This window comes from Cricetulus griseus, chromosome 3 (assembly GCF_003668045.3).
Source record: "Cricetulus griseus strain 17A/GY chromosome 3, alternate assembly CriGri-PICRH-1.0, whole genome shotgun sequence".
In the NCBI taxonomy this organism is placed as follows: domain Eukaryota; kingdom Metazoa; phylum Chordata; class Mammalia; order Rodentia; family Cricetidae; genus Cricetulus; species Cricetulus griseus.
In genome coordinates this window covers 194,282,668-194,426,846 of record NC_048596.1, presented here as the reverse complement: position 1 = coordinate 194,426,846, position 144,179 = coordinate 194,282,668, and the positions used below count along the sequence as shown (strand labels likewise).

Here is a 144,179-nt window from a genome sequence, read left to right as displayed (position 1 = left end):
CTCACAGTTCTGGAGCATCAAGGGCATGGCACTGGTATCACCTCAGCTCTATCAAGAGCCTTGTGTGGAAGGATCTCTGTTAGTCAGAGGTGGCAACTTGAGGCAGGAAGCCAGAGACTCAGGTCAGGCCCGGGCTTTTATGATGCCTGCTGTCATGAGAGTGAACTCAAGAAACCAGGTTGTTGTTTTTTGTTTTTTTTTCTTCCCTGAGTGCAGTGTCCCTGGTGATTTCCCACTAGGCCCCACATCTTAAAGGTTCCATCACTCACATGGCCATGGCCTCACTGGAGACCAGGCCTCTACCACATGGACCCTTGGAGGACCAACTGTAACCCTTGTAACAGGAACCAAGGAGAAAGAAACCGTTGACCACAGAGGCCAGAGATAATTGTACTGGGGAGGTGGGGGTGGGTACAGTTCTGCTCCAGCCTTGGTTTTGCACATGTCTCCGGAATGATCTGGAGTCAGTCACGGGATTTATGCTGTGAGAGCCTAAGTTTACAGCAGCTTAAGCTGCCAACTTTGAGGTAATCATCACAGTGGCCACAAAAGGCTGTTGCACTAGAGCACTGGCCTCCGCTGAGCATCTGGTCATTAGCTGTGAACTCACCCTGTGACTGTGCAACTTAATATTCAGCTAGAGATTCATAGAGACCTGCATTTCTCAGATTCCATTGTCATCCTGACCCATGTATTCCAGCCACCTCTGTGGTCCTGAACTTGGGTTTGCCTCTCCAATTCGGCAAGGCTAGCCTCTGTTCTGCTCCCTGCTCCCAATGGAAAACTTGCTTCACTTGGCATTTCTTTACAGTTGTCACAGCCCAATGCTTTCAGTAGTTCATTATGGAAATATTTGTGTTCAGTTTTGTCTTATTGGCTATTGTGATGCTGAGTGTGATTCCTCCCTCTGTCACCTGGAATGGGATGACCTGTGTTTTTGCCCCTGTGTGGTATAAATATTTTCTTTTTCTGACATCATGTCTGTACCAGGATGCCCAGGAGAACAGAGGTTCTTTCCTTCCTAGGTGTTTCCAGCCCCTGGACACACCTGTGTGTGTTTGTTAGCATTGGCTGATGGGGGTAGTTCTTGATGAGAACCAGAGCAGGACCCCAAGAAAGAGTCCAAGGCCAGACCTATTCTGGCTTGCTGGATTTGGGTCACTCTCAGAGACAGAAATCCTGGCATCTGTTCCCCGGAGTGGTTGTGTCTGTGCTTTCACCTGCCAAGTGCCTCAGCAACTGCAGTTTGTTTTGTGGCATCATTTCTGGTCCTGCTGGTCCAGCTTTCCTGATATCTCAAGCCTCTTCTCTGCAGAAGATTAAGACATTGAGACCAGTCTTCAGTCTTTAGTGTTCATAGCCAGGAGCTCCACCCAGTCATACCTTCTGTGAGAGCTGCCCAGGCCTGCTGTTTCCTCCCTGCCCTGTGTTTTGATTGTTGTTCTCTCCTGGATATTTAATGAGCACTTGGGGTTGTACAAGAGTCAGGTATTAGGCTGGGCATTGGTGGCGCTCGCCTTTAATCTCAGCACTCGGGAGGCAGAGGCAGGCAGATCTCTGTAAGTTCAGGACCAGCCTGGTCTACCGAGTGAATTTCAGGACAGGCTCCAAAGTAATACAGAGAAACCCTGTCTTGAAAAACCAAAAAAAAAAAAAAAAAGTCAGGTATTTTGTTTCTGCTTTGGAAGGTTCAAGTTTATCGAGAATTCCTGATGTGTGTTGTAATTACTTGCAGAGATTAGAGGAAGTCGTGCCTAAACCCATGGCTCTCATCTCCTAGTGCCCTTGCTGGCTGGATCAGCTTTTACTTCTAACCCTGTTTAGAGATCTCACTGTGCTCTTGCTCCCTGTGAGACCAGGAGCATGGATTTCCATGCAGGCTTGACCTCTGCTTCTGCACTTGGTTGTAAGCAAATACACTGTTAATAGGGGCTTCTTATCCTGCTCAGGAGTTTCATCATAGAAGAGCAGAGCTTCTCACTATGTGAAGATCTTCTCTATGGAAGGATGTCATTCAGAGGATTTAATCCTGAAGTTGAGGTATTAAAGATAATTGCTTCAAATTTTAAAATTTTTTTACAATTGAATTTTTTCCCTGCCAATAATTGAGCTTCAGTCTCTCCCCACCAGGTACCATTTCTCCTCATTATATGAAAAATAACAAGTCTTGAAATATTGCCATAGCTATTTAAAGAAATTGCAGCGTGGCAGTCTGGTTTTATGGAAGAATTGAGTGGGTAATTTAATATAGCGGTGTGCAGTCGCTGATGCTGCCACTGTGTTAGTTTCAACTCAGTCTTTTACAGGAGTGTCACGACTATTCATACGATGCTGTTATGAGAAGTTATTTTCCAGCATGTGTAAATGTCTTTTTCTTAATGGAAAAATGCTATTTTAAAATGCTATCATTTGACTTAGTAATGGACGGGTCTTAATCCAAGCTGTTAAATAGATTGCTTTTTTTTTTTTTTTTTTTTTTTTTTTTTTTTTTGTGAATCCCTTGGAAAGTCTGTTTGGAAAATAAATGTTCACCTTGTGACTGGGCTATTGCTTTAATCTCCTGACTTGGCGTCACAGAAAAGCAGGCCTTTACTTTGTCACATTTACAAGACCTCTTGTGTCCATGTTGGGAGCCCTCCTGTGGATTGGTCCACACAGATGTGTGCCGTAAAGCTTTTTTTTTTTTTTTTAAGATTTATTTATTTATTTATCATGTATGCAGTGCGTGCCAGAAAAGGGCACCAGATCTCATTACAGATGTCTGTGAGCCACCATGTGGTGGCTGGGAATTGAACTCAGGACCTCTGGAAGATCAGTCAGTGCTCCTAACCCCTGAGCCATCTCTCCAGCCCCATGTGCCGTAAAGCTTTAACTCGTGCCACTTCAGCCACAGTTCTTCAAGCGAGGCAGTGACACTGGGGCTCGGTCATATGCTGGCTGTCCTGGGTGTTAAAGGGTGACTTAGCTTTGGCCTCCACCCTCTAATGTAGTAGCGCACATGCTTCCTTCAACTCAGCGGTGATGACGAAGCGTCTCTGGCCATTGTCATCTGTCCCCTAATGGGTAAAATGTCCCCAAATGAGAATCACTTTTCTGAATGCCTCTGAAAAAACACAGTCACCTAAGCCTGAAGTTTATTTAAAGATGGAGAGTTGGTTGGGGGAGGGCAGTATTCTTGTTTAGGAAATATGTGTAGAATGTACATTATAACTAAAGTATAATCAAATAACCATGTTTGGGTTAGTACTCATTTTCTCTGCCCCAGCCTCCTTTAAGCTTTAAATGGACAGGAGACTGAGACAAAAGGAAAGAAACATTTGGGGTTTATGAATCTGTTCAAAGAATGGGGTTTAGGTGGGCAAGCCCCCAAAAGTGCCTCCTCAGTGGGAAAGTTCAGGTGTAACACCTCAGAATTTGGTATGAGAAATGGTAAAATAAAAATGACCAGAATCACTGGACTCCCACATAGATTCTGTTCTCTCTCAGAGAGGTTTTCATCAGTCCTGTGTGTGTGTCTGTGAAGGCCTGCTTTCTCAGCCCCCCTTTGTTACACAGAAACTATTGTTTGTCAGAAAATCACAGTTATCAGTAGGGTTGTGAGAGAAAGATGAAGAAGTACTTGGGGACATTGAGATACACTGTCCACCCTGAAGTGTTGCAGAATCTTCTGTTGTTTTACTTTTTCTTTCCCCATTCACTGTTAGCTGTGTGCCCCTTTATTATGAGTGACAGGTAGGGTGTGTGAAGTAAATAACGGCTTACCTGACACCGAGCCAGCTGTTCTTAGGACTCCCAGCTGGTGCTGCTGGCAATTGTGGCATGAAGCTTTGCACAGAACCCCTCGTGAGTTTTATCTAGCCTCGCAAGGGGTTCCGTGGCTAAGTTTCACTGTCAGAAGACGACCTTGACACCAGCCAACCCCAGGCCTCCCTGATGGCCAGCACTGGTGTATTTTTCAGAAGTTAATGCTTCAGATGAATTCTAAGAACAAAGCAGTGGCAGAAGAAGAGGAGACAGTGGAGGTGGATGTGTCAGATGAAGAAATGGCGAGAAGGTAACTATGCTCTCGGAGCTGTTGTAGCAGTGTCCTGACTGCACGGTCTGCGGAGCTTTAAACCTAGTGCACGGTGGGGAGATGTGCACACTGCCTGCTCCTGATGGCCCCAGTGGCTTCATGCTGGGGCACACTGGCCATGAGGGCTTCATTCCATTGCTGCCTCTGGTGACTATAAACGTGCCTCTCAGTTTGTTTGGGGGAAGCAGAAACAAAACCAGCAGAGAGTTTAATCATCCATAGCCAGCTGTGTGGATTTTTAACTCACACAATCTCTTTTCATCATAAATTTTGTTTTTCTTGTTGTATTTGGCTTGATGCTTTTGGCAAGCCTTGATTCCTACTTTTTTATTTGAAATTAAATTGTGCTGTGTATCATCCTAACAGATATGAGACTTTGGTGGGAACAATTGGAAAAAAGTTTGCCAAGAAGAGGGACCGAGCCAATTACGAAGAAGATGAAAATGGAAATATAAAACCCATTAAAACAAAGAAGATGTTCTTAAAGCCCCAAGATTAAAATGGATGCCTAGGATACAGCAGCTGCCTGTGAGCACACCATAGTTTGAAGTCATCCTTGTGGTGTCTGTATGGTTAATACTCCAATGTTTACCTGTAAAGAAATGCATAATTTTGAAAATATGCTGTTCTTGAGACAGATGTGTAATGGATGTTATACATCCTTTTAATGATATTCTTGAGGGTCTTCAAATGTGTGGGCACATGCCGCTCCCTAGATTTTTGACCTGACTTTGATTTGTGTGTATGTCCACACAGTCAGGACACATATGAACAGCTCTCTAGTTATTGTCCTGGAATGACTGTTAGAAACTAATTATTGCCATTGTTTCAACTGCCTTTATATTTATAATCTACTTTTTGAATCATGTCAAGCCAATTCATACATTCACTTTGGACTCAAATATTTGAGAACTTTACAGAAGTGACTCACCAGGACCAGATATGCCTCTCCAACCTGAACTGTCTGCATGCTGCTGGGTCTTTCTCATCTATGGTAGTGTGGTTTTTGTTTATTTAACGCAGTCACTTGGGATATTTTTCTAACATTCTGAAATAAACATCTGTTTTCGTATACTTTACTGTTTTTTGTACTTTGAAACAATTTTAATTTTACTTAGTAATCAACCTTATGCAAATAATAACTTATAAAGACTGACCATTAATTGAGAATATACTGAGATGTAAGATTAAACCACAAAAGGTTTCATTGTGTCTGTTAAGAACAATTACCATTTCTTAGGGTACAGCTCAGTAGAATTTAATACTGACTCATCCTGTGTTAAGTATATCAGCACATGGAATTATGTGTACATCTGTCTGTGTGGAGGTGAATGCTGAGGACTTCTGACATTTTGTTAGCAGTGATAAGTAAAGGACTTGCCTTTCTCTGGATCTCTGTAGACTCCATCTGTTGTTTGGCCTCAGTTCTGTGAGTTACGTGTTGACTTTGCCATCCAGTCAAGAATACTCAGGTAGGCCTATGACCAAAGAGATATAGTGAGTCTCCTAGAAACTGATCCTGTACCAGCTGGGATTCTGTTCACTTTGAAGATACTTTTTGTACCACAGACATTTGCAGTTTATTAAGTTGAAATAAAGATGAATTTCTTATGGCAGTGGGTTGAGTTATATTTAGAAGCATTGTTTGTGTGTCAGCTGTGTGTTCCAGGGTTATCTGTAGCAGATACTGAGCTCTGCCTTCTCAAATTCAAATTTTCCCCCTGTATATGGTGGTCCTCGGGTATGGGGGAAGGCTCTATTTTAGTTCTGGGGGATACCCACATCTGAGAATGCATAAGCACCTAATAGACAGTGGTACAGTGTGTGCACCATCCCCAGATTGAAAACAGTGCTGAATCCAGCACAGATGTAGAAATCATCCTTATGCTATGTTGTTTGGATCATAACAAGAAAGTCAACACCTTCAACACAGGCACAACTTTCATCCCTGAATTGTTTGTTTTGAGACAAGGCCTACTATGTGGACCTGGCTGGTCTGGAACTTGCTCTGGAAACCAGGCTGGCTTCAAACTCACAAAGATCTGCCTGCCTCTTCCTCCCCAATGCTGGAATTAAAAGTGGGGCCACCACACTCAACTTCCCTGAATATTTTTTACCTCTGTTGGGTCACAGATATTGTTCCCATAGATACAGGAGTTCAGTCATACCTGCCTTTGGCATTCGATTGGGGCTGACCAAACCTCATTTCTCCAATGCCAACCAGCTTCTTTCTGAGATACATCAGTAGAGTTGAAAGGGAAGGCCAGAGGAGTTCAGACCGAATCCTTTCACATGTGTCCTCTTTGCTCCTATTCCTTTGTCCTCCTGGTTGTTCACACCAGTTTAGTGTTCCCAACACTTACCTTCAGAGAAGGGCTCTGGCAGCCCATCCTAGTGCAGCAACTAAAGAGAGAAAAAATGGTAAAAAGCAGAAAAAAAGATTGATTCAGTGTGTCCGCATTGTGAAGGGAACAGGTAAAGGGATCCAATCCAGGGACGTCTAGCATCTTCAAAGTACTGATAGGAGCTAGGGAAATAGCAAGAACCAGGGCAGGGCAAGAGTCTGCACAGTTAAGCACTCTGAGTCAAGGTGTTCTCGAGGATCACCGTCTTGGATCCAGTTCTCCGAGGCGGTCTGGAATTCCTGCTGCCCTTGTATAAGGGAGTTTTGGTCTGTGGTTCTTACAACATGATCACTTCTGATCCAGGGTGCAGCCTCGCCGTCATGGAGAATTGAACTCATTTTGGGTGGGGATCAGACTGTCTTCTTTGTCCTGGAAATCTAAGGTGACTTGTCAGTTTAAGATGATGACCTACCCTTGTGTCTCAGCTTTCACAGGAATGAGATAGATTTAGGTAGACAGACACACAATGCTTCATGTGCCTCTACAGAGTCAAGCAGGAACCTAAGCCTTAAAGAGACAGAAACAAAGGCAGAGATGCCATCTCTGTCTTGCTTTTAGTCCCCTTGTGGACACAAGTAATTTTTAGCAGACGCAGCTTCAAGTGCTTGTTATGGCGCTGCCAGCATCCACCTCCCACTCTGACATCTGCCTGGTACCATGGCTCACAGCACCCGATTCAACACCAAGGCTCTGACTGAACAGCAGCATTTCATCTGATGTCAGTTCTGCTGCTAAGTGTGCAGGCTTCTACCCTCCTCCTGGGGGTGCCAACTTAAGGCAGGGCACCTTCCTCTTCAGTGCCCAATTCTTTGTTTTAAACTATTATAGAAAAAGATGGTGAAGGAACTAGAGTGAAATATGCCAAATTGGTCTATTGATTATTTCAAGCTGAAATTGCCTAAGGACCTGTCTTCTATACAACAAGCCATAAGATATGTTTGGGCAAGAATGTCCTTCACTTGCCAATGGAAATTAACTCAATCACCAGAGAATGGGAATTGGAGCTGCAATGTCCCTGACGTAAAGCTTTGTCATCCCAGATATTGGTGAGGAACACAGACTGCCATGAGCTCATGAACAGGTACAATATTCAGTTGGAAACATAGCTTATTTCACTTGTGCATATACTCCATGGCCTCCCACGGGCTTCTTCCCTCCCCCTCAGGACATTGCTGGAATTTATACTGCCCAACCCTAGATCTTCACTGTCCGATTTGTCATCCCTCCCCTGGTTCTTAGTCCAGATGGTATATGAACACCAGGCACTGGTCCTTCCTTTGGTCTCTTCTCCCTTGTGAAGATTCCCAGGGTCATGCCAACTTAAATCCATTAAGCAGGGTAATGCATGTCTTGCAATGCTAGCACTCAGGAGACAGAAGCATGATCCTGAGTTCAGTGCCAGCCTTGGTCAAATAGAAGTACCCAGCCAACCTGGGCTACACATGGAGGCTCTGTTTAAAGGGGAAGAAGAGCATTGCCTGAAAACTTAAACGTGGGCTGGGGGAGACACTTTGTAGATCGACAGAACGGCTTGGCTATCCAGTGAAAGGGCGTTAGTATGTTAAGCCAGTGTTTGCTGCTGTTACCTAGCAATCCTGGCTTCCTAAGTGCTAGGGTTACAGTTGTGTGCCACCACACCTGCCGTAGGTACTTACTTAGTAATGAAAAAAATGAATGAACAGCAGTGGGGATGATTTGGAAACCTAACAGCCTACAAGACCTACAGTGCTGTGCAAATAAAAACAACCAAGCAGTGAAGCAAAAGCTGCTAAGCCCGACCTTTATCATCCCCAAACCACTTGCATTTTTGGCAGAGCCTCAAAGGCAGGCTAAGGAATGCAAATACATTGGCATGTAAAGGAAGGCAAGATGCAGGTGTGCCCTATTTGGCGCTGCTTGACATGAAGAAGCAGAATTCTACTAATTACTAGCAGTTAGAAGGGGACAACCTGTGTGAATGATGGGAAGTGCATGTTTGACTTTGTCGGATGGTAAGGACAAAGATTAGAGAACCTACCAGCTAAGTCCTGCCTGGCCCAAGCAACTTACTGTTGCAGCGTTAGTGTTTAGCTGGTTTTCAGGATAGTTCCGTTTTTAGTTTATAAGCAACTTCCACATTGATTTCCATAATAGCTGTACCAGTTTACACTCTGACTAGCAGGAAGTGAATACGGGTTCTCTTTTCCTCCTCACCATTATGTGTTGTCTTTTATTTTCTGGATCATAGGTAGCCATTACAATTGCCATACGATGGACTCTCAAAGTTTTAGTTTGCATTTTCCTGATGGCTAAGTATCTTAGTTTGGGTTTTTATTGCTTTGAAGAGACACTGTGACCACAGTAACTCTTAGAAAACATTTAATAATTAATTAATTACTTCACTGCTAAATGAGTTTAACTGCTCACTTGCAGTTCACAGTTTCAGTCCATCACGGCAGAGAGCATGGCGGCATGTAGGCAGATGCGGTGCTGGAGCTGAGACTGCTACATCGTGCAGGCGACAGGAAGCTGACTGACACACTGGGTGGTACTCTTGAGTATATGAAACCTCAGAGCCCTCCTTCCACAGTGACGCACTTCCTCCAACAAGGCCACACCCACGCCAGCAAAGCCACACCTACTAATAGTGCCACACCCTATGAGATTATGGAATTATGGGGCCCAAAATACATTCAAACTACCACACTAAGGAAGTGGAACACTTTTTTCAACTATTGGCTATGTGTATAGATTTAAGGATCAGAAGATTTATTCTTGGAGTGTGTTTGTGTTTATAGCTGCATATTCATAATAGCTAAGAAATGGAATCAACCTAGGTGTTCATCAGTTGACAAATGGATAAAGAGAATATGGTCCATAGACAGGATGGGATTTTAGTCGGCAGTAAAGAAATGAAGGCATTGTATTTGCAGGGAAATGGACGAAACTGGAAGTAATCGTGTTAAAAATAAGATTCAGAAAGACATACATCACATATTTTCTCTTGTTTAGATTTCAGTTCTTTTAGGTGTGTAGGTTATAAAACAGGAAGGGGTAAATGATTGTGGGGTAGAGGAATACCAAGAACATATGTGACACTGAAGCAGAATTGGATTGCGGGGGATGGGGAGCAATAGGATGAGTCAGCTAGGGAACTGGTCAGAACATGCCTAGGAAGGGGTCAGAACATAGAAGGGATGAGAGCACAGGAAGGGGTCAGAGTGAGGAAGAGCATATAGAACCAAGAGTATATGCAGGTGTCATAATGAAATCTATTTGGTAATTTTGGTTTGGTTTGGTTTGGTTTGGTTTGGTTTTTCGAGACAGGGTTTCTCTGTGTAGCTTTGGAGCCTATCCTGGCACTCGCTCTGGAGACCAGGCTGGCCTCGAACTCACAGAGATCTGCCTGCCTCTGCCTCCCGAGTGCTGGGATTAAAGGCATGCACCACCAACGCCCGGCCCCTATTTGATAATTTTTAAAGAATAATTTTTTAGAAAGCTGTTGTTTACCTTCCAAGGTTGTCGATAGAGATAGCAGCCTGGCTTCCTCCAAGCATGAGCTACATAACAGAATGGCTGCCTGGCTTGCTTATTGTAGATCAGGGGGTGGTTTCTTTGGGCAAGTGACTGCTTGGATCAAAGGTTTGTGTTTTGTTGTGGTTTTGTCTTGACAAGGTCAAAACTCAGTATGTAGTCCATGATGGCCTTGAATGCTTCATTTTTCCTCACTCAGCCTGCCTCTGGAATTTCAGGTGTGTGTGGCCACACCTAGCTTTATAATTCGATCAGGATTTTGCTGTCAGATTCCTGTATGATTCTCTGTCAGATTCTCTCTAATGTTCAGGCTTATTTCTAATTAAAATACAGCCTTTTGGTCATGCCTCTGTGGACAGGTACAGCTAACTTGATAGTGAGATACCAGGTAATGTAAACCTTTGGTTGTGCCGGGTCTTAGGGGGAGAACACCAAATGCCATTGACTAAAGGATGTAAATCTAGTTTAGTGGGTAACTGTCATGACAGTCATACAACCTTCTAGTCACTGGCTTTACACTGGGTGATGAACACCATCTAAGCGGAGTATTCAGGGAAGGGGGAGGCCAGGGGATGATATCAATATCTTCCTCAGTCACAACCAACCTCATTAACTAATCTCCTACCAGGTTTGCAGCCTCTCCAGTGCATGGACCATGACTGTTGAACTACCCAGCCCCAAATCATGTAAGCCAATCCAATAAACCCCGTTTTCGTATATATTCATCCGGCTGATTCTGATCCCCTTGAGAATCCTGGCTAATACAGAAATCGTGTTCCAACCATGAACCAGATTCTGAAAACAGAACTAGAACCCATGCCCCATGCTTCATGAAGGGATGTTTTGCAAAGCCACACTTGGGTACTGTTTTAGATAGTGTTTCTGTTGCTGCGATGGAACACCATGACTAAAAAGCAAGTTAGGGTGGAAGGTGTTTAATTGGCTTATACCTCAGCATTGCTGTTCATCATTGAAGGAAGTCAGGACAGGAACTCAAACAGGGCAGGATCCCAGAGTCAGAAGCTGACGCAGAGGTTATGGAGGGGAGCTGTTTACTGGCTTGCTTGCCATAGCTTGCTCAGCCCACCTTCTTATAGAACCCAGGACCAGCAGCCCAGGGATGGCGCCACCCACCATGGGCTGGGCCCTTCCCCATTGATCACTAAATGAGAAAATGCCTCACAACCAGATCTCAAGGAGGAATTTCCTCAGCTAAGGCTCCTCCCTCTGATAACTCTATAGCTTGAATTAGGATTAGAGCTCTGACAAGAAAGCCATGCTCTTTCCATGCCCTACTTTTGGAGAAGAAAAAGAATATTTTTAGGAAACAGGTAGAAAAGAGCCTAGTCTCATGATATCCTAATTTTTGTAAACATATTTCTCAAGCTGCTAAGTTTGAACCTTTCCTTTTTGTTTATTTTCTTTTTTAAAGATATATTTGTATATGTATGCATATCTGCCTAAAGTATGTCTGTGTACCACATGTGTGCATGTATTTACAAAAGCCAGATGAGGACGTCAGATCCCCTAGAGCAGGTTATTTGGAGCCACCGTGTGGGTTCTGGGAACCAACTAGGTCCCCCACAAGCACTCTGTAAATGCTCTCAGCTATTGAGCCATCTCTCCAGCTCCCATTATTTCCTTTTTATGAATTGACTTTCTACACAGGATGTGGTTTCCATTCACATGAACATCCAATTTTAGACCCAAGTGATTATTTTGACAAATATAACGTCCTCAATACCAGCAATTCCATAAACATTGCATATGTATCTATAGAGCAACCAAAAAGAATTGGGAAAGCAATTTTTTAATGAGCTCTCACTTGACATATAACCGTTTATCATCACATGTTCTCGTAGGCCATCTTCTGTGAAATATTACCCTGTTTAAAATCAGGAGTTCTGCCTCACTCTTTATTCAGTGCAAGCCCTGAGTTCTTCAAGCAGTCCTTGCAAAAAGTGGGCATTTAGCAGATAATAGTGAACAGAATGAGAAATGCCTTCCATTACTCAACCTATTATAAGTGGTTTCCCTGACTGTCTTCTGTGAACTCATTTAGTAAGTACTGGACTCCACAAAGGTTCTGCATCCTTCACTGTTTCTATGGTAATTCTCTCTGTGTCTGAGGGTGTCTATTCACAAACTCAAAATCACTCATTCAAGGTCCAAGAATAATAGGGAATTATCAGCGTTTCCTCCTGGAAATCAGGACATCATTATTTTGAGACATACAATTTCCTCCTTCTATTTAATTGTGTGTGTGTGTGTGTGTGTGCCCACATGCATGTGTGCACATATGTTTGTGTTGGGGGACACTGCACATGAGCATGGAGGTGGAAGTCATAGGCTTCATTCCTCATGCACCTTCCATCTTTTGTTTGAGACAGAGTCTCTCACTAGCCTGCAACTTGACCAAGTAGGCTAGACTAGCCTAACTTCCAGAGAGCTGCCCATATCTGCCTCCCATTCTCACCATTACAGGAATAACAAGTGTAACCCATCAAACCTGGCTTTTACATGAGCTCTGAGATCGAGCTCAGGTCCTCACACAAGTGAGTCGATCTCTTTAGTGACTGAATCATCTCTTCAGCCTTATTGTTCCTGTCTGGTTGAGTCACCATACTAGATTCACTCTTAGGCAAAACAGGGTGCAAAGGCATCCGAGCCTGATTCCCAAAAAATGAGCCCAGAGCTCCCTCTGTCTAGTGAGATTGGACCAGATGAATTTCAAGGCAAAAGATTAGAAATGACAGATAGTTTCTTCCAGTTGCTTGGGGGAGTGGGGGGGTCTAACTTCAGAAGGAGCTGTTTAATTTTTTAAAGAAGGATTTAAATAAAGCCCAAGGCTTTACTAGAAAATTTATGTAGAAAATGAAAACATGGAGCATCAACAGTAATGCTGGGTCTTAGGGTGAATGTTGACATACATCCTCAAGGCCCAGCATGCAACTGGAAGACCACCTCTTAAACCTAAGTCAGAGAAATGGAAGAGCATGCCCCAAGACCCACCTCACTATACAAGATGGATTCTAAACATTTTTAAGGCATTGTAATTAAGTGTTGGAGAAGAATTCTAACAGTCAGAAATGAGGAAACATTAACTTTAAAAGGTTTCCAACCAGGTATGGGGGTGCATGCCTGTAACCCCAGCACTTAAGAGGATGAGGCATGGGAAGTATGATTGAGGCCAGCCTGGGCTACACACTACAGTAAGAGCCTCTCAGAGGAGTAGACTTTTTCAACATCTTTCAACATCTTGCTTTCAGGTGAATTATTTCTCTGACTCCTGGAGCTCCTTACATGTCAACCTCCGTGAATTGGAAGAAAGAAAAGGCTCCTAGGGAAGAATGGGATGACCTATGTGGAATCAACTAGTAAGAATTTCAAGGGGAGAAAATGTCACTGTGTTGTTAGTCCCCTGCCAATTCTTCCATATGCAGAGTGGTGGCGCTGCAACTGAGTTTAGTACTGATCACCAGATGGTAGCCTCTATCTCTGGATTCTGGGGAAACTGGCATCTGAATTTTCAGAAATTACCAAATGTACACAACAAAGGTTGCCCCTGTCATCCATGCAAAAGTAACAGAAGTGACTGAAACTGTCCAATAAGAATCAAATGAGCAACTGGATCAAAAGTTTCTATGGAAATCAGGTGTAATCCCAGCCATGGGGGGACTCCTGAGGCTCTATGGCAGCCATGCTACTCTCATCAGCCAGCTCCAGGTTCAGTTGGAGACTGTCTCAAGAAATAAGGGGGAGAAGCAATCAAGAAAACACTGACCTTATCCTTTGGCCTCCCTCCTTCCTCTTTCTTCCCTCCCTCCCTCCCTCCCTCCCTCCCTCCCTCCCTCCCTCCCCCCTCTCTCTCTTTCTCTCTGTGTGTGCGCATGTGTGTTTGTGTGTGTAAAAGAAAGACCCTGTCTCAAACATCAACCAAAATAAAAAACTAAAAGGAAAAGAAAGTGAGGCTGACCATGCTGAGCCAGAGACACCTGAGGGTTGAAGCTGAGCAGGCCGGTGGGACTTGGAAACATCCCACAGCACCTGCAGATTACTATGAAACCAGAAACTGATAATTGCTGTTTGTGCCTAAGAGAAGAAGAGAAATGCTTGGTCTCCCTGGGCTGACCTTCCCTCATCAATAAAGATAGTGTATAAAGTCAGAAAGCTACTAAATAGATTCAAGTGATCAGAAGTAGTAATTATGGAACTAGGGAAAACTCACTCTTAAGTATGAATTATGCATGTTGGAAGATTATTGGTTTTAAAACAAGGTGTTAGAATCGATACTATCTTAATTCAAAAATTCTAATTCATACTAAATCAACTCTTGGTATAAAAATTTGAATATAAGCTAAATCACTCTTCATTGCTTTGATGGAGAATAAATACTTTTTTTGTTTGTTTGTTTTTTTGTAGCCCAGACTAGCCTTGGACTCATTAGCCAAGATGGACTTGAAATCCTTATCTCCTGCCTCTGTCTTTCAAGTTCTGTAATTACAGGCAGGATTTTCATTCTTTGAAAGAAAAGAGAAAGCTCAAGGCCATCCTCCACTTTAGAGAGAGAGTGTGTCACAAAAACAACACTAAAGAAGAAAAGAAAAGAATAGGGGAGAAGGAGGAGAAATGGGAAGGTTAATCTTCATTGAACTCTGAGAGAACAGGCCAAAGGAAGAGACTGGCTTCAAGTTGAGGGTTTTAACGGTGTCAAGGTGCTTGTAAAATGCCCATGGCAAATCTTCACTACATAGGGTCTCCATTATCTTGCAGCTCTGTCAACTAACCAAAGAGAATAATTGCTCTATTTAGTCAGCACTGGGGTGTAATTTGCATACAATGTAGATATACCCTTTTAAAGACTGTTGTGCCTTATTTAAATAGTTATCAAATGCATTACATGAAATAGCTTTTCCCAAATTGTCGAGGAACATTTGGCCTGGACACAGCGTGCTGGAAGTACCAGGAGAAGTTTCCCAGAATGGTACTCAAATCAGTCACTGACCATAAGCTGGTACCAAAACAGCCATGACCACCCTGTTGGATATTTTAAGGTATGTGTTTAACATTTTGTCTTTATTAAACTGAAGCTGCCCTTGGTGCTGTCTGCTTACTGAGGCCACTTCTCACCTGCCTTTCCTTCCTGCTCTCCTCTGTCTTTCCATCAACCTCAAAATAAGCTGCTAATATTTGAATCCTCTTCTTTGGGAGTGATGCAAATTAACACAACAAATCTGAGCCAAATATTGTAATGATTTTTATTGTTAATTTATGGAGAGACAAGGCAGTATAGATGAATAATTAGATAAAAAGTATGCATGGATGGGTAGGTGGGATGGAGAATGGGTGGATAATCAAATGGATTGGCGATTGGATGGATGGATAGGCAGGCGGATAGATGATCACGATACATGGATTATTGAGTGGATAATGGATGAATAGTGACTAGATGGATGGATGGATGATAGATGGTTAAACAATAGATGGGTGGGTAGTGGTGGGTGTATAGATGGATGGGTAGTATATGCTGGGCAGATGGATGAAGAGTGGCTGGCTGGCTAGCAGACCGAATGGATGAGGATCAAATGGATGAATGAACAGATGAGTAGAATGGGTAGATGGGTGATGGTCAGCTGGATGGATGCCTGGGTGAATGAAGGGTGTGTCAATAGATAGTGAATACATGAAATCAAGAAAAGAGTAATGAGATACATGAAAATGTCAAAATGAAACTCATTACTTTGCATGCTAATGTTAAAAATTTAAAAAGTAAGATAAAAAATCATTGGAAAGAAGCAGCATCCTATATATTTTATCTGAACATTCATATTGATTAAATTCATATCTTCTTTAAGAGTGCTTTAAATTTCTCCCAGAGATTTTTATGATGGTTCATCTCAACTCTCTAAAGAACAGATGCCCTGATATAAATTTTCCCATACCCATTTCCTAGTTCAGAAATTATCTGCTCACAGCCATCTCGTTTCCTCAGTTTCCTACTCACCTCTCCCACTTGTACCATTTTTTGATCAAACCACAAATGCCATACATATATTTTAGTGTCTATGTCTAAAAGATGAGAGCTCTTAAACTAGTATTTACAGTAATCATACCTAAAGTAATTACTAATTTCCTCAGATCTTACAATATCCAATCAGTGTTGGATTATCTACTAAATGCCATCATTTCACAGCCTAAGGGCACTTAAGATCTTAAGATGGGAGCTCCACATTCTGACTGGCTGATGTTGCTCTTAAGGCTGTTCAACTATAGGTTCCAACTCTTGTCTCTTTTTCTTGCAAATGTGGTCTTTGAATAATTAGTGTGTGTGTTTTTTTAATTTAACAAAAGTTAGCAAAACCTAATGCAAATTCTGTTTTTTGCTTGCTGTGAGTCCTGTAATTTATAACACAGGGTTAAAGCCAGTGCTGTGGTGTGCTTTCTTATTGTCTGCAGGCTAATGACAGAAGCTTTTATTTATATTGTGGAAAGCATTTTCAAAATGTCAATGCCTGGAGGCTGCGGAAACAGGCGTATGTGTATGAAAGTAAAATAAGGAACTCTAAGATGCTGGAGAAGCATGGAGAACAAGGACAAGCCAGCAGCAAATGCCAAATCACTTTACAAATCTGGAAATCTGTTGTGCCACTTTGCTGGAAATTTTTCTATAGATTTGCATGATGTTGACATTGAACTCCAGATGCCCAGGCCCTGCCCTTGCAATCACATCCACGATCTCCTTCCCTGGACATACTCCTGTCCTATGGGCTTCTCTCCCAAGCTCTCAATGCATTAGGGCCTAGCACTTGCTGAGTGTTCTACCTGAATGGGACTGTTCCCCTCTCTGACCTTGCCTGCTCACAGTGGAGAACTGAGGGTGTGCATAGTTATCCCCAAGATGAAACATAGGCAAATTGGAAAGCAACAGACAAAATGTGCCTACAGCCAGCAGGGAAGACTTGGCTACAGTTGAAAGCAAAAATCAAACATGACTTTCATGAAGCCCAAAAAATGATAGGTCCCCTAGCAACTGGACCTTGACGTAGCATTGGGAAATGGAATTGGTGTTTCTGTTGGTTGATTATTTCGTTGATTGGTTGGTTTGCTGTTGTGTTTGTTTCTAGGTGGGAGGTGGGGGCTAGGGTTTAGACAGATTCTCACTATGTCTCTCAGGCTGGCCTAAAGATCATGATCCCTCCCCTGCCTCAACCTTCTGGGATTACAAGCACCTACTAGCATGCCCACCTTAGAATTGGCATCACATGTGAGAACAGGACCCTCATATGTAGTGTGAGAGCCAGAGTGAAATTTTAGGTTTCAATTAGTATGCCTAAGAGAGCCATGAAACAAAAATGCATCTGATCTTAAAGCCCATTGCCCAAGGACAGATAGTTCTGAAATGCTGGAGGCTGTTGTTTATGGGAGATAACAAGCCACATGTTTTCACTCCCCTAAACAAGTTTGTTTGACCCATCTGCACTGGATGTTATTGATGTGTGGGCAGGAGGTTCACAGGTAGGAAATGCATCAGGATGTACACTTACCTCTGAGTGGATGTAGGCTGGAGGTACATCAGGATGTATGCTTGCCCCTGATTGGATCTGATGGGAAATACTTAAGCCTCTGCAAAACTTGATTTGGGCTCATTTCCCAGGAACCTAGGTATGGACCTGGCCAGAGTCCTAGTCATTATTTAATTAAAGCTTATTTCAATTTTGGATTTAAATTGTGGTAGTGGTCTTATTCTCAACGGGAACTCTGGGATGAAATTTGTTTTCCAGATCACAAAGCAGAACTGCACATGCTGTCCCTGTAAGAAACACTGAAAAGTGGACTCAGAAAAACAAAGAATAGCTATGCCATACATGAAGCACTAGTGAGCACAGAAATTAGCCAATAGTAGTTGGAAAAGATAAATACACATTGATTGGAAACTAGAAAAATCTAAAAATGTGTTAATTATAAGTAGTATAATGATTTTAATTTTAAAAAGTAATTTGAATGGGAAAACATCACATGGAAGAGGCATTGTGGAGAAGGTGAATTGTTCTGAAGTCTCCATCTTATTTTGGAGACTAGTTTTCATGATGGCTACTGTTGTTTTGATCAAGGTCTCTGTTTGTGGCCCAGGCTGGTCTTGAACTTGCATTTCTCATGCCTCTGCCTTCAAAAGCAGAGATTAGACATGTGCAACACCATTCCTGGCTACAAAGAAATCTATACTTAAAATTATTATTTTTCTTATTTTGCTGTCTTGGGTTCTTTGCTGTTGTTATCACTTGAGACATGGTCTCATGGTCTCATGGTCTCATGCAGCCAAGGCTGGTCTCAAACTTGCTATGTGACCCAGAGTGATCCAGAACCACTTCCTTCAGTTCCCAGATACTCGGATTAAAAACTGAATGTGTTCACTTGTTATATTTTTAAAAAAATAATGCCTGGGAGTGGTAGAGCATTCCTATAATCCCAGAGTTTGGGAGGTAGAGACAGAAGGATCAGACCTTCAAGGCCATTCTTAGCTACACAAACAGGTGAGTTTAAGACTAGCCCAGGGTATGTGGAAGTCTTTTTTAAAAGAAAAAAAAACAACTTTGAACTGTATGCTTAAGATGTGTATATATCTAATGTATATCAACTATTCCATTTTTAAGTCTCTATGAGAAATGGTTACATTTGACTCCTTCTCAACATCTCTTTCAGCACAAATGTTCTTTCTTCAGAGGCTTCCCGAACCACTTGTGGTAGGTAATACTCTCCAAGTTGTTTCTTACCCTCCCTGCATCCACACCCTTGTCCTGGGAGGAGCATGTTCTCTTGTCTCTGGGCTCAGAGACAAGATTTGGGCTCAACCGTGTGACAGGGGTCTCTGACCTATAGTGATGCAATGTGCTGGTTCTTTCTGCTCTAAAATCTTTAGCAGACATTGTTTTCATTTCCCTCTTACTGTATTCTCTTGCTGCAAGCAGGGCTTCCTTCCTCTGGGTAGCCACTATGCCTGAAATGAACCAGGACTGGTCCATTCTATAGTTTGAAGCAAAGGTGCTAAGCTGGACCTCCCTCAACAGCCAGTCTCCAGCTGTCCCAAGGAAGACTTCAGCCTAGCCAAGCAGAGTATATTCACCCTGCAGAATCAGAATCCCCAGCAGCCATGGCTTTACAAACCCATAGAGGCCTAGACCTGATGACAGCTGAAAATTGTGGCATTCATGTCTTTGTTGGAGAAAGTTGTTTCTATGTAAACCAAACAGGGATAGCAGAGAAAATGCTAGACAATTGTTAGAATGAATCAAGTCCAGAGACAAGACCAAAGGATCTTACTGGGGTAAGATCTGGACCTCCTGGAGCCCCTGGATGGATCCCCTAGCAAGACCTTTGGGTATGATTCTCCTGGCTCTACCGTTTGCCTTATAAATCTTCTAACTCTCTTAGTCAGCAGTCATTAATCCCACCGGGTGAAAATGAGACTACTACCACATTTGAGCCAAGTTTGATGCAATCTTTATTAAATACTGGCTAGGATGATGGACACTGGCCAGGTCTGTGCCCAGAATTCCCAGAGTATGGCACCCAATTACCTTAGTCAGAGGTTTATAAAGGCAGAGCCCACAAGGCCTCATACTCCTTGCCTTCATCCAATCAGGTGCAAGCACACATCTTGTGACTGAATACACATCCTGTGCAGTTGGGCCAACCAAGCTTGATTATAGAAGTGAAGGCAGGTGGCTTTCTATCTTAGAAGAACAACAGCCCCTAACATTTCAGGAAGTTATCCATCCTTGTGCAAGTGGGGATTAGAGGTTAAAGGCATTTTTGTTTTATAGATCTCTTCAGCACAGTAATTTAAACTTAACCATTGCCATCAACAAACAGGTTAGAAGCAGTTGACTTCAGATCCTCCACCAGTATCAGAGGGTCCCCTTAGAAGGGTCATAAGAGATCATAGCAAAGAAGAAGAAAGAATGTGGTAGAAATCCCCCAAACTGACACATGTTAAACAAGGGAAATTTCCCGTTCCTGAGTCGGTTCCATAGAAATGACTCCACCCACTTGCAGGATCTCCAGAAACTGGAGGCTCTGAGGAGGTGGGGTTACCGAATGTTAACCCGCCCAGTCACCTACTGCCGCTTATACACTTCTATATTTGTTATTCCTGCTTGCTTCTGCTCCCCCACTTAATAAAAGACTATACTGATCCTGAGGCTCAGGAAGTTGCCATTAGGGAGTGACCCTGAGTGCATCCAGCTGACATAATAAATTTTTTCTCCCCACCTAAAAAAAAAAAATGGCTTGGTGGGTGACACAGTTTCCCAAAAACTCCCACAATAGTTTAAACTGCTAGACTGTGGGATGGTTTGTTACATAGCATTTTGCTGGCGTTAGCTAACAGACTTTGTTATCCATGGAGGTCTTGGGGCAAATTCCTCATGGATGGTGAGGGATGATTCTACACCAACGGCTGAACTTGAGGCTGAGTATTGTTCCCTTCTTCTGGGGTCTCTGGAATCTGTCTCCTCCAGTGCTTTTAAAAGTTAAAACCCTTACGATGGGCTGAGGACACAGTAGTAGAGCACATGCATGTCATATGCAAAGCCTGGGGTTCAAACCTCAAGAAAAACAACATTCTTGGGCTGTCTAACTAACTACCTGATATGACTTCCAAGCCTTTCCCTGCCTAACTTGGCCTATTTCATTCGAGCCTCTACTCTCTACCTTATTTACAGTCCACGTTCCACTCTACACCAAGCTAACTAGTCTGAGGCTTTGCATAAGTGGTTCCCCTCTCGTTCCCTTTTCCCCTTCAGTTAGTCTTCAAATAGCTGCTACCTGTCCATGCTCCACTTATCCCTCTATAGCATTTTGTCTTTGGGGATCTGACTCCTTTCATAAGTTGCTACTGGGAAAGTCATGTGTTCTGCATTGCAATACTGCCATTGACTACTTTGTTTTGTTGTAGAGTATTCCCCGGCATGTATACTTATCTTTTCACTTTATTGCCAGGCATTAGAGTGGTCAGAGTGGAGTCATGGCAGTGTCACTGTGACCATCATAGGCTATCTTAGGCACCCATAGGTGTGCATTTTTCTTGAGCATACACCTAAAAATGGAACTAGTATTTAAAAAGTGTGGTTCTAATTTTAGCTGTAGTAAACACGTCTTATAGTTTCTCAAGGTGGTGACGCCGAGCTCACTCATGCTCCATATGTTGAATCCCAGCCAGCAGCTCCTTAGAATGTGACTGTTTTTGACAGCAATGTGTAGGGGGAAATCCTGTTTAGAGGTACTGCTGACCACACCTGCTTGGGCATGGTCAGAGTGACATGGGAAAGGTTTAAGTAGTTTGGAGGCACTCATGCAGGCCCCTTGTCTCACTCCCTGCTGCCTGGCTGAGTGGACTTTCGTGAGTACTATTACTTAATAAACTACCTGTTATCAATCTAGATCTGACTCCACTTTGCTTTCTACTTTAGCAATGTCTTTGGAGAGGCCATTAAGGTTAATAGGGTGGGCGCAGGTCCAACACGAACGGTGTTACTTTAAGAGAGGACATTTGAGCACAGAGGAAAGGTCATATGGGAACATAAATATAAAATGGCCACCTAAAAGCCTCAAGCACCAGTGAGATGGGCTGGGGAGGTGGCCCAGTGACAGAGCATTTACCTAGCCATGCAAGGCCCTGGATTCAATTCCCAGAAATGAACAAACAGGAGAGCCAGCAGGTTGGCTCACAGTGGGTAAAGGCACTTGCTGCCAAGCTTGACCACCTGCATTCTATCCTTGGGACCTACATGGTAGAAAGAGAGAACAGACACCTGAAAGTAGTCCTCTGACCTCTGTACATGCTCCGTGGCACACATGCTCCTGCTTGTACACACATAATAAATACATGTAGTAATACTTCATAAGTGAAGGAGAAAGGTCAAAGGAGAAAACAATCCTGCTGACTCCTTCACCTTGATCTTCCAGCCCCTGAACCCAAGCAAATGTGTTTCTTTCAGCCTGTGGTGCTCTGTAGATACTTGGAAATCCTAGCAAGCCATCCTCAAGGTCTGGCCATCCAGGTTACCCTGTGCCCTCAATAACACTTGTATCATCTGCCTCATTTATTTTAGCCATACTGGTTGTGGGAAATGATGATGTCTGGAGATTTGCATGTGAATTGTCCTGTGACAGCTAATGGGCTAGAGTTTTTCTCTTTAGCATTCTGTACTATTTAGCCTTCCTTTAAAGGACAAAATACTAATGGGCTGGAGGCAAGGCTCAGCAGTTGAGTGCTTGCTGCTATTGCCAAATACCAGAATTCTGTTCCCAGCACCCTCAACAAATGACTCACAACTCCCTGTAACTGCAGCTCCAGAAGATCCAACACCCTCTTCTGGTGCACTCATCACCACACATACACAGAGTTTCACTGTTAGGCAGCCAATTCTCTTATCTCCCCTGCTCTATAACCTAGGTCCACCTCCACATTCAATTTCCCTTTGCTAGACAAAGAAGAGCCCGAAATCCAGTATCAACTCTCCTTACCAAGCCAGGCATCCTTAGAACTGTGCCCCGCAAGTGAGCCGTCTGTTATTAATTTCTAATAGGAACTATGGAAGCCTAGAGCCACACTGGAACTTGGTCAGGGAAGGACAAAAAGTGATTCTGAGTCTGACTGGATTTAGAAGCCCTTAGACAGACAGAACCCCAGAGACCTACATAACTAGAGCAGAGTCGCCCCCGTGCCAGAGTCTCTGTAGAAAAGAAAGGAATGAGCCGGTGTTCGAGGATGCTCACTGAGATAATGTGTGATCAGCCACAGCCTCCACCCCAGAATTCCCAACTATTCCTCAGCTTGGCCAGGGCCACCCTCACTTTCTCTTGGGTGTCTGCATGAAGCCTGTGCTCTAGTGTTGCAAAACCAATTGCCATGTGGACTTGATTCTGCTACTTGTCACCTCAGCCAAGAACAAGGCTCATCCTTGTGGCCAAGAACCTGCAGGCCTGGGGCTGAAATCCTAGCCTGGGGCTGACCTTACAATCAGGGCTGAATGGAGAAGCACTTCTTCCAGCATGTCATGTCAGGGCTGTAGTCATTTCTGGAATGTTTAGGCACCCATTGTCCTAGTCAGGGCCTCCCAGGCAGCCTGAAAGGGCACAGTTATTTAGGAAGACCTGTGAGCTTTCTTATACCCTCCAGTCAGAGCACACCAGTGCTGGCTGGGTTGGTGGATGGGGTATATATCAGAGGGTTACACTCCCTGCCCCCCACCCCGCCCGTCCCCGTCCCCCATCTTCTTGCTGGTTTGAAATAACCAAAATGAGGAGCCACTGGTTGCTGAGCTCACAGAGTTCCTGTTGTCAGTTCACACAAGGTAAAAGCTCATGAAGTGATAGCTCAGCAATTAAAGAGCCTGCTCTGCTCTGGCAGAAGACCTGCATGGTGCCTGGCTGTTCACAAGGGCTTGCCACTCAAGGTCCAAGGATCTGATGCCCTCTTCTGGCCACCATGGGTATCTGCACTCACACATATATATTTACACAATTTAAAATAAAACTACTCTTAGGAAAGCAGAGTAAAAGAAAAGACAGAAATTTGCTGACCTGAGTGTTATGGCTGTAATCCCAGCACTCAGGAATCTGAGGCAGGAAAATAAATTCAAGTCCATTCTGTGCTACATAGCAAGACTCTTATCTAAAAACAAACCCTAGTGCTGGAAGGTAGTGGTACACACCTTTCATCCAACACTTGGGAGGCAGGCACAGGAGGATCTCTGAGTTGGAGGCCAACCTGGTCTACAGAGCAAGTTCCAAGTCATCTAGGGCTATCCAGGGGAAAAACAAGAAAAAGAAAAGCACACTTATGTGGTGGAAGGTTCTGGCAATGCAGTGAGTGGGTGATTAAAAAGAAAAAAGCTTCAGGGAATTGAAAAGTGGTTCCTTCCTGTGTCAGGGCCAAATGGTCAAAGGAGACATCCAGGCCCTGGCTTGCTATGTGTGCTTTGGTCAGATTGAAATGAAGAGCAGCCAGGAGTCAAAGAGTAGACACATTGACATTCTGATCAGGTTTCATGGGATATAAAATATATGAACTGGATAAAGAAGTTATGAAATGTCTCCAGCCTCAGAGCTGACTCTGCCTGGTGTTAACAGAGGTATACCAACTATGTTAGTCATCTTTTCTAGTACTATGACAAATACTCGAGACAATCAACTGGTAAAAAGGAAAGTTTGTTTGGGTTCATGGTTTGGGGGATTCTCATCAATAACCAGTTGGCCTTATTGCCTTGATCCTGTGATAAGCAATACATGGTGGGGGTACATGTCAGGGCAAAACCACAGCCTCATGACTCATGGGAAGAGGGAAGGGTGGGACTGTGTCTCCTATAGTTTACACACACACACACACACACACACACACACACACACACACACAAAGGGCATATTCCTGTTGGCCTAAAGCCTACCACTAGAACAAAATTCTTTTTTAATATAATATTTTTTAGTTCTCTGAGAAGTTCATACATATATGTAATGTATTTTGGTCACATTCATCCACCACTCCTCCCAGAACTCCTGCCAAATTTCCCATCCTTTCATTATTATAACCCAGAGTCCAATATGTGCTGCCCATATATGCAGGAGTGTGAGTCCACTTACTGGAGCATAGGACAGAAGTTATGCTATGCTGTTAGGCAAGAATGACAAGGAAAAATGTTTACATGTTCAATACATAAGAAAAAGAATTCTGGGTATTTTCAGTTACCGGTGGCTGAACCCACAGATACAAAGGGCCAACTGTATCCTTCTGTGTCCTGTGTACTTAGCTCTGGGAGAGTCGGCCTGTCTCTTTTGTTTTGGTCCCCCTCCTCACCCCCATAGCTCTGTGAGGTGGTCTCTCATCTCTGAACAGTATGGATATTAGATCTTCAATTATGAAAAAGGAAACGCTGGCCACCAAGAGACAGAGATGGGTCAAGATGCCCCCACTCCCCTCCCCAAACACTCCCACGCCCTTCTCCTCACACAGCACAATGCTGTGCGTCAGCAGCCCCACCCCCAACCTCTGTCTCCTCACAATTTTCTTCAGCTCTCTATTCACAGCTGTCCCGAGAAGGGGAATGTTATGTCCCTTCTCATCATTTTACCGAGGACAAGAATGAAAAGCCCATGATGGCACAGAATTACTGTTCTTTTAGATTATTTGAAACACTAATGAGCCATCTTTCCCCCAATTTCCCAAGGAAATATAAATGTCGAGTGTAATTTCCAAACAAGAAATTTTGACAACTTGAACACTGCGTAACTATGAAGAAGAATGTTTCAAGAGGGCTTTGGCACACTGCAGCAGTTTGTCCCTTCCTGCACATGGCCTTGCTTATATGGGAAGGGGCAGCCTTGGGAAACGTAGTGCCAGGAGGCCTTTTGAGAAAGACTCCCTGACAGCTGCCCGTACACTGTAATAAAACCCAGTACTTAGTGCGTGTCAGTGCACGGCTGAGAATGAAGGAAGAGATGCTTTCTTCTCCTCCTGACTTCTAGCTTCTCCATTTCTCTGGGTTATAATTGTCTATTGGCTGTGTGATAGACCACACTGCCTCTACAGATCACTAACAACTGATGTAGCTAAGGAAAACCCCCCATCCTCTTCCCAGCTCATCACCCACTTAACCTGGAACTGTCTATACCTGCTGTGCTTAACAACCCATCACTATGAGGTAAAGAGCACTGAGTCTGTTGAGCTTCTCCTCTGAAATCCAGACTTAGGAGAGTAAGCAGCATGCATCCATTATGAAAAGGTAGCCACTTCCTTTAACATCTCACATCCTTCACTGAGAGATCCTGACTCTCCAGTGTTTCCTCATGGCTTGGCTGGAGGGAGTTTTGAATGAGTCACTTGAACTGTGTCATGAGCTAGTCATGGGAAAAGCTGCCTGGAGCTCCTAACTAGCCAGCTGCTGTTGCCATGGGCTGGATGGCTCATTAGTTATGTTTCCTCTGCAGGCTCTCATCAACCAGAAGGAGCTATGTGGAGTTGGTATGATGAGAAAGAGTTTGGACCCTATATTGGCTTGGTGGAAGAGTGTCCTGGTTGCTTAGCAACCCCAACCTTGATTGTCATTACAAAAACAATCTTCCAGAACAAAGGAAAAAAATATTTGTGGTATTTTAGCATGCTCTAATAATTTCTAAAAGCCTGTGAAAAGACTATGACTTTGCTCATAGTTGGGTTTGCCCAATAGATACAAGGGGTTTCTAGTAAAAACCAAGAATATAGCCTCAAAGATCATAAGTGATGCTCCCCATGACCGTGACCAATTTTATAGTTTGGTGTGTACCTTAGCAGTCCCAATTTTAGCATTCTTTTCATTGGAGAGCATTATATTTTAATGTCAACTGCTTCTGTCCTCTCAGAGCCTACTCTTCCATCCCCCTGGCTCTTATATTAATGAGCTCAATAGCACATTGATGTGTACAATGATGTGTGGGAATTGTGTATTTGTAAAGGTTTTTAGCATTTCCTGAAAAATCACTCCATGATGCTGTTGAAGGAAGAGGGAAAGACATAGAAGCCATAGCTTTTCCCTTTTAGGCCTCTAGTGCAGAGAAAAGAAGGGTCAGAGGCTTGCAAGCTGCAGCTCATCCAAGGCTCTCCATCTGTTAGGCAGCCAGTCCTGTAGGAAGCAATGTATATGTATTATCACCTGTAGTATCAGGTAGTCTACTTGGACCACCTGCTTGTCCAGTGATGAGAAAGAGTTCTTAATGATCATGTGAAACCCCTCCAACATCGTATAAGGAACTGATGGACTACCCCAAGCACAGCTCAAAGAGGACAGAGCCTTCTCCACAAGTCAGCAAGTGTTTACATTCCTCCCTTCATTACCACATTGCCCCATAATTAGCTCTGAGGAGTCATAATAACCAGTGTCTTTTATGTGTCTATGTATCAGGTAAGTTCTAAGTACTTAAATAGTGTTAAATTCAGTTATTTAACATTATAAATGTGCCACAAGATAAGCACCATTGATTATCACACACACACACACACACACACACACACACACACACACACACACACTTCACAAACATGTGCAGAACACTACAAAAAAAAAAAAAAACACAGATAACATCCTCTGGACCTCAAAACTCATCCACGTCAGAACTATGACAAACCCAGGAGGCTGGGTTTTTTAATTAAGAGAAATTAAATGGCACACTATAAATCCCTTTAAAAAATCTGACACTACTAAACAGCTCAAAAGCTCAACTCTACTACACAGTGCACATAGGACTTTCAGTAAATAGGCTTTCTATACCCTATGTTTTATCTAAACCTGGAGCTGATAATGACAATGACTCCACATGGCTGCTGTAAGGATAGAATTACTAAATGTGATTGAATTGATTGGCAGAACTCTTAGCACCGGGATGAGGATGTTGCCGCATGGTGGGATGCTTGTCTAGTACAGACAAGCCCCTCAGCTTAGTCCTTAGAATTGCAAAATAAACAAAAACATAGAGGGGAGGGAGGGAGAGACAGAGAGATCTAGTACATAAGAAGTCAGAAGTAACCATTGCCTTAAAAGCAAAACCTTAGAAGGCAAGGCAGGAAGATCACTGTGGTTTCAAGACAAATCTCAAAACAAACAAAAGGCAGTCAAGATTTAATCAAGAGGAGAGTGTCAACTTCCTTGTTTGTCCATAAAGATAAAAAAAAAAAAAGAGCCAATAGGGACTTTTGTCACAGGTTGGAGGTACAAGCTTCTTTGTGTCTTTGTGACAACGTTGACATTTTTTCTCCAACCATGTTTGGTTCTATCCTGGATCTCTGTGCCTGCACTTCTCTTCTTAAGCCACCAACTGCCCAAGCTGCCCTGAACATGCCAGAGGCTGCTGTCATCAGGAGCTGGGGAGTGGCGATGAAGGACTGAGTACACAGGTTGGTAAGACTGCATGCTCACCCCCACATTGGGCCCTGGGCAGCCCAGGGGAATGTGGGCTTTTTGCTCAGTTACTGAAACTCATCAGTGAGTTCCTCTGTTGTTCCAAAGCCTGGGACTAGGAGACAACATCCCAGGCTGTCAAGAGCTTGCCCTCTGTCTTTGGGTACCTTGTTGCTTTTATCATGCCTTGCCCAACTCTGCCCTCTGGGTGCTTAGTGGAAACCTCACATCAGTTCCTGTGACCCAGTTGTCTCAAACAAGACAGGAACAAGGTCTGCTGTTAGGATCTGAGGCCTTCCCCAAAGTCTGGTACCTGCCCCATGATGCACTCTCACCGAATACTGGATTCCCTTCTCCTTCTCTTCCTTTCCTCACTCAGCACTATATTGTATCCAGCACCACAGAACCTCACAGCTTGAAGCCCAGTGTAGGGGGACAGTGGTTTCCATCTTGACTATCCAGGCTAGGGTTGCCATCCTCTACCTGGTTCTCCTAGGTCCCCTGAGGGAGGGAGCCTCTTTGGGGCAGGAAGTCAAGGTTATCATCTCAACACAGGCTGAGGAGGGGTGGGAATGAGTGTGTGTGTGTGTGTGTGTGTGTGTGTGTGTGTGTGTGTGTGTGGTTTGTACTTTTTGTGACATGTTAGGAGTTGACATTGCAGAGTAGTTTACATCTTCACCTTCTGAAGACACTTGAATTTAAGACCAATGTATCTGTGACAAGTAGGCCACAAGTGTCAGGGACGACCAGAGCAAGCCACTTCTCCATCACCATCTTCCCAGGGGATCCAAGATGTGAGACAGACACAGCCACCAAACTGAACTGTCTTTATCCTCTGCTTGTACAGGGTTGGTCATCCACCTGGGACCAGCAAGGGGCAGATTGTGTTCTGCCCTCTGATCCTTGGAGAAAATGTGCTACTCAAAGAGATGGCTGCCAGGCCTGCTCCAGCCTGGACCCCAAGTTCAGACAGCCCCATGTCAAGTTCTTATGTGTTTATGTTCTATTGTTCATTCTCACTCCTTTTTGATGATATCTACAAAAGAAAGCAAGCCACTTGGAAGGCCAGCCTGGTCTACAGAGTGAGTTCCAGGACAGGCTCCAAAGTACAGAAACAACCCCCCCCCCAAATCTCACACCAGCAAAATCAAGAGAAGGAAAACACACACATAATCACTTCCACTGCACCAACAACAACAACAAAGTAACAGGAATTAACAATCATTGCTTATTGGTGTATCTCAATATCAATGGTCTCAATTCATCAATAAAAAGACACAAACTACAGAATGAATTCAAAAGCAGGATTCATCCTCTGCTGTATCCAAGAAACACACCTCAACTTCAAGGATATACATTACCTCAGGGTAAAAGATATTCTAAGCAAATGGACCTAAGAATCAAGCTGGCATAGCCATTTTAATATCTAACAAAATAGACTTCAAACCAACACTAATAAAAGAGATCAGAAAGAACACTACATACTCACCAAAGGAAAAAAAAATCTATGAACATGACATTTCAATTCTTAACATCTATGCCCCAAACACATGAACTCCCACTTTTGTAAAAGAAACACTACTATCTGTAGCTTAAATCACATTTAAGTAGGAGACTTCAATACCAGACTGTCACCAAATGGACAGGTTACCCAGACAAAAACTAAACAGAGAAATATTGGAGCTAAAAGACATTATAAACCAAATGGACCTAGCAGATGTCTACAATTCACTGAAATACAAAAGAGTATACCTTCTTCTCAGCACCTCATGGAACATTCTCCAGAACTGACCACATACTCAGAAACAAAGCAACTCTCAACAGATACAACAAAATTCAACTCCCTGCATTCTATCAAATTAAAGTTGGACATCAACAGCAGAAACAACAAAAAGCTTACAAACTCAGAGAAACTGAACAACTCTCTATGAAATCAAAAATTGGTCAAGACAGAAATAAAGGAACAAATTAAAGAATTTCTATAATTCAAAGGAAATAAAAAACACCACATACCCAAACTTATGAGACATGATAAAATTTGTGCTAAGAGGAAAGTTCATAGCATTAAGTACCTACATTAAAAAAATGGAGTGATTTTATTCTAGCAACTTACAGCACACCTGAAAGCTCTAGAACAAAAAGAAGTCACACCCAAGAGGAGTAGATGGCAAGAAATAATCAAACTGAAAGCTGAAATCAATAAAATAGAAACAAAGAAAACAATACAAAGAATCAATGAAACAAAGAGTTGGTTCTTTGAAAAAACAAGATAGACAAACCCTTATCCAAACTAACTAAAGGATGCAGAGGAAATATTTAAGTATTTTCTGGATATATTAAATAATCTAAATAAATTTAAATTAACATAAATATAAATTAATATAAATAAATTTTCTCAAGGAAAAGTTACCACTAATACTCCTCAAATTATTCCACAAAATAGAAACCAAAGGAACATTGCCCAGTTCATTTTATGAGGCCACAGTTACCCTGATACCCAAACCACATAAAGATTCAACAGAGAAAGAGAATTACAGATAAATTTCTTTTATAAACATAGATGCAAAAATACTCAATAAAATGCTTGCAAACTGATCTAAGACCACATCAAAAAGATCATCCACCATGATCAAGTAGGTTTCAATCCAGTGATGTACAGATGGTTCTATATACAAAAATTAGTAAATGTAATCCACCATACAAACAAACTCACCATATAAACAAACTGAAAGAAAAAAGCACATGATTATCTCATTAGATACAAAAAAGACCTTTGACAAAATTCAACACCCCTTTATAATAAAGCTCCTGGAGAGATTAGGGATGCAAGGGACATACTTAAATGTAAAAAATCAATTACAGCAAGCCTGTAGCCAACATCAAATTAAGTGGAGAGTAACTCAAAGAAATTCCACTAAAATCAGGAACAAAATCAAATCAAGACAAGGTTGTCCACTCTTTCCATATCTGTTTGATATAGTAGTTGCAGTTTTGGCTAGAGCAATAAGACAAATTAAGAAGGTCAAGGGGGTACAAATTAGAAAGGAAGACATTTAAAATATTGTTATTTGCGGATGATAGAATAGTATACAGAAGTGACCCTAAAATTTCACTAAGGAACTCCAACAGCTGATAAACACTTCCAGGAAAATGGGGGGATACAAGATTAACTCAAACAAAATCCATAGCCCTCCTATATAAAAACAGTAAACAGACTGAGAAAGAAATCAAGCAAACAAAACCTTTCATGATAGCTTCAAAATATAAAATATTTTGGGGGTAATTCTAACCAATCAAGTGAAGGACTTGTATGATAAAAAACCTTCAAGACTTTGAAGAAATTGAAGAAGATATCAGAAGATGGAAAGATCTCCCATGTTCATGGATCAGTAGGATTGACATAGTAAAAAACGGCCATCCTGCCAAAACCAATCTACAGACTCAATGCAATCCCCAGAAAAATTCCAACATAGTTCTTTACAGACCTTGAAAGGACAATTCTCAACTTTATATATAAAAATCAATAACCCAAGATAGCTAAAAACAATCCTGTACCATAAAATTACTGCTGGCGGTATCATGATTCTTGATTTCAAGTTGTACTACAGAGCTACAGTAATAAAATCCACAATTTATTGGCATAAAAATGACATGTTCATTGATAGAATCAAATTGAAGACACAGACATCAATCTGCACACCTATGGACACCTGATTTTTGATAAAGAAGCTATAAATACACAGTGGGGAAAAAAGACAGCATCACTAACAAATGGTGCTCATCTAACTGGATGCCTGCATGTGGATGAATACAAATAGATACATATCTATCACCCTGCACAAAATTCAAGTCCAAGAAGATCAAAGACCTCAACATAAAACTAGATACACTGAACCTGATAGAAGAGAAAATGGGGAATAGCCTTGAACTCATTGGCACACGAGATGACTTTCTGAACAGAACACCAATAGTGAAGGCACTAAGATCAACAATTAATAAATGGAACCTCATGAAACTGAAAAGCTTCTGTAAGGGAAAGGACATCGTCAATATGGAAAAACAGCAGCCCATAGAATGGGAAAAGATATTTTTTTACCAACTACACATCCTATAGAGGAACAATATCCAAAATATATAAAGAACTCAAGAAACTAGATACCAAAAATACAAATGATCCAATTATAAAAATGGAGTATAAACAGAGAATCCCAAAGAATCCAAGTTGATATGACAGAGGGTTGCTTTCCACAAGAGGAATTTCAAATAGCTGAGAAACAAATGTTCAATATCCTTGGCCATCAAGGAAATGCAAATCAAAACTACTTTGAGAGTCCATCTTAAACCTGTCAGAATGGCTAAGATCAATAACACAAGTGACAGCTCATGTTGGTGAGGATGTGGAGCAAGGAGAACACTCCTCCATTGCTGGTGGGAGTGAAAACTTGTACATCCATTGTGGAAACTAACATGGTAGTTCCTCAAAAAATTGGGAATTGATCTACCTCAAGACCCAGCTATACCACTCCTGGGCGTATACCCAAAGGATGCTTCATCCTACCACAAGGACACTTGCTCAACTCAACTATGTTCATTGCAGCTTTACTCATAATAGTTAGAACCTGGAAACAACCTAGATATCCCTCAACTGAAGAAATGGATAAAGAAAATGTGGTACATTCACACAATGGATTATTACTCAGCTTTAAAAAATGACATAATGAAATTTGCAGGCAAATGATTAGAAATAGAAAAAAATCATCCTGTGTGAGGTAACTTAGAGCCATAAAGATAAGTATGGTTATGTATTCACTTATAAGTGGATATTGTCAATTAAGTAAATGATAACCAAGCTACAATCTGTGGATCCATAGGGGTTAGGTAAAGAGGAGGGATAGGAGAGGTGGGTGGGATGCCTGGCTCTAGCTCCTTGGGACAGGGAAACTGAATAGTTTTTTGGGGGGGTGAACTGGAGGCAGGTACAGATGGAGGCAGGAGGGATCTTGTGGGAGGATGGGGTGGAATGAGACAGTTTGGGGAGAGACAGCAGGAATTGGGGGACATTGAAGAGAAATGTGATTGGAGATGTCCTTCTATATACTCTGAATATGTTTCTCTTTCTCTTATTGGTTGATGACTAAAGCTGTTTTGGCCAATGGACAGGCAGGTTGTAGCTAGGCAGGAAGTATAGGTGAGGCTACCAGACTAAGAGAATCGTGGAAAGAGAAATGCAGAGAGTGAGTCACAAGGGAGACACCATGTAGCTACCCCCAGGTAAGCCAAGATCACATGGAGATACATAGATTAATAGAAATGGATTAATAATTAAGAGAAAGCTAGCCAATAAGAAACCCGAGCCATCAGCCAAACAGTTCATAATATAAGCCTCTGTGTGTTTATTTAGGACTAAATGGCAGTGGGACCAGGCAGGACAGAAACTTCTGGTCTGCAACGGTGTGGAAACCTAGTGCAGTGGAAACTTCCTGGAATCTATGTGGATGATCCTAGTATTGGGGGGAGAGGATTCAGAGTCTCAACTGGCCACCTCTTGTAGCCAGGGAAGGCTTCCAGTGATGGGACTGGGTTGCATTTGGATGAGCCCCATGGAGATCCCCAAACAATCCAAGCTGATGCTAGGATACAAGCTGTTACTAAAAGAAAAGGAAGAACAAAGACTGTAGCTAAAGAAAAACCTCTCTGTAAATCTCCCAGGGACATTCCCTGTAGCTGGAGCACCCCACCACACAGATGGACCCTGGAAAGAACAGGTCATTTAGGACAAAAGTCATGAGCTGTTTGCTGGTCTTCCAGAGACAGTAGCTCAAATTCTTCATTCAGTCACCCCTACCCCCTGCAATATAATAAAAAAGCTGCCTGATGATCCAGGACAGAATTCCTAAGCATGTTAGACACAATGCAATTTATACTGTTATCTTAGTCGCTCTGATCCAAAAATCCAGACCTTGGGTGACTGGCTGAAATTTGGGGATCTGCTGCAGGAACCAGAAAATATTTTTACTTGTTTCCAGGGAAATAAAAGATATCTTTCACAATGTTACTGCTCACTGGCTTGTGCCTGGTCACCATAGAGGCCCATACAGTTATGCAAAGAGATTAAGTTGTTTTAATACCAATACACTATTCATCCTGTAGTCCCTAGATCAAGGAGTATTTTTGGTGTGGGACTCATCATTTAATGAATACACTTTAAGAGAAGGCACAGTGGTTGCTGCCCATAGCCTCAGCTATTCAGGAGTCTAAGGCAAGAGAATCACTTGAGCATTGGAGTTGAAAAACAGCCTGGGTAACATCACAAGACTTGCTCAAAATAAGAATACATTTCATGAGGCTACAACTGCTATTAATGGTGGTTCTCTGGAGCTTTCTGGAAAGTAGTCACTTTTCTAGATTTCCTCAAGACAATTTGTAATTCAAGGGAAGCGGTCAAGGAAGCCTTATGAGGAGCTATGGGAAGTTGATTTCAAGTCTTGTTGATGATTGAAGTGTTTGAGAGTCCCTGAAGGAAGTTACTGAAGACATGGCAGAATAGCAAGAAGGCTTGATTAGAAGAGCCTGAAAACCACACCGAGTCACTGCCTTTGGATGGTAAACAGTCACACCTGATATGAATGCCCCCCCCCAATGGATAAGCAAAGGAAGCAACTCTTAGACAGCATGTTCTCCTGATAAGGATGCTATGAACCAAGTGAAATGCTGAAGAATAGAACATAACTGACAGATGGACAGGATAGACTCCAATTTGGGAAGCAGTTTTCCAATTCGTAAAATGCTGTTGAAGAACAACACATGTTGCAGAGGGCTCTACCATGGAAAGCAGAAACGAGAGGTGGCACAAACTCCCCCATTGTTTTATTCTTTTAGATGGAAGAAGCTGAAGTGGGTATCAGTGCTGCTGTACAAGTATGAGGACATGAGTTCAGGTCCTGGCGTCCACATAAAAAGCTGGCTGTGACCTCAAGCTCCAGGTTCAGTGAGAGACCTTGTCTCAAGGGAATAAGGCAGAAAGCGATACAGCAAAACACTGGATATCTTCTTCTGGTCCCCATGCACCTGTACACACATGCACATACTGTCTGTGTCTCCTCTCTCTCTCTTCTCTCCTCTCTCTCTCTCTCTCTCTCTCTCTCTCTCTCTCCCTCTCCTCTCTCTCTCTCTCTCTCTCACACACACACATGTACACACACACACACACACACGTACATACTGTCTCTATGTCTCCCCCCCTCTCTCTCACACACACATACACACACACACATACACACACACATACACACACACATACACACACACACGTACACACTGTCTCTATGTCTCCCCCTCTCTCTCACACACACATACACACACACACATACACACACACACACACACACGTACACACTGTCTCTATGTCTCCCCCCTCTCTCTCACACACACATACACACACACACATACACACACACACACACACACACACACATACACACTGTCTCTATGTCTCCCCCTCTCTCTCACACACACATACACACACACACATACACACACACACACACACACACACACGTACACACTGTCTCTATGTCTCCCCCTCTCTCTCACACACACATACACACACACACATACACACACACACACACACACACACACACACACACACACACACGTACACTCTGTCTCTATGTCTCCCCTCTCTCTCACACACACACATGCACATACTCTGTGTCTCTTCTCTCCCCCACCCACAATTTCAAGCAGGGCATGGTGACTGCATGTGGGAGGTAGAGGCAGGAAGATCAGGAGTTTGAGGCAATACTTGGCTTCTTGGCTACACAGTGATTTTTGAGCCCAGCATGGAATACATGAGATCCATCTCAACATAAACATAAATACAAATAAACTGCCACAGCAACCCCAACCTTAAATAGCCACCACCCTAATCAACAGCCATCAGCATTATGCCAAAACTAGCCAGTACCAGAAAGCTTATATTTGCTAAGGACTCGGGTAGTTGTTGGCATCTTTGAAAAGGAAGTAATGATCTATTTGGATAGAACCCATTGATTTGTTGAGACATACACTAGCACATACTTAGTAGAATTCAGTATGGTGTAAACATACTTCTCATTATGTGCTGAGAAAGGGAAACTTCCTGAGTCTTGGTTTATCGTTATAGTCACTGTCCTGACGTGGTCTAGAACTGAATGTCCAGCATCTGGGAGGAAAGCCTGATCTGCTAGTTATCTGGCAGTAGGAGGTCTCTGCAGCACTCTCCATGGTGCTGCCTGCTACTCTCCAGTCCTCTTGCCACTACGTCAAAAGAAACCAACACATTTCAAAATAAGAATTTGAGGTAGAAAATGAGTTTAATAAGCGGTTTCCCTTTCATCCAAAGAATGTGACATTCCCTACCCCATTGGGGCCTTCTTCTTCTAACTGGATGCCCTTAGAGCTCTTGGCATGTGTTTTGGAGCAAAACATTTTTGCAAAATGTAGTCCACTAAGCTAGTCGGGAAATAGGAGATGAAGCAGATCCACAGGTAAGTCAGTCTTCCTGGGAAATAAAAGGAAGAGGGGTTTCTGGCAGAAATGGCATGCTGGATGTCACCAATCACAGGACTGATGTCTGGGAAGGACCTTTCTCTCATTGTCTGGAGAAAGTTCTGTGTGTGGATATAGTCCTGGCCATAGTCATCCTGTGTCTCCTGCGAAAGGTGGTCCAGGATTTCCTTCTCCATCTTACTCCACATTTCAGGTGTGCCTGAAAGGTCTGGAACACAAGAAGTAAGGAAGGCTCAGATCCTGGAAAGGCAAGGATGAACTGGGGAGACAGGGGTTTATGGGCTAGCCTCTGCTGAGAAAGACAGTGCTTCTCAATGCTTTATTTTTTTATTTTTTATTTTTGCTTTCTTTGTTTATAATTTATTTGTATTTAAATTAGAAACAAGCCTGCTTCACATGTCAACCCTGGCTCCCTCTCTCTCCCCTCCACCCCTGCCCCCCATCAATCCCCACCACCACCTCTGCGTCCCAAGGAAGGTGAGGCCCTCCATGGGGGATCCCCAACGCCTGTCATATCATCTGGAGCAGGGCCTAGGCCCTCCCCAATGTGTCCAGGATGAATGAACTCCACATGGAATGGGCTCCCAAAGACCATTCTTATGCCAGGGATAAATGCTGATCTACTACCAGAAGCCCCATAGATTACTGAGGCCTCCTCACTGACACCCATGTTCAGGGGATCTGGATCAGTCTCATGCTGGCCTCCCAACCATCAGTCTGGGGTCCATGAGATCAATGCTTTTTTAAAAGTCAACTTCCTTTTATTTTTTGAGTTTATAATTACATCCTTTCTCTCTTCCCTTTCCTCTCATATACCCCTACTTCCTATAAGTCCTCCCATATACCCCTGCTTGCTATGTTTCAAATTTATAGCCCCTTTTACATTACTCATTGTTTCAGGTGTGTGTGTGTGTGTGTGTGTGTGTGTGTGTGTGTGTGTGTGTGTGTGTGCATATTATTTCTAAATATAATCTTATGGGTCCGTATAATGCTACTCATGTGTATGTTTTCAGGGTTGGCCACTTAGACATGCCAGAGTGGATGGGGTATATGAGAACGGACTTTGGGTGCCCATTCCAGCATGTTTAATGTGCGCTAGGAATGAAATGCCTTAGCTATTTTATTGTAGAGCACTGGAGGAAAATCTGATCTGTGTCCTTGTCTGATTTTAGAAGCTTGGTGCCTATTTCTTTCCAACTTACTTTCTTGCTTCCACCTTCAGTTAAACGAAACACAAGACATTGTTCTCTAGCCTACCCTCTGTTTGCTGGCTCCCTGCCTTTAGGGAGCTCATCAAAGATCAACTACAGAGATAGCTTCATATGAAAGTCCCAGATAGAGGCACTAGAAATCTGCCCTCCTCATCATGCTGTCCCAGGAGACTGCACATGCCATGCCAGGAGACTGTACTGGGACATATTACCCACCTTGCCTTGGGGCACCCTCACCTGGAGAACATCAATTAAGTCTGCCCTGTATTATAACAATGACCTAGAAGAGGTTCCCAATAGGACGATTTCATTTTAAAGCTTTGGGGGGAGCTGGTTTTGGTTTTTCAAGAGTTTCTCTGTGTCACCATCCTAGATGTCCTGGAACTCACTCTGTAGATTAGGCTGACCTTGAATTCACAGAGATCCACCTGTCTCTGCCTCCCTAGTGCTGGGAGGGGTTAAAGGTTTAAGATGAGAAAATGGTGGGGGCCTGGGGGGAGGGGAGGGAGAGGGAGAAGGGATCGACATGTGAAGCAAGTTTGCTTCTAATTTGACACAACCTGAGTTTGATTCCCAGGAATCCCATGGTGGGAGGAGAAGAACCAATATCCAATAGTTGCCTCTGATCTCCATGCACACACCATAGCATGTGGGCAAATAAAAATATAGAAATGTACAAAATCTAAGTGCAGTGCAGCATTTCTTTGGTCCACCAGCTCACAGCTGGCTTTCCCCTTCTAGAACACCCTTATTTCCTTTCCATTCCAGCCTAGATTTGAGCCACTCATCTTCTCTATCAACTCCCCCCAGCTCTCCTCCCTGCTGGGGAGTTTGGACTAGAAACCCATCCACAGACACCATCTTCTCTCTGTTTGTTACCCTGATCCCCTTCTCAGCATATATGGCTAATGTTCCTTGTTATGTTCTTAATGGTTCCCAAGTTGCTTCCACAGCCTGGTGAGGTTCCCATCTGTCCAGTGCTTCCAGCCAATGGTTTAGTTTTTTCTTTATAGAGTGATTGTATCTTGTGCATTTGGCCTGACATTGACACCTTTAGGGTTTATTCTTCTGTGGTTAGCAATACCTTCCAGTTTGTGATCTTTATTAGACTTTCTTCTCACGCCTTCACTAACATGACCAATCAAATGTTTTATGATCCAGGAAAAAAAAAAGAGATGAACCTTCTGTCTCTGCCCAGAGTTCAGAAATTCAAGAAGGCTATGGGCAAGGATGGCATCTCCCAGGATGGAAGCAGGTGGTCCTGTTCTCTAAAGAAGAGGAGAGAAATTCTGTTTCTAAAGCACAGAGAAGAAAGCCATGCTGTAGGGAGGAAAGGGGTCCTAATGTTACCCAGTGCATTCGTTCAGTTTGTTCTCTAAGTCTAAATGAACAAACCCAGCAAGAAGCTGATAGACACCATATTGGAAATGGGGCTTAGGTGGGTCAGGAAAAGCAGTGAGAGTCCATTGGGGTCACTTCTGAGCTGTGCTCTCACAGAGCAAATAAATCTTGGGCATGGTGGAAGGGGACATGGGCAAGTTCATGTTCTGAGAGGGCATCAGGGGGAGCTAGGTTTGTACTCAATATGGCCTCTGCTTGTTTATGGCTTCTAAGCCCCCTCATCCACTTCTAGAAAGGAAGCCCAGAAAGGACTCATCCACAGAAGAAATTTGCCTCTCAAAGTTAGATGAAGCCTAGCAGCATTATTTGTATTAGCCAGAAACTGGAAGCAGCCTAGATGCTCCTCAACTGAAGAATGGATAGAGAAAATGTGGTACATTTACACAATGGAGTACTACTCAGCAGAAAAAAAAACAATGTTATCTTGAAATTTGCAGGAAAATGGATGGAACTCAAAGAAACCATTCTGAGTGAAGTAACCCAATCACAAAAAGACAAACATGATATGTACTACTTATATGTGGACCTGCTTTATGATACATAGTAGTGACCGTGCTTTAATCAGAGCTGTTTTAAATGATGTTGCTCAGAATGGTTTCCTTCCAGATGATGACTGAGAAGCTAATTTAAAAAAATGGTGCCAGGTCCACAAGGGTAACAGAACTGTGCTGTTTTTCTGGGATTTTGTTTTTTACTTTTTTTTTTAATGGAGAGTGCTGGATGTCTCTACAATTTTGTTCAAATGACTGCAGAACCTGGAAAAGCTGTTGCTGCTATTGATGCATAACATACTGCCATTATTGATATATATATGTACATATATATATGTTAATGAAGCCCGCCTTAGTAACTCTCTCCAAACTCCTGCACTAAGAAAATGACCATACTCTAGCCCAGCATTAGCAGTATCAGGCCCTATTTTAGAAAGACATGAACCGTCCTAAAATACCTTCTTGAGAAGGCCTACCACTGCCAGGAGAACTCACTATTGTCCTAGCAATACCTAGTGTCCTAGCAAGCACCCCCCTAATGGTGGCTCTTGGCATCTCTTCATTGGAACATTTACTCAAAAAGTTGTTCAAGTTTATGACTATGTATCCCTGCAACCAGAGGCCCTGGGAGCTTGCTCCTTTGAGGAATTCTCCAGAAGGATCAGGCCTGTCTCCCTGCTACTGTGGAGAGTGTGGTGGGGGGAGGGTCCTAATATCATCCCCTCCACACTGACCAAGCCTTTGTGGTTTTGTATTTGTTTGACTTGGCTGTGCCTTGCTCTTCCCACTCTGTCAGCTCCATTTAAACATCCAAGTCAGGATTGGAGAGGAAGCTCAGCAGTTAAGAGTGCCTGCTGTTATTGCCAAGGGCCAGAGTTCAGTTCCCAGCATTCACAAGGGGTGGTTCACAGTTTCCTATAACTTCACCTCCAGAGGATCCAACATCCTCTTCTGGCCTCTCCAGGCACTTGCACACATGTGTGTGTACACACAAACAGACATACATTCACACACATAAATAAAAATAAATTAAAAATGATATATTTAAAACACCAAAATGACATCTACACAGTCAGCTTAGAACTTAGCTCTTATCGAATAAAATCAGTTTTCATGGCTAATGTCTATCTGTGATCATCTCTGAAAACCCTGTAGGGTTCGATGCATGTCATAATTGACCAAGAGGAATGAATGTCAGGGTCCCTTTGAAGGTGGACATTATCGAGCTCTTGGGCTCAGGTACCTACTTGTTTGGAAACCTCCAGGTTGGATGATGGCAACCTTGACTCCCCATTTGCAAAGCTCTTGTCTGATGATTGATGAAAACATGGTCAGAGCGGCCTTCGTGGAGCAGTAGGCTGCCACCAGTTGTATTGGAACCTTAGCTGCGGAAACAATGGGAGAAAAAAATAGGTTTGAAATTTTCATTCATTCATCCAATAAATATTTAAAGTACATAAATGTATACCAGGAACTGGTGTCAATGGTGACCAAGTCAGGCAAAGGTATGCAAGGCCCTGCTGAATCCTGGGGAGTGCATATTTTCGGTCGCGGTGTATTTCATTGCTCCGGTGTATTTATTTCTAAATGGATTGTGTTGATGTGTGATCAACATCATCTAATCACTAGCTCAAGGCCTATAGCTATAGCAGTCACCTACTGTATCATTTTGGGGGGTTGGATATGGTTCCCACTTAAACTCATCTTAACAATACCCAACTAATTATATTCAATACTAGTTGCAATGAGGAGCAACATATGCCATATTGAACTATGGGGAATTTCTGTAAAGAGCTTGAGAAATACCTTCATCTGTAATGGAACACATGTTCATTGCATTGCCTATATCACAGTTAGCTTAGTACATTGAGACTTAAGCTGAGCCAGCTCACAGACAAGGAGGGAACTTTAGAGGGGACACTCAAAGGAAACAAAGTGTGAGTGACCTGTTTGGAATAAAGGGCTCTGAAGGTATGATTAAGATGTAGCGATCAGCTGGGCATTGGTGGCGCATGCCTATAATCCCAGCACTTGGGAGGCAGAGGCAGGTGGATCTCTGTGAGTTCGAGACCAGCCTGATCTACAGAGTGAGTGCCAGGATAGGCTTCAAAGCTACACAGAGAAACCCTGTCTCGAAAAGCAAAAACAAAAATAAACAAACAAACAAAAAAAGATGTAATGATCACTAGGTAAGCATATTCTGGACTAGCATGAGCCTTAAGGGGCTGGGGAGATGGCTCAGTTGGCAAAGTGCTTATCATGCAAGCATGGAAACCTGAATGCAGATCTGCAGTATACATCTAAAATCCAAGTATGATGCTGCATGTCAACCCTCCAGCACTAAAAGCTGAGATAGGCAGGTCCCTAGAACTCGTTGACTAGCCAGACTAGTGGAGCTGGTGAGCTCCAGGTTCAGTAAAAGACTCTGTCTCAGAAAAAATAAATAAATAAAAATAAGGTAGAGAGTGATCGAAGAGGAGCCCTGACATCAAATTCTAGCTTCCTCATGAACTTACATGCACAGAGAAAACACGCACATGTAAGCATGTACACACATACATGTAAACACACAAATAATAACAAAAATAATTGAGAAATGAAATGGAATGGGCCCTAAGCCCACTTGTGGGTGTTTTTGTAAGAAAGCAGAGGACTGGACACTACAGGCATAAAAGGGAAAGCCATGAGAAGACAGAAGCATGAAGATCTTCTGGGGTCTGCTGGGAGAAGCCAGGGACATCTACAACCACCTGAAAATGCAAGAAGTGAGGTTAAGCTCTCTTTTAGAAGAGATTTTGGAAGGTTCAGTCCTGCTTAAGTCTTTGATTTTGACTTGTTGCCTCCAGAACCAAAACTACAGAATAAACTTCTGTAGTTTTAGGCCACTTGGTTTGTTCCAGGGATCTGATCCAGGTACATTCTAGGTGGGAAAGCAATGGCTTTGGGAAGGAATGAAAACATCCAAGTCTCATAGCACTAAAGAAACATGAAGAGATCCACTTGGTGAAGAACACAACTCAACCACTAAAAGCCATGAACTTATTATGTATAGCTACAGGGAGGTCTCAAAGTAGTTACAGTAAGTGAAAGAGCCAAACAAAATTGAGTGAGTGCTCTTTGTCATGACTGCATTTATGTAAAATTCTTTAAAAATGCAAACTAATCTATAGTGAGAGAAACATATAAATGGTCACATGCAAGATGAAGATCTATAGACTGAATTGTATTCCCTAAAATTTACGTATTGAACCTCTGGCCTGGAGAGATAGCTCAGCAGTTAATAATACATAGTGCATTTGTAATAGCCAGAAACTGGAAGCAGCCTAGATGCCCCTCAGCTGAAGAATGGATAGAGAAAATGTGGTACATTTACACAATGGAGTACTACTCAGTGGAAAAAAACAATGGAATCTTGAAATTTGCAGGAAAATTGATGGATCTAGAAGAAACCATTCTGAGCAAGGTAACCCAATCGCTAAAAAGGCAAACATGGTATGTACTCACTCATATGCGGATTTTAGACATAGAGTAAGGATTATCAGCCTACAATCCACACTGCCAAAGAAGCTAATAAACAAGGTAAGAGAAACATACATGGTCCCCTGGAGAAGGGGAGAGGTTCAAGATCTGCTGAACAAATTGGGAGCACGGGAAGAGGGGGGAGGGAGCTAGGATAATGAGAAGGGGAGAAGAAGAGGGATGCCGAGGACATGAGGGAGCAGAAAGTTTGAGTCAGGCGAAGAATAGATGATAACAAGAATGGAGATATCATAATAGAGGGAGACATATTTGATTTACAGAGAAATCAGGCACTAGGGAAATGTCTGGAGATCTACAAAGATGACACCAGCTAACAATCTAAGCAACAGAGGAGAGGCTACCTTAAATGCCCTCCCCTGATTATTAAATTGATGACTGACTTATATGCCATCCTATAGCCTTCATCTAGCAGCTGGTGGAAGTAGAAACAGACACCCACAACTAATCACTGAACTGAACTGGAATCCAGATGCAGAGAAGGACAAGTGAAGAGCACAGGGGTCCAGACCAAGCTGGTGAAACCCACAGAATCAGCTGACCTGAACATCCGGGAACTCTTGCTCCCCAGACTGATAGCTGGAATACCAGCATGGGACTGATCCAGATCCCAGGAACATGGGTTTCTGTGAGGAAACCTCAGAAATCTATGGGACCTCCTGTAGAAGTTAAGTACTTATCCCTAGCATAGGTGTGGAGTTTGGGAGCCCATTCCACATAGAGGAATACTCCCTGAGCCAAGACACATGGGGGTGGGCCTAGGCCCTATCCCAAAGGATATGATAGACTCTGATGATTCCCTATGGAAGGCCTCACCATCCTGTGGGAGCAGAAAGGATATGTGATAGATAGGGTTTTAGTTTTGTGGGGGGGCGGTAGGAGAGGACGGGTGGGAGAAGGGAACTGGGATTGTCATGTAAAACAATCCTGTTTCTAATTCAAATAAAAAAAAAGTTGGAAAACAAATAATACATAGTGCTCTTGTGAAGAGAGTTCAGTTCCTAGCACCTATGTCTGCTGCCCTCTTCTGGCCTCTGTAGGCATGGTGCTCACATGCTCATATGCATACACACACAAGCAGGCTTATAATTAAAAATAAAAGTAAAATACCCAAATACTGCATGTCCATACAACAAGGACATATGTTCAACCATGTTCATAGCAGCATTGTTTGTAATAGCCAGAACCTGGAAGCAACCTAGATGCCCCTCAACTGAAGAATGGAAAGAGAAAATGTGGTACATTTATACAATGGAGTACTACTCAGCAGAAAAAAGCAATGGAATCTTGAAATTCGCAGGCAAATGGATGGAACTAGAAGAAACCATCCTGAGTGAGGTAACCCAATCACAAAAAGACAAACATGGTATGTACTCACTCATATATGATTTTTAGACATAGAGCAAAGGTTTACCAGCCTATAATCCTCTACCCCAAAGAAACTAGAAATCATGAATGACTCTAAGGGATAAATGGACCCCAGGAATGGGAAGTGGCATGAACTCCCGAGCTAATTGAGAGCATGAGGGTAGGGGAGTGGGTGCTGCCACAATAAGAGCACAAGAAGAAGAATAGAGGAGAAGAAATGGAGGAGCAGATATATTGAGTTGGGGGAAGAATAGAGGAGAGAGAGCAGGATGAGAGATACCATATCAGAGGGAGCCACTATAGGTCCGAGAAGAGATCTGGAACTAGGAAGATCTCCAGAGACCTATAAGGATGACACGATCTGACAGTCCGGGCAGTGGAGGAGAGGATGGCCTAGAAACCCTTCCCCTAGAATGAGATTGATGACTACTCTCTATGCTATCCTAGAGTCTTCATCCAGTGGCTGATGGAAGCAGAGACAGACATCCACAGAAATACACTGAGCTGAAATCTGGAACTTAGTTGAAGAGAGGGAGGAATGAAGAACGAAGGGGTCTGTACCAGGTTGGAGAAACCCACAGAAACAATTGGCCTGAAAAAGGGAAAGCAGATCGACCCCAGATGCTCTTTGGGAGACCAGTACGGGACTAATCCAGCCCCCTGATCATGGATGCCAATGGGGAGGCCCCTGCACTCCTGGGAGCCTCCGGAGGTGGACTGGCATTTTGCCCTGCTGGGTGGGGGGGACTTCTAGAGCCCATCCCACTTGAAGGGATTCGCTCTGTCTCTGAACACATGGGGAGGGGCCTAGGCCCAGCACAGGAAGATTTGGTGGACTTGGTGGAGCCCCGGTTGGGGGCCCTACCCTGCCTGGGGAGTGGCGGGTGGATGGGGTGGGGGTAGGTTGGAGGTGGGGGAGAAGGAATGGGGGTGAGGGGAGGGAGAGGGAGAGGGGAAGTACATGTGAAACAAGCCTGTTCCCTAACTTGAATTAATAATAATAATAATAATAATAATAATAATAAGAGAAAAAATGCAAAAAAATAAAAAAATAAAAGTAAAATCTTCAACTGAAGCTCTAGACACTAATAGAATTACATTTGGAGATAAGGACTTTGGAACACGATTAAGTCATAAAGATGGAGCCCTCATGGTGTGAACAGTATACCTTTAAAAGGATACGCCAATAGCTTCTTCTTTTATATTCTCTGTCTGTCTCTCTTTCTTTCTCGTGTGTGTGTATGTGTGTGTATGTATGTCCATAATACAAGAACACAGTAAGAAGGTAGTGTCTGCAACCTGGAAGACAGCCCTCACAGGCCCCTGGCCCTATCACCATCTTGACTTCAGACTTCAGCCTCCAGAACTGAAAGAAATAAATTTCTGCTGCTTGAGCCACCCAGTCAGTGGTATTATGTTATGGCTGCCCATAAAGATTAATTCAGGAGATGAGGAGGAACAAGAGAAATGGATTACAAAGGGAATCTTCTAAGCAGGTTGGTTGTAGTGCCAGTGCCATGGGGATGTGAGCATGTCTAAAGTTTGCACAGTTTAAATATAAGCTGTCTAGTGGACATCCACAATGTCTCAACTCTTAAAAACTTAGAAAGGGGAAACCACAGCACCACAACAGCCTGTGGACAATTTGGCAAATCCAGGGAAGGTTTCATACCTGTATTCTTCTTCCCAAAACCTCCAGGACATGCCCACAACTTTCCATGAAGAACTCCTGTGTCCCCTGTCTTATCTTCCTGTGTTCCCTGACTTCTGTGTCCCTTGGCTTATCTCCTATATCCCTTGGTTTTGGGAATCAATTACCACCAATCAATCACGGATTTTTGCAAGTGTTTGTCAGTATTTCCGCAAGTGATTTCTTTTCCTGGCCAAGGTCTCTCTTCTTGATTTCTTTTCCTGGCCAAGGTCTCTCTTCTCCTTCTAGACAGACATGCTTCACTGTGGGAGGACAGCTTCTTAGCTCTGACCCCTTTATGAGAATTCTACCTCTCTCCATACTTAAAACTTTTCTTAAGAGCACTTGAGACCACAACACATGCCTGTGCCTATGTTTAACATAAGACCACTCATTTTTAAAGGAGGCTTAAGTCCCTAGCTCGTGGTCTGCTGTGATAGGATAGACCCTTGACAGAGGATGGACTTTCATCACCCTCTTTCTGGTCTCCATAGGAACTGACTTTTTAAACTGGATTTTTAAAAAGCAATCTTAGTAGAGCTAGAGCTAGGATTTGAACACAGGAAGTACTAGTTCCAGCATCCACATCTTAGCCTCTACCTGCTAACATGCCTCCTAGCTGACCAAACTCCATCATCCATGGTAATCATGAGAAGAAGAACATGCAGTTTCACCCCCATGATCTGCAGTTGCCACACGGCTAAAAGTGTGACAGTTCTTTTGTTGGGAAAGGTGAGTTTTAAGACAGAACTTCTCTGTGTAGCTTTGTCTCTCCTGGAGCTCTTGTTGTAGACCAGGCTGGCCTCAGACATATAGGGATCTACCTGCCTCTGTTCCCCAAGCACTGAGGTTAAAGGTGTGCACCACCACTGCTTGGCAAGAGTGTCCTCTTCTGTTCTTTGGACTTTTGTACCAACCAAAGGAAGCAGCTAGATGGCAGATGCAATAATTGAGTTAAAGAAAAAAATCACTTAGAGATCATCTGCTCACATGAGTTGAGAACCAATTGTATCAGAGCCTGTTTGAGGGCAGGTGATTGATGCTCAGATATTTCCTCAGTTAAACCCTTGGGCTTTTCATTTCAAGTGATGTGGTCAAGCCTGCTGTCAATTGGCCCATCTGCTCTTAAGAAAATAAGTCATTTATGTTTATATGCCTCTGTCTTTTAAGCCATCAACTAAGAATAGTGGGGGCTGGGGAGAACGATCAGTTTGTAAGGTACACACCTGGATTAAATCTCTAGCACCAATGTGGAGGTGGAGGTGGTGAGCACAGTGGTACATACTTGTAATCCCAGTGCCAGGGGAGTCAGAGATAGGATGATGTCCTGGGACTTTCTGGTTAGTCAACTCAGCTTACTTAGTGGGTTCCAGACCAATGAGAGACTTTGTCTTTTAAGAAAAAATTGGGGGAAGACAATGCTTGAGGAACAATACCTAAGGTTATCAAGATTGTCCTTCTGGCCTTACATACACTTGTGTACGTGGACACTTCTCTCTCTCTCTCTCTCTCTCTCTCTCTCTCTCTCTCTCTCTCTCCTTGTATCCTTTTATCCTTTCCTCTCCTCTCCTTCTCCCTCTCCCTCACCCCTTCCACCATGAGATGACACAGCAAGAAGGCCCTTGCCAAATACCTTGAACTTCTCAATCTCCATAACAGTAAGTCAGTAAATTCCAGTTGGTTACAATTGTTGAGTCTCAGGTGTTCTGTTGCAGCATCAGCATAGAAGGAACTGAGACAGTGAGTGTGAAAGTAAGTATGATGAAAAATTACACTTCACATTATCAACCTACAACAGAAAACATGCTTTGGACCAAACATTTAAGACGTATTTGTCACCAGGCATGTCATCACAGCTTTTTGAGAAACTGAGCCAGGAAGATCAAAAGTTTGAAACCTGCCTGTCCTATAGAAGGAGTTTAAGGCCAGCCTAAGCAACTTAGTAAGATTCAGTTTCCAAATAAAAAGTGTGTGTGTGAGAGAGAGGGGGGGTGGGGGATATGACTCCCAGCAGCAGAATGCTTGCCTAGCATGTGGGAAGCTACTGGTTCAATATCTCAACCCTAAAAAAAAATAATAGCAAAAGCTAGCCATATGTGTCTATTTTATTGTGTTAATCCCTGAAAAAATGCTATTAGGCCACAAAAACGGCAGTGTTGCAGGGGTCAGCATCATAGATCCAACCCTGCACAGAATTCCATGTAAGTAATTAAGATCTCTGTTGAAATTAATGTTGGTGTCTAGGAAAGTTGACTGTGATTGGATTGAGGGATGCCTACATTGATTAGTAAAGCTCGTGTTCATCAGTGCACATGCACAAGCACTTTTCCAGATGTGATTTGCTCAGGATGACTCTGACGTAATGAATGATTTCATCCATTGGATTCAAACCTTGAACAGATATTGGAAGACAATGGAACTGTGGAATTTGGGGATTGGATGGAGGCAGTAGGTCACTGGGAGTGTATCTTTGGGGCTGCATCTTGCCTTGACCCTTTCCTATTGATACTCCTCTCTTCTTGCTGGCCACCGTGAAACGAACAGCCTCTTCCTCCATGGGCTTCTACCACCAGCTGTTCTGCCTCACCAATGGTCTGCAATTAACAGAGCCAGGGACTATGGACTGAAGTCACTGAAACCTTGAATCAAAATAAATCTTTCTTCATGACAAATTGTTAGATATTTTGTTCTGGTGACAGGAAGCAGATTAACTCAGGATCTTGGGTCCGAGAGTCTCTGCATCTTGAAGCTTTTCTCCTGTCTGAACTCACATGCCCTTTCCTCACCTGATAGAATCCCTGATTTGTAAGTTTTCGTGTAAATTTTACTGCGGTAAAAATGCTGTTCTAGTTTTGTTTCTGTTGATATAATAACTAATAAAACACTCTAACCAAAACAACTTTGGGAAGGAAGTGGATTATTTGGCTTACACTTTCAGGGACAAATATCATTGAATGAAGCCAGGGAAGAGATTCAAGCAGGGAATTGAAGCAGAAACTACAGAGAAATGCTGCTCACTCGCTTATCCTTGGCTAGTTTTCTTGTACAACCCAGGACCATCTTCCTAGGGAATGATGCTGCACAGAATGGACTGGGACCTCCCACATCAATTAAAAATAAAGACAATCCAGATTTTATTGACTCCTCATGAGAGCACTTATCTGTGAGGAGGAGTGGACTTGGGGGAGAGATGGGGAGGGCAGGAGGAGGTGTGGGAGGGAGAACTTTGGTTGGAATGTAAAATTAAATTTAAAAGAATAAATAAATTACATTAAAAAACTAAAAAAAAATCAAGACAATCAAGGCAATATGATCTAGGCAATGACTCTCTCTTGGATAACTCTAGGCTGTGTCAAGTTGACAGGCAAATGCTAAGGGATCTTAGCATCTTTTTAAATAAAGAGTGTTATTATATTAGCTTTGTACAGTAGATTTGCAGAACTTGTCCATCACACATTACTGGAACACTAAAAGACCTATTATTGGATGACTAAAAATAAAATCCCTTATGATGAGCTAAATATGTGTGTTTCCCCAAATTTACATTGAAGCAGTAAACCCCAATGTGGTTGTATTTAGAGATGGGGCCTCTAAGTAAATAATTCATGTTAAACGAGATCACATGGAGAGGGACTTAACCTCCTAATATCAGGCATATTCTTTCTCTCCCTCTCTTCCAAATGATGATGTATAGCGATATTAACCATCTTCAAGCTAGGAAGAGAACTCTCACTGGCCACACTGACACTTTGATGTGGAACTTCCAGCCTCCAGAGTTGTAACTACATTTCTGTTATTTAAGTCACTTGGCCTATGGTATTTCATGGTGACAACTTAGGCTGACTAACACATCCTACCAACAGTATGACCTATTTTAGCCAACCACATACAGAACCGTAGACCCATCCCACCTCTCCTAAGCCCTGATAACAAACTTATTTTGTGTACATACCAAAAGCATATTTTCCCCAACAGCCTCCCACTGTGCGTTTTGTGTGTATTGTATATGTGTGTGCTTGTGCAGTGTGCATGAAGGCACTTTTGCACATGTGTGCATGTGTGTCTGGAGGCTTCTTCTATCACTCTTCACATTGTTTTTTGAGGCAGGGTCTCTCGCTCAACCCGGAGATCACTAATTGGCCAAACTAGCTAGGCAAGGAGTTCCACTAATACCCCAGTGCTGAGGTCACTGCACACCACCAACTCAGCTGTTGTGTGGGTGTCAGGGATCCAAACTCTGGTACCAGTTCCTCAGCTCCACCACTTCTGCCTCTGTGGCCCACTCTGTGACCTTGTCTCCTGTCCTGAATCCTCTGCCTGACAAGTGAATGAACTGAGAATGTGAACTTGACCCTCCCTAGGAATAAGCTGGGCAATGCACTTGCCTGGTGCCCTTGGTTGGGTAGTAACTCGTCTTAAGGTCCTACTGGCCAGTTTTGATGTCCTTTGAGAATACGCAAGGCCTCAGACACTCCACAGTCATAATGATCAATCCCTACATAAAGAGACTGTTTGCCAAAGATTGTTTTTTACTATTTTTAATTACGTATGTGAGTCTGTGTGCAGGCATGTGCACATGAGTACTTGAGCCCATGGAGGCCAGAGGGTCACTCTGAAGCGGATGTTACAGACAGCTGTGAGCTGCCTGATATGGGTACTGGGAACCTGACTTGGGTCCTCTGCAAGAGCAAAAGGAGCTCTTAGTTATGAAGCCATCTCTCCAGCCCCACTTTCATAGCTTGGAGCTAAGGTTCAATTATTTGGGAGTTAAGGAGGAGGGGAAACTTTTCAAATAAATTCCCTGGCAAGACAGCAGGGGGCAGAACACAGCAGCCTTTCCCAGAGGCTCCAAGGTCACTCTCTGGTACCTTTCCTAGCCAGGGCTACCCAGCACTAATTTCAGGAGAACACCAGAGGCCTCTCACCTAGCTTCTGATGCTTCCAAGATGAGCTGAAGCTGACTCTGATAACAAAGTCCATTCCCCTGGCCCACTTTCCCAAGCTCAGGAGAGGCAGGCTTGATAATCCCCCCCAAGGAAGCTCAGCAGAAACTTCAAACAGCATTTGATGGTCTCCTTGTCATTTGAAAGTCTCTGGGACTGAGACAAGCTGCTAGGCACCACACCAAAATCAAGGTCCAGAACCTTGTTCTGAAAAGAACAAGTGAAAGCTAGAGGTAGCACCGGGGACTCAGAGCTGCAAATTCTCAGGTCCCACTCTAAAACCAGTAAGCAGGAAACATGGGAGTGGGTCCCGGCCCCTCCCACCCCCCCCACATCCCCCACCCCCGAGCTAAGAAAAATCTGTTATTGTGTCAAAACAGGTAATACTACATAACACAAAATTGACTATAGTGATTATTTTAAAGTATATGATTCTGTAGCATTATACTCTACTTCTTAGTTGAGTGTCTCTCCTGGAATCCCCAAAGCCAGGTCTAATTCCCTCCTACAGAGCACATTTGTCCTTTGTTCTATGGAAAGGGATCTACATGCACACCCTTATTCTGCTTTGCTTCCTTTAGGTGATGTTTTAACCAAGATGCCTCCCCAATTCAGGAGGAATACAAGACTCAGAGGCCCCAGTGTCTGCAAATTCTCCTCCCTCAACAGAGAGAAGACAATATGAAGAAAAGCCATTTTCCCCTGAACAAAATGACCACCACATGGACAAGTGGCAGAGCTTGAGAATTTGTCACCAATGGGAAGTAGGTGCTGCTTTCTTCTAGGGAGTCAAGGATCTCCATGTCACCAGCTGATAACAAAAGATAAAGATGCTAGGCCGGCTGTTGGTGGCGCACGCCTTTAATCCCAGCACTCAGGAGGCAGAGGCAGGCGGATCTCTGTGAGTTCGAGGCCAGGGCCAGCAGAAACACACCCCCTCAAAAAAAAAAAAAAAAAAAAAAAAGATGCTGCCTGACTCAAAAGTCCTAAAGCTAGGGTCATTCAAGAAGAGGTTGTTTCCAGTTTGTTGTCATTCAGGGACACTGTGAGGCTGTGCACAAATATTTACTTTGATTTTCTAAGAAGAAAATTGTCCAGGAAAAGCTTTTAGATCAGTCTTTCCCAATTCTTTAAATACTTGGTTAAATATTTATCCACCTACTTTGCTGGGATTCGAGTTGGAGAGCTAACTACAGGGGAGAGTTCCCCAGGGTGAGTATGGGCTAAGTCCTCCCACTCCCTTCATTCTATAAGGAGAAAATCAGGCCTGGCTTTGGGGGTTCCAGGAGTGTCACTCAACTAACAAGTGGAGTAGACCCCCAACTTTCTATCTTCCAGCTTTTGACAGGGGGGAAATGATTGATGACTTGCTGGAGAGCCAGCCATGGATCAAGATCCTAGAGAAGAAGGGGACACCCAAGAAGAGGGAAAGAGTTAGGGAAGGAAATGATGAAGAGGAGGGTGAGTGAAGAAAGGAAGCTGACCTATAAGAGGTCCTGACAGGAAATCAATATGGCCGACAATGTGTACCCTTAATCCTTGCTGTTTCTCCTCTGCTTTCTCTTCACTCCTAAGAAGGGCAAAGCCTATCAAGGTTCTCAGGTCACTGAACAGCTAAGAAGCAGAGGATGTGAAAGGAACATGCTGGAAGTGTCTGAAAAGGAGGACATAGGAAGCAAAGAAGGGAAGAGAAGAGAAGGCAGAGAAGACAGAAGAAAGCTGACCAGAGGGCAAGGGACAGCAACTGAAGATACGTGGAAGCATTTAAAGGGGATTTGCATTAAAACATGTTTGTTTGTCCGATATACCCTCTCCTCCATCTTCCCACTAAGGGTTTAGTAAAATACATTTTCTGGGGTTGGTTTAGACTTCGTGGGGGTGATTAAAGAACTAATAATTACTTCAGCAATGGGCAAAGATTGAGTAGTAGGTAGGTGGGATGGTTCTGCAGACAAAATCACTTGCCTCCAAGCCTGGGGACCTCAGCTCAATCCCTGGGACCCACATGGTAGAAGGACAGAATTGAATCCCAAAGTTGTCCTTTGACCACAAGTTCACCATTACACATGTGCCCACAGACACACACACACACACACACACACACACACACACACACACACACTAAATAAGTGTAATTTAAAATAAGAATAAGGAGATTCAATAATGTTTAAAGAATAAAGAGATATTTTCATGTGTACCCAGGTTAAATAAAAGTGGGGAGAAAAGGGAAATGTTTGGTATTGGCATGGCATGTAATACAAACCACAGATAAAAGAGATTTTCCCACAGAGAGAGTGCTAAATTGGGACACATTTGTTACTGCAGGAAGAATGTCTTGTCAGCTATCTGGTTGAGAGATAAAACTAACAGAAGACATCACCCAAGACACCTGTTCAGACAGCTTGAGGTACAGTGAGCCATGACTCACAACCTTTGTTGGGTATAGGAAAAGGAGGTCTGCCGGCCTTTTGGTAGGAAATGTAGAAGTACCTTTCTTATAAAGAAACTATGACAGGCCTAGACGCGTTTGATCTGTTATCTAGGTCAAATCAGGTGTATTAGCTTCCTGTTGCTGCTGTAACAAACCACCACGATGTCTATGGGTGATTCTCACATTATTCATGAGACCAGCTGCCTCCTCACAGCAGCTTTGCTGTCTTTGGGCAATTAACCCTGTAGCCACAAATGATTTGAGTAGACTTTTACATTCCAGCTCATTCTTCCTAGCTTGTAGGGAGTTCCACCAAGGTAACGGAGATTTCAGACTCCAGACAGTCTGATGGGTCCAGATAACCAGGATTCCTTTCCACAACAGACCCTAGAAGTGAGTGCCCTGTTTGTTCCTGCTTTAACAAGAAGCAAGCAGCAATGACACCTTCCCAAACCACTTTTGTATCAGTTTTGCCTAGAGTTGCATCATCAAGCTGATGACACACTAATTGGTTACTCCTGTAAATGTGTAGATTGTGTGTGTGTGTGTGTGTGTGTGTGTGTGTGTGTGTGTGTGTGTGGTGTATGTATATGTATATGTATGTATATACAGCTTTTATTTATTTGCATTTGTGTTTGTGCCTGTGTGAATTTCTATGCACCCTGTGCACTCAGAAGCCTGAAGATGTAAGCAGAGGATGTCAAATCCCCTGGAGCTGGAGTTACACGGGGTTGTGACTCACTGTGTAGGAGCTGGGAATTGAACTCAGATCTTGGACAAGAGCAGTAAATGCTCTAACCACTGAACAATCTCCCTAGCTCCATGAATTGCCCTTTTATATGTGTTATATAGGCAATTGTACACAAAGTTGTCCTCGGGTGCATAACCTTCTTTTCTTTGTGAGACAAGATTTCTCGCTGGCCTGGAACTTATCAAGTAGAGTATGCTAGCTGGCCAGAAAGCCCCAGGATCCACCTGTCTCACCTCCCCAGTGCTGGGGTTATAAGGGTAATGCCACCACACCTAGCTTTTTTATTTAGGGTCTGAGGATCGAACTCAGGTCTTCATTTTACCGACTGAGCCCACCTCCCCAGCTCTTACTTTGATTTTGAACCATTATGGTACCAAAGCTGATTACAGAGGTAATAAGTTCAGTATGAACTCATTATTCTTCTGCCTCTGCCTCTGTGGTGCTGGGATTACACACAGGCACCACAAGGCCCAAATGTATTTGTTCATCTATTTACTGGTGCTATTTCCTGCCAGATACTATATCTATAGCACTTACTCGGTGTTAGAGACCACTGAACTAAAGAAACTCTTACCAATGAAGGGACTTCCCAAAGTAAGAACAAAGACAGCAAAGAGAAAAGCAGCCTGGTCAATGGGCCAAGGAAAAGGCCACAGTCACTTCAGTAAATATTTGCTGAATGGATGAGTCAAGGACTGTGTGAGGCTTTGCTAGAAGTAACAGAGGATACCAGGACAGTGGGAGTGGTGAGCTTCATAAGAGTTGAAAATCGGAAAGCCAAGTTCAGAACAAAGACAAAGGTAAAGTGTTTCGTGTTTGTTGGAGGCTGGAAAAATTGCTTAGCGGGTAAAGTTCTTACTGTGCAAGCATGAGAACCTGAGTTCAAACCAATCCTTTCAATTTAAAAAAAAAAAAAAAAAAAGAGGAACGATGATAATGGCAAATCCCTCAGGGCTAAGAAGGTAAAGAAAAAAGATCCTTAAGGTTTTCTGACTGGCCAATCTAGCTAAATCAGTCAAGACCCTATCAAAAGATAAGGTGGAAACCTTATCCAGCCTCCATATACATTTGCACACACATGTGTACAAGTATACACTCATAGGCATGAGTACACAAACACACACACACACACACACACACACACACACACACACACACCATACACAGATGTTACAAGTGAGATTCCTTTAGTTCCATTTGTGTGTGAAAAGTAGCAAACATCTGGTAATTAATCTGGTTTTCTCATAAAGGTAAATAATTGCTCCTAATCACAAATCAATTTATTTCTTCCCCTGTAACCCTTTTAGCCCTCTCTCTTTCCCTTGCTTATACCTTGGACCAGTCAGTGACTCTGATCAAAGGCACACAACAGTTAATTTTGAGGAAGTGACTGAATTAAAGCCAGGAAAAAGAATTGTTAAACAGCAACAATGGTGTAGGAAAGATAGACAGACCGACAGACAGACAGATAGACCTCCCCCAAAGAAATTCTAGAACAGTTGATCACATTACAACCACACACACACACCCCTACCTAAATACCAGAAACCTAGTTGGACCTTTACTTAGAATCAACTAATCTAACAGAGAGACTAGGTGCCACCTCAGAAGGCAGGAGCTGGGAGTCCAGAGCCCAGACCTGTCTGACTTCCTTCTCACCAGTGCTGAAACCCAAGAAATACCCCAGAAGGTCTCCCAAAGCTGAGGAAGGCCTGGGGAACTCCTGTGTGCAAACATCTGTGGAAGAAGGCAAGGAGTGACCACCCATGCAGAGACCATTGCTTATGAAATAGGAGACCACCAGGTTGTTGACACACCCTGGACCCAACCAACAAAGGTGAAGACATCACAGTCAACCTTAGGGGTTGTTCAGCTTACAGGAAATAGCAGTGAGCTATGTTCAGAGAAGGCCAAAGACAAGCTTCCCGAAGCACCAGCGTCACCCATACCATGAGCTGTGCTGTTCTGCAATGCTTACGTGTGAGCAGCCATAGTATGAAGACATCTAAGAGTCCCCAAATCCCCAGCAATGAACACAGTAATTAACAGAAAGTAGAGAAGTGCTTTCGCCTGAGAGAATTTGAAAGAAGAGAAAGGTCAACCATGAAGACACATTGTGACCCAGCCCTGCTTTTGTGCGCCTGGCTCTTCTTGTGTAGCCTGCAAAGAATGCAAAACCCCACATCTTACGACAGGCGCCGCCTGACTGTGTGCCACCAGGCTGACTCACCTCCCATGCTGCTGACATTCACCAGCCTACCCTTGGATTTTCTAAGGAGAGGCAGGAACACCTTGGTGACCTCCACTGCTCCGAAGAAGTTCACAGCCATGCATTTTCTGTAACTGGTCATGGGAATGAGTTCCCCATCTATCGGAAAGTGGAAGATTCCAGCGTTGTTGACCAGAGCCCACAGACCTGGAGACAAAACAAAGCAGCTGTGAGGGTGGGAAAGGCTGGAGCAGGTGGGGAGTTTCATGCAGTAAGCTCTGGAACCTCCAAACCCCTTTGAAATGGAGGCTCCAGTCAGAGCACAAACTTTCTAACTTTGGTCTCTTCCCATATACCTAAACCTCCCCATGATGGGGCACTGTGAAGAGAAAAAAAAAATGTGTGTGATATCAAACAATGCTTTTGGAGAGCCTCTCCTTTTAAAGTCTGTTAGAGGCTGTGTTCATGCATGCCATGTAGATGCCAGAGAACAACTTGTAGGATTCAGTGCTCCCCTTTCCCCATGTGGATCACCGTGACTGAACTTGTATCCTCAGGCTTGGCTGCAGGCACCTTTACTCACTGAGATGTCCTGCCTTCTCGGTTCTTCTTTTGCCTAGTAGCTCTTTCCTACAGCCAGGAAGCTGGATAGTCACCATGTATGGGAAAAGCTGGCCCAACAAGAGGTGAGTTCATAGTGTCACAGTCTGCCTGGCCTTAAAGCAACCTGTGGGTCGCGACCCCCATGGGAGTTACATACCAGATATCCTATATATCAGATGTTTACACTATGATTCATAAGAGTAGCAAAGTTACAGTTAGAAATTAACAATGGAATGATTTTATGGCTGGATCACCACACCATGAGGAACTGTATTAAAGGGCCACAGTATCAGGAAGGTTAAGAACCACCGGCATAGTTGGGCAGTGGTGGCACAAGTCTTTAATCCCAGCACTCAGGAGAGGGAGGTAGGATGATTTCTGTGAGTTTGAGGCCAGCCTGGACAGGCTCCAAAAGCTACACAGAGAAACCCTGTCAAAACAAAACAAAACAAAACCCAAACTGGCTTAAAGTTTCAAAGGCTGCTTCCTGCCGACAGGAGTATATAAAGACACTGTTAACACACTGCAGGATGAGATGCCTAATGGTCTTCCCTCATCTCTAAACTAAAAACATAGAAACAAGAAGGAAAATACAAACAGTAGGGGTGACTGCAATGAAGCCCTGTTTCCTGGTCCAGACAATGTGTCTCCTTGAACATCAGAATCACAGAACAACTAGTTTAGACACACTCCTGGTCCTACCACCAGAAATTCTGAGTGCACATGAGGTGGGACCTGAGCATCAGCCTTTCTGCTAAGTCCCAAGGGATGCTGATACTGGAGTTATAGACCAACCTTGGAAAGCCTCTGCCCCCAGCAGTGCTGTTGAACCCTCCTGGTACATTAGGATACTGTTTCTTCAGGCAACCCCAAGGCTCAGACTACCTCTCAGCCTATTAGATCAACCTGTGGGGTGGAAAAGAGAGTGGACCCAAACACAAGTAGTGTTTAAACCTTGCCAAGATTCCAAGAGAGAGGGAAAGAATGAATACAATAATTCAGGCAAAGCAGGAGATAGTTTAGCCTGGAGCTCTCCATCAGTTTTAGGTTGCTCAGGCCTCTCCTCTTTAATAATGCACTTGGCTGATAGCATAGTTTCTTCTTCTGACATATTACACACACACACACACACACACACACACACACACACACACACACACACACTTCTGCAAACCATGTATCTAACAGCTTCAGAAGCCCTGCATAATACTACACACACTGCATCTCCTAACACTCACCTCCGGTAACAATCATATTCAGACAGTTTCTATTGAGTATATTCCCCACATATCCAGGTACAGATTAGAAGGGCTCATTCAGCCTGAACTGGTACTGGGTGTGTGTGCAGTAAGGTGAAACTGATTCCTCTAGTAACCTTTTAGGGAGAATTCCCTATGTACCATCTAATGCCTTTTTACAATTGGGTGTGTTTGTGATAAAAAATCAGATGCATTATGGGAAGGGACATGCACAGTACTGAAGTGGTTAGATAACCTAACGTATCAATCAAAATAGAGAGGCACCCAAACCACACTGTTTAGTAACCAGCCCTTCCTTCCCTTAGGCCTCTGAAAAAGAGACGCCAAGCTGTAGCCTGGGGCCTGTGAGTACAGTCACTCATGTGACCCAGTGTCAGTCTTGACAGTGTGTCCCTCTGTAACCTGTCACTTTGCTCCCAATAAAGCTACTTTGATTCTCTGAAAATCTGTTTGAGCTTTTGTTTTCAATTCTTCGCATAAGAGACCAAGAGCCCGGAATCACACAGCCCACACCAGCACCCAGTAACAATCCATGGGGATTTCTTTCTGTTTTGAAGAGTGTTGTTCTGGAACACAAGTGGGAGACCTGAGAGAAACAGGGGTGACAGGACACAGGGATGTTGCGCTAGACAGACTTGAACAGATCCTCTAGGTTCCTGGAGCTCCAGCGTGGTGTGGAGCAGTCGATCTGTAAGTGTGGTCCACCACCCACCCCATCAGCAGCAGTGGCATCTGAGAAGTTGTTAGAGGTGTACATTTGAGAGTAGGAATATGGCTCAATGGGTAGAGTGATCACTTAGCATGCATAAAGCCCTGAGTTCTATCCTCAGCACCACATGAACCAGACATGGAGGTACACACCATAATCTCAACACTTGGGAAGTGGAGATAAGATCAGGAGTTCAATTCCATCCTTGGCTATACAGAGAGTTTGGGGCCAGTCGGGGATACATAATACCCCACCACAAAAAGAAAAAAAATATTTATTTGTGTTTGGGGGTGAGTGGGTGGGTGGTTTTGTGCACTGTGTGCATGAAAGAGAGGCCAGACATGAGTGTCAGACTCCCTGAAAGTGGAGTTACGAGTGGCTAAGAGCCATGGTGTGGTACTGGAAAGTGGACTCAGGTTATCTGGAAGAGCAGCAAGGGCTCTCAGCCACTGAACCATCTCTGCAGACCCAGACTTTAATTCTTAATGGGACTTGAAGTTTCAACAGAAAACATCTTGGTACTGGGCTAAGAGGTTTGTTTTTACATGTAAAGAAATCATAATTTAGCCGCCTTTGGTGATTCATGCCTGTGATCCCAGCGCTCTGGAGACTGAGGCAAGGGGATTCTGAATTTGAGGTCAGCCTAGACTGCCTAGTGAGATCCTGCCTTTAAAAACTGAACTTTTACAGGAAATTAGATGCACACTTCCTTGTTATGGTCTGTGGCAATTCATTTTCAGTGTCTTTGCTTTGTTTCCCCTTAATTTCTTTTTTCCCCTTTTATTGGAAATAGATTTTTTTCATACAATGTATCCTGATTACAGTTTCCTCTTCTTCTACTCCTCCCAGTTCCTCCCCACCTCCTCTCCCATCAGAATCTACTCCTTTTCTGTCTCTCATTAGAAAAAAGACTTCTAAAGGATAATAATAAAACAAAATATAAAATTTAGTAAGATAAAACAAAAACTAACACATTAGAATTGGACAAAACAAACAAATAGAAGGTACAAGAATCAGAGACCTATTCTTTCACACATTCAGGAACCCCATGGAAACACTAAACTGGAAGCCATAATAGGACCTGACACCGACCCATGCAGACCCTGTGCATGCAGCCTCAGCTTTTGTGAGGTCCTATGAGCTTTCATCATGTTGAGATAGAGGGCCTTGTTTTCTTGGTGTCCTCCAAGAGCCTGAGGGGAGGGAGTTGATGAAGACATCCTGTTTAGTCTTGAGTGTCGCAAGTTCTCTCACTCTCTGCATAAAGTCTGGCTGTGAGTCTCAGATTTTGTTCCCATCTGCTGCAGGAGGAAGTATCTTTTATGATGGCTGAGTAAGGCACGGATCTATGAGTATAGCAGAATGTCATTAAGAGTCATCTGAAGACACTTTTTGTGACCTGACTCAGGCCTGGAGTGAGCAGGCAGGTGGGCCACCCATTCTGGCCCAGGGGACAGTTGCCTTTCAGGATGCTAACTGCAGAATGACAGGAGCTCATGCCATAAAAGTTGAGTTCCCAGATCCTTTCATCCCTAGGTTCCACCACAACATTTCTGTGTCTAGAACTCATCACTCCATCACTACAGACAGACAGCACTGCCCTGCTAGACCTCACGAAAGGATTCTGCATCCAGTGTCTCCTATAAGACATTATTAACTCAGACTTGTGAGTGATGAGTGCAGCCCTGTTGGGTAGTCAAAGATAAGGCCAGAAAAACTGTCTAGAGAAGGCTGACTAGGGGCCTGGGAAGCTGGCTCAGTGGTTGAGAGCTTACTCTTGCAGAGGACTCATTTGGTTCTGAGCACCCAGGTCAGGGTTCATGGCTGCTGTCTCTGTTTTGGTCTCAGTCTCGGTCTCTCTTTCTGTCTCTGTCTCTGTCTCTCTCTCTCTCTCTATCACACACACACACACACACACACACACACAATATTTTTTTAAAAAAAGAAACTAATCTTACTGAGACATAATTCTCAGTAACTAACAATCTTCCTTTATCTCTTCGTATCCCATTTACGAATACATACTTAATGTTCTAGATGTTGAAATGGGAGAAACAGGGGCCTTTACTGAGGATGACTTGCCTTATTAAAGACTCATCTATTATCCCCTTCTAGAATAGTCCTTCAGTTACAAAACAAAGCAGGTCCTTTTCACTGGGAATATCAGCTGTGCAAAGGATGGAACCTGGAGTGCCCAAGGCTTCCACATACAGTCTCCAGCTGGTGAAAGCTAACGCTAGTGAAAACAGAACTCGAAAGCAGAAACCAAACCCCAGTGGCATTGCTGAGTGCCTGGATCCAGCTATGTCTGGAACTAACAATCCTAAAGCAAACAAATAAATAGGTTCTTTCTTTGCAGTTAGTACGTTTTCACTAGGTTGAGTCACTTGCAGCTGAGTGAGTTCTGATATGCTCATGCATCTTATTCTCAAGGAAGGTGATAAGGAGTGGGAGAGGAGAGGGATTACAGTAGTGAGGTGATACAGTAGTAAGAAAGACATAATGATAAGTCTGGAAAAGGAAGCAGTACAGTTCAGCTCATCAGGAAAGTTAGGAAGGGATGGCACGGGTGAATGGTCCCTGTAGGAGTAGGGAGCATCTGTCACAAAGACTTTGTTGGCAATGACAATAGTCATAGGAACTGGGAGTAGAGGTGGAAAATCAAGGAGGTAGAAGCAATGGGGAATGCCATTCTGTTCTGGAATGTTCCAGAATGTACCAAGTGGACTATACTACAGAGAAATGGTTTGACAGGCCCTTATCCCATGAATAACTTTGTTAAACTTCAATCTTTGTTAAAGTGCTTGGATTGTGCCTGGGCAGAAGGGAAAGAGCAGGGCCAGACAATGAACCATGTGCAAAGCAAACCACAGCTACAGAGTAACTTTCTCTAGAGGTTCCATATTCCAGAGGTTCTAGAGAATGGGTGACACTATAAGAAATGTGTGTTACGAAGATTATATTCCACTGGAAAGTTCATGGAGAAGTTCAGGTGTGAGGAGGCCATTGGGGTACCCAGACAGGCAGAAATGAAGCCATTGGGGTACCCAGAAAGACAGCAGGGGAGTCATTGGGGTATCCAGAAAGGCAGCAGGGGAGCCACTGTGGTACCCAGACAAGCAATAGAGAGGTCATTGGGGTACCTAGGCAGGTATCAAGGAGGCTATTGGGGTACCCAGACAGGCAATAGAGAGGCCATTGGGGTACCCAGACAGGCAGCAAGGAGGCTATTGGGGTACCTAGACAGGGGTTGGTGAAGGCTTACAAGGAACCACAGCACTTTGTAGATGTTGGGAAGAGGCTAGATGACAAATGTCTAGTGGGCAGAACTGACAGAACTCCAGGCCAGTAGGGCAGAGAGCTCAGCTGTCAAATTAGAGGTCTCAGCGGCTCACCCCCACCCAGGCCCCTGGCTCAAATGACTGGGTATGCAGGCAAGCAAGTCGACTTTCAGGCTGGCATTAGGGGAAAGATAACAAGGTCAGCTCTGAAGGCAGTGGGGTTGAACCTCTGGGATACGAGTGGAAATGTTTAGAAGATAATTTTGTGTGTTTAGGTCCAGATGTGAGGAAGCTTAGACAGGTGGGCTGCATAGCTTCGGAGGGTATTAGTGTAAATTGGTTTTTCAACCCTGACCAAACATTAACATCACCCAGGGAGATTTAAGAAGTAAAAATTGCTGATGCAGCTGGGGGATGGTGTGATGGGTTAGGTACTCAGTGCACAAGCATAAGGACCTCCAGTCCCCACATAAAACTGTGCTGTAATGCCAGCACTTTGGGGCAGGGGAACAGATGGATCCCAGGGGCTTGTTGGCCAAGCAGATTGGCCAAAAAAAAACAAGCTTCATGTCAAAAACACAAGATGAAGAGTAACAGAAGACACCTGACATTGACCTGTGTGTGCCCACACACAAGCATGCACAAACTCTCTCTCTCTCTCTCTCTCTCTCTCTCTCTCTCTCTCTTTCTCTCTCTCTCTCTCTCTCTCCCTCTGTCAGTTCCTGAGTCACTGAATAACAAATGGACTTTGGCCTGGAGGCACTCAGACATAGCCACCCCCAGGTCATGAGACTGGGACTTCCCATATGTTTAACACCCCAATGTCACCATCTTAAATTTCTCAATCAGTTACTCAATTAGGAGACTCTCACTTTCATCTCACATTGGGTTCCACAGGTTATGTACCCCACTCTGAGGACAAGCATGGGTATTTTCAAGTGCTCCACCAATGTGTAGGGGACAGAGAGCCCTTGGCATAATAGAGTGGTCTGTTTCAGGAGTGGGGAGTGGAAGGATTCAAATGGGAAGATTCATATTTAATGGAGGGATGGAGGAAGAGACCTATCCAGGAAGCAGAGAGAATAGCCAGAGGGCTGGAGAGCAAAGGGGAAGCTGGGGATCCCAAATCTGAGCAGGGAACGCCCTCTTGGAACAGTACAGAGAAGAGAAGGACTTTGGCCTTCAAGATGATAGTGGTAGCTCTGGCTAGAGCAGGTAAGAAGGTGCGAGAACCGGTATTCATGCAATCAGGTATGAAGCAATAGAAACTAATGGAGGTTTGGCCACGTGTTCCTGTGGCTGTTTGTCAAGCTGGGAAAGACCAATGCATGCTGATATTGCTGGAAGAAGGCAAAGAGCAGGGGTAGGAGAGTAACTAGAGTGACCAAGATGACAAGGGTGGGAAGGTGATAGCATGTGCTGAAAGAGAGGGTGGGGCAATGGCTCAGTTGGTAAATTGCTCACCTATCAAGCATGAGGACATAAGTTCAATCCCCCAGAACCCATATCTTAAAAAGCCTTCATGGCGGCAGGAATTTATAATCCCAGCAGTGAGGAGGCAGAGACAGGTGGATCCCTTAGGTTCACTGGCCAACCAACTTTGCCTAACTGGTGAGCTCCAGGCTACCGAGAGACCCTGTCTCAAAAGACAAGATGGGTGGCACATTTGAAACAACAGCCAAAGTTGTCTTCTGTCCCCCACCCCCCACACAGGAGCACACACACACACACACACACACACACACACACACACACACACATGCATGCTCATATATGCACTCCTGCACATGAATTCTGTATATTCTTTTGAAGAGACAACTTATATCTGAGTCACTCCTGACATCTGTGTGTCTTACAGGCTCTGGCACATGTCATGGGCTCAGTACAAGTGTTCTCTGGTGCAGTCAGCAGCCGTGGTCATCAGAGGCAGTGACAAGAGACGGGCATTGGTGAGTTGGGTGAAGAGGAATCAGGGAAGTCAGTACCTTTGTCTTGTGTCTTCTCCATGACTTTGCTGTGAGCATCTTCTATCTGCTCTAGCTTGGTGACATCCATCTGGAGTACCGAGAGGCGGTCAGAGCAGGTTTTTCTCAATTCCTCTGCCCCTGAGCCTTTTGCATCCAGCACTCCGGCAAACACTGTGAAGCCCAGCTTGTCCAGGTGCTTGACCAATGCATGACCGAAACCAGAATCAGCACCTGCAAGAGTCAAGACAACACAAGGTGAGCTTAAACCAATGCAATAGGAGAGATTTCTTCATAAATTGCACATCATGTGATGTTTGTGATGGTCTCTGCTCCCTGAAGAGAGAGAGCCTGGGAAGTTTCTTTGGTGGCTAAGTAAGAAAATAGTGGGGAAGTCAAGACACAACTTACTCTATGTAAAGAAAGGGATGTTGGTTAGCATTCAGTGAGCATACATGGAAAGGGAAGGCTGGGGGAAGGCTGGAGGACTAGTGTGTGTGTGTGTGTGTGTGTGTGTGTGTGTGTGTGTGTGTGTGTGTGTGTGTGTGTGTGTGTGTGTGTATGTGTGTGTGTGTATCTATCTGTATCTGTATCTCTGTGTGTGTTATTTCTCTGTGTTTCTCTCTCTCTCTGTTGTCTCCCTCCCGCTCTCTTATTGTTTGATACAGAGTATCAACATGTAGCCCAAGCTGGCCTTGAATTCCTTCTGTATCCCAGACTGACCCTGAGCTCATGACAATCCTCCTGTCTCAGCCTCCTGAATGCTGAGATGAAGGGAATGAATCACCATACCTGTCTTATGCCTATTTCCATCTTTGCTACAAAAAACTACTTGCTTTTCTCATATGATTTCTTTGTCTAGAGGCTTTGTTGGTTAGAATGAAGATCAGCTGGCTCTGCAAGTATGGAAAGCATACAAAGAGAGAGGGCAGCATGCCCAGTGTCTGCAAACACTGCCCAAGAGACAACAGAAGAAACTGCAGGAAGCTTTAAGCACATTTCTCTTTGATTCTCATGTCAAGGTGTAAAATGTCACTTCTCTCAGAATTTCACACGAGAGTTTACACAACTTAGTTGGGAGAATATTATGGACCCAAAAAAAAAAACTGGTCTTGTACCTACAAGTGTGAGACAGAAATATTTAGAATTTTAAAGTTGCAGTCGCCATGACCTCTGGGCCACATCCACGTCATGGGAAATGCCTAGCAATTAGCATGTTTATCCTTTGAGTCAATAAGACTCCTTTTCCTCTAGTTGTGTCTTATAACCTTCCTGCAAGCCTTGAAGGTTCCCTCTTGTCAGTGGTTGGGGGCTCTAGTCAGGCAACCACCCCAGAATTATCCCACACTGTACCCTACAACAAAAGATATGAATCACCCTGAGAATAGCTATGCTAGAAGCAGGTTGCAGGGAAAGCCAATGTTTCACGGGGTGCGGAATAGGGGACCTATTTTATAGTACATCTCACTTTATGTTTCTGCTAACATTAGCACAGCAGGATATTTGGGGGCTTTGGAACTTAAAGGCCTTGGTTTCTCACGAAGGCTTGCTTTGATATTAGGTCACCAGTATGAATCCTCTTTGGAAAGAGTACCCTTCTGCTATTAGAGCTTCGGGCATGGCCTGGTTCTGTGCAGTACCAGCCCTCACCAAGATAGGGTACATGTTGCCCCCTGGACCACAGAGACAGGTGAAAAAAGTATTTATTGGTCCTTTTTTAAATTTTTAATTATATTTTTCAGAAAGGGTCTCACACTAGCTCAGATGAGTCAGGATGGATGGAGACCTCAAATTCATGACAATCAGACTGCCTCAGCCTCCTACGTGCTGAGATCACAGGTATGATGGACAATTCCACTCCCAGGTGTAGACTCAAGGAAAATGAACACATAGAGTACATACGGGTGTCCATAGCTGCATTGTTCACAGTAGCTAAGAAAAGGAAACTGACCCAATGCCCATCACCTGATGAATGGGCAAACAGAGGTGGTCTATACATAAAAAGGAATATAATTGATTAATAAAAATGGAACAAAGTAATGATACAAGCTACCAAATGGATGAACCTTGACAACAGTTGCTGTGTGAAAGAAGCCAGGTAAAGGAGTGTGAGCAAGGAGTGTGAGATGTTGACCTTGACCACACTTTCTAGGGTAAAGAATGACCTTGAAGGCATCTTCATAGGTAAGACTTTGGTACATAAACTCAGGATCTACCTAGTTCAGGAAAGGTCCCATGGAGATCCTGGCACAGAGTAGGAGTGAGTTATAAAATGAGAAGAGGCATGATGAACTCTGCTTAAGGGCTGGCACTCTGGACTGCCCCTTCTGTTCTGGGAAGGGACTCACTACTGTGATCCTCCTTCTAGCCAGCATGGTGGTGCAGACCTGTTCTTCTTGTTTCTTCGAAGGCTGAGACAGCAGGATTGCAACTTGAAGGCCTGCCTGGGTAACTGAGTGAGACCCTATCTCAAAATGAAAGATTGGAAAGAGGAGTGGGGAAATGACTTAATGGTAGTGCCTGTCTGGAAAGTGGACGTTAGGAAGAGTGAATCGCAGCTTGGAAATTTCCTCCATCAGACTGGTCCATGGGCATATCTGTGGGGCATTTTCTCCACTAATGAATGATTGGTGTGGGAGGGTCCAGACCACTGTGGGTAGTGTCACCCCTGTGTGGATGATTCTGGATTGACTAGGAAAGCACGCTGAGCAAGCCACAAAGAGCAAGCCAATAAGCAGCGCTTATCCATGGCTTGTGCTTCAGTTCCTATACCAGGTTCCTGCCTTGAGTTCTTACTCTAACTTCCCTTTATGATGGTCTGTGACCTGAAAGTATAAGCTGAGTAAACCCTTTCCTCTCCATGTTGCTTTTGTCAGTGTTTTATTATAGGACAAAAAACAAATGATGACACCCCAGTAGCCTTCCTCCAAAAAAAAAAAAAAAAAAAAAAAAAAAAAGGAACCCCTGTCCTCATAGGAATCAGAGGAGACTGATAAATCTCTCCTTTGCTGGCCTAGGACAAAGTCAGACCCAGAGCCTCCAAATCCTTTTTATGTTTTATTTTTTCCCATTTTTTAAATTTAAATTAGAAACAAGATTGTTTTACCTGCCAATCCCATTCCCTCTCCCTCCCCTTCCCCTGCCCCCCACTAACACCCTACCTATCCCATACCCTTTCTGCTCCCCCAGGAGGGTGAGGCCTTCTATGGGGAATCTTGAGAGTCTGTCATAGCCTTTGGGATAGGGCCTAGGCCCTCCCCCATGTGTCTAGGCTGAGGGAGTATCCCTCTTATGTAGAATAGGCTTTGTGTTTTATTTTTGTCTCATGATTGGTTGGCCTGTTTATACCACTGATACACTGCAGCAATAATGTACCTTTTGATAAAGGTCTGTCCTTTCCCTGGGTCCTGGCACACCCTCCATCTGAGCCACCAGGTCATCCCTTCTTCACAGTCCCTCCTGAGGCTGGGTTGACTTCAGGGGTCCCATCAGCCTGATCCAGATGTTTATGGTTTTCCCACACCCCAAATACCTTCTTGACTTCTCCCTATAGAAGCAAAATCCTCATGGCCTGTCCTTGAGACACACACAGGCCATTAGAACACAGCCGTACTCCCTTCTCCTAATGTCCCTGCCTGATCTGGGCATCCTTGCAATAACCCTGAATAATGGTCTCTCCCATTTAAACAGGTTCCTTTGGATTGTCCACTAAGTTTTTCGTTTACTATTTCTGTAAGTGTGTTTGCATATGTGTATGGTCATGTGTGCCATTGCATACATGTAGAGGTCAGGAGACCACTTTGTAGAGTCAGTTCCCCCTTCTACCTTTACACAAGTTCCTGGGATTGAACTCAGGTTACCAAGCTTACACCACAAGCACCTTTATCCACTGAGCCATCTTGCTGGCCCAACTGGCCAGTGAATTATAAAGTAGATGGGGCTTTGTGTGTAAACCCTGGGGGATGAAATTGTCATACCCTCCACTGCAGAGGTCTGAGCCCAGACCATGAGTGAGGAATGGGCATTCAGGAGGCTGTGAAATAAGGGTCCTGAAGAGGAAGGAGGGGGCCTTTTTATTTTAATTTGTTAAATGAATTACATTTCATTAAAGGCCATTTTCATGTTAGTATATGATGGATGGTCTTTGAGCATAACCCTCCTCTTGCCCTTCTAGAGTCTCATTAATCCCTTTAGTTCCCTAGGTAATTCCACATCTACTTTCAAGTCATCTGTACATACATACATACATACATACATACATGATCAGAAGCACACATGAGAGAAAGCATGTGATCTCTCTCTCTCTCTCTCTCTCTCTCTCTCTCTCTCTCTCTCTCACACACACACACACACACACACACACACACACACACACACAAAGAGGCCAGAGGTCAATGCCTGGTGTCTTTCTCAATCACTCAATGACTCCCCTGCCTTGTTTGTTTTCTGAGACAGGGTCTCTCACTGAACCTAGAGCTCACCAAGATGGATAGACTAGCTGATGAGTGAGCCCTGAGATCCTTCTGTCTTCGCCTTCTCAGTGCTAACTGCCACACCTAGCTTTTGTATTTGAGTGCCGGGGATCAAACTCAGGTCCTCATACTTGTGCACCAAGCACCTTACTGACTCAGCCATCACCCAAGTCCCAGTATTTGTCTTTCTGAATCTGACTTAATTTGCTCCATATGAGCTTCTCCAGTTGTACCCATTTTCTAGCTAATGAAATTATGTCATTCTTCTTTGCGGCTGAAAAAGCTGCCATTGTTGTATACACCACATCTTCCTTGTCCACTCCTCTGCTATTGGACACCTAGATTGTTTCCATAACTTAACTCCTGTGAATAGTGGAATCTTTGTCATCAGCGTTGAGCATGCCTGACTCGTAATGACGATCAGATCAGCAGACCATGTGCAATAAGTAGCCACCTCAGCAGAGGGCCAGGAAATGCTGAGGTCTTGGTGATATTCTTTGCAATCCTTCTGTCTCTAGTGACTTAGACACCCATCAACTGGGAACAAGCACTGAGTTCTAGCGTCCCATTGGGCAAGAGTTGAGTAAATTCTATACAGCACTTAAATGTAAAATTATGACAAACCATTGCTATAAAGCTAGGTGTGGTGGTGTACAGCTCTAATTCTAGCACTCAGGGGACAAGTTCCAGGTCAGCTAGTGTGACTTAAGAGGACTCCATCTTAAAAAAAAGAGAGACAGAAAAGGAGAGGAAGGTAAGAAGGGAGGGAGGGAGAGAGGGAAGGAGGCTAAGGATATTACTCAGTGGTAGAGCACTTGCCTAGAATGTCCAAGGCCCTAGATTCAAGCCCCAGGACAAGAAAAAAAGAGAGAGGAAGGAAGGGAAGGAGGGAGGGAGAAAGAAAGAGAGAGAGAAAGAGAGAGAGTGAGAGAGAGAGAGAGAGAAGAAAGAAAGGAAAATAAAAGAAAAAAGCTTCACAAGCATAAAGTATCAATCATAACCCAAGATGAACAGATCTCAAATGTGACTTCTCAATCTTCAGGTGTTTTACGTCTTAGGCTTTTAAGTTCCCTGCTATTTTTAGCATAACTTTTTCATTTAAATTTCATACATGATCAAAATGCACTATGTGTATTTTCAATGAACTAATAAAAATATTATAGTAATAAAAATATCCTACACTCTAGCTTAATTAGTGAAATTGAAATAAAATTGTAGTGTGTGTTTCTTGCTTATGACATCAAAAGATCTCCTGAAATAATATATTAATTATAAACTAAGTTGTAGTGGGTGCAAAATAAATGCCTCAGAAGGAAGCCACTATGTGCAGTTCCCTCAGTACCATTGCTCTTTAAAGAGCTTGTAAGACTCAAAAGTGGCATACACACACACACACACACACACACACACACACACACACACACACACACACACACAGAGTGTATAATCTATACCTTTCATTTTGAAATAACTGTCATGTGTTCCTTATTTATCTTACATTCTCTCTGCATGCCTTAATATGGTGTCATTTGTTGTCAAGATGGAGAAAAGAGTTGGAGTCCAATTCTGTTCTGTACCATACATACTTAGCTTATTCACACAGTCCAAGGTTTTCTTTATACAGTTTACAACTTAAAGGACATTGCCAAGTAATATTTTTATTAGGTCTTTGATGATATTCACTCCCTCCTGACTCCTCCCAGATCCACTCTCCCTTCCCTCCCCACCCTGCTTCGTGTCCTCTTTTTTCTTTCTTTTTAAACCATCAAGTCCTATTTGTGTCATCCATGTACTCTCGGGTGTGGGGCCATCTGCTGCAGCATAGTTGACCTACTCCGGGCCACACCCTTAAAGAAAACTGACTCTCCCTCTTCACGTTTGTATTTGTCAATACCTCTGACTTTGTCCCCTCTTGCCCTCTCCATTCTTGTGTAAACATTTACCCCACAAGTTAAGCTGTAGCTTGTAAAATGATAAAATGGCAAAACAGAATAGTCCCAATCCCACAGCTTCTTACTGTTTGCTTAAGATCCCATTGTTCTTCATCCTAAATTCAATCCCTCGGCTGTCTTGGGTACCCGAAATTTTTTCTAGAGCATTAGATAACTGCTCTGTGGCAGGCTGCGCCTTACTCTGGTTCCTTCTTTCTCTATGCTTTTTCTTTTCATGTCTGATGCACTTCTTTCTTCCCTGGTTGTACCCCTTGAATCTATTAGTGCTTTTTAAATCTAATTTTTGAGAACTTACATTATATTGTGATATGTGTGTGTGTGTGTGTGTGTACATAACAATAATAATTGAAGTAGAGGCCATGAGATTGAGAGAGGGAGTGACAGGGACACAGAAGGAGTTGGACAGGGATGGAAAGTACACGAATATAGTAGGAACCTAGGAATTCTCAATTAGTATTTTTTTAAGACCAAAAAATTGTATCTAGTTTCAAGGTGCATTTAAACCACTGACACATGGGCGTGCTGTGTTAACCAATAAGCAGATACACACCAGCCTGAGATGAGCCAAGTATTTAGGCCCAGGGAACATGGCATTGGTTTGGGAGTTCTTGGGGACAGCCAGGTTGTTTGAATAAAATGCATGTACCTTATGGATTTAGGGTTGTGAGTGAGATGCATGATTTTAGAGTCCCTTGGGAACTGCTTGGAAAGAGAAGAGTTTGGAAGCCTATGGATGGCCCCTCATCATGCAAACATGGAAGTAATGAAGCCTCATGAGTAATAGTGAGAGCATGAGAAGTATTAGCACCTTGTTGATCCAGCATAATGTTTCCCTGTCCTGGTTCAAACCTGCCGGTGTGTCCTTGAATAACAGTGTGAATTGGCAACCACTTTCTATACTACCATTGTATAAAGTTCTCCATAGTTCTACACCATCCTCAGGACCATGATTGCTAGAGAAATTCTCACAGTTAACATGTGGCTGCAGGACTGGGCCTGAAGTTCAGTAGCAGAGCACTTTGCCTAGCATGTATGAAATCCTGAGTTCCATCCCCAGCACTAGAGTAGGGGCAACTGAGAAATATGGTGAAAACCTGGTTTCTGGAGACAGAATGCTTAGGTTTGGATCCACCTGTGCCAAACAACTTCTGTGTTACCTATACAAGCCACTTAACCTTTCTGTGTCTTTGTTTCTTCACCTATGAAACAGAACAATACCAGGGCTCACATCAGAGGGCAGTAGAAGGAATTAAATGGTTGGATATATTGAAGCTGTTTGGATGGAGCCCAATATATAACAGCTGCTGACTATTTTGTGTGGAGCATTATTAAATAAACAGTTATACTTTTTTCCAGGCTGAGCTTTCATTGGCTATTTCTAACTTCTGGAACAACAATGGTTCATATTTTGATTGTCAGATTGCCACAGTGAGGTGGGGAGATAACTCCGTCAGTAAATGGTTGCTGTGCAAGTATGAGGACCTGAGTTCAATCCCCAGAACCCATGTTAAAGAGCTGGAAGTTACAGCCAAGCATGGTGACTCATATCTCTAATCTCAGCACTTGGGAGGTCTGTGGCCAGTCTGGGCACACTAAATAGTGAGTTCTAGGTCAGTCTTTGATTTGGGGTGAGATCCTGCCTCAACAAACAAAAAATCGGGTGTGGTTATACAGGCTCATAGCCTTAGTACCAGGGAGGAAATGCTAGGCAGATCCCTGGGGCTTGCTGGCCAGTTGGCCTAGCCTAGTTCAGGCCAGTGAAAAGGAAAAAAAAAAAAGCTGTACAGATAGATGCCTCCTCTGGCCTTTAAACACACACACACACACACACACACACACACACACACACACACACACACACACACACGAGATTCTAACCACAGTGATGAAGCATCTGGGGACATGGCTCCATCCCTAAAGTCCCTCGATGTCTTTTGTTACCAATGTCCTCTTCACCCAGCAGCAATGTAAAGCAAAGCCTGCAGGCAACAGCTTCAGAGACACCAAGACACTTTCCATTATGGAATTCTGTGTCTGCTGGAGGCATGGAACACAATAAACTGAAGACCTACTGTGTGCCAGCAAGAGGCTGTGCTCTCAATACATTTCATTTGATTCACCATCTACTTTGTAAAAGTTTCAAAGACTCTGAATCAGAAGATCGCACACACACACACACACACACACACACAGCAAAGATTTGCTTCAATTCACCACAGAAGGGCCAGTCTTCAGTTGGCCTGCGAAGTCCCTGTGGCTGGGAACAAAGCTCATTACTCAGCAGTAAGCACTCTATTTCTAATCATCAGTGTTTCTCTGTAGTGTGACCTGCCCTATGCATGGGCACTTTTGAATCGAGGCCCCTGAAATACATTGTCCCCATTACTAAGGACATCTACTGGGAGTTGTTTATCAGGTTGGAAGTCTGTGGGAAATGGATGGAGAAAGAACTTTCCCCTCCCTTTAGTTTAAGACTTAGGCAATCGGCGTGATTGCCACCCTGGTGTTGACACTGCCTGTTTCCCATAATGTAGGTTAAGTGATTCTAAGATGATAGATAAAATAAGACTGAAAACACTAGTGAGACTTCCCTGGAGCCCAGACTGGACTCTGTTCTTGGTCTAGGAGGAGCAGATTCTAGACACCCACTTCCCTTGTTTGTAACACTTGGAGAAATGCTAATGCTGGGTTGACTAGATGGATAAAAGCTTATACCATTAAGTCTGACAACATGACTTCCATTCCTGGGACCCACAAGTTGGAAGGAGAGAACCAACCCCTACAAGTTGTCCTCTGATCTCCAGCTAGAACAATGGCACAACTACCCCTGCCCCCCACAAACACACCACTAAGTGTGGCTTAGTGAGTACCCCTTGAAAACAGCTACAGCTTCATGTCTACTTTGCAATGAAAATGAATGATCCTTTTCCTGTGGCATAATCTTGCAGAATAACTCTCCCATAATCTTTTTATTCCAACATTCACATGAGAGAAGGTGCACCCCTTCACTGTGCACACAGTAGGGATGGGCTAGCTAGAGTCAGAGTTCAAGCCTGGCCCTCTCTTTCTGAAGAACATTCTCATTGAGCATCCAGGCAGGGCAAGGGGGACACATGCACAAAGTAGCACCAAGGATGACCGCTCCCTTCACAAAGGACTGACTCTGGACTGTGTCCACTGACACCAACTCCTATGCCTCCTGTTCAGAAGAGAAAAATGCAGTGGCTTTGTGCCCATTTATGTGTGAGGAAGCAACTTCCAGGAAGCCCTGCCACAAAACAAGCAGCCAAAGTGGCCCAGCTAGATGTTGTTTTTAAGGCAAGGTCTCCTCTATCCCAGGCTAGGCTCAAACTTGCTATGTAGATGAGGATGTCCTTAAACTGCAGATCTTTCTGCCTCCATCTGCTGGGATTGCAGGAAGACAACAGTAGACTTATTTCGTGAGGTGTTGGAGCTAGAAACAAGTCGGGTAAACACTCTACCTGTTGAACTACATCCCTTGAGTGGCTGGATTTGAACTAAGGAACAGTGCTGTAGTTTGTATCTGGAATGCTCCACAATGGCATTAAAGTGTTAAAGGCTTAGCACTCTTCCCCCTACAGCACTCTCATCCAGAGGTGGATGTACCTAGAGGGAGGTCTTCGGACACGGTGGTTATGCCCCAGAAAAGATTAATAAAACACTGTCCCCCTTTCTTTCTCCCTTTCATTCATGCCTCGAGGCTAACCATTTGCTCTACCATGCACCTCCTTCTCAGTGAGATGCCCCACACCCAAAACAGTGAGGCCAATCGGCTGTGATTGAAAACTTCCGAACTGTGAGCCCTTTCCTCTCTATAACTTGGTTATCTGCAGGACTTCATTATAATGATGGAAAACTGGTAAAGACAAATAGATGCCAAGAATACAGTCAAGTCCTGGCACCTCTTATGAAATTTGAAATCCTCCTGCCCTTCTTGGGTTAAAATGAATTAATCGCTGGTTACCTCCCAGTTGCATCACTCTCTGGAATTCCTTGTTTTTCTTGTGCCACACACCCATCAATCACCAGGCTCTTCTCTAAGTCCTTACAGCCATTCAGCACCCCTCACATTTCAATCCAAAGATTTTCATGTTTGCCTCCGTGTTCTCTCTTCTGTACATTATGGGGGAGGTGGGAAGACCAACTCAGCTCCACTCCGCTGATCTCCAGACTGCCACTCACCAGAGATGCACATTCTCAGATGCAACAGAAACGGGCATCTGAACACGGCCACATTCCCATGTCCTATATAATACGGGTATACACAGAGTATCACAACACACCAGCTCAGCAACACTGCATAGGGCTCTTGTTACTGATGGCCCCAAAACTGATTGAGGTGGGGTGCTTCGTGTGACCAGCTGAGACACGCAGAATTCCAGACATGCCCAGATGAGATGAGAGGCCATTCAAAAGGAAGGAATTAAATAAATAAATAAATAAATAAATAAATAAATAAATAAATAGGATTACAGAATTCCCCATTGTCAGCAGGTAGAAAGCCAATCAGAACTTCCAGCCCTGTGTCCCATAGGGTTTTGTCAGAGTAATTCAGAAAGTGTTTGTTGTCTTTATGTCTCTTTATACTGTTTGCTGTCTTTATGTCTCTTAAGCCTCTCTAAGCATGTAAAACGTCATTGTCCTCTGCCGTTGCCCTGATGCAGAAACTGGCATCCTACATCAAGATATGGCAAGTGACTCACATCTGCCTCCTCATCCACAGCCAGGAAGCAGAGAGTGATGAATGTGGCTGCTTAGCTGGCCTGCTCCAGCCCATAGACTGAGATGGGTCATTCACTTCTGTTAAGCTAAATGTAGACAATCCCTCACAGACATGTCAGATATTTGCTTCCATGGTGATTCTAAAAGCTGACAACAAAATTGCAATCAAGATGGACCATCACAATGGACCATTACTGGCCTGGAGCTGCCAAGTAGGATAGGTCACATGGCCTGTGAGCCCCAGGGTTCTGGCTGTCTGTACCACCAAATTGCATACACCACTATGCCTGGCAAGTTCACTGCTTACTAGGTAAACACTCTTCCAACTAAGCTGTTTTCCTAGACCCAGACTCATTTTTTTAATAGCCATGTTCATGTTTTGACATCTTCCTAGTAACCATTTCACAATGAAAATTTGGAGGAGAGCTGTTTTAGTAAAAGGAGTGAATCATTATGGCCCCCAGTATGAGGTGTTCTGAGAGCTCATCCATGAATAACAGACAAGCAGGCAGCATGGGAACCCTGTCTCCCCTAAGCATCACATGGTGCTTTTTAGCCTGGAACTCTTTACTTTATCTTAGGGTTGACAAGTTATGGACTGTCTTCTATGTGACTTGAGTTCAAGTAAATGGAAATAGGGGTGCTCTTGAACCCCAGAAGTATGAAGGATTTGAAGTGTGTGCTAGACAAGCTGGAAAGATGGAACCTCCTGAATAATTCAGCCAATGAGGAATTCAAGGGACGGGAAAATATGACTGGAATATAAAAAGATTGTTTGGACCTGCCCTAGTGTGGGAGGGCAACTGACACCAGAGGTCTGCTCACAGGATCCGAACTCAGCCAGTGGGGTCCAGCACACCCAGAGACTGCCAAGGCTCTGGTAACAGTCCTGCCTCCATCCAGGAGAATAGGACAGTCATCAGAGTATTGGAACTGTTTGCATCTACCAGAAGGGAACCTTGGTCCCATGCCCACCAGGAGAGGAAGAGACTCCTGCTACACCCACCGGAAGAAAGGATGGGAAGAAGGCAATATAAAAGCACATTCAACAACAGAAAAACCAATATGACACCATTGGGACCATACACCAGCAAGACCAGACATGACAATGCAGATGAAGCAGGTGAGAATGACCTTAAAAACATCTTCATGAAAATGATAGAGGGTCTCAAAGAGGATATGAGAAAATCCCTTAAAGAAATGGAAGAAAAAAACAAACCAAAAAATACAAAATATCAACAAATCTTTCAAGGAAACACTTCAAGACCTAAAACATGAAATAGAGACAATAAAGAAAGCACAATCTGAGGGAATGCTGGAAATAGAAAAGCTGGGTAAACGATCAGGAACTACAGATGCAAGCATAACCAACAGAATACAAGAGATGGAAAAGAGAATCTCAGGAGTTGAAGATACACTAGGAGAAATAGACTCATCGAACAAAGAAAATCTTAAGTCCAAAAGTCCCTAACACAAAATATCCACAAAATATGGGATACTGTGAAATGACAAAACCTAAGAATAATAGATATATAAGAAGGTGAAGAAATCCAACTCAAAGGCACAGAAAACATATTCAACAAAATCATAGAAGAAAACTTTCCCAACCTAAAGAAGACATGCCAATGAAAATACAAGAAGCCTATAGAACACCAAATAGACTAGAGCAAAAAAAGGTCTCCTTGATACATAATGATCAAGACCCCAAACATACAGAATAAAGAGAAAATATTAAGAGCAGCAAAGGGAAAAGGCCAAGTAACATATAAAGGCAAACCTATCAGAATTACACCTGACTTTTCCATGGAAACTCTGAAAGCCAGAAGGTCCTGGATAGATATTCTACCTACACTAAGAGATCAAGGATGCCAGCCCAGACTACTATACCCAGCAAAGCTTTCAATAACTATAGATGGAGAAAACAAGATATTCCGTGACAAAAACCAAATTCAAACAATGTTTATCCACCAATCCAGCTGTACAGAAAGTTCTGGAAGGAAAACTGCAACCCAAGGAAGTTAACTACAACCAGAAAAATATAGGCAATAGATAATCCCACTTTACCAACACTCAAAAGAAAAAAGGGATGGAAACCCACACATAATTTCACCACCACCACCAAATCCAAAACAAATAAGAATGAACAATCAATGGTCACTAATATCCCTCAATATTAATGGTCTTAAGTCGCCCATAAAAAGACACAGGTTAGCAGAATGGATAAGTAGACAGAATCCATCCTTCTGCTTTATACAAGAAACACACCTCAACTTCAAAGACAGACAGTACCTAAGAATTAAAGATTGGGAAAAGATTTTCCAATCAAATGGACCCAAGAAACAAGCAGGGGTAGCAATCCTAATATCCAACAAATGGACTTTAAACTAAAAGCAATCAAAAGAGATGAAGGAGGTCACTTCCTACACATAGCAGGAGAAACCCATCAGGATGAAGTCTCAATTCTGAACATTTATGCCCCAAATACAAAGGCATCCATGTTTGTAAAAGAAACATTACTAAAACTTAAATCACTCATAAAACTGCACACAATTATAGTGGGGAGACTTCAACACCCCACTCTCACCACTGGACAGGAACACCAGACAGAAACTTAACAAAGAAACAAAAATTCTCAATAAAATCTTGGCAAATCTAATCCAAGAACACATCAGAGAAATCATCCATCCCGATCAAGTAGGCTTCATCCCAGGGATGCAAGGATTATCAACTTACAAAAATCCATCAATGCAATCCACCATATAAACAGACTGAGGGAAAAAAATCACATGATCATCTCACTAGATGCCGTAAAAGCCTTTGACAAAATCCAACATCACTTCATGATAAAGGTCCTGGAGAAATCAGGGATAACAGGAACATACCTCAACATAATAAAAGCAATATACAGCAAACCGACAGCCATCATCAAATTAAATGGAGAGAAACTCAATGCAATTCCTCTAAAATCAGGAACAAGACAAGGCTGTCCACTCTCTCCATACCTCTTCAATATTGTCCTTGAAGTTCTAGCTAGAGCAATAAGACAACAAAAGGAGATCAAGGGAATACAAATCGGAAAGGAAGAAGTCAAACCCTCACTATTTGAAGATGATATGATAGTCTACATAGTGACCTGAAAAACTCAACCAGGGAACTCCTACAGCTGATAAACACCTTTAGCAAAGTGGCAGGATACAAGATTAACTCAAAAAAATCAGTAGCTCTACTATATACGGATGACATATTGGTGGAGAAAGAAATCAGAGGAGCATCACCCTTTACCATTGCCACAAACAACATAAAATACCTTGGAGTAACACTAACCAAAAAAGTGAAAGACCTGTACAGTAAGAATTTTGAGTCTCTAAAGAAAGAAATTAAAGAAGAAACCAGAAAATGGAAAGATCCCCCATGCTCTTGGATAGGCAGGATCAACATAGTAAAAATGGCAATCTTGCCAAAAGCAATCTACAGATTCAATGCAATCCCCATCAAAATCCCAATACAATTCTTCACTGACCTTGAAAGAACAATTCTCAACTTTATATGGAGAAACAAAAGGCCCAGGATAACCAAAACAACCCCGTACAATAGAAGAACTTCTGGAGGCATCACCATCCCTAACTTTAAGCTCTATTACAGAGCTATTGTCCTGAAAAAAGCTTGGTATTGGCACAAAAATAGACAAGTAGACCAATGTAATAGAGTTAAAAAACCCTGATATTAACCCACACACTTATGAACACCTGATTTTTGACAAACAATCCAAATATATACGATGGAACAAAGAGAAAATCTTCAACAAATGTTGCTGGCATAACTGGATGCTGGAATGTAGAAGACTGCAGATAGATCCTATCTATCACCATGCACAAAACTTAAGTCCAAATGGATCAAAGACCTCAACATCAAACCAGCCACATTGAACCTATTAGAAGACAAAGTGGGAAATACCCTTGAATTAATTGGAACAGGAGACCACTTCCTGAACATTACACCAGTAGCACAGACACTGAGAGCAACAATTGATAAATGTGACCTCCTGAAACTGAGAAGCTTCTGTAAGGCTAAGGACACAGTCAGTAAGACAAAATGGCAGTCCACAGACTGGGAAAAGATATTCACCAACCCCACATCTGACAGAGGGCTGATCTCCAAAATATACAAAGAACTCATAGTCACCAAAACACAAAACAATCCAATTAAAAAGTGGTGTACAGAACTAAATAGAAAATACTCAATAGAGGAATATAAAATGGCTGAAAGGCACATAAGAAAGTGTTCAACATCCTTAGTCATCAGGGAAATGCAAACCAAAACAACTCCGAGATACCGTCTTACTCCTGTGAGAATGGCCAAAATCAAAAACACCAATGACAGTTTGTGTTGGAGAGGATGTGGAGAAAAGGGAACATTCCTCCACTGCTGGTGGGAGTGTCAACTTGAATAGCCACTTTGGAAATCAGTGTGACAACTCCTCAGGAAAATGGAATCAGTCTACCACAAGATCCAGCAATTCTACTCCTAGGCATATACCCAAAAGAAGCACATTCCTACAACAAGGACATCTGTTCAACAATGTTCATAGCAGCACTGTTTGTAATAGCCAGAACTTGGAAGCAACCTAGATGCCCCTCAACTGAAGAATGGATAGAGAAAATGTGGTACATTTACACAATGGAGTACTACTCAGCAGAAAAAAAACAATGGAAAGTTGAAATTTGCAGGCAAATGGATGGAACTAGAAGAAACCATCCTGAGTGAGGTAACCCAATCACAAAAAGACAAACGTGGCATGTCCTCACTCATATGTGGTTTTTAGACATAGAGCAAAGGATTACCAGCCTACAATCCACACTGCCAGAGAAGCTAGTCAACAAGGAGGACCCTAAGAGAGACATAAATGGTTCCCTGGAGAAGGGGAAAGGGACAAGATCTCCTGAGCAAATAGGGAGCAAGGGAGGAGGGGGGAGGGAGCTAGGAGAATGAGAAGGGACGAAGAGGTGGGGTGAGGAGGATATGAGGGAGCAGAAAGGTTGAGTTGGGGGAAGAATACAAGAAAACAAGAAAGGAGATATCATAATACAGGGAGATATTTTAGGTTTACAAAGAAATCTGGCACTAGGGAAAGGTCTGGAAATCTATAAAGATGACACCAACTAACAATCTAAGCAACAGAGGAGAGGCTACCTTAAATTCCCTCTCCTGATAATGGCATTGATGACTCTTATATGCCATCCTTTAGCCTTCAACCAGCCAGCAGCTTGTGGAAGTAGAAGCAGACACCCACAGCTAATCACTGAACTGAACAGGAATCCAGTTGCAGAGAAGAACGAGTTATGAGCAAAGGGGTCCAGACCAGGCTGGTGAAACCCACAGAAACAGCTGACCTGAACATCGGGGAGCTCTTGGTCCCCAGACTGATAGCTGGGATACCAGCATGGGACTGATCTAGACCCCAGGAACGTGGGTTTCAATGTGGAGACCTCAGAAATCTACAGGACCTCCTGTAGTAGTTCAGTACTTATCCCTAGCATAGGTGTGGACTTTGGGAGCCCAGTCCACATAGAGGAATACTCCCTGAGCCAAGACACACAGGGGTGGGACTAGGCCCTATCCCAAAGGATATGATAGACTCTGATGACACCCTATGGAAGGCCTTACCGGCCTTGGGGGTGGTAGGGGAGGAGGGGAGGGAGTGGGAACTGGGAGTGACATGTAAATTTTGAATGGGTCTAATTCAAATAAAAAAGATGGGAAAATAAATAAAAAACAAAAAATGTTCTCAATAAAAACACCTTCTCTCTCTCTCTCTCTCTCTCCTCTCTCTCTCTCTCTCTCTCTCTCTCTCTCTCTCACACACACACACACACACACACACACACACACACACACACGCTTGTTTGTGCCAAATGGATGCTCCAGCCATTTTTGGCTTTTCTCTAGATGATTTCTAACCTTGCAAGGCTACAAAATAAACCATTTCACTTTCACTACTGTGGGTCTTCACAACACTTACTATGGCATAAGGATCTTTATTTCTCATACTAGGTGTTCGAAGTGAAGGGGCTCCAGGCCACTCACGGACCTTAAACTCCTAAAAGGTCCATGTGTGTCATAGACAATGTTATAAACTCACATGCATTCCTGGCACATTCTCCTGTGCATTTTAACTCGTCTTTCTATTTATGACATTCAAGAAGTGTAAATGCTTTGTAAATTATTGTTCCACCATATTGTCTAAAGATTAACAGCAAGAGAAAAAGACCAAATCAAACATACCCAATCTCTTTCCAACATTTTCAGTCTGAAGTCATAATATATATAATCATGATATAGATAATCAACTGTGCTGAGTCATCATAATACCTGGTCACCATGAAATTCTGCGCTGTCCCTTAGGGCACCTGGGAAGCAAAGCAAAGCTAGCTAGTGTGGAAATGGTGAAGTAGCCAGGAACTGAGGCTACTAAGCCGACCACAGGCATGAGTTGTTTCATGCCTGAGATGACAGGGTGAGGCAGGTCTTTGTTTCAAAACATAGATTTCAGACCAGGCAAGATGGCTCAGCAAGTAAAGGTGCTTGCAGCCAAACCTGATTATTTGAATTCTATCAATGGGACCCACATGGTGGAGAGAACTGACTGTCTCAAGTTGTCCTCTGACCTCCACATGCATTCCAGGGCAAGCATGTGCATCACAACACACACACACACACACACACACACACACACACACACACACACACACACAATTTAAAACTTTTAAAAATGGATTTCATTATTTAGTACAATTTTAGGTTTATAGAAAGATTAGGCAGGCTATAGAGAGTGTCCCATATATGTCATATACAATTTCCCATCACTAACATCTTGCTGAAACCCAGCAAAAAACAATTCATCTCAGTCTTGACAAAAAGTATTAAAACAAGACTATGCATGAATGCCCAGGACACAGATTTGATTGGAAAAGGAATTGGCAGGAATGGTGAGAAATTCAGGCCACCCTCTCTCAGGGAAAAGAGGCAGGCCGGTAGCGTCTGGCATGTGTCTGGGGTGGGTTGTTCATGGGGATGGCAGCCCTCCCTCCACACGCAAATCTCTTCCTCGTGGTTAAAGGGGTTTTCCCATTACAATGCAGATCGGTGGCCAGTCTGTCCTGGGCACCTCCTGACATCCCTAGGGAATATTCTTTCCATAAAGGAATATTTTCTATACTGTCAGCATAGAAGAAGAATAACAAGACTTAAGGGTTTTCCTATTGCTATTTTATTATATCCAAATATCACACAGTTTGAAGGTAAGAGGAAAACACTGACATGAACTAAATTCCTCGATTCATTCAGTCCCTGTACCCCATGTGTGTTCCTGTGTGTGCATATGTTGGGGGAGCGTGTGCCTGTGGAGACCAGAGGCCAGTGTCAGGTGTCTTTCTCAATCACTCTAATCACTTCCCACCTTAATTTTTAAGACAAGTTCTCTCACTGAACCTGGAGTCCACCAACTTGTCTATACTGGTGGGCCAGCACCCCAGGACCCTCCTGTCTCTGTCTCCCTCACCCTGGGGTTATAAGTACACACCACAACATCTGGCCTTTTCAAAAACATCTTGGGGATCCAAAAGTGGTCCGTGTGCTAAGACAGCAGGCATTTACCAACTTCGCTGCCTCTCCAGCCTCAGGCTTCCTAACTTTTTGTGTAATGTCCTTTCTTTGCTCCAGGGTCCCAGGACATGTTATGCAGAGTCCTAGTGACTTCTTAGGTACCTCTTGGCTATGACAGTTTCTCAGACTTTTCTGTTTTTCACATTCTAGATGCTTTGTAGGGTGGCTGTCCAGGTGTTCTGTGGGATGCCGTTTCATTAGAATTATTTGTTGGTTTTCTTTGCTTGTTTGTTTGTTTGTTTGTTTTCCTGTGATTAGACTGGGGCTCTGGATTTGGGAGGAAAAAGAGAAAAAAAAAACCTCACAAAAGTAAGATTTTCTTCTCATCAAATTGTATTATAAAGCAGCTGGGGAGATGAGTCAGTTGGCCAAATGCTTACATGAAAGAGCTGGGTGTGGTGGTACACACTGGCAATCCCAGTGTGGGGGGCAGGCAGGCAAATCCCTGAAGCTCCCTGGCCAGCCTGTCTAGCCTAACTGGTAATCCCCAGGACGTTGAAAGGCCCTGTTTCAAAAACCAAGGTAGATGGTGCCTCCGGAACAATACCAGAGGTCCTCTGGTGTCCACATGCACGCATGCTTAGGCATGAGCATCCACACACAAATTGTAGCATTAACGTAATTGTGACTTCTGATTTAACTTTTTATGTATGTAATGTATTCATGTATGTACAATTGTATACACATGAGTTAGCCTGTCTGCGCATGTGTGGGAGGCAGTAGTTGTTGGGCATCCTCCTCTACATTCTCCACCTTACTTTTTGAGACAGGGTCTCTCACTGAACCTGGAGCTTGCTATATTGGCTTAAGTGGCTGGCTAGTGATCTCCCATGACCTACCTGTGTCTGCCCATACTCCTAACTCCGGGCCGTAGCTGCTCAGCACCATGCCCAAGTGTATGCTGAAGATTTAAACTCAGGTCTCCATGCTTATGTAACAAACACTCTACCCTTCTCAGTCCCTTTTGATTTGATCTTGGTCACCTGATCCAGCAATTCCACTCTTAGGCATATACCCAAAAGAAGCACATTCATACAAGGACATCTGTTCAGCAATGTTCATTGCAGCATTATTTGTAATAGCCAGAAACTGGAAGCAACCTAGATACCCCTCAACTGAAGAATGGGTAGAGAAAATGTGGTACATTTACACAATGGAGTACTACTCAGCAGGGAAAAAAAAAAAAACAATGGAATCTTGAAATTTGCAGGAAAATGGATAGAACTAGAAGAAACCATTCTGAGGGAGGTAACCCAATCACAAAAAGATAAACATGATATGTACTCACTCATATGTGGATTTTAGACATAGAGCAAAGGATTACCAGCCTACAATCCACACTGCCAGAGAAACTAGTAAACAAGGAGGACCCTAAAAGAGACATACATGGTCCCCTGGAGAAGGGGAAAGGTCACGATCCCCTGAGCAAATTGAGAGCATGGGAAGAGGGGGGAAGGGGCTACGAGAATGAGAAGGGAAGAAGAGGAAGGATGCAGAGGTCATGAGGGAGCAGAAAGGTTGAGTCGGGAAGAATAGAAGAAAGGATACGTGATAGGTAGGGTTTTAGTTGGGGAGGTAGGGGAGGACGGGAGGGAGAAGGGAACTGGGATTGTCATGTAAAACAATCTTGTTTCTAATTCAAATTTGAAAAAATATGAAAAAATTTCATTTTAAAGAAAAAATCCAAATGCACCAGAGTACCAGGGTACCTTCTCTACAATGTCCCCAAAAATGAACTAGAGGAGGGAATGGAGCTGCTGGGGGTTCCACAAAAGAACAGAAGATAAACACCAGGGCTCCTCAGATGTATTATTCATTAAAAGCTTGCTGTGAGCTTTCTACACTACCCCCACACACACACACACACCTTGCCTGTGTTCTCTTAGTAGTTTTGAGGGGCATTCTCATCGCAAGGCTGTATGTTTCTGGATGATATGATGGGATTATCAAAGGAATACAACAGAATGAACCAGTTCTATAAGCCAGGATGTGGACACAGAAGGAAAAGATGCTTTGGAGCTGTTTTGTCAGTGAATCTACTAATGTCTTCCACTGTAACTCAAGTGACCCCATTCAAATTTGCATAACCTGGCTCCTCTGATACAAGCCCAATGAGAACAAGGACCTTGCTTTAGAATCCAACCTTCTAGGACCCTGCCTAATGCACACTGGTTACCCAGCTCCCAGAGCCAATCCCCACATCAGACAGGAGACTCAGTCTCACTTCTAAAGCTCAAGGATGAGCAAACCCATCCCCAGGAAGTTCTCAATGGCTAAGATCAGGAGGTGGTGTTTGAGTAGTAATTGCTATACTTTATCTCATCTCTTGACCTCTGCTTATAGTTATTTGTTAATCAATGTCTGTTGAGGCCTGTATGCCAGATAGCATGTTAGATATTGGGATTATACAAATCAGGAAAGTATGACCTCTATATGTATTCATTGACTGCACCTGCAATAAAAAATAATATCATTCATCAGGTGGATTGAACAACAGAAATCCATTCTTGCGTAGTTCCAGAGAAGAGAAGTCAAGGGTGCCGATATGGTTGAGTTTTGACATGAGATCTCTTCTTAGCCTGCAGGTGACAACTTCCAAATGGAAGGAGGACACACAAATACATAAATATATACATGTACACACACACACACACACACACACACACACACACACACACACACACATATATATATATATATATATAGAGAGAGAGAGAGAGAGGGGGGGGCTTCTTTAAAAGGGCACTAATAGTCCTTCTTTTTGTGAGTGGTGTTGAATGAGAACAAGTCACCATGAAGGCCTCAGGCACACATGTCACATGCCACCACTATACCAAAGTGCATCTTCGTACCCAACCATGTGGTGTTCAAGTCCTGCTTCTGGTAGTTCTTGTTGCAGCTGAAGAAGATGAAGAAGTCAACAGGGGTGACAGTGTACTATGGACAGGTGTTTGAGAAGTCACCACTGAGTGTGAAGAAATTCAACCTCTGACTGCACTATTATTCCTGCTTGACACACACAACATGTACCGAGAGTACAGGAACCTGACCACCTCTGATGCCTTCACACAGTGCTACCATGACATGGGTGCCTGGCAGTGTGGCCATGCACACTCCATCCAGATCATGAAGGTAGAAGAGACTAAAAAGGGTAAGTGCCACTGTCAAGCAGTCCCATGAGTCTAAGGTCAAGTTCTTGTTGTCCCACTGTATGCTGTGGCACCACCACAACTGTGGCTTCACCACCAAGAGGCCCAACATCATCTTCTAAACCCAGAGACCCACTGAATAAACTCCAAAGAGTCAAAAAGGGGAAAGGGCACAAACACTATCATGGGGTCTCATCATTATCTCAACTAAAGTTAACCCCCTCCTAGAGCTCTGTCTTCATGGAATCATCCAGCTGGGTCTCAAGATTCAAGAGGGAATTTCAAAGCACTGGGATGGCAAGGGTGCCCACCACTCCTACTGTTGTGGTTTAAACATGAAATGTCTCCCATTTGCTTAAAGTTGAACACTTGGTCTCCAACTAGTGGCACTGTTTTAGGGTGTAGAGACTTGATGGGGAAAATGGGTCAGTAGGGGTGGGCACCAATATTTTGTAGTCTGGCTCTCCTTCTTGTCTTCCAGATGAGGGATACAGTGTGACCTGCTGACTCTAACTCCAGCTGTCATGACTTCTTCACTGGCCAATACATTTTTCTTCATTGTCAATTTCTGTTCATTTTCACTCAGGAGGATGGAAAGCTATGAGAAGTCAATATTATCGTCTGTAAATTGCACAAGAAGTGGGTCAGCCTTCACCTGTTTGGATACCAGCTTCCTCCAGCTCTTCCCAGCCTTGAATATTTGACGATCTGGCTCCTTCCCATGAAGTACAAGTCCCTCTTCTTATCTTGACCTCCTTATGCCCATGGCTTTGTGAATTCCCTCCATTGATTTCAGTGCCTGCCACACAGCCAAAGTCTGTGTGTCTAAGAGAGGAATTTCTTAGAAAGCAGGTTAGACTAATGAAGGAAACCTAGTTCAGCACTGTTGGAACAGTGAGAACCAGAAGTCAAGACCATGGTCCCCTGCCCTGGTTTCAGTGAGACACTTATGCAGTCAAGGCATACCAAGAGAACCAACCTTCCCTGGAAGGACAGAGGATGATGGTTGTTTTGGCTGCTCTGCTTGTCAGACTGTCTGTTGTAAATAAAATCAACCTGGATGAATTGAGGGAAGTTTAATGAAGAATGTAGAAGGAGGATACAGGAAAAGGAGAAAGAGATGGAAGAAAGGAGAGGAGAGATGGGGGGGAGGAGGAAAAGGAGGGGCAGCATGTTGCAGGAAGAGCTGAGGTGTAGCACAGTTGGTAGAGCGTTTGCCTCCCATGAAAAGAAGTCCTGGGTTTGACCCCCGGCACTGTGTAATCCAAGTGTATTAATACACAACTATAAAGCAAACACTTGGCAGGTTGAGGTAAAATAATCAGAAGTTTGATTATCCTCAACTACATGGCAAGTATGAGGTCAGTCTTGGCTACATGAGACCTGCTGCAACAGCAACAACAAAGGCAGGAGAGGTCAAATGACAGCAGACACTTTTGAGTAAGTAAGTGCAGTCAGTCAGATTCTCTTCTAAACTCTACAGTGGCAACATGAGGAATCCAGAGAAACTACAGTATAGCCTCTGGGGAAGAGAACTTTTAGGTAAATACCCCCATAAATAACCCGTGTTCCCAATTGGCAGAGGCCATACTCAATATAGAGAGCAGAGTGGAGAAGACGGCAGAGATGCAGAATGCAGAATGGATATGCCCATAGCCAACACATCTGCCCAGAGTCTGTCCTTCAACCCATGAACACATACATATACACACTCTTTCTGGTAACAGAACCATGTTATGTACTGGGGGAGGCATTACAAGCTTAACTGCTTAATACCCCAGAATATGACCTTATGAGGAGACAGAGTAGTTGCTGGCATGGTTAGAGGAGGAAAGGGCTTATTTAGCTTATTTTTCTAGATCCCAGGTCTTCATTGAAGGAAGTCATAACTGCAAAACAGTAAGCCCTTGCTCTAGCATGCCTGGTGTCTCTATAAGAAAAAATATTGGGTCTGAGGATGTGTCTTGGTTGGTAGGCTACTTGTCCAACAGGCACAAAGCCCTGGGTTCCATCCTGAGTATCAAATAAATGGTGTGATGGCACACTTCTGCAATCCTAGCACTCAGAGGGGTAGAAAGAAACAGGAGGACCAAAAGTTCAAGGTCATTCTTAGCTACATAGCAAATTCAAGGCAAGCCTAGTCTACATAAGATCTTGTCTCCATAAAGGTAAAAGGGAAATGGAAAGTTGGACCTAGACCTGTAGGGAAGATGCCCGGGGGAGGGGGGAAGCAGAGGTAGAGACTAAGCAGTTATAAGTGAGGGGACATGAGGGATGGCAGAAACTAGCACTGGCAAGGAAGGACTCCTGTCTGCAGCCTTCAGAGCACATGTGGCCCTGCCAATAACTTAATTTCTGGTTTCCTGCCTCCAGGACTCTGAGAAGAATTCCTGTTGTCTTAAGCCAGCTATTTGGGGTACAGATTGAGAAGTTCCAATCTCAAAGGCAGAGATACAAATTACTCCAACACCCAAAACTTCTTGAACATCAACATAATGTCACAAGTGGAAATACCATACTTGAATTCATGTGACAAATGGCAGACTGGACAGAGGCATACAATGCATCATTGTATAAAACTGCCTCCAGGCTGTGTGTCTCTGTGTGTGTGTGTGTGTGTGTGTGTGTGTGTGTGTGTGTGTGATGTGATGTGTGTGTCTGTGTGTGTGTGTGTGTGTGTGTGTGTGTGTGTGTGTGTGTGTAAAATATGAAAAATAAATTAGTCCTATTTTGACTTAGGTCTCACCCCAAAGATATCTCATTTTGTATACACAAATATTCTGAAATTGCCTTTTGCTAAGGGAAACATATTGTGCACTTTATTACAGAAGCAACCCTAGGAGATGAATACATCCCTTAGTCTCCCTACCACATGAAGTCCTGGTGGACTATGAAGTCCACAAAAGCTAAGAGAATGGGGTGATTTTCAATGGGTTATGAACTTGGAGCATAAAAATTAGAGAGATAAGTAGGGCTTCAATCCAAAACCCAGATTTGCCACTTACTGGCCAAGTGGGAGTTAGATGAGCCCATTTAGAGGGAAAGCAGGTGCTGGGTTCCTTGGCTGGGTTTCTGAATAGGTAAAGAACTCAAAGGAGATGGAGGACTCCAGAGAGAGTTATGCCATGAGGAAGCTGGAAACCACTGGTAACTCTCCTTACTTTAATTCCTCACCACAATTTTAGAATCTTAAAGTTCCCTCTTTTTTGTCCTAGGATGGAAGCTACTCTCCAGATGCAATTCCCTGCATCTAAGAGCTGGACAGACAGTACATTCACTAAATTTATCATTTGCAAAAGCTTGTGCAGAAGAAGAAAACAGACAGGCAAAGAGATCCTTCCCTGGCTTCCCAGTGTCCTACAAGAATCCCAAATGAGCAGGTGGAGAACTTAAAGTAGCATGTCTTCCCCAGGCCCAGGCTCATCACAGGAGGACTTATGCTGCCTGCTTCTCCTAGGACTAGTCCGATGGGAATTGCCTCAACAGACAACTGCCCAAAGCGATGCCATTAAAATCACAAATATGGCATGATTCCTGTTTGTGTTTCACCAAGGGCATATCCTGAGCATCTGTTCTAAGCTTGGCACTGTGTGTACACAGTACTGAGGGGACAGTGTGAACCTGTCCCTGTCCCTGGCAAACCAAGATGAAGAGCATAGGGAGGCTTAGCCAAACCACCTGGGGTCTGGGAGCCAGCAGAGAAGACTAACCAGCTGGGCATACTCTCAAAGGTACCATCTCCACATTGCAGATAAATGGAGACACCACATTGTTATTTAAGTTGGACCAGGCCACACCCCTGGTGTAGGTGGCAGAGCTGTGAAACTGGAACTCCATGACTCCAAAGTACATGCCCTTTGTGCTGTAATAGATCACCATTATCACCTGGTAAATGTACCTTACCACCAAGGTGTTTCTGAGTGCCAGGTCATTTATTTATGTGTGTCTGTGTTCATTCAATGCCCAGCTCTGAGTACCTACTGTGTGTCAGGAAGTATCTTTTTTATCATTTTTTATTTGAATTACAAACAACATTGAATTACATGACAATCCCAGTTCCCTTCTCCCTCCCTTCCTCCCCTACCACCCCCCCCAACTAAAGCCCTACCTATCACTATCCTTTCTTCTAATCTACACCTGACTCAACCTTTCTGCTCCCTCATGACCTCTGCACAGGAAGTGTCTTAGTTAGCATTAACTTGACACAGTCTAGAATCATTTTCCCCAAAAGTCTCTGTTGAGTAATTGTCCTTACCAGGTGAACATGTCTGTTGGGGATTGTCTTGACTGCTAATTGATGTAAGAGTTCCCAGCCCACTGGGAAGGTGGTTCTGAACTCTATAAGGAAGCTAGCTAGCCTGAAAGAAAGCCAATAAGGAGTGTTCCCCCATGGTTTCTGTTTCCAGTTTCTGTCTTGAATTCCTCAGTGATGGACTGTGACTTAAGTGAGTGACTGTGACCTTCCATTTAAGCAAAAAAAAAAAAATCCCTTTCCTTCCCCAAATTTCTTTTGGCAAGATTGCTTTACCACAGCAACAGAAATGAAACTAGGTGTGTTCATCGTCCTTACAGAACAGAATGAAGTAGTCAAGTAGTCACGTGATGTGGGTCACTGGCACTTCCTAGTTGTCAATTATGTTATTTCAAAGGTGAGCCAAGTCCTGCAATCATAACAAACAGGATGTGTATGGAGAGAGAAAAAGCTAGAGGCTTGACACTTAGAGATCAAAGGATGCTTGTTTAAGAAGGGAACACTTTAAGCCATTAGGTCTCAACTGGCAATAATCTACAGACATTGGGCATCGTCTAGAGACTTTTTGACCATCTTCCTCCAGGGAGCAGGGTGCTCCTGGTCACCAGTGAGTCCAAGAGAAGGATTCTGAAAACAGCTTCAAGAGTGAAGTATTTTCCAGTTCACAATAGCCATACTGCCAAGGTTGAGAAATCCTGATTTTGAAGAAGATAAGAAGTTGAGGAAGCCAGCACTCTAAGGGATGAGGAAACACTAGAGGTGAAAGGAGCAGCACACACTGGATTTAGCGCTGGAACCTCAAGACAATGAGGTTGCCCTTGGCAAAGGCAAACCCAAATGAAGGGCATGAAGGAAATGAAGATACGGGAGGCTTCTGATCTTGGACACCTCTTGACAATGAACTCTGCTGGCGCTCTACATAGGTCCTATTAAAGAGGTGACTATGGGGGTCAAAAAATCAATAGGAAGCGTGTGAGAAGTGTGGACTGAACCAAAAGCAATGAAGGTAGAAAGCAAAAGGTGAACCCAGATGCGTTCTGTGGGTAATGGCTACAACACAGGAATAAACAACCAACAGGGACCGAAGGTAACTGGGGAGCAAGACCCACTGTCTAGGAAACCCTACTCGAAAGCCCCGTGAGGGAGTGTCTTAGATTTTTCCCTGTTGCTCTGTGTGGTCATTTGAATTCAAAATGCCCCCCATAGGCTCTGATATTTGAATATCTGGTCCCCAGTTGGTGGTGCTGTTTGGGCAGGTTTGGGAAGTATGGACTTACTAGAAGTATGTCACTGAAGGCAGGATTTGAGAGTTGAAAGCCTCCCCCTACTTTCAGTTTGTACTCTGCTTCCCTCTTGCAGTTGAGGTACTCAACTTTTTGCTCCAGCCACCATGCCTTCCACTTGCTGCTATGCTTCCCCACCAGGACATACTCTTACCTTCTGCAACTAGAAGTCCAAATAAACTCTTCCTTCTGGAAGTTGCTTTTGATCATGGTGTTTTATCATAGCAACAGAAAAGTTACTAATATGCTGTTACAAAATAGGAAGGGTTGACTGTGGCTCCCAGTTCCAGGGCACAATCTATCAAGATGATGTCAAGGCCACTGGTCACATTATATCCACAAACAAGAAACGGAAAGTATGAATGTGCCCAAGTGCTCAGTTTGAGTTCTCCTTTTTACATAGTCCAAGATGACCTGCCATGATAATCCGCCAGAGGCCCATCTACCAGTAATTTTAGACTTGTCAAGTTGACAGTTAACACTAGCCATGAGATGGAGGGCTTCAAGTCAAGACTTCAGCCTCACACATGAATAGATGGACCTACCCAGTGAAATTGGTGGACATGGCAATATGGAGAGGAGTGGTTTGTACAGGACTATGAGCACTGCTGTATTCTTAGAGCAGATCTAATGTTCCCTTTAATTCCTACCAGGGATTTGAAAAAAAAAAAAACCAGCAGCAATGTCCAGACACACACCTGAGACCAGGTAAGCTAGAGTTCTAGGAATGGATACCCAAGCACAAGAGAACTTAAACACCAGCTCCCATGCAGTGAGTCTAACACAGTGGTTCTCAACATTCCTAATGTTGCAATGCTTTAATACAGTTCCTCATGTTATATTGACCTGCCAACAATAAAAGTATTCCATTGCTACTTCATAACTGTGATTTTTTCTACTTCTATGAATTGTAATATAAATATCTGATATGCAGGATATCTGATATGTAAATCCCCAAACTGGTCTAACACCTGGCTTTAGCTGTACCAAGATGATCACAATATGCTCAGTGGCCCACTGTGGTCTGAGAAGCTCGTTTTTTATGTGATTTCAGTGGAGCCATTCCTGTTTCGTGACTGTTTAATTCTGTGTCCTGTTTCAGCCCTTGGCTGAATTCTACCAAAGCAATGAACTGCTCAGTCTTATGTGCTCTGATGTTTCCTGCAGTCCAGATCTTCAATTCTCAGACTTTCTTGTTTGTAGCAATGCCAATCTCTAGTGAAGTACCACAACTTCATCCTGCATTCCATCTTCTATTTATTTTCTCTCTCTCTTTGTCTTTCCTTCTTTTTCTCTTCCTTCCTTTGATGGGGGATGTCCTTCTCTGTATATGTTTCTCTTATTGGTTGATAACTAAAACACTGATTGGCTATGTAGAGGCAAAGGAGTAACATACTAGGACATTACCAGATAAGCCAAGAGCATGTAGAAATACTTAGACTAATAGAAGTTGGTTAATAATTAAGAGAGAGTTAGCCAGTAAGAATCTCTAACCATTAGCCAAATAGTTTATGAATTAATGTAAGTCTTTGTGTGTTTATTTGGGGCTAATTGACTATGGGATCAGGCAGAACAGAAATGCTGATAACAGAATAGTGGCCAGACATGGATTGTAAGAATTTCCACATAAAACCTGACAAATTTTTAAAAAGGGATTCCAAACACAAAAGAACAGAGACAAGCAAGGCTTCTTGGTAGCAGCATTTTCTCAGGTGGTCTCTGTTTGCTCGAGACAAGCAGAGGCTCTTGGCTCCTTTAAGGGCAGCTTCCTGTCTCAGCATTAGCGGCTCTTTTAAAAGGCTCTGCTACCAAACAATTAAGTGATGTTAATGAGAAGCCAGCAGCATGCTTCTTGGTGGTGGTATGAACCTAGAAACTCTGCTATGAAGCTACCCTCAGAAAGCCAAGGAATAGAACGGGGCCTGCTGCCGATTTAATCTTAGCCATGCAGATTAAAGACTCATGTGATCAGGAAAAGAGATACACAGTAAAGATAGATTCAGATGAAGAAAAACCTCTAAATGCTTTACAGTGTGTTTAAAAATATACACAGGCTTGGGAGAGAAGAGAAAAAGGACAAAGTCCTTAAAAAAGAAATAGAGTAGCACATGCCTTTAATCCCAGCATTTGGGAGGCCAGAGGCAAGCAGATCTCTGTGATTTCAAGGCCATACTGGTGTACAGAGTAAGTTCAAGGGAAGCCAAAGTTCCACAAAGAAACCCTGTCTCAATAAAATAAAATAAAATAAAATAAAATAAAAGTAAAAGAAATAGAGTAATTTTAAAAAGCCATGTAGAAATGGAAAATACAGAGAAAGTCTGGAAACTGTATGTTATTATGTTGTCTTTAAACTATTTGATTGCTGAGGAAAGAGCAACAGCTGATAAAAGACATTTCATTATAAATGCTGCTAGATAAATCGAACTTACGTGTTTTTAAAATGTCTTGAGTTCAAAATTTAAGTCTAAAGACATGTTACTTTGGAAAAGAGGTTCTGCTTTTGTTTCCACAGAAAATGAAAGGCTGTGGATTCCTTCCAGACTAATGTGGTTCGATCAAGCAAGACCCCCTGAAGCAGTGGACCAGGTGATCCAACACCCAAAACAGCTGAGACAATGCAGTCTCACAGACCACTATAGTGGTCAGGTTTCTGGGTTTTCTCAGGATTCCTTTGGGATTGACAGTGCCCCCAAACAGCAGGAAGCAGTTTGGAGATAACTATGCCCACATTCCCAAATATTGTTTATAAATGTTTGTTTTCATTTAGACAGGGTTGGTTAGAAATGGCTAATGATCAGTCAATTTCTTTTGAAAGAGAATTACAGACCAATATCCCTCATGAACGTTAATGCAAAAAATACTCAACAAAATACTGACAAATCAAATCCAAGAACACATCAGAAAAATCATCCACAATGATCAAGTAGGCTTCATACCAGGGATGCAGGGATAGTTCAACATACGAAAATTCAGCAATGTAAGCCACCATATAACCAAATTGAAAAAGAAAAATCACATGATTGAAAAAGCCTTTGACAAAATCCAACATCACTTCATGATAAAGGTCTTAGAGAGATCAGGAACAACAGGAACATACTTAAACATAATAAAAGCAGTATACAGTAAACCAACAGCCAACATCAAACTAAATGGACAGAAACTCAAGATGATTCCTCTAAAATCAGGAACAAGACAAGGCTGTCCACCCTCTCCATAACTCTTCAATATTGTCCTTGAAGTTCTAGCTAGAGCAATTAGAGAACAAAAGGAGATCAAGGGTATGCAAATTGGAAAAGAAGAAGTCAAACTTTCACTATTTGCAGATGATATGATAGTCTACATAAGTGACCCAAAAAACTCTACCAGGGAACTCCTACAGATGATAAACACCATCAGCAAAGTGGCAGGATACAAGATTAACTCAAAAAAATCAGAAGCCCTACTATATACAGATGATACACTCTGAAGAAAGAAATCAGAGAAACATCACCCTTTACAATTGCCAAAAACAACATAAAATACCTTGTGGTAAAGCTAACCAAACAAGTGAAAGACCTGTACCACAAGAACTTTGTGTCTTTAAAGAAAAAAATTAAAGAAGATACCAGAAAATGGAAGGATCTCTCATGCTCTTGGATAGGTAGGATCAACATAGTAAAAATGGCAATCTTGCCAAAAGCAATCACAGATTCAATGCAATCCCCATCAAAATCCCAGTACAATTCTTCATAGACCTTGAAAGAACAATTCTCAACTTTATATGGAAAAAACAAAAGACCCAGAATAGCCAAGACAACCCAATACAATAAAGGAACGTCCAGAGGTATCACAATCCCTGACCTTAAGCTCTATTATAGAGCTATAGTCCTGAAAACAGCTTGGTATTGGCACAAAAATAGACAAGTAGACCAATGAAATCAAAAAAAAAAAACCCTGATATTAACCCACACACCTAAGAAAATCTGATTTTTGACAAAGAAGCTAAAATTATACAATGGAAAAAAGAAAGCATCTTCAACAAATGGCATAACTGGATGCTGGCATGTAGAAGACTGCAGACAGATCCATATCTGTCACCAGGCACAAAACTTAAGTTCAAATGGATCAAAGACCTCAACATAAATCCAGCCATACTGAACCTCTTAGAAGAGAAAGTAGGTGGTACCCTCAAACGAATTGGTACAGGAGACCACTTCCTGAACATAACACCAATAGCACAGACACTGAGATCAACAATTAATAAATGGGACCTCCTGAAACTGAGAAGCTTTTGTAAGGCAAAGGACACAATTAACAAAACAAAATGGCAGCCCACAGACTGGGAAAAGATATTCACCAGCCCCACATCTGACAGAGGGCTGATCTCACAAAGAACTCAAGAAGCTAGTCACCAAAACACCAAATAATCCAATTAAAAAGTGGGGTAGAGAGAATTCTCAGTGGAAGAATCTAAAATGGCTGAAAGACACTTAAGAAAGTGTTCAACATCCTTAGCCATCAGGGAAATACAACTAAAAAAACTCTGAGATGTGGTAGACTTTGGGGAGCCCCTTTTGAGGGCCTTACCCTGCCTGGGGAGTGGAGGGGGGATGGCTAGGGGCAGGTGGGATGTTGGGGAGAGGGGAGGGAGAGGGAGAAGGGATTGACATCTGAAGCAAGCTTGTTCCTAATTTGAACTAATAAAATAAAATAAAAACTCTGAGATACCATATTACTCCTGTCAGAATGCCTAAAATAAAATGTCAATGATAGCTTACGCTGGAGAGGATGTGGAGAAAGGGGAACACTCCTCCACTGATAGTGGGGGTGCTAAATCATACAGCCACTTTGGAAATCAGTATGGAGTTTCCTCAGGAAAATGGGACTCAGTCTACCACAAGACCCAGCAATTCCACTCTTAGGCATATACCCAAAAGATGCACATTCATACAACAAGGACATCTGCTCAACCATGTTCATAGCAGCATTATTTGTAATAGTCAGAAACTGGAAGCAGCCTAGATGTCCCTCAACTGAAGAATGAGTAGAGAAAATGCACATTTACACAATGGAGTACTACTCAGAGGAAAAAAACAATGTAATCTTGAAATTTGCAGGCAAATGGATGGCACTAAAAGAAACCATCCTGAGTGAGGTAACCAGTCACAAAAAGACGAAAATGGTATGTGCTCACTCATATATGAATTTTAGACATACAGCATAGGAGTATCAGCCTACAACCCACACTGCCAGAGATGCTAGCAAACAAGTAGGATCCTAAGAGAGACATACATGGTCCCCCAGAGAAGGGGAAAGGGACAAGATCTCCTGAGCTAATTGGGAGCATGGGGGAGGAAAGAGGGAGCTAGAAGAAAGAGAGGGGGAGAAGAAGAGGGGGGAAGAGGACATGAGAGAGCAGTAAGATCTAGTCAGAAGAATGGAGGAGAGCAAGAAAAGAGATACCATCATAGAGGGAGCCATTATAGGTTTAAAGAGAATTCTGGCACTAGGAAAATGTCCAGAGATCTACAAGTTTGACCCCTACTAACAATCTAAACAATAGTTGAGAGGCTACCTTAAATGCCCTTCTCTGATAATGAGATTGATGACTACTTTATATGCCATCCTAGAGCCTTCATCCAGTAGTTGATGGAAGCAGAAGCAGACACCCACAGCTAAACACTGAGCTGAACTCTGGAATCCAGTTGCAGAGAGGGAGGAATGATGAACAAAGGGATCAAGATCAGACTGGAGAAACCCATAGAAACAGCTGAGCTGAACAAAGGGTTGCTCATGGACCCCAGGCTGATAGCTGGGAAACCAGCATAGGACTGTTCCAGACCTTCTGAATGAGGATGTCAGTTTGGAGGTCTGGGCAATCTGTGGGGCCTCTGGTAGTGAATCAGTATTTACCCTAGTACACAAATGAACTTTGGGAGCCCACTCCACAAAGATGGATACTCACTCAGCCTAGACACATGGGGAAGGTCTATGCCCTGCTCCAAATTATATGACAGACTTTGAAGATCCCCATGGAAGGCCTCACCCTCCCTGGGGAGAAAATAGGGGTTGGGATAGGGTGTTGGGGGGGGCAAGGGAGAAGGGGAGGGTGAGGGAACTGAGATTGACATGTAAAAGAAGCTTGTTTCAATAAAAAAATATATTTTAAAAAACTAAAAAAAAAAAAAAAAAGATGGGACAGTCCTGCATGGTTCCTGTTTCATGGAGGAGTCTACCAGACATTCTACTGGACACAGAGAAAAAATTGACTGACAAACTGCCAATACAGGTGGGGACAGTTTCAACTTTCCTGATTCTCTAAGAAGTCTGCCAGACACGCTATGGCCTATGGGCTGAAGATGGATGCTCCAAACATTACAGAGAATCTTTGGGTGACTGTCCAGGCAGTGAGATGTCTCTGTCGATTCTAGAGTTTATACATTATCCTTCTGAGGTTTTTGATGAAGTTGAAGACAGATAGTTATGGTTATGGCTTTCCTTAGTTATGATAAAAGATAAGTTACATATAAAAGTTTAGACTCATAAAAATAGGATAGATGAGACAATATTTTCTTTAAATTTTGCCAAATGTTAATGGACTAAATATTGTTAACTATAGTTCTTTCTTGATAACAGTTTTGTTACATATAATTTTACTATGTTAAAGTTAAAACCTTCTATTTAGACAGAAAAGGGGACAATGGGGAATGTTTTTCTGTATATATGTTTCTCTTATTGTTTGATGAATAAAACACTAACTGGCCATGTAGAGGCAGAAGTAGTAACATTCCAGGGCATTACCAGGTAAGCCAAAAGCACATGGAAATATTGGATTAATAGAAATGTGTTAATAATTAAGAGGGAGATAGCCAGTAAGAAGCCATAGCCATCAGCCAGACAATTTATAAATTAGTATGAATCTTTGTGTGTTTATTTGGGGCTTATCGGCTGCAGGACCAGTCAGAACAGAATGCCAACAGCATTCCTTCCTTCCTTCCTTCCTTCCTTCCTTCCTTCCTTCCTTCCTTCCTTCCTTCCTTCCTTCCTTCCTTCCTCTCTCTCTCTCTCTCTCTCTCTCTCTCTCTCTCTCTCTCTCTCTCTCTCTCTTTCTCTCTTTCCTTTTTAATAAAGGGTCTCACTCTGCAGCCCAGACTGCCTTGAACTACTTTAATTCAGGTTGATCTCAGACCACAAGCAATCCTCCTGCCTCAGCTTCTGGTATGAAGGGATGATGAGCCTGAGACTGGATTTGTGACCTTTCTTTCCAAACCTCCCAGTGGCCTGCACAGAGTACACAGAGAAGAAGTCGTCCCAGAGTCTATTCTTTGAGGTCAGTTGGATTCCACTTTCTTTGTTATGTTCAGGTGCCCATCATGGCTTGCTTTATTCCTGGCTCTTGGAGACACCACAATCCATGTGCATGCTGTGGTCCCTGCTCTACAAGGCTCATATTGTAGTAGGTCAAATCGTCTCAACCTCAGAGCTATTGATAAAGATATCACATTGTTCTTTGTGATGGGGACTGCTCCATGCCCCTATGGAAGGTTCTGGCAGTGGTCCAGTCTTATCACTAGATATGGCATATCTCCATACTTCTCGTTCTAGCCGCACATTACCAAATATTTCCTTGTGAGTCAAACTTCCCCCATTCCATAACAGGTGTTCAAGAGGGAAGATAAAGACAGGCCAATACTCTGAGACTGCTCATACAGGTGGTGAGTGAGCAAACCAGGAATGCTCTAACTGATCTTGGCAGGAAGAGCATGGTAAGAGCAAGAGGCTACCTCTCCCAGTCCAGAGAATAGATGGTGTTTTTGTCCTCTCTATCTCTGTCATGTCTCTGTGTCTCTCTCTCTCTTTCTATCCTTTGTCTAGTCTGATTTCCTATGGTAGTGTTCTCTCTCTCTCTCTCTCTCTCTCTCTCTCTCTCTCTCTCTCTCTCTCTCTCTGTGTGTGTGTGTGTGTGTGTGTGTGTGTGTGTGTGTGTGTGTGTGTTGTGTGGCCAGGTACAGTACCCAGCATAGCATTTGGGACACTCTAGATCACTTCATTCTCCTAATAGCTTATAATCATGGATGAGTGAAGACACATTTTGTAAACAAACTGTCTTTCTAACCCATAGCTTTTCACTGTGAGCTGAATAGGACAAAGTTGGAGACGCCCTCAGCTCCTGCTTCATCTATTCCATCCACCTCTCAGTCCTTTTGGCATATTCAACTTCTTCTTTCCATGGTCCAAATCACTGCCTCCAAAATGCCTCCCTTTCCCCAGATGCCTTCCTTTCAGCTTGGTCCCATGTGCTTCCCAAAGCAGGTCTCTCTGGTGAGTACTCTTGATGCCTGCATGGTGTCCAGAGGTCTCTCTCAGCCCATTTGCTCTCTCCTCCATGTTGCTTGTTGTTTGTTTATAACTCTGCTTGTTCAGGAGCTCTCAGAGGAACCAGGGCTTAAAAAGGAAATAACCAAAGGCAGACACAGCACCAAGCCAGGGATATAAATCCTGGACATGTAAGAAAAGCATCTATAAGTAAAAACTCGAGATTGGGCCAAGAACTGAAGAAACAAGTTAGCTACAGAAAGAGTTCTGGTTGACCAAGGAATGGGCAGAGTGCAAGAGAACAAAGGATCAGGGCAGCAGTGAATGGAGCTAATATGGAAGCAGCATTAATAAGTGACCCAGCCGAGCGCTGATCACCCTTCATCCTCCTTGGTCAAGGGCTTGGGTGGATTTCAGAAGCTCAGAAAGGGGGAAGGGCACTATTGTTTACGAATCATCTAATCTGTGCTAGTCGGCAATATATGTTCATAACTGATTAATATGCAGTAAAGAAAGCAATCCTCATTCCTACACAAGAAAAATTAACTCCGACAAGGTTAAGCTGATTACTTAAGAGCCCGCAGGTAGTGAGCAATCTCCATTTACATGTTGTGTGTCTTACCAGTAAAGATTTAGACTTGTGGCAGGGAGAGAGCATCTATGCCCGCCAATGCTTCCATTTGTGTTTACCGTCAAACCTCATTGGGTCATTCTTACACAAGTTATCCTCCATTAGCTTCCTGAACCTAAGGTGCAGGGGGAACGTCATCCCCACTTGTTATGTTCTCTGCAACGTGGGGGACATACATGATTGTGACACTCTTAGCTGCCCTCTAGCTCCTTCCTCTCCAGCTTCTGGGAAGGGGAGCAAAATAACCGACTGGTAAGTTGACAGAAAGAACTGGATATGAGTAACTTGCCTGACGCAAAATTCTTTTTCTCTCTAGCAGAGAACTAAAAAGGTAACAAAAAGAAAACAATTGGGGCTGAGGAGGAATCTCAGAATCACAGAGGGCCATGTAGAAGCACTCCTCTCTAGCCAGTGACCTCCTAGCTGGCCAGGCTAAGCCCCACCCTATGAGCAAAACTGTAACTTTTTCACCCTGCTTTCACTGGGTATGCCATTAATACCACATACCATAGAGAAGTCCTCCAGTGCTCCTAGCAGGAACAAGGCTGACATCTTGATCCACCTGCCTGTTCAACCCTTCACCACTGGTTTAAGACTCACTCAGCAGGAAGAAAGGCTATGAATGGATCCCACCAAACAAAACAATAGCTTCCTTTGTGTGGAGACTCTTACACTGATCCTGCGTAGTTTCCTCTCATTTTGTTCTTATGGTTCATAACAAGAGGGCACATACTGAGAATTCTGAATTGACATCTCAAAGGAATGGGTTGGAGAAAATGGAACAGAATGGAGATGATTCTGGAAACTGTAGAGAAATGGTATAAGGGAATAGAAAAACTTTGTTCAAATAAATATGGCTGTTATGATGTAACCTTGTGGTTCAAGGGTGGTCAAAGGAGCATAATTAGGTATTGTGACTTCCAAAGACACAGCACTGAGTGCATGGAGCTGTAGCTCAACCAGAGCTCACACTGAGGCTTTGCCCTGTGGTAGAGAATCCAGGAAAATTAGAGGACAAAGGACAGATTACTTCAGGGGAAGAAGTGCCAAGAGTCAAGGGGCAGAGAACACAAAACACAAAAATGCAGAGTCCTGTACTAACAGGACTACAGAGGCAACCCTTCTTGGAAAGAGAATATAGTTGGTAGAGCTGGAGCAGAAATCAAACTCAAGTAATTAGGAAAGCCCCAGCAAACATGCAGGACATCCTCAGGCCTGGTGTGGGACAAAGAAGCTTCTATTTGTATCATAACCTGGGTAGGTAAGAGGGTGCTTATGACCAAGCCTACACAAAGTCTTGTCTGGAACATGCCAACAGTTAAATCACCACAGAACAATGGGGCCTCCAAGAGTTTGGCTGTGTCACACTGCCCTTTCTGTACAGGTGACTCCAGCAAAAAGAACCAGTGGATAAGTACCTAAGCAAGTGGTCAAACTGGGCAATACTTTCACAAAAGGGAGGGGACATTTCATCAGTCATTCAAACTTGTTCACTCATTATCATTGTTCTGAGTCTAATGCACTACTCTCTGAGAAGGCTGGCACAAACATAGAAGAGACCTATGTCCTGCCTTCAGGAAGCTTACAATGAGTTAGGTAGGCAGATATTGTTCTGAGACTATTCCCCACTCCCTGAGAACACACACACACACACACACACACACACACACACACACACACACACACACACATACACACACTTACTTCGCTAGTAAAATTATCATTCAGGTTTAAGGGTGTGGCCAGGTGTAGAGTTCTTCTCTAAAATGATGCCCTGGGTTCAATTCCCAGCACCACACACACAAAAAGAACAAGAAAGTAGAAATCAAAGTTGCCTGCTCTTCTGCCACCAAGTCCAAAGGATCTGAGGATCAAGTTTGACACAGCCTCACATGAGTAGTGGGGTGGGGACAGTCTGAGGGAGATCCCAAGCCAGAGTAGGTCCAAAGTTAAGGATTAGAGGGGGCAGACTGTATGCCTTTCTAAATCTTCTGCCCTTGCTCCTGGAGAATAGCTGACCCACACTGCTTTCTTAGTAAATATTTATTGAAAGGCTGGGGAGATGGTTCAGGAGTTAAGACCACTGGCTGTCCTTCCAGAGGATACCAGTCTGCTTCCCAATACCAGGTCAGTAGTCTCACAACAGTGAGTACCTCCAGTTCCAGAGAATCTGATGCCCTCTGCCAGAAACCTGCACACACATGATATGCACATAGACACCACACACACACACACACACACACACACACACACACACACACACAAAACACAGCACACTCATTGACTAGATAAAAGACTGTTCCTTCTCTCTGTCTACATGTCATCCTTTCCTTCTGCTTTGTTTGTTCCTTCTTTTTGCTCCTCCTCCTGCCTGCTTCTGCCCAGCCTCATACACAGGCCGATCACTCTCCCTGACCCCCATTAACCTCACTGTGATAGTATGCTGCATGTGGCTAAGTAATATTTCCAGTCTACAATGGAACAGCGGAAGTTCAAAAGCTGCTAACGGGGGCCCAAAGACACGTGGTTCAAAACAGACTTGTGCTGGAGCCCTTGACCATTTGTGTGTGCATATGGGTTCATGGCACATCAGACGATGCTAGAGTCACAACTAGTGACTGCTGGAGCCAAAAGTGCTCAGAAGCTAAGCGGCAGGGGAAAGCATTATCCTTGTCTAATGATTGACAATATGGCAATGTCAAATACTTACAGCTCCCTGATACTTATACCCAGTATGGGCAGCTCTGAGATGTGACTCACATCTGTCCAGGATGACCATGAAGTGATGCTCAGAGGACTTCATCACTTGGCCTGACCCCTTCCCTGTCTGCTTTGCTTCTTGGAAACCTTCCTAAACCTTGCCTCAGAGTCTTCCTCTCAGAATCCCAGCCTCAAGTGAAGTCGATGCTGGACCCAGGCATGAGCTTCTGGCTTCAAATGTTTTTCCCTCTTTTGGTGCTTGAGATGTTTTTGCAATCATACTGACCTGCTCTTATTTAACTTTACAGTCATTTAAAAACACAAATGACCATTGTTGTTTCAGGATATCTCGAAGACAAACATATTCAAATATTCTATGCATGTTTAATATAACTAGATTGCTTGAGAGGCAAGTAGCTTTGAACATCACAATGAAATGAAGGACTCAAAAAGGGAGAAGACATCCTATCAAAGTTGAGTTTGTAATTGTCTTTCACTTAGAACCACAGTGAAGTAGAAAACAAAGCTCTATTTAGTATTATCTCTCTATAAAGAATCCCTGTTTATCTTTTCATTTCCTCTTTTAGTACTAGGAATTGAAGCTAGGGCCTCAGCTGCATTCCTAGTGCCTTTTGACTTTTTATTTTGAGAAAACGTTTTGCTAAACTTGTAATCCTCCTGCCTCAGCATCTCAAATAGTTGGGATTACAAGCCTACACCACCGGACCCAAATGCTTTTGTACTCTTGTTTGTTTATTTGAGACAGAGTATATGTAGTTGATCTCATATTTGTTACATACCCAAGGATGACCTTGAACTCTTATGCTGAGATTACAGGCATCTACCATCTTGTCTTGATTCTCTTTTAAATATTTTTATGCATGAAAAGTATGACATCATAAAAAGCCACTGTGTGCTCTACTGCAGCCATTTGCAAAGTCCTTTACAATTTCTCCTTTCATTTGCATATCTTTACAAAATAATTTTTTGACAATCTTTTACTACAGTTTCCCTGCCAGCTCCAGCCTGACCTAAAGAGGGTGCCACATGATCCAGACATTCAGCTCACTCCCCTTGTGTCTGTCACCTTTCATGGTTGTATATTACTACACCCAAAGGAGATACCATGGATTTTGGCTGCTTTGGAAATGTAGCTGTCTTAAGTAATATTGTGCTGGAAATATGGCTTGGATTGTATCCATTCTTCACAAAATTCAATTCAGTCTGGTTTGGTTTGATTTGGTTTGGTTTACACTGTTAGGAATTAAGCTTAGGCCAGGACTCAGCCACTGAGCTGTGTTCTCACCTGCCAGGCTATTTCCTTCCATAATATATTTTTATTTTTTTATTATGTGTAAGTGTGTGGGGGGTGGAGCCTTGAAGAGGATGTCACATACCCTGATCTGGAGTTCCAGGCAGTTGTAAGGCATGCCACATGGGCTCAAATGCAAGTCCTCTGCAGGGACTCTTGCTCTAAACCACTGAGTCATCTCTGCAGCACCTCCCACCCCCAATCACTTCTTGAAGAGCATTTTCTGATAAAGGGATAATGCCTGTGACATTTTACATACTGTCACTTTCCTTCCTCTAGCCTACACCTACTAAAATCCAAGGCTGCCTGAAACAGTGATTTTAAACCCAGGGAATCTTCTGGCTTGATTTGTTTGTTTGTTTGTTTGTTTGTTTGTTTTTAGATTGTTTGGGGCCAGTGAGATGGTTCAGCAAGTAAAGGTGCTTGCTAACAAGCCTAAAATACATAGTGGAAGGAGATAACTGACTCCCAAAGCTGATCACTGATCTCAACATGTGCACTGTGACGAGTGGCCCCACACACACACAATTTTAAAAATCTAAGGCTAGAGAGATGGTTCGAAAGTTAGAGTACTTGAGCCAGGCATTGGTGGCTCACGCCTTTAATCCCAGCACTCGGAAGGCAGAGCCAGGAGGATCTCTGTGAGTTCCAGACCAGGCTGGTCTACAAGAGAAACCCTACCTAGGAAAAAAAACAAAACAAAACAAAACAAAACAAAACAGTACTTGATGCTCTGCCAGAGAATGGGAGATCAGTCACAACCACCTATAACTCCAGATCCAGGGATCTGACTCCCACTCTGGTCTCCTAGAGTGACTGCACTCAAGAGCACGTACCCTCAACATACACACATAGCCAAAAATAAAAAATAAATCTTGTTTTTTGAAAATTTAATGAGCTCAAGTGTTGTCACAAACTCATTTTAACTTTTTCCATTTTGTTTTGAAGCTTTTGGTTTGGGGGGTTGTTTTTTGGTTGGTTGATTGGTTCATTTTTTTATTGTTTTGATTATTTTTATTTTGTTTTTCTTGGTTTTGGGTTTTTTGTTTTTGTTTTTGTTTTTTATTTCGTGTTTGTTCTGTGCTGTTTGTGGTGCTGGGGGTTGAACTCTGGATCTTAGCAAAAGCAAGACAAATTCCTCTACCCCTGAACTCCAACCCCAGGTCCAAATTTCTCCATGTAGTAAAGATCTTTAACCTTTCCAGGAACAATAGCAAACTTGTACCTTCATTGTGCAAATGACATTCTAGTGTCTCTCAAATGTCTGTAGTGCTGCTCTAACATTCCAAAGAACTTCTCTGGGGGATTAGTCACCGGGCAGGTGATGCTCACTAGATTTGGGTGTTGACAAGACACATGGGTGCAGATTCCTGTTTTCTCATCTAACTTGAGTTTTCCTGGAGCTGCCCCCTCTCGTAGGTCAACCACACAAGTGTTAAACCCTGAATTGATACCCCATGGCTTCTGCACTTCCAGGAGATCCTATGACTGGCAGGATGCTGTAACTATTTTTTGCTGAGGCTGAGGATAGCTCAGGGGGAAAAGACTTGTGTAAGCATGAGAACCAGAGTTCAGATCCCTAACACCCACGTAAAAAGCTAGCCAGGGTAGGAAATGCTGTCACTGAGGAGCCAAAGACAAAAGGATCTCCAGGGCTTGCTTGCAAGCCAGTGTATTCAACAGGTATGATGCAGCTTCAGTGAGAGACCTGTCTCAAAAGTTAAGATGCAGAGTGACTGATGAAGACACCCGAGATCAACATCTGATCTTCACAGAGAGACAGACAGACAGAGACATCTCCAGTGTACTTAAAGGTTCTATATTCTTTCATGCAACAGCTATTTTTGAGCTAGAATGATTCCAGACTGTACTCCTGTACAGACTCAACCAAGATTTCCTACGCTGCCTTCTTCCCAGCCACTGTCCATCTGAAGATTCAAGTGAGCCCCAGATGCAGGCTTCCAGGTGACACCAGGCATCCACCCAGGTGAAAACCCTGTTGATTGACAACACTATTTGCTTTTAAACTCTCGGGAATGCATCTCCTGCACCCCCACACCCCAGCAAGAACCAAACTGTGCTCAAGTGAAGCAAGAATTTTGTTTCTGGGTTTAAGATAAAAGGTAAAAATAGAAAAAGATAAAAACTTCAGAGTCTGTTTCTTACTGAATCACCAAACCTGTGATTTTTCTCCCAACCACACCCAGGGGCCACAGTGGGAAGTGATGACATCCCCACGCAGGGGTAACCACCTCCTCACAAGATTCCTCTGCTAATGGCCTTTCCTCTTCTTTCCAGGCCTTTCTGGGTTAGGATAACTTTGGGGAATTCTAATTATAGTCCTTTCCAGGTTCCAACTTCACCACCAAACAAACCTGTTTTACAACTCCAAGGAATCTAATTTGGCCTCACACTTACAATGGAGTAATACACAAAACAAGCAAAAAGCTGGCAGCTCAGCTAATGAGCAGCTAGATTTGGGCACGCACTGCTAACTTGATCTAATTAAGAAGCACTAACACACTAATGACACTTGTAGAGAAAAGGTTCAAGCAGGACACGATGTTTGCGATTCCTGATAGCAGCTGTGCAAACTGCAAAGGCGCCAAGCGCTGTGGAGTGCCTAGACATACAGCACTATGCAGAAACTGCCCTGGCCACCTTCCTTGCGTGAGTAGCGGGGTGACCAGACCTGAATCCTACGTGAGTATTCAGCTCTGAACAGAGTCCCTAAGCCTAAAGAAGTCTGTTGGGCATTTCCTGATACAATGACACACATGGAAAGATGCCATTTTTATTCATTAATATTTATTCCTAGGAAACTAACAAACTCATTGTATAGATGGATGACCTTGACCAACTGTCACCTTTTGCTTTACCACCATCTACTTCCAAGACACTTCCAAATGAAAGGACACCGGGAAAAAAAAAGAATCCCAGTGAAAACCACTTGGGAGTGTGCTGTCTGTCATTCACTATTAAGTATTTTACATTCAAGCCAAATCTGACAACATCCCACCTAGGCAGAGTGTCAGATCCTGCTCCAAGTGATAATCACAATAATGCTGACCACTTACCTGTAACCAGCACGGCCTTTTGATCCACAGGTAAGAATTCTTGATCGGATGAACACACGCACAAGAAGAAACAGGACAACGACAAGAGAAGCAAGCTCCAGAGGAGGGACAGGTTGAGCAGACAAGCACCTCCCCAGAGGCCAGCAAGGCACAGCACCTGGTTCCACAGCTTCCCTGGGCTCTTGGATCTGTAGAAAAGCATGCCCCCCAGCACTGCAGTGGCAGTTAAGCAGAGCCATGCTGACTGAGAGAAAAACGGGCTCATTCTCCACTGGCCTTCACTTGCTCTGGGTCAGTGAGTAGTGTGTGTGAAAAAGCTAGCTGGAGGCAGCTGGGCTTATATGAAGGGAGAGTCGAGAGGGGAGGGGGACAACAGCCCCCGCACCTTTTGAGTGGACGTGTTAAATGTAATGATAGGGAAAACTACTCCCAGGAGGTCATTTGAACTTTGTACTGTGTTATAGATACCAGACCCAACCTACCTGCTCATTCCCCTAAAGCACTCAACACACGCATACACTTGCTCACAAGCAAACATACACATTTCAGGCATTTGTGACCTCCCCATCTGAGAGCTGATTATTCAGGTAATGATTGATAGAATTAGAATTACAAGGATATAATCTCCTTTGGATGTTCCCTCTCTGTGTTTGTTGTGTCCTTTCTCTAACTCCGTGTGTGTGTGTGTGTGTGTGTGTGTGTGTGTGTGTGTGTGTGTGTGTGTGTGTGTGTTATCCAGGTAATCAATGAAGCTTGGAAGGTGAGGTCTAAGGAGGCAGCATCCCTGATTTGGTCCATCTGGAGGATTACTGCCAACTGAGACAGGCTAAGAGCTCCGTGGACCAAAAGGAAGAGACTCCTTAGTGGGAGATGGTAGGTGCCTGTGTCTTGTCAGGGGGCAGTGCTTTCTTACAACTCATACACCAATCTCAATACTGTTTCATTCTACTCTGGTAGAGGTTCTCTTCTAGATAATAGGACTCTGTCTCCAAATAAGTTGTCCTTATGATGTTTCTGTTCATGTAGCAATAAAAAAAAGAGAGGCAATCCAACCCACACTAGAGAGTTTAGGAAGTGAGCCTAAATGCAGCAGCTGAGTCAAACAGGCTGATCCCTGAGCACTTCCTTTGAACTAGCCACTAACTGCTTTAGGTACAACATAGAAAAGCAGCCCCTCTTGTACTAGTTCCCCCCTCCTTTTGCTTGGCTCGCAACTTACACAATCCTTTGTTAGACTCAGTTTGTGAACAAGAAAATTCAAGCTGGGAGAGCCTGCACGTATTCAAGGACAGTAATCTGGATCATATACCTGTGACTCATCAGCTCAAGGGACATCCTGTAAGGACTGGGGAGATAACTAAGTCCCTATGCATATGCATTCAGGTAAATCTACCATGTGCACACTCACCTGTGTACACACAAATCTGTGATTCACCAGCTCAAGAGCCATCCTGGAAGGACTGGGAAGACATCTCAATCCCTATGTATGTGCATCCAGCTACGATAAACCATGTGCACACATACCTGTGCATATGTATACCTCTCTCTCTCTCTCTCTCTCTCTCTCTCTCTCTCTCTCTCACACACACACACACACACACAGAGAGAGAGAGAGAGAGAGAGAGAGAGAGAGAGAGACCACCATTCCCCATACTGATAGCCAAGGGGATCTCCCACTGGGTTTGATGGTCCTGGTGCTTGCTGGCATCCGTCTAGGAAGGATGCAGGATTCTAATAACAGGCAGACACTGGGAAGATTGGGGAAAGATGAGCTCTCTCTTTGAGTTCAGGTACTCATAGTTAAACACAATTCCAGTACCCACAGTTGTTAAGGATGGGGTAATATTGCCTAGGGAACTTCCATTCCTTCCACTCTGTCTCTCCAGCAATTAAATAACAGTGTGCCTCTCCTGGAACCCTAGACAGGACCTCAGAAAGGCTGTGGAATTGCATGTTTAAATAGAAAGAGAACAAAAGGCAAAAGGTGTGGTAGAACACAGTGCCCCACAGAATATAGAGTTGTCCTAGAATTGGTTCTAGAGCAAGGTGCAGTGCACAGAGGGGCAGGAGTTGTGGGAGGGTCCTAGTAGTATGGATATAGAGGGAGGCAGCAGGGTTTGCTCAAGCTGAACCCAGCAGCACAGCCTTAAATGGGACGTCAGAGATATCAGCCTCTGGCTCATAGGAGACTCTCCCCCAGGGCCAGAGCAGCTTTAAAAGGAGGATGAGGTAGGACACATGCTAGTTCAATACCCAGGGGCTAAGAAGCAAGAATCTGAGTTACACTGTGCTGTGGGATCATGGTGGAAGTCAACAGATCATAATGAGAGACCCTGGGGGTGGTGACAAGTTATCTCCACACACAGCCTCATGGACATCTGAGGTAGAGAGCTGTTGCTGGCTCTAGATCAGGAAGTTTAGGGTGGGGAGACCATGGAATTCTTGCCTGGCCCCAACATTTCTTCTCTCCTTCCACAGACCCCAGTCCATCCTGGTGCTAACTGTGAAGACAGACATTTGGTGGGTGGGGGAACCTCTCAGGATCAGGAGGATTCTGTTACCAACCAGTAGGTGAATGGTTTCCCACATGGGCATACAAGACTAGCTTTGGCTCTTTTCTGGGGATCTTGGCTCTGTGGCTTCTGTATAGGGGCTGGACCAAACAGACTCATACTCACCTGACACCAGGTGACTCTTCTACAGGCAGCCCCCACAATTGGGAGAAAGCTGCCTCTGTAAAACACAGAAATACAAGCATAGGTATTTCCCAACCTAAAATGGGAATGGTGCCGTACAATGGCCCACCACTTACTAGCAATGAGCTTTGAGCAAGTTGCCTATCAGTCTGGACCCTGTTTCCTACTCAGTAAAATGGGGGTTTGGGCTTGTCCCCTCCATGGAACTGTTTTAAAACGTGAAGGACCTAATTCTTACACCATGCCTAACACTGGTGTACAGTCATAAAGAGAAGCCTTTGGCTCACGGTTACAGGAGGACACTCACCTCCTCTCAGCCCTTTTCACTGGGCAGCAGGGACATCCTTTTCAGCCTTTCCCATTCCTTTATTTTCCTACTCAGTTTGTCACCTGGCTCTTCCCTTGTCATCCCTTTACAAGATGTCAGCTTGGGTGTCATCTGCTCATCCATTCCCTCTGTCACACATAGCTCAGTTCACAATTCTGGATTTGTTTACTCTTAGAGACATTTTCTGTTTATTTCATTAGAGTATGATTCCTGAGCTCAAGAACAAGCCCTACCTGTCTGCTGTGAGCCATGGTTGCACTGGTATTTTCCCTTTGCTGCTCACAACACTCCCCTAACCCTATCAGTGGGGTAGGAAGGAAGGCCTTTAGCCAACCCAGCAACGTGCAATTGCAGAGTTTCCAGACAAAAACCTAATTCATGTCATTCTGATACCAGAACTCTTTCAGTTATGAACTTCAGAGTCTTTGCCTATCTGAGAATCACCCAACCTCTCAGCAAGGACTTCTCAGTTGTGACATTGTGTCTTCTCGTTTTTTGACCTGGAACTGCCCTCAAGGCCATCCCTACATGGTTAATATCCTATATCTGGCAAGCTTTTATCTATCTTCCCAAGAAGGGACAGTTGTATCAAGTCATTCTTTTTTTTAATTCAAAGTCTTTTAATTGTGGCTTCCTGCAAAATAAAAAAAAAGCAAATAAGTTACTTCTTACTCTAAGAATGAAGATCAAGGGTACAAACATAATACAATAAAAGAAAAACCCAAGTCCCGAAGTGTAAATAGTTCATAGTCTGATGTCACAGACTCTTAGTCTCCTGGGCTCCAAATGGCGTGGGCAACTCCACCTCTGACTCTGCCCTCCACAGCACACACACACACACTGCTTGTCTCTTGGGCTAAGGCTAGTTTCACTTCACAGTCCTTGGTGCTCATCCCACAGTGTTGGCATCTCCATTATGCTGGGGTCTCCACAGCAACTGTGCTGCTCCTTCACCCGGAGTCAATTCTGGGCTATCTTCAGGGCCCCTGACCCTGTCACATGTATCAAGTCATTCTTGTTAATGATGTCCCTGGGTCAGTGTGCTATGACCTTCTGAGGGTGGTGAAGCCTTTCAGAAGATACTTTCTGAAAGTGACAGCTTACTTATTAGTTGCTGTTTTCGTTGTTGTGACAAAATAACTGACAAGAAACAACTGAAGGAAAGAAAGATGATTTTGGCACAGAGTTGGAGAGTACAGTCCATCACGGTGGAGTTGACATGGCAGCAGGAGTGTGAGGCACTGGTCACAGGGTATCCATGGTCAGGAAGCAGAGAGGTGAACGCTGGTGCTCAGCTTGGCTTCTCCTTTTTATTCATCCCAGGACCCCAGCCCAGGGATAATACCAGTGACATTCAGGTTGGGCCTTCCCACCTCGTTTACTTTTCTGAAAACACCATCATAGACACACCCAGAAATGTGTTCCCACCCAAAAGTGTGTTTCCACAGTTGTTAGGGTTGACAATGGCACTTACCCATCACATTTACTGAAGGAAAGGATTTCCCAAAATGGGCAACAATAAAAATGTTAAGAATCTGCAAATGTACACTTGGTTAATATCCATGACTCTTGAGTATAGATGAGATGTGCAAAGGCCACTTCCCTTCCAGAGTGGGGATTCCCTCTGAAACATCCCCACCCAGTGGCCATCTTCGTTACTGCCAGGACACCTCCAAGAACAAGCATTTCCTGGCACCTGGTGTCCAGGTTTGGATGGCTCTGGACATGACAGGGGTTTTCTCTGATGCACTTGTTCTGGGCACCTGTTTTCCTTTCCCACTGGAGACACATGAAGACATCTTCCAGATGTCTGAACACAGCAGCTCTTCCAAGCAGATGACTCATCCTCTCAAAGGATCCTTAGACAAGGTGGAATATGTTAAATGTGGTGTTGAGTTTCTCAACCAGCCACATGCCCAAGAGTTCCAATACCACTGAATGATGGTGTTGCAGGCGCTGGGTAACATTTTAATACAGTGAATGGCACATGGTGATTCACTGGGCATAGAGTGTGATCCTGCATTAGTGTGATCCTGACCCAAAGGTTAAAATACAGACTGACTGGTACAGGACGTAACATAACCTCAGAGATTTGGGGTTACTGAGAACACACATGCTTTTTGAATGCCCAGGGGATGGTGAATGTTTTGTGTATCCAACTGTAATTGTACAAACATTATATCTTATGTAACTCTTTATTTCACAAAGTGAGAAGTAAAACACCTGGAGACAGATGCTTCCCCAGCAAAGTGCCTGCCTCACAAGCATGAGGACCTGAGTTCACATTCCCAGAACCCACCTAAAATCCTGAGCATAATGGAATTGTTTCAGCACTGGGGTGGCAGAGACAGATTCATCCCTGCAGCTCATGGGTCAGTCAGCCCAGACAAATTAAAGAGCTCTATGTTCAGTGAAAGACATTGGCAAAAAAAAAAAATGTGAGGAGCAGTTAAAGAAGACCCTGGACATTTATCTGTAGCCTCCATACACGTGTATACGTACATGCTGTGCACCCATGCACAAGACACACAGGACACACACACACACACACACACACACACACACACAGACATATATATACACACATACACTATACCCACCACGTCCCACAAAAAAAAAACTAAATACAATTCAGATCTTATAGGTATTTTCATATCAATTTTAACTTTTTGCTCTAAGCTATAACATATATGAAGTTGTCCAAATGTAACATAAATGGATAAAAATTATGAATCCATGGTGAATCTCTCCCCCGCCCAAGGGGGAGACAGAGACAAAATACTTTTGTAAAATCCAATTTGAGAGACTGAAGAAATGAGAAATGGCTCAGTGGTTAAGAGCACTTGGTGTTCTTATAGAAGATCCAGGTTCAATTCCCAACAGCCATATGAGGCAGCTCACAACTATAGAACTCCGTCTACATACAACCACCTATAATTCCAGCTCTAGGGAATCTAATGCCCTTTTCTGACCTCTGCAGGCATCCACATGCATATTTGCATGGGCATGGGCATTCATTCTCTCTCTCTCTCTCTCTCTCTCTCTCTCTCTCTCTCTCTCTGCCTCTCACACACACTAAAATAAAATATTTTTGAAAATAATAGCAGTCTTTGCACTAAGTTGATTCATTTATACTTAATGTATAGTATGTTTAGTTTAAATCTGTTATCTGACTGTTTGAACATTTTCTATGGTTTTTCAGCTTTCTTGACTTCTCTGGAATGAGGTTTTTTGCTCTGTGCTCCACTCACTCCTCTCATTCTGCTGGCATTTTGAGTTGTTTGCGTTTCTTTAATGATTGTGGAGGAGCTTGTCAAAGTTCATCGTGACCTGGTATGCTTGTTACATTCTCAGATAAGTCAGGACCTTTGAACACTTAGAATTACTGACCAGCAATACAGCGCTACTGGCCCAGCAGGTACCAAGCACTAGCTCCCTCCCCATCCCCCAACACCATGCAGAAAAGTTCTTTCTTTTTGTGAATTTGTGATGAAGAAGTTATGATGAAGACATAACAGTCAGAGAAAATAGAATCTTTAATTGTTTTGTCCCATGCTAGGAATGGAGTGCAAAGCCTTGCTCATACTCTAGAATTGCCCTTCCGAACCCCTAGACCCTCAATGGGGGAATTCCACACAGGCATGGTACCACCAAGTCACTCCAACATGCCACTGTGTCATAAACTCTAGTATCCAGATATGTCAAATCGGTTTGGTTTTGCTGTATTTTTTCTTATACAGTCAACAATCATTAGATTTTCATTTCAAATTATTACCCATTATGGCTTTTCATTTTCTTGTTTGTTTCTTGTTTCAGCTCACTGCTGAAATCACTTTCCCTTTGTCTTTCCTTAAAGTTGGGGATTGGGATGAAATTGCTCAGTTTTTGTTTTGCTGAAAATGTCAGTTCATCTTTTCCTTTGAAGGATATTTTCACTGGGTATAGAATTCCCAGATGACAACTGTCCTTTTGCAGCATTTTGATGCTTTTCAGGAAAATTTTAAAACATTTAAATTGGCTTTGTTTCACAAACTCCTCTGAAAATTCTGCGTCTGTGGTGCACGTGTTTATATGTGTGCACATGTGTGTGTGCATATATGTGTGTATGCATGTGTGTATGTGAGTGCAGACATGTGTGCATGCAAATGAGTTTGTGTGTATGTGTGTATGTGAGTGCAAATATGTGTGTGTGCAAATCAGTATATGTGGTGTGTGAGTGTATGTGTGTGTGCATATGTATGCATGCAGGTATATGTGTGCCTGTGTGCTTGCAGGAGTGTGTGTGTTCATATATGTGGATGTTTGTATGCTTGCAGGAGTGTGTGTGTGTGTGTGTGTGTGTGTGTGTGTGTGTGTGTGTGCGTGTGTGTGTATGTGTGTGTGTGCACGCACACGAGCACGCACACGCACGCGCGTTCTCGTGCGCAAATCCACGTGCACACATGTTCACGTATGTAAGTGCTGGTAGATATGAGCTACAGCATAAAAGTAGGAGTCAGAAGACAGCATCCAGTATTGGTTGTTGCCTTCAAATTGTTTGAAACGCAGTCTATTTGTTGTTCCTCTGATGTATACTCCAGGATACCAGGCCCGTGAACTTCCAAGAATTCTCGAGTTCCCATCTCTCAGCAAAATAACTAAGGTTACAGATGTGAAATACCACGTGTGACTTTTGTGGATCCTGGGATTCAAACCCAGGCTCTCAGGCTTGTACTACACCATGATCATTTTCTGTCAAGCTGACACAAACTAGGTAATACCAAGGAAGAGAGAATCTCAATGAGGTACTGCTTCTATCACGCTGGCCTGTGGGCTCATCTGTGGGGGCATTTTCTTCATTGTTTACTTATGTGGGAGGGCCCAGACCACTGTGGACAGTGCTGCCCTGGGCAGGTGAGCCTGGACTGCATGATAAAGATAGTTAGCTGAGTAGGCCAGGGGAAGAAAGCCACTCATTACCCATTCTAGTTACTAGTGTAGTCAGTCCATCAGGAAATCTATTTATTGAATTAATTGAATTATTGTTTTAATTCCTGGTGACCTCCACCTCTGTGTGTGTGTGTGTGTGTGTGTGTGTCTGTCTGTCTGTCTGTCTGTCTGTGTATGTGTGATCTGCACACATGTGTACTCAGGTATATGCGAGCATATGTGGCAATCATAGGTTAGCATCAAATGTCCTCCTCTACCAGCCTCTACTTTTATTTTTTGAGAAAAGGTCTCTCACTGAACATGAAGCTCTTCAGTTTGCCTAACTGGTTGGCAATGGACTTCGGGGTCTACCTGTGTCCCCTGCATACACCTGAAGACTGGTATTACAGACATATACCGCCATGCTTAGCTTTTTACCTTAGCTCATTGGCTTCTAATCAGCTGCCTTTTCCATGGTTTGCTCAGGGCTCACTGGAGGCTGGAGGCTATGCAGGATCCATGTGCTTTTACATGCATTCTGGGGATCCAAACACAGGTCCTGCTGCATGTGTGGGTTGCACTTTACCTGTGGAGCTGTCTTCCCAGCCCACCACTTCCTTCTCTGAGGTTAGCCACATTCATTATTAAAGGGCCCAAGTGAGAACCAGATTCACCTGGGGCCCATGGTGTCTAGATGTGGTTTTTTTTCTCTTCCTCTTTGAAAAACAACAGGAGTTGAGAAAGTGGAGCTCCTGACATTCAGAAGCCTCTCAGAATGACCAACTTAAGAGGTGCCCATGGTGTCCAGGATGTTTGTGGATTAAATCCAAATCTGGATCTGTCTGTGATGAAGGGAGGTGTCCTTTCTTTAAGGTCAGTGACCATTTATTTTGTCAATTTCTTATTTCCCATACCCTGTATATTATTCTTTTGCTGTGATTTAGGTAATAATTTTCCTGGATTTTAACTAAATAACTGGACTGCAACTGAAAATGAAATTGCCTAGATACACAGTTTCTATTACCCCAGTGAGAGAAAGATGCTGTGGGGAGGGGCAGGCACTTGCTGCAAGCAGATGAGAAGGGACCACCCAAACAGGAAAGGATGTCTGGAGAGCAATCGCACCCCAAACTGCTCACTGTCCACCTCAGCCTGCATGTGCCTGTCCACCTTATCACTTGGGGCTTGTTCTCCACTTTTAAAGTTTCAGATGCTTTCAATCAACTGGAAAGGAGAAGCATAACCTAGGTGTTTGGGTTGAAGCTGGAGTGAGAAATGCAGTCACCAAAATACGGGGCTTTCTGTGTCTACTGAGCTAGTCCCAAGGCTCCACAACAGGACCCAAGGACTATAGGGTATACAATCAGATGCCATCTGCTTGAACCCGAACTCTCATTGGAGTGAAGTGACTAAAGAACCCAGAAGTGACAACTCTTGACTGTACTCACAGAGACAATGAGTACCAGAATTTGGTACATGTCCTCTGTGTGTGGAGGGGGGGTGTTTGTTTATGTATATGTGCATGTCTGTCTGTTCTTTGAGGGGATATACATGTTTGTGCATGTGCACATGTTTTGTTTGAGCAATAAATACATACTTTAACTTATGTGCATGTGTGTATGGGGAAGTATATATTTGTGTGCCTGTGTGTATATGTACAGAGCAGGAAAGATATATATATATATATATATATATATATATATATATATATATATATCCACACATATATGCTGGGTGTGTGGACACATGTGTATTATATATGTTTGCATGTATGTTGTATATATATGAGTTTGTAGGTGTTTATTCAGAGTATGAAGAGACAGCAAATGGAATGGTTTTTGTATGCATCTGTGCACACATGTGTGTTGATGTGTAGATCTGTTCATGTGTACACCTGCATGGATGTGTAGGTGTCTGTGTGTTGGGGACAGAAACGTGATGTATAATGGGAGTTATGTCTGTATCTGTATGCATGTGTGTATATGTTTGTGTACATGGGCACATATGTAGAGACGATTATACACCATTTGGTCCATTTCCAAGAAATCCTCCTCATGGCTGCCAGGCTAGAGAGGGCTGTGGATGGTTAGCATACACTCCATTCTGGATGCTCAGCATGTCCTTGGACCTCAGAATGCTAACTGGAGAAAACAGGAATAATTTCTCCTTCATTGGTCATGTATGCTCATTGCTGGTCAAACATTCAGTACAGAGTCTAGAGCAGGGTTCCCAGTGGATAACTTCAAACATCAGAACCTTATCTTTCCTGGCAAGTCAGATCAGATGCAAAACCATTCTGACTTACGGTTTCTTCACCTTGATGTTGACTGATGACTTCACTTTTAGTAGAAATCACACACGTGAACTTTGCCTCTGTGCAATAAAGCCATCTCTTAATCCACAAATAAACAATGACAGAGGGGTGGAACAAACCTCTGCAATTAAACAGTGATGTATTCACCAGCTCATCAGCTTCTAATCCACTGCCTTTTCCATCAGCAGTTTAGTAAGGGCCCATTATAGGCCAAAGGTTGTGCAATCATTGTCCTTGCTCAAGTGTGTGAGGGATCAAGGCACACACCTGCGTACATTGTCCTTGCTGCTCCAATGTTAGGAGTCAGAACCCCAGGGATATTAATGAAGGCCAGCATAAGGGCCTCTTGTTCTATTCTGATTTAGCCCTTGGAGACCAGCAAGGGTTCTCTACCTATCCAGCTCCACTTCATGTGAGTATGTGAAGACAGCAACGTCCACAAAACAATTGTTCTGCCCGGCATATTCAGATGTTTCTCTCTTCTTAGTCTCTGCCTTACATTTCTTGAATTGTATTTCCATTGTCTTTCCTTCAAGAACAGGGAAAAAGAATGAGAATCCTGCCAGAGATAGAGAGAATGATAGGTAGGACATCTTGCTGGATCTTTCTTGGGATGGGGGCAGGGGAGTAGATTGACAGCTCATTCTGTGTCAGACACCATGCCAAAGCAACCATTTGACCAGGCAGCGGTGGCAATGAGCTGTGGCCACTAGAAAGGGAGTGTGGCTTTGCTCAGCAGTTCTAGGCAAGGTCCACTTTTTACTGGTCCCTGGAGAAATGGAGATCAATAATAAGAGCACTGTAGTGGGTTCCTCTAAGACTGGGTTCACTTTATTACGATGTGAGCTTCGAAACTTATAACCTTTCTCTTTGTGTTAACATGAAATTCTCTCTCTCTCTCTCTCTCTCTCTCTCTCTCTCTCTCTCTCTCTCTCTCTCTCTCTCCTCTCTCTCCTCCTCTCCTCTCTCTCTCTCTCTCTCTCTCTCTCTCCCTCCTTTTCTCCCTCTTCCTCCCCTCCCCCTCTCGTGTGTGTGTGTGTGTGTGTGTGTGTGTGTGTGTGTGTGTGTGTGTGTGTAACGTGTACATTGAATGTAGTATACGCACATGTGTGTGCTCACCCAGTAATCAGTAGAGGACATTACGTCAGGTTTCCTAGTCTATGACTCTCTATCTTTTGAGACAGGATCCCTCAGGGAGCTAGGCTGACAGCCAGCAAGCCCCACAGATCCTCCTGTTTCTGCCTCCCACAGTGCTGGGGTTACAGGTACAGAGACAATCATGTCTGATTTTAACATGGGAGCTGGGAATTTGAACTAAGGTCCTCATTGCTGAGCAGCAAGAACTCATCCCCTGAACTATCTCTACAGCCATCAAATACCTTTGAATACATGAAATCACTAGGATGAGACAGCACTCCTTAGTGTCATTGCTGCTCTGATAAACTAACTTGACAAAACTGAATGCTGCCATACCTACATGGCTCCTTAAGCCATGTAGATTACCAGTGCTCAAAAACACAAAGACACAGCAGCCTTCATTGGCATTTACCATGGTGGGTTCAAGCTGGCTAAGTTTGCATTTCTGCTACTTAACCAACAATGGGCCTCACTCTCCGCTATGAGCCTAGCCTATTCAGCAACAGTTGAAACAAGAATATCAGGACTGCTCATCTTCACTATCAGCTCAACTGGTTTTGGAATCGCCATGGAAACACATGTGGGTGTATCTATGAAAGTGTTTCCAGGAAGGATGAACTGAGAAGGGAAGACCCACCCTGAATGTAGGTGACATCATCCCATGAGATAGAGCTCTAGACGACATAAAAAGGAGAAAGAGAGATAAGCACCAACATTCATCTCTGTCTGCTTCAGACTATGGATGTGATGTGATCATGGCCATGGTTCACCACCATGACAGACCTCACTCTCAAACAGTGAGCCAGAATAAGCCCCTTCCTCTCTCCCCTTCCCTCCCTTCCTCTCTCCCCCTCTTTCCCTCCCTTCCTTCTTTCAGTTGTTTATGTCAGGTGTTTTTTCACAGTGATAAGAAAGTAGCCAATTATTTGTAGTATTAAATAATTAACTGATTACTTTCTTATTATCATATAATAATTCTAATGGTTTAAAATAAGCAAGTGATCTATATCTTTCTTCCTAATTGACAATGGTGATGCCAGTTTAGATTAATTGTAAATATAATTTCACCTTTCTCTCTTTATAACATAGATTCTATATTATTTCTTCAAAATAAAAACATAATTTTAAAGCACATAAATTACTATTGATGCTTAATTGTCAATAAATATATATTTAACCCATGTACTTAAAAAAAGGAAAATAAGTAACAGAAACATGTGCCTTATCTTTCTCCCTCATGAGGTCTAAGTAAAAGGATGTCACCATTTTCAGAGGCATCTTTTATCCCAGGAGTCCTTTCTGTCCCCACAAAAACTCCTGCCCTCTACTTCTCCCTGCTTTCCCTCTCTCTTTTTTTTTGGACCTTGAACAGGGAAGAAATGTTATTTCAATGAGGAAATCAAAACTCTAATCCTGCTTTTCTTTGGTAGCCATGGCTCCAGGCCAACAGCAGTTCACAGGAGGGGACATTCTCTTCTGTGTCTCCAGAAAGAAGATGAAACCTGGCATGAAATGATTAGAGAGAGATAAGACATTTCAAAATTTGGGGCACAGCTGAATACCAAAACTGTATCAGACCATAAGCCAGATGTTCCCAGAACTTTTCATCCATTTTTTTCTGCTTGAAGAAGTTTTTATTCATAAAGAAAACAGTGAGCAGAAATTGCTATCACAAAACACCAATTCATGGTTTATGGTTATTTAAAATGAGCCAATTTGAAAATAATCAAAGATGTGTATGTTGATTTATAGCAAACGTTGTTTGTTTCTGTGGTATTTATCATTTGTATAATATAAAAACATCCCCAGTGGATTACCATAAAGGATTTGTTATATAAACAACAGTACTTTCATTTGATGGATTGCTATGTGGCCATTAAAAATCACATTGTTGAAGAATATTTAATGACTTGAGAAACATTTGCAATATTTTTAAAGCAAGAAAATCATGTTACAAAGTAGAATTGTGGTGAGATCATATTTAGGTCGTTATAACTCAGGTTATCAGCTGAAACCTCCTTTGCTTTGAGATCCAAGATTAGCTCAAATTCCCAATCCCAGAACTCTTTGGTTCAAGTCCCAAGATGTTTAGTGATGTTTTACAGCTCCACCTGCCATTGCTTCCTCTACACCCCAAGTTCAGAGCAAAACTCAACCTACCTCATCTGTCTGCAAAGCAAAATCCGTAGATGCAAAACCAAGGATGTCACTATTCCTCTTACCTTCAGTGCTTAGGAGTTGGAATGAAACTCATGAAGGAGACAAAAGAGCTATGGACAAGCTATTGTAATATGAATGGAAAACTTATGTCCATCCCTAAGTGAGGAGCCATGAATACAGCCTTACTAGATAAAGAGAACCATGTACACATAATTATGAGTCTAGATGGCTTCTCCTTGAATTAATGTGACTCCAACCCAATGACATGTTTCTTCATAAGGGTCTGAAAAGCAACAGAAGAGATGGCTCAGCAGTTAAGAAAACTCATTGCTCTTGTAGAGGACCAAGGTTCAGATCCCAATACCTGCATGGCAGCTCACAAGCATCTCTAACTCTACTTCCAGTGGTTTTCATTGCTAATGCCTGCTTCTAGCCTCTGTGGGTACTGCATGTATATAGCACACACACATACAAGTAGGCAAAACACTGGGGCACATCAAATCAAAATAGTAATAAAGAATGTGAAGAGAAGACTGAGATAGACACAGAGCAAAGGCCACAAAGAGGTAGAGGTGGAGATTAGGCATGCTCCCATGGCCTGATTGCAGACCCACCGGAAGCTTGGAAGTGCTGGGTAGTAGCTTCCTCTAGAGCCTTCAGAGGGGCCATGACCCTGCCCTTATGTTGACTTCAGACCTTAAGAGGATGTGTTCCTGACATTCAGGCTACCTGGTTTGTGGTGATCCAATATCCCTGGGAACTTACATAATAAATCACCTTTGCAGAAATGCCACAAATGATAGCTCTGCATTCTCAAAAGGCCCTCCCTCCCTCCACTCACCTCCATGGAGCCTCATTCACCACACAGGTGGGTCCTTGGGAGTCTCTGAGTTCTCTCAGCTTACCTTCTCTGCTTCTCTCCTTACTGTCCCATAGATGCCTCTTCTCCCTCTGTTCTCAAGTTAGCATCTCACAACTCAGTCTGCCTTCCTCTCCCTGAGTCTGTCCATATTTCACCCACACTTTTCCCATCTCAGCAAGGGCAGCTTCCTCCTTCTAGCAGCATAGCATGGAGGCTCTGGACTCCCTGCACTCTGCTCTGGGACTCAGCCATAGTCAGAAGTCTTGGTAGCCACTGTCTAACCACTTCCACCTGGCTCCATGACAGCTCACCTGGTCCAAGCCACCACCTACCTGGATTGCAGCCATTCTCCAACATCTCCCCAAATCCACCATTTCCTCCTTATAGTCCTATGATGTCAGCTTCAACTGTCAACTTGACACAACCTAGTTACCTTGAAAGAGACGCCCAATGAGGAATCACAGAGATCAGATTGGCCTGACGGTGTATCTTTCCAGGACTGTCTTGATTATGTTAATTGATGTGAGAATACTCTGTCTCCATTCCCTTGGTTTGGACTGAGTATAAAATGCATGCATTTCTCTCTGTTCTTTACTGTGGCTGTTGACTACCTGCTTCAAGCTTCTGCTACCATGGCATCCCTTTTTGTGATGGACTGTAACCTGGAACTGAGAGACAAAATAAACCCTTTCTCTCCTAAGTTGCAGTTTTGTTTTGTTTTCTTTTCTTTTCCCAGAGTACTTTATCACTAAATAAAAATCCCAGAGCCAGGTTTGGGATACCTCCCCTCAAGTTGTTGGCCAGGGGCATCCTGGAGCCTCTCCAAAACAATGCAGGCTATTGCCATTGCCCTTGGTTACCCACCAGAACCTGCAGATACCACTTGTGGTCACAGGGCATGAGGAACCCAACAGCAAGAACACTGACTGGAACACAGTAAGCACTCAGTACACGAGTGCTGAACTATGAACTCAAAAGTTAACTCTCCAGTACTCCCAGGGTTAGTGTATCTTTTTTGCTTATTCTTTGAGAGCAAAGAATTTTGCAAACAATCTCTGCACTTGACTTTGAGTTTTGAGTCTGTATTAACTTCCACCCAGGACAAAGATGCTTTTCAAATGAGGACTGAATGTATCCCTCATCTATTGGGTAGAGAGATGCCAACACTCCCATTTTAACTACCTCCTATGTTGGAACTCATGTGAACCCAAGTCACCCTCCTTGGTTGGAGTCAGTCAATATCCATGCAATAATGTTTTACTCATATGTACCTGGAGCTATATGAACCTCTGATAGTATAAGCTATAAATCATTCTGTGGTGGTTTGAAAGAAAATGGTCCACATGGAGAGTGGCTCTATTAGGAGATATGACCTTGTTGGAATAGGTGTGGTCTTGTTAGAGGAAGTGTGTCACTATGGAGACAGGCTTTGAGGTCTCATATATGCTCAAGATATGGCCCACTGTTTCAGACCACCTCCTGCTGCCTGCACATGATATAGAACTCTCAGCTACCTCTCCATCACTCTGTCTGCCTGCATGCCACCATGTCCCACAATGAGATAATAGACTAACCCTCTGAAAATATAAGCCACCCTATTAAATGTTTTCCTTAATAAGACCTGTTGTGGTCATGGTGTCTCTTCACAGCAATAGAAACCCTTACTAAAGTTGGTACCAGGGACTGGGATATTGTTGTGATAGGCTTGACCATGCTTTTGTTTGGAGGAATTTGGACTTTGGGAATTTGGGTTAGAACAGCAGTGGAATGGTTTAAGGACTGCTTAATGGGCCATACCAGTAGAAACATGGAAGACAGTAGTGCTAAGGGTGATTTGAACTGTGGTGGGTTGACTCAAGAGGTTTCAGAGGAGAAGAATTTTAGTATGCTGCCTAGAGATCATTCTTGTGGTATTTTGGTAACAAATGTGGCTGCTTTTTGTGCTAGTCCAAAAAGTCTGCCTAAGATGAAAGTGAAAAGATTTGAATTACTTCTCTTGGCAGAGGAAATCTCTAAACAGTTTAGCATTGACTCTGTTGTGTGATTATTACTGGTCACCCATATATATTTATAATACTAATAAAATAGTAAGAAAATGTAAAATTTGAGGGGGAAAAATGAGCACCAGGAAGTGGAATGGAGATAAATCCTGTGTTCAAAGAGATAAACAGATTAAGAAATGGAATAAAGGGAGTAGTAATCTTGTGGTAAGATCCCACCCAGCTAAATTTCCAACTTGTGAAAAGGAATTAAAGAAAAGCTTAGAGCCGGATGTGGTGGTGCACGCCTTTAATGCCAGCACTTAGAAGGCAGAAACTGAGGATCTCTGCCTTTGAAGCCAGCTTAGTCTACAGCAAAGTTCCAGAATAGCCAAGCTTAGGCAGTGAAGGGAACTATCGAAAACAGAAAGGTGGTGAAGATGCAGCTGAGTGAGATCGCCATGTTCCAGCCCCAGCAAGCAGCAGAGCTTGGCAGCTTCAGCCACATGGTTCTGGCTTTAAGGATAGAAGAAAGGGGTTATGGGATATTCCTCCACAGGTAAGGAAAGCCACTGAGGCCCAAGAGAAAGAAGTGTGTTGCAATCAACAAAGCTGAAAGAAGTTGGAGATTTAAAGAGTGCTTTGACATCGGACATGGAGATGCAAAGTTTGGAGTCAGCCCAGCTGGTTTTCTGTTTTGCTTTGGTCCGGTATTTCCTCTCTAGACTCCCTTTCCTACATTTTGGAATGATAATGTATTTCCTGTGCCATTATGCGTTGAAAGTATGTGATCTGCATCTTGATTTTGATTTTACAAGTGACTACAGCTTAGAGATTGCATGAATCTCAGAAGAGACTTTTAAGTAAGTTTCAGACTGTTATAGACTTGGGGGCTTTTGAAGCTGGACTGAATGCATTTTTGCTTTATGATATGGCTACAAGCCTTTGAGGGCCAGGGAGTAGAATGTGGTGGTTTGAAAGAAAATGGCCCTCAAAGGGAGTGGCACTATTAGGAGGTGTGACTTGTTGGGGTAGGTGCTGTCTTGTTAGAGGAAGTGTGTTAGTGTGGAGACAGGCTATGAGGTCTCACATATGTTCAAGATATGGCCCAGTGTCTCAGACCAATTCCTGCTGCCTGTACAAGAAGTAGAACTCTCTGCTACCTCTCCAGCACCACGTCTGCCTTCATGCCATTATGTCCCACCACAATGATAATGGACTTAACCTCTGAAAATGTAAGCCACCCCATTAAATGTTTTCCTTAAGAGCTGTCATGGTCATGGTGTCTCTTCACAGCAATAGAAACCCTAAGACACATTCTAACTTTATTAGAGACTGGTTTTTAGTTAACATAAGCTTTCAGAGTCTGGGGTTTCTGGTATACAATAACAGGTTGCAATTCTTGCCCCCAATACAACATGTTGTAGTTACAAACCCCAGTTACATGCCATAATATTAAAAAGCAGTTTCTTCAATTCACCAGCAGCAATGAGATAGTAAATGGGCAGGGCATTTGGATGAACTCCAGAACAAGTTATAGAGTCTCTATCAGGGTGGGGAAATAGCTCAGGGAATAACGTGTTTGATGTACAAACACGAGGACCTAAATGCAAATTCCTAGCACCCACATAAAAGCCAGACTCATGTACATTTGGGAGTTATCAACCTAGGGGCCACAGGTGAGAGAAAACAAGACAACTGAAGGCTTCCTTAAGGAGAAGGATGATAGAGGGTGAAGAAATGCTGGTGTTTGCGTCGTGGGTTTTAACCCACTAGGAAGTGGCAAAGAACCAAATAAAGAACATGGATAAGAAGGAGAAGGGAGATGGTAACTCAAAGGAGGAGAGAGAGTTGCGAGAGTGGAGAGTGAGTAGGAGTATGGATTAGAGGAGAAAGGACTCTATAGGAATAAAGGTCAGAGACAAACGATTTTTTATAAATATGGAAGCCTCAATACACCGGAGTTTCAGTGTGTCTGACATGGCTGAATCCCTAATGAGACATCTGTGCCCAAACTACAAATGAGCCATACATGTGCACAGACATTCCTTCAGATTGAGCCTGAGTACCAACCCTATCATTTCCCTAGAAATGCCACCAGAACAAACACACTCCTCACAAATGAGGATGCAGACACCTGCAGAGCTTGGCCTCCTTGTGGTGCCCTGTCTGTTAACACTGTTTTATGACCACAGATGCCAAGGGAGAAGAGCATTAGGCTATTCTGTGGGTTAGGAAAACACAATAAATATTGATTCGTGCATATCTAAAAAGACTAAAGTAATCCTGATATAAAATGATCCTTGCGGTCAAGATCTCCAGAGCAAATTGAGAGCATGGGAAGGCAGGGGGAGCTACGAGAATGAGAAGGGAAGAAGAGGAAGGATGCAGAGGTCATGAGGGAGCAGAAAGGTTGAGTCAGGGGGAGAATAGAAGAAAAGATGTGATAGGTAGGGTTTTAGTTGGGGGGGCGGTAGGGGAGGACAAGAGGGAGAAGGGAACTGGGATTGTCATATAAAACAATCTTGTTTCTAATTCAAATAAAAAATCTGAAAAGAAAAAAAATAAAAAATAAAATTATCCTTGCAGTCAGCAGAGGGATGGAAATGCATACAAGTCAACTCTTGGTTTCAGTGCAGCCAATTAGAAGCCGTTTATTATTCAGAGCTCATGAAGAGTTCTACTCTGCACTTTTTTTCTCATTGCTCTGAGAAGGAAGGAGGAAAGAGAAGAGCCTCAGGGGCAGAGCCAGGGCATCGAGACAGTGGAGCAAGAGAATTAAGCTTTTTGGCTCCTACATACTTTCCCACGTTGATTTTGACACCCTTGACATACTTCTGTGGGCATGTCCAAGGTGATAGGCCATCCTGTCTTCTTCCACTTAATCATCCTTGAAATTATAATGAGATTGTCGTAATATTTTTATGACAGTGTTATTGATGTATAATTCACACATTACACAATCTATTCACTCAGCGTGTTCAATTCAGTAACTTGTATTTACAAAGTTATGTAACCACAATCACATTTCATCACCCCAGAAAGAAACACTGTACTCCCCAGCAGTCACCCTTCCAAATCCCCTTGCCTCTAGACGCCACCCGGGTGCTTTCTATCTCAGTGGATTTGCCTATTCCGGCAAATTCTACAAGTGAAATCATGCAATAGGTAGTTTTGTCTCTGGCCTCTTTAACTAATGAGAACACAAGTACCATGTTTTTATGGTTCATCCAAGTTGTAACATGCATTGCTATTTCACTGCCTTTTATGGCTGGAATGTGCCCCATTAATTGGACATAACACACTAAACATTCCGGATACTTCCAGTTTGGAGCTGCTTAGAACCATGCTGCTGTGAACATTCTTGTGAAAATTTTATGCATTTAATCTTCTGTTGGGGGACAGGATCTGGCCTCAAACTCTCAATAATCCTCCTGTTTCAACCTCCAAATCCCTGGGATTGCAGGCCTGTGCTACTGTACCTGGCTCTACACATCTAACTTTGAACAGATGGGGTATCTTTGGGGACACAGCCACTGCCTCATTTCAGGAAGGATACAAGTCTCTTCAGCCCTGAATACAAAGCCCATACTTTTGATCTTGGTTTATTTCCTCTATGTTTAGAAGTTTAAAGATGCAAGCATGAAGACCTGTGCTCAGATTCTTAGCATCCACGTAAAAATACCAGGTGGACTGCACACATTGCCATAGAGGGTGGGAGGAGACGGAGTTAGGAGATCCCTGGGGATTACTGGCTGCCAGCATAATTCCCAGTTCAGATTGAGACCCTGCCTCACAGGAATAGGACTGAAGTTTATACAGCAGAGCACCAGATGTCCTCCTGTGGCCCCTGTGCATCAGTTTGTGTACCTACATACACATGTGCGCAAAAATGCACAAACACTGATTACTTCAAATGAACTCTTCACTATAAGTAAGACTGGCTGTGACAACTCTCAGCTGGTCACACCAGTCTACTTGAAAGCCACCATCTCCAAACATATGGCCCTTAGGAAAAGATATATGTAAAGATATATGTGGATTCTGCCAGGAAAGCGTTGACAGATATCACTCTGAAGAATGTCTAGAAGCAATCAGACTTACTCCGAGGAACAGGCTGTGGTCTGAATACTCAGGTCCCTCTGAAGTCATACACTGAAACCCTCACCCAAAGCAATAGTATTAAAGGCTGGGTCTCCATGGTAACTCAGTCATCAGCAAAAATGGTGTCCTTTAAGAAAAGCCCAGCAAGCTGGCTAGCACTGCTCCTACAACGTGAAACCCAGCAAGGAGAGAGTATCTGTAAGCCAGGAAGCTGTGTTGGCTCTCTGAACCTGGGATTTTCACATTCTACTTGCTATGGATATTTTGATCACTCTCTGTCACTCCTGAGACTGACAATAAAGTTTATCTTGGATCAGAGGGTAGAGCTAGCTATTAGCTGACCAAAATTAGCCACAGAGGTTTTGGAGGAGCCATAACATGGACATAGAGACACAGAAGTGGTAGGGAGAGGCTTAGAAAGAGGCTTGGCCAATTTGGAATCAAAGAAGGAGAGAGAAGGCCAACTAGTTGCTTCTCACTCACTTCTCTGATCAATCAGGTTTTTACCCCTATATCTGACTCCCAAGTTTTATTTAATAATAGAACAATGTAAACAGTTGTTTCATCTGCTGTTTATGCTTCTGTTTGTTAGTCCGTGGTAGTCTATACAGTAACCTGAAGAGGGCTGCAGGATACATTAGGGTAAGGGTGGCACGTGGGAATCAGGGCTGTGTTTCTCCTTCCTTTGATTCCATCACTCTCCATGCTGCTGGACAGTCCCAGCACGTGGACAAAGTTTCCCCTTCAGATTCAGCAGGCCTGTGCTACCTGAAAGAGCACCGCACTTTCTTCCCATCACAGACATGCCCTCTCCACTCTGCAAGTCAGACTCTGGACCCTTGCTTCTACCAAGCTTTCCCTTGTCTCCCTTCTCTTTGGGAAAATGCCTACCCATGTTACTGGATTTCACCTCACCTTCCACTTTCTCCCATGATAGTTCAGGGATCTGTGTCCAAGGAAACCAGGAGAGTTGGGAGATACTGGACAGAGAGTCTGCATGGACACCCTCAAAGGTGTGTAGCAGAGGCCACAGCTGTCCCACTGCCATGCCTCTACTTGCCACATCTATGCATGCATGCCCAACTTGCAAATGCAGGTACCTTAGTGTGTGTGCATTATTTTGGGGGGGAAGTTGGAGGTGACAGAATAAGTATATCTCAGGACCACTCTCAATGATAACCAGCATGTACTGGTGAACAAATAGTAAATGGTCATACCTGTAAGGTAGGATAGCTCTGAGAAGGGTCTTGAGATCTCCCAGGGGACCAAGCTCATTAGCATGAGGGGTGACTATCTGTCTCCTGTGAGGCAAACTTTTGGTTTTTGTTAATTATTCCTGTCACTGAGACAGAATACTTCATGGAGAAGACATGGTGGGTAGAATGAGTCCATGATAGTGGACGTGTCCAAGGTTGACCTCTCATGTGGTACTAATCAGAAAGGGGAGAGACTGAGCCAGAACCAGAAGTGGAATATATTCCTCAAAGGCCCACCCCAATAGTCTATAGCTGAACCTAGCCCTCATCTCCTCATGGTTCTACAGCCTCCTAAAACAGCACTATCAACTGAAGACCAGCTCTTGAAATTCATGAGCCTGTAGGGGATGTTTCACAACCAAACCATGATCCTATTGCACGTACTCTCAATCTCAAAGCCTGGTTCTAGAAAAATGAAAACACAGACATGGTCACAGGCTTAGAAAGGTATAGTCACAGTCCAGTCACACCAGAACTCATCCAGACACTTTTCAGAGATATACTTTCCCAAGTGTGTGTGTGGCAGGGTCAGAGTTTACCTATATACCTTCCCACTGAGGCAAGAATCATTCATGACTCATTTTTAAATGAGATTCCAAACAAGCAGGTCAGGAGCAGATGGCTCCCAGCAGATGCTCATGATGGTACAAGCATCATTGGTATTGAGTTGCTACACAGCAGTTGCAGTAGGCAATAGAACCCATGCTGTAACACCACCATTACCGTCACTCAGGACAGACTGTTTTCCTTCTAGCCACATTGTCCCTGCTCTCACACTGATACTAGGTGCCCATCACAGGCTACTGTTTAATAAGGATACACTATAACGCAGTGAAGAGAACACATTTCCCCCACTCCAATACTTCCTACTCTTTTAGCATGTGCTCTTTTACTATTTCATCTTAGCACAAAGGTCAGACTGCTGGTAAAACAGAAAAACCTTCAAAATATTGTCTCAATAAACCTATGCTTGTGGTAAAATTGTTATGAAGAAGCACACATGCAAGTGAACACAAGCTAAAGAGAAAACCTAGATATGATCTGTTGTTTGTGGGACTAGAGAGGTGACTTCACGGTTAAGAGTTCTTGTTGCTCTTGCAGAGGACTTGAGTTTATTTTCCAGCAACCATGTCAGGAAGCTCACAACCACCCATAACTCCAGCCGCGGGAGTGCTGGCACTCACTTCTGGCCTCCTCGGGCACCTGTGCTCATGTTCATGTAGCCACAGACAAACACACATGCATATATTTTTAAATTTCTGTGTATTACATTAATGTTAATATTTTGTTGTAATACTATTCTATAGTTTCATAAAGAGCTGCTACTGAGGGAAACTGAGCAAAGCATATATGGGAGCTCTTTGTATTATTTGTTAATAGTTATTTCAATTAAAACTCATATATATGTATATGATCGTACATAACAGTTAAGCTACCTGGATTAGCAAAACTAGTGAGACAGTTTTCCTTCCATGAGGCCATTCAGGAATCTAGTTTTCTCTGTCTTATTTCCATCTTCATACACAGAGTTGAAGCCAAGTTGACAAGTATTCTGGTTTTCTTTCCTGTTTCTGTGATAAAGTACTGACCAAAGAAATTTGAAGAGAAATTCACTTTACAATTCCAGGTTATAGTCCATCACTGAGGGAAGACAGGACAGGAACAAAGCACAGAAACTGGAGGCAGGAGCCACTGTTGAAGGCTGCTTACTAGCTTGCTCACTGGGCAATGTTCAGCCATCTTTCTTATATATCTCAGGCCCACCTGCCTAGGGATAGTGCCACCCACAGTGGACTGGACCCTCCATCAGTCATTACTAAAGACAATCTCTCACAGACATGGTCACAGACTATTCTGATCTGGGCAATTCCTCAGTTGAGGTTTTCTCTTCACAAGTGACTCTTGGTTGCACCAAGTTGACAATAGAGATTAACCAGCACAGTGACCACTGATTTCAGTTCATGAAAAGGAAAGGGGGACAGGGGACAACCTGCTCTTTTTAACATATGATGCAGGAATTAAACACATCATTTCAATTGCACTGTCCTAGAAAGAACTTAGCCACATGGACACACTACAGTGAAGCCAAAATAGTATAGTTTTTATTATGAATGACCATGTAGACCAGTAAAATACCATCAATGTAAACAATATTCCACGAATTACAAAGCGGTTGCCTTAATTGATACAGTGTTTTTGATGTGTTCCCAAAACACCTTCTTTTGGGTAGAATATTTGACATTCTATATTTTTCTGTCCTGACATTGAATGGGACCAGATTCCACCTATGTTAGACCAAATAATGTCCCTCAAAGTGTCCACATTCTAGTGTTTAGAACCTGGGAATATAATTTAACATGGCTTTGAAGGGCTTTGAAGACTGGTTAAGTTATAGATTGTTAACAAGTGACTATTGAGGATTATCAATATGGTCCCTAAATAGAGAGAGTGAATAAAGTAGATTAAACTCAGAAGAGAGAAAGGGTCATGGCATGTGCTAATAGAAGAATTTCAGCTTCTATGCTGATTTGAGATGGAAGGGCCATGAGTGAAAGTGAAGAGATGCAAAGAATAAGCTCTAGAGTTGACAAGATGGCTCAGTTGGTAAAGGTGCTTGCTGCTAAACCTGACTACCTGAGTTATATCCCCAGGACCTACCTATATTCCTATATTATGGTGGAAAGAAAGAATAATTCCTAAAGGTTGTCATTTTATCTACACACACACACACACACACACACACACACACACACACACACACACAGCATACACTAAGTATATTTTTAAAAATTTAAAGAACACAGTGCTCAAAATTGGAATAGACAAAGAAAATTCTCCTGTATCTCTTTCACAGGTAGCCAAATCCATACCTTGACTTTAGTCATGTGAGAATCACTTCCAACTCCTGCCTCTGGAGTTATAAGAGAGCAGATTTAAGGCTTAAAGCTGCCAAATTTATGTTAATTTGTAACATCAGACATAGATAGGACTAATCATCTAGTTCCAACTTATCAGACAATATTTTCCAGCTCTACTGATTAAGTGGTCATCACATGATCCATGGCTAGACAATCAGAGTCTTCCTTGAGACTTTTAGTAGAACAGAAAGCTTCCCTTCTAAAGGGTCTAGGAAATGGGGAAGGTGCTAACTTTAGTTGCCAATAGACTTTATCTTTTTGCCACAGTAAAGAGGCCAGCTAAACATTAGCAAAGTGGGCTGAGAAATCCCTGAATGCCTTTGATTTGCCTGTAATAGGATGAATTTGTATGATTTGCAGTTCAAAAATGAGTAACATAGCTGGTACCTGTGCTCCTCAATTCCTGAAAGTACTAAAGAGTGAAGTGACAGGCATACGCTTCAACAATTTGAGTGGACTTTTTTCTTAGGGAAAGATACTGATTGGATAGTCATAGGTCATGTGACCATCTCAACCAATCACTGAAAGTAGGACATGAGACAGCTCTTGGCCAGGATGCTCAGGATAACATGAAGTTTCCTATTTTCTTTTTGACATTTTCATGCATGAATATAATTCATTTTAGTCCGTCTCATCCATTATCCTGTCTCAATCCCCACCCTTCTCCCAGTGAAACCGTTCTCCACAACTGTGTGTGTGTGTGTGTGTGTGTGTGTGTGTGTGTGTGTGTGTGTTCCACTGTGTTTAAATAGGGCTGCTCGTATGAGCATTGGTGGGTGGTTATTTACTGAAGTATAGGCAACTTGTCAGTGTTCACTGACAAAAGTGAGATCTCCTCTCCCAGTAACTATTAGTAGTCCCTCAAGGAGGGGTGGGTCCTTGTGAGCCCCTCCCCTTTCTACACCAAAATGTTGATGGTCCTGGTCTTGTGTGGGTCTTCTGCAGGTAACCATGCTGCAGTGAGTTCATGAGACATGTCCAGAAGACCCTATTTTCCGGCAGTCCTTTCCAATGTTGCTCTGGCTCTTACGGTCTTTCTGGCCCCTTCCCTTATGTGATGTTTCCTGTGTCTGGGGCTGGGGTAATATAACTGTCCCCATTTAGGGCCAAGCACTCCACAGCTACTTATTCTCTATGCTTTGACCATTTGCAAGTCTCTGCTTAACTGTCATCCCCTCAAAAAGAGACTTCTCTGGTGGGGTACTGAGAGCTGAGCTAATCTTACAACATGAAGTTTTAATCAGCACTGTTTAAATACATCATTTAATTTGTACTGAGAAAAGCAACCATTCTAATAAGATATTGCAAAGTTTTTTTAAGGAAAAAGAAAACCATTGACCCAGATAGGATGCTTGATAATTCTTAATAAGTGCTATAAATGCTCATAAAAGAATGTGAAGATGCTTAATTGCTGAATAAATGAAATATAAACATTCATTAAGTTACTCAGAGAGTTCTTTAATATGGAGTGGGGAAATCATTTTATCAAATGCACTGTAAGTAATAAATGCTTATTTCCTTTTCTAAAACAAATTAATTCTTGAAATTGTTAACCACCATTTAAATGTTGCTTGACTTTTGTCTATTTGTTTCCCCTCTTTTAATTTTTTCCTTGTTGGTGTGAGGAAACTCATTCATCCAAGAGAGAGAGTAGCAAACAGTACAAGACACCAAGCACAGGGAGTTGGGACCTGAAACTGTGACTTTCAATTCCAGTCCTGTCATTCATGATTTTCTGTGTCTGGCCAAGTCACTTAACTTGATTGATTTCCAAAGGGTGTGGGGGAGGGTGACTATTTTTTTTTAATTTATTATGTATACAGTATTCTGCCTGCATATATGCCTGCAGGCCAGAAGAGGGCACCAGATCTCATTACAGATGGCTATGAGCCACCATGTGGTTTCTGGGAATCGAACTCAAGACCTATGGAATAGCAGCCAGTGCTCTTAACATCTGAGCCATCTCTCCAGCCCAAGGGGTAACTATTTTTAAGATTTATTTTTTTATTCCAATGTGTGTGCATGCTCAAGTGTGCACATGTGTGTGCATGAGCAGGTTTTTGTGCAAGCTTGTGTGTATAGTGCATGCACATGAGTGTGTGGATTCATGCTTGCTGACTTCAGACTGAGTCTCTCACTAAACCAGAAGCTCAGCCTTTTGGCTCGACATTCTGGCCAGCAAGCTCTTGGGATCCATGTGTCTCTGCCCCACCCCCCCAATGCTGAGGTTACAACAAGCACAGCCGTTGTCAGCCTTTTACATAGCTACTGCGGATCCACACTCGGATTTCCAGAGTAAATGATCGTGCCCACCAAGCCATCTTCACCGCCCGACTGTGACTATTGTATAGCCTTCACTCTCCAGCTCAGAGCAGTGCTTTTCAACCTGAATGGTGCCTAGAATTATTTGGGGATATTGCTAAGGTCAGTCACAGCCCAGGCCCAACATTTCTAATAAGCTTCAACATGATGCTGATAATATTGCTCCAAACTTTAGAGAAGTGAGATTTTGGGGTGTCAGTCAAGCTCACAATGATCCCTTTTATACTTTTTTAAAGATTTAGTTATGTGAGAGCAAGTGCACATGTATTATGGAGCATATGTAGACACACAGAGGACAATGTTTAAGACTCTCTTCTCCCTCCCAGGAATCAAATCCAAGTACTCAGGCCTGTATCATGTGTTTTTACCTGCTGCTGTGTCTCTCCAGTCCTCACAATTATTTCTTCAGAAACTGCTCCAGTTCACAGTGGTGGGTTGGGCATCCTGGCTCCTCCCCCAGCACCACCACCTTGCCACAGCAGGTTACAGAAAAGGGATTTTCTGATCCAAGCTGGGTCAAAAGAACATCTCGTCCGCTTGGGAATTTGAACAGTGACAACTAGAAACATAACATTTGTTCATTTGTTTCACAAATTTTAAGAACGGGCTAAGGAGCAGGGAAGGGATTGAAGAATTTTGAGCTTTTAAGTGGGATTATTGGGGAAAGCCACACATGTGCTCCCCTTCTGCGGTGATTTTTGAGTCCACATGTTGAAAAGCACAGCAGAGCAGGTAAAGAAAGCTTGGCTCAAAATAAATAAATAAATAAATAAATAAATAAATAAAAAGAAAGAAAGCTTGGCTCTGAGAATGAATACAGGCACATGAGCACTCTGTCCTTCCCTGCAGGCAGAATTTGATGGTAATGAGAGGAAGAAAGACATTTTTATTGCACAAAACCACTAAGGTTTGGGGGATATTATGCAATACCTAATGGACAAATACAGTTAGTTGTTCAACCCTTCCTGGAATCCTAAAATTTGCCCTAGTTAGACTTAGGATGTTCCCTTGGGATTGCCTTCTCCTATTCACTACCCCAGAACAGGAGAGTTTGTGCTAATTTGATAAGCTAATAGGTGTGAACATGACTCTCAAAGTATAAAATGACGAAAAACTCTAAGGAAGCCTGCCAAAAATGTGCTCTTTCTGAAATGTGCTGTGATCTAGATAATTAATTGGGAAAACAAAACAAAATGACTATTGACATGGAAACTCATATAAGGTCAATTTCTTTCTCTGGTCTTTTCTAGCTTAGATTTCTTGTTCAGGCTCGAAATCTACTAACTAGCAGTGAGAACTTGGGGAGTAATTATAAAGTTCATAATTTTCCTTTCAGATGTAAATGTTTATATTTTAAGAGTCCTTGGGGACAGAAGAATATTAACATTTAATATAACACTTTTCATGTTTACCCACACAGGATATGTGGGCGTCCCCTGGAGGATCCTGAAATTGTACAGAGGAAAACAATCTTCTATACTGCATTCCCTGAGGGCCTGTCTTCCATGGCTGCTGGTCTCAAGAGTACATAGCTGGTCTCCCAGTCCTGAGCATCCTTCGTCTTCTTTTCTATTTTTTATATCCCAAGGAGCCACAGAAAAGCTGTCCCTGTGGATCACTGACTACAAACCCTGTCCCCATTTCCTGAGGCCCATAGCCAGATCACAGCTGAAACCAGCTCACCAGGAAAGCCAGGGTCACATCAGCACTTCTTCATCCCGCCTCCATTCATTTTTGTGTATTGGGACTTGAGTTTACCCTTGTGTGTTTGTGCATATTCTTAAGAAAAACTAAGCAGTGGGGTGACATAATTCACATGAGCCCCTTTGAGTCCAAATGTGGGACCAGTTCTGTTGACAAGAAAAACACTTGAAGTCAAAACCTTCATCCTTCCAGTTACCAAAATGAAGCCCTCTGGCCCAGGGTCCCATATAAAGCATATATCTCTGTGGGTATGTACACAAACTGGCAGCTTTCAGTAAGCCCACAGCCCTAATGAGAAGGCATAAGGTGTTTCTAACAAGGAGAAAGCTAACTTCCTCTCCATGGGGCTTCTAAGTCCTTCAGGAACAAAGGTTTGTCTTGGCTTGTTACAGCTGGCTGAGCTGGAAAAATAGAAACCAGGGACACAACAGAACATATGCGCACATAGATACCAAAACTCATAGAAAACAGATTTTTAAAAGTTATGAGGAAGGAGGGAGGGGCTAGAGAGATGGGTTGGTGGTGAAAATTACTTAATTACTCTTGCAGAGGACCCAGGGTCCGTTTCCAACACCTACACGGTGGCTCACAACTGTCTGTAACTCCAGTTCTAGGAGATATGGTGCCCTCTTCTGACTTTTCTCAGGCACCAGGCATATATGTGGTACACAAACATGCAGGCAAAACATTCATACAGAAAACATAAAATATTTTTAAAGATACTTAGTGAATGCTCAATTACTTACAGACCTCCATCTATTGCCCATCCGTTCTCCACCCAGGTGTCCATCAACCCATCCACCCACCTACCCATCCGTTTACTCATCCTTCTATCCACCTATCCATCCACACATCTATCTACTCACCTACCCGCCTGTCTATCCCTTCATCCACCCACCCATCCATCCAAGGAAACAGACTGAGCCAAACCCCTTCTTTCATCAGTTCTGCACTCATTATCAGGGGCACACAAAGAGGTGGGAGCCTGGCAGCAGAAGATGAAGGTAGGAAGAAGAGTCTAGATGACCTCTCGAAGAACTCTGGAACACTCTAGCTGGGAAATTGGGGAAGATTAATAGAGTGACCTGCAGCACCACAGGTGAAGATTAACAGGCTCATCATAGAGACACGGGGAACCTCCCCGCTTCCTAGACAGACCCGGAAGTGGCTTCAGGATCCAGTTTGACAGCTTTTAATCCAGAGCAGCTTGGGCAGCAGGCACCAGAGTCTGAGTCTGCTCTCTCGTCCGTGCATCTACAAGCCACGCTGTCGTCTGCCTCTTGTGAGTGGACTGGGGTTGTTAGGGTTATCGTCACCCTCTTCTGGGATGGCAGGGCAATCCTAAACGCACTTTGATCGGGCTTGTGACAGGAGTCGGCTGAGGGTAATGGGTGGCAGCCAGCAGAGGATGACAGAAAGTGAAAGTGATGGTTGAGGGTGACAGGTGGCATTTGAGAGTTACAAGTAGTGGTTGAAGATAATAGCTGATGGTTGAGGGTGACAAGTGTCAGCTGAGGATGACTGGTACCTCTGAAGGTGACAAGTGGCTGTTGAGGGTGGTAAGTGACATCTCTGAGATATGGTTGTGAGTAGCACCAACCTAGATGGTAGGGACATGTTCTCTCTGTTTCCAAGGCACTAGTTCAGTTGAGCCATCTAGAATGTCAAGTTCTTAGACACCAGCTCTCCTATTTTTCCTTCGGCTTTTTTTTAATTTAATTTTACAGACAGAAGACTCCATGCACAGCCTCCCACAGGCACCAGCCAGAATCAATTCAAAGCTTTCTTTAATATCACATGGGGAAGGGGAGAATGTGACACTCTCTCTTTGTGACAAAAGGTTTGGATTTCCCAATTACAGTAGCAAACTGAGGTGCCAATTAAAATGATTTTTTTAATAAAAAGTACATATTAGATATGTGTTAGACAAGGTGCATGAGTCATATTTAGAAGGAGCCACTGGAATGATGATGTGATTAGGGCTTGTCCCAACACCTGTGTTAGGCCCTAGATATTGAGGTTAAGAGTCAGCCAGAACTGAGTCAAGCTCTGAGTACAGCTGAGTACAGCTGCTTGATTTGGAGCAAGGTATCAGAACTCTTTTCCTCGTCTCTGAGAATCAGATGAGTCTAATTGCTGCCTCAGATTTGTGCTTAAGCATCAGTGGTATTACCTCTAAAATCCCGTGCCTGTAATAAATAACACGTGTAGCCATAGTTGCTGTGGTTTGTGTTGTAGGGAGGAGGAGGCAAGGGTTCAGGATCACAGAAATAGCTGATGTAAATCTAGGACCCGTAGTTCATGATTCCCAGTATAAGAACTTCAAGCCGGGTGTCGGTGGCGCACGCCTTTAATCCCAACACTCGGGAGGTAGAGGCAGGTGGATCTCTGTGAGTTCGAGGCCAGCCTGGTCTCCAGAGCGAGTGCCAGGATAGGCTCCAAAGCTACACAGAGAAACCCTGTCTCAGAAAAAAAAAGAAGAATAAAAAGAAAAAGAAGAACTTTAATGCTGTGCCACGCACCCCACTGTCTGGAAGTAGAAGAGGCAGCTTCTCCTTTGCCCTCCTGAGTCATTACAGAATGTGCTGGTTGTGAAGTCAGCATCGACTCTGTACCTATTGCTTCAGGCTATGGACTCTTCCCAGCCCTCTAGGGCTGCTGTGGTTGGGCCATTAGTGATGGAGTCAGATGTCCCTTGGCCCCAGTGGATACATGAATCTCTGTATCCACTCACCACCCATGGAACTGATCATTCTTTTATCACAGTTTATTCACCTGCAAACTGGTCCCTGCTAATTAGCACTGTCTCTTTAGGGCAGTGATGAGCACTCAATAACATAATTTATAAACAAGTTGTAGTACAGTGCCCGGCACATTAAGGGCTTATGAAATGGCGGGCTTATGAAATGAAGGGCAGTGGTAGGATGGAGCAGTAGGCACATCATCTCTGAGATGGAAGGAGGCATGAGAGTAGCACAGAAGTCAAGGGCTATTGTTAGTTGAAAAGCTGAGGGGGGCTCACCTCCTAGAGATTACTGTCTCCAGTCTACCAGATGCTCCTTGTTTCTGAAGATGGTTCTAGAGGAGTCTACATTTGCATATAGTTTCCGTGGTAATTTGAAAAACAGGTTGGTAATAGCAGTTATAAAATGGTTTGGTGTATGAGAGCATGGCTTAATCAATAAGACACATGCCATAAGGTGCTTATCATACAAGCATGAGGACCCGAGTTTGATCCCCCAGGTGGCATGTATGTGAAATCCAGTCCTGGGAAGGTGGAGACAGCCAAATCAAATCAGTAAGTACAGGCAGGCAGTGAGAGACCCTGTCTCAAAAAACAAACAAAACAAAACAAAAACCTGGGGCTGGAGCTGGCTCAGCAGTTAAGAGCACTTACTGCTCTTCCTGAAGACCTGGGTTCAGTTCCCAGGGGTTCACAACCCCGTGTAACTCCAGATGCGGGAGATTCAGTGTCTTCTTCTGGCTTCCATGGCACCTGCACATATATGGCAGAAACTCACACAAGCATACACAGTCGCGTACATTTTTCTTAAATGATAAAATAAAAAGCAAAGAAGGAGGAGAGGAAGAGGAGGAAGAAGGGTGGCTCCTGAGAAACAACTGTTAAGGGTGAGCTCTGACCTCCACATGCAGGTACAAAAAAAATCACTCCATTTCATTCCTTTTTCGTCAGTGCTGTAAAGAATCGTAAGTGCCTTTTGTGTAACAGATATCTAGATAAGAGGAGTGTGCATGCATGCGTGGGCGGCTGGAATAAAAGGCCTGCCCCACAGAGGTGATGACTGTTGCTGCCCACCAGCCTCCATTACATACAGTTCCGTCTATTCTGCCTTTAGAGTCTATACTTCCCCTCTCTTTCACATCAGGGATTCTCCCTGTCACTGATAGCTACATATTCATCTTTACTGCATTATATAACACAAATGATTCCTTTGCACACCCTTCATGGAACACACACAGCACCAGCTCATAAGCCCTGTCATCTCACATGTTTCCCAGGACCCAGGACCATAAGGACATTTGCCTCAGATAAGCACTTTTTCAAAAACTAAAGACACCTAATCACAAGGTTACGCCCCCTGGAGGTGTTTAATTTTCCTTGTGATGAATTGGGCAGGGGGTGGGGAGACTACTTTTTTTTTGAAACACACTCTCTCTAGCCCAGGATTTTTTTGAGACACAGTCTCCATAGCCTATGATGAACCTGAGGTAGTAATCCTCCTGCCTCTGGCTCTCTAGTGCTGGGATGATAGGTGGGTGTTTTATCTATATAAAAACAGGCTTTGGGTTTGTTTGTTTGTTTGTTTGTTTGTTTTTAACAGACTGGATTTGAACTCTCTAGCCTGAATGTCCTAGCTCTACCTTCAGAGAGCTGGGATTATAGGCTTGCACTGCTATGCCCTGTTAATACAGTGCTGGGGGCAGGAACCCAGGGCTCCCTACATGCTAGGTAAGCCTCTACCTACTGAGCCCCAACTCCAGGCCAGCTGCTGTTAACCAGGTTCTTTAGGCAACTTAGCTCAGTGGTTGAGTATTTGCCTAGCATACAAGGCCCTGGGTCCTCTCCTCAGCACTACAAAAACAAACGGCCCACATCTAGCATGAGGGCATCTTAAACTCTTCCTGCTTCAGGTGTCATTTGCCAGATGCTAATTATGTCTGCATTGAGTCGAGATGCCAAGGGGTGAGCGGCATCATGGCTTTGAACCATGGGGCTGGAGGAACAGTGTGCATAATCTTGGGTTTTTATTACTGATCCTTGGATTTAATTATGTCTTTGTAAATCTCAAACACTCCCAGTCATATTTCATTACTTTCTGCCTCTAACTCCCCTGTGAGATATCAACTGTTACCCTCGCTTTACCTTAGCATTATCAAGAGGTCAGGCAGATTTTAAACTTCTTTCTTTCTCCTGTTGGTAATTAAGATTCCTTTTCTTTTCCTTAATCATGTGCTTAACTTTAACCTGTTTCTGAGAAAATGACAGCCCGGGTCAGATGCTGCCTCCCCCATCCCAACAGAAAAGCAATTACTGAGCTAAGCTGCATTTTGGAAGAGCCTCCAAGCAGTTACCATCATCCAGTGTGACCCCAAGAGGAGTCAGATGGAAGCTAAGTCAAAAAAAAAAAAAAAACAGACGCTCTAAGTAGCTGGAAATGGGAAACGGATGGAGAGTCTTTCTCCTCCTGCTTTAGTCCTCAAGGGGATTTCCTGGGGGTTCTACGGAGTGTTTGCTGATTTCTCTCTCTGTCTCTCTCTGTCTCTCTCTGTCTCTCTCTGTCTCTCTCCCTCCCTCTCCCTCTCTCTCTCTCTCTCTCTCTCTCTCTCTCTCTCTCTCTCTCTCTGTGTGTGTGTGTGTGTGTGAGAGAGAGAGAGAGAGAGAGAGGGGGGGGGATCCTATTTGCCTGCCTTCCTGCCTGTCTGTCAGAGGATAACCTTGGATATCATTCTTCAGGTACTATTCATATTGTTTTTTAAGGCAGGATCTCTTACCAGAATCTAGAACTCTTCAGTTAGGCTAGGCCAGCTGACTAGAGAGCTTCACTCTACCTCCCAGCCCAGGCATCGCAAGTGCATGCCATGATGCCCAGCTATTTGTTCACATGGGGTCTAGGTATAAACTCAGATTCTTGTGCTTGCACGGCTAACACTTTACCAGCTGAGCATCTCCACAGGCTCCATAGACACAGCTCCAGGAATTGCTCCTCGATGGGAGTCAGAATCATCTTCCATGTTCCTGCAGCATTTTGCATGTGTGTCACTCAGAAAAGTGACTTTGTTTCACATTTGATCTTGTGTTATGACTTGCATTTTCAATGTCTCTTGTTCTCTAGGCTCCATCCCACCTGTGGCACCATGGTGGGGAGGTGGTGGAATCTTTGGGAGGTGGGACCCAGAGGAAGGACATTAGGTCATTGAGGGTGTTGCCCTTTAGGGAACTACACAGCCTCTTCCTCCCCTGCTTTGCCCCTGCACCCCCAGCACCTCATCATATGCCCCAAAACAACAGAGAAAACTGGCCATAGATTTATATTCCTGTAGCAGCTACAGGCCAGAATACAGCTCTCTTGAGAAGTCTCAGATGCTTATCTTGTTCTTTAGACATTGGCAGAAGTCTCTTTTCCCATAATAAGTGCCACAGTGCCAGAGCCCCATGTCACTGAGCCTGGCTTCTGTCTCATTCTGTAACTCCACACTTTTTAGGAAGTTAAAATGGTAGCATTAAACCTAATGGACTACAATGACACCTTGAGGCCCTGCTCATTTGTGTCTGTCACAGTTTTATTAAACTGGCTATGTTTTGTGTTGTTAAGGATTATCCAGAAGTTTAGCAACTATTTATTGGGAATCTGTCCATTTCTGGGTTCAGTGAAGGAATAGCCCAGTGGAAAAGGAAGGACCCCTTTCTCATGGAATTTTTATCCTAGAGGAAGGAGTGGGACAATTTAAAGGCACACAGTTAGCCTTGAAGAAGGTGGAGAAGCTGTAGAGTAAGGAGAGCAGAGATTGGTGAGCAGAAGCCTCTCTGAGGAAGGTCTTACTGCTGAGGAAGCTACAGCTGGCCAGAACCTGCCAGAGCCATTTGCCACACTGTGCTGAGAACAGGGCACACCAGGGAGCCTAGCATGGTGCTGGGAAAAGGAGATACACTGGGCTCAAGCACAGAGAGTCGATAGCAGAAGAGTGGACTGTTGAGCCAGGTCACGGAGGTAAAGGTTGGAAGTCTGGAAACAGCAGTCAGCTGTCCCCAGCATGAGGGATTAAGTCATGAAATGGTGTCACACAGCAGAATTGATGACATTTGTTGCCATGGCCACTCCAGTTCCAGGTGTGAGCATTCTATTTTCAGAAAGCAAGATGGGTGTGTGACTTGGTGGTAGAGCACATACATGTCTTGCATGTGTGAGAGCTGTGTTCTAACCCAAGCACTGCAAAAGATAAGATGGCTCAGAGGTTAAGAGCACTCACTGCTCTTCCAGAGGTCCCCCCAGATTAGATTCCCAGCACCCACATGGCTGCTTTCAAGCTGTCTTAACTCCTATTCAAGGGCATTTGACACCTTCTTCTAACCCTCACAGGTACTTCATGCACATGGCACACATGAGAACATGCCGGCAAAACTCTCATACACATAAAATAAAAATAAAGAAATACACAATATGTGTTAGAGATATTGTTAGAAGGTAATACATTAAAGAGGTGCTCATTCATGTCTTGGTCTTCACAAATTTTCTTGTGATCCAGTTAGCCTCACTGGCTAGAAACACAATTTCTAAAACATGATGACCTCTGTAACCCTGTGTCTTGAGAGTTCTAAGCATGGCTGAATAGGAAATAATGAATTGACACACATCAGCGCTTAGAAGAAAGGAAACAAGTAATGGCATCTATGGTATAAACCACACCATGTGGTGTGTTTGGGATATTTAGTCTACATTATCTCATCTTGTCTTTATAGGCATACAAGCTTGTCCTTGGCTCAACTTTTTGGATGAAGCCACAGGCTCAAAGCAAATTACTGATCTAAAGTCACACAACTGAAGAAAACCCAAACACCATCCACTTTCCCCCAAGTCCATGTTTCAGGGGTTAAGAGTATGGGCTCATGGTGTCAACTATC

At 43.4% G+C, this 144,179-nt stretch overlaps 2 protein-coding genes and 1 pseudogene across 2 annotated transcripts in view; 2 read left to right on the top strand and 1 right to left on the bottom strand.

Moving 5' to 3' along the window:
• Mphosph6 (M-phase phosphoprotein 6) overlaps positions 1–5,691 on the top strand; it is a 14,101-nt gene extending 8,410 nt beyond the window's left edge. Inside the window, exons 3-5 of the mRNA XM_027410775.2 lie at positions 1,950–2,040; positions 3,960–4,054; positions 4,442–5,691. Of these exons, the coding sequence (XP_027266576.1) occupies positions 1,950–2,040; positions 3,960–4,054; positions 4,442–4,574 (319 nt within the window). The 3' untranslated portion in view covers positions 4,575–5,691. The remainder of the gene's footprint in view (positions 1–1,949; positions 2,041–3,959; positions 4,055–4,441) is intronic.
• Positions 5,692–36,343: 30,652 nt separating this feature from the next.
• On the bottom strand, positions 36,344–108,114 carry Hsd17b2 (hydroxysteroid 17-beta dehydrogenase 2). The gene is made up of 5 exons (XM_027410776.2): positions 107,850–108,114; positions 64,343–64,555; positions 56,527–56,712; positions 40,824–40,961; positions 36,344–36,681 (listed from the first exon to the last, which is right to left on the bottom strand). Exons 1-5 carry the CDS (start codon positions 108,112–108,114, stop codon positions 36,344–36,346), a joined length of 1,140 nt encoding a protein of 379 aa, XP_027266577.1.
• LOC113835132 lies at positions 85,928–86,421 on the top strand (annotated as a pseudogene).
• Positions 108,115–144,179: the final 36,065 nt, after the last annotated feature.

What these genes read in the sequence shown, in the direction of transcription:
- Hsd17b2 (XM_027410776.2), bottom strand. Translation starts at nt 108,114, where the DNA reads ATGAGCCCGTTTTTCTCTCAGTCAGCATGGCTCTGCTTAACTGCCACT. An exon ending in AAAGGCCGTGCTGGTTACAG is followed by an intron (nt 64,556 to 107,849) that starts GTAAGTGGTCAG and finishes TGACTCTTGCAG; the next exon opens with GTGCTGATTCTGGTTTCGGT. An exon ending in ACCTGGAGGTTTCCAAACAA is followed by an intron (nt 36,682 to 40,823) that starts GTAGGTACCTGA and finishes CTTGTGTTCCAG; the next exon opens with ACCTTTCAGGCACACCTGAA.